The sequence below is a fragment of the Pungitius pungitius genome, chromosome 12, assembly GCF_949316345.1.
Source record: "Pungitius pungitius chromosome 12, fPunPun2.1, whole genome shotgun sequence".
Taxonomy (NCBI): Eukaryota; Metazoa; Chordata; class Actinopteri; order Perciformes; family Gasterosteidae; genus Pungitius; species Pungitius pungitius.
The window spans coordinates 7396188-7536945 of record NC_084911.1 but is presented as its reverse complement, the minus strand read 5'-3'; the positions used below and the strand labels follow the sequence as shown (position 1 = coordinate 7536945).

Genomic DNA, 140758 nt, shown 5'->3' with positions numbered 1-140758 from the left:
GCCATGTCCTCTGCCAGGTAACAACAGAGGAGGAAGCAGAGACCACTTACCATTCGAAAACCTGCTATTATCATCATCAGGGAGGCGGCAGCCCATCCTTCCCGCCGTGCGCTTATTCTCATCCCCACCGAGACACGGCGAGAATTAGGCCCTTTTGTCCCGGAAATGTTTATTTATGCCAAAGATTTGACAAAGTACATGGAAAGGCCTTTATTACAGGTCATGACAGCAGAGCCACAACACATGATTCATTTTCGGTCCTTTAACCTGGTAGTCTCTATGGGGAAATTCTTTTGAAGTCCACACCCTGCTGTAAAACATGGTCATTATTCAATTATGTTAGAGCTGTGTTTGAGACTGTGGACCTTTAAGAATGACTGTAGGAAGGAGCTGAGTTTTTTCATTTTTTTTTCATGAAGAACACACATACAAAGAAGGACGAGTTATTGACATGCAACGTCAATTTTGAAGTTTCGGTAATAACTCTGTGCTGTATTTTTCAGAAAAGAGATTAAACGCGAGTCCTAGACTAAAGGACGCCGGAAAATATCCAGTATAAAGAATTAGGTTCAGTCAATACGTGTGAATTTGACCCTTAATGTAGTTTGTTTGCGGCGTGCGCGTCCATCCACTGGGACACTATTGGCACATGGAATGTGCCACGTTCTTTTTGACACCTTCTTAACGCCAAGCAGCCGTTTCCTGTTACCCTCTCAGCAGGAGGAAGAAGCTACTGTAATCACAGGAGACAATGATCAGTGCCAGCCTCCCGGCCTGCTCTGGAACCCGCTTTGATGTCCCGTCTTGGTGTAGGGAGCACCCACAGTCGCCAGAAGTCTGACAGGCCGCCTTTCATCAGAACGACGTCACTCTGCTACTTGATTAATATCCACAGGCTCTTTCAGCCATGGGAATAAATTTAAAAAAAAGAAAGACACATCTGAGACGCGAATAAGTTTGTGTGGCGTATATACAGTATTTCAGTTCAATACTCTAATTGTTAGCGCTGTGGGGCATTTGCCCCTTAACATTTAGTTAGTTAGGCTTGTGCAAAGATATCTAGTGAATCCAGACGCAGCTCAATAAAAATGAATAGGCAACACGAAATAAAATACGGAAAATGTATTTATAACATAATATAACTCTACACACTGCAATCTTTCAACTCAACATTTCCCTTCTCTTGATTTTTCTCCCCCAGGGGGGAGGGAGAAGTGATAAATTACAAGGTAGAATCTCAAGTGTTTGTTTTTGGAAGAAACTGCCATGGGAGGTGGATATTTATATCCAACTCCTCTGGCTGCCGGCGTTGCCTCTCAGCTTCACAGGACCTTTCTCTGTGTTCACCTGTAGGTCAGGAGCAGTCTAGCGCTCTTCCCCACATCATACAGACTCTCCCCGCGGATGCCCTCCGGCGCCGAAGACGGGTCGGCGGGGCCCGCGGCGGACTCTCTCCGCTGACTGGAAACTGGAGTTGAGGATTTTTTCCAGAAGGAGCGAAAAAAGCGTTTCAAAGGATTAGAGTGTGTTTGTTTATTCTCAGCAGGATGTAGAGAATGACGGTACATAACTCATGTGGTTGCGCTGCTCTTTGATGTATTCTCATGCATGCAGCACATATCCTCTTTCAAACACCATTAGGCATAATCACCATTGTGTGATCTAATTAGAAACATTGACTGACACGCATTTAAGTCAATTCCAAAGAGCTAGAACACGACACCCAAGCCTCTAAAAATCCGTATTTCTTCCCATGTCATCTTGGCTTATGAGGTCACCCGCGGTTGGCCAGTGGAAACATTTGGTCAAAAACACGTTAAGGGATCTGTTTGGGAATATTCAGCACTCATTTCCCTTTCCCCTGCGGCAGGAAGAAGGTGGTCATGGGTGGGAAGAAAAAAAGTGTTGCTCAGGCTTTACTCACAAAGATTACAAGAAGAGCCATCACCAAAACACATCGTCCTGTTTTGGTGATGACTAATGAGCGGATGCTACCGGCAACTTTCGCCATGTCCCCCTGGCTCTCATCTGTTTATAATTTATCATGGGAATCGTAGGAATAACAATAAATGTGAATTATATATAGTTTATGAGTCATAACACTCCAGGTCTGTAAACTGAATAAAAGATGGATGTGAAAAAGGTAGGACTTAATACTTGATGCTGTTGCCATCAACTAATATTCCTAAAAGGCAGTCTACAAAAACAATTAAGCTAGTAGAATACAATGAAATTCCATTAAAGTGAATGGCCTCACATCTGGAGGACAGGTGTGGGCCTAGTCCACATGTGTCAGAACTTTCTCCTTAATTTACTTATTTAAGAGGTGCACAAAAGCAAGGGTGAAGAGGTTTGGGAGCCTGAGCTTGATTCGATACGGAACAGTGTTCGAACCAGGCGGCGCGGTTCTCCTTCCAAAATGTAAGCACGGCGGGCAGGTAGAGGGGAGGACGACTGTAACGCGCATGAAGCGTAACCTGTTCTCCGGGCCTCGCTTTGAAACCAGATGAAGATCGGCTGCGGTCCTGAAGTCATTACACCTTCAAAGGTAATTAACACATGGCTTTTGTTTGGCCTCGATGAGCCCTAGATTATGTAGGTACAGATGGTCGGGGGGGCGGACGACAGATACCAAGAGCAAGGTGTGCTTGGATGTTCTTTCATGTCAGCAGAAAGTGCTTGACCCCTGGCCCCCTCCTGACCTCAAATCCAGGCTGTCAACGCCACTTCCTTGAGCGCCCTGTAAAGATCAACATGTGGACGGCGACAGGTGGCCTTTCGGACCCCTGCGCGATGAGCAAGGCGACCCAGCTGGCATCTTTGCCCGGCAACACCCAGCCAGTTGTGCTAATATAAGATTAAATTAGATGGAAGGCTTGTATTTGAATCTATTTATTTATGGATCCTGTTAGAATGTGGGGGATAGACACACTGCGCAAAAAAATGCCGCCTGGTTTACTTGAGGTGGTATTAAGCAGCACCTCCTCCTTTTCCCGTTCAAGGTGGAGAGCTTGCCTTGACCTTGGAGCCCCTTTACCCCCCGAATCACCTCGCTTCCAGTAGGCAGATACTACAGGGAAATAGCATCACGGTATTTTCAGTTATTATCTGACACGTTATAGTTTCCTTCTGTGATCAATTGTGTTTTATTAGCAGAACACCGGCACCCCAAAAGGCTCATTATTTTTCAGGTTATTTGGTCAGGATTAGTAACTTCCTGGAATTCCTTTGGTTGCCAAGCAACTGGTTCCTGCCAAGATAGAAAACAATTACATACAATAACACAACTATGAATTGAACTTTAAACTGTACCTCGACTAGCACTTAAATTGTACTTATAATTGCTCTTATCTGTAACAAGTTGTTATTTGATGAAATTGCACTTTCTTGTTTCTTGATTGATTGTTAGTCGCTTTGGATGAAAGTGACTGCTAACTGTAATGTAATGTAATACACCAGCTTAATGGATTCATTGCATTAATCAATAAATTGATTTGACAGATTAAAGAATCAAGATGTAGTGTTAGTTAGTCAGCTGTATAGATTTCACAAGGTTTTCAATGTGTTAGTTGGACTTTACATTTGTTTCATCTCACTGAGCAAAAAACATCAACAAGTATATTTTTTACGAAATACCCTTTTCCTTAATTTCCCTTTCCAAGGTGATGAAATACAGAGACCTCACTTTGACGTGCTTCGTTCCAAATGTGAGGTTTCTTAAACTACACAAATGGATACTTTAATCCCGAAATGTAAAAAAAAAGGCATTAGAAGGTGGCCCCTGATTCTGATTCAAATGGCAGCAACAAAATCCACCAGCTGTCAGTCAGAAACGCCACAAAGCTCCAGATCTACATTATCTGTGCCCTGCCAGCATCAAACACACATGCAGGCATACATACAAAGAGTGAGCCCACAGTTTATATGAATTATGTCGAGCAGCCACTTGGATCTGTGGGTCAGCAGTCTGTCTCGGTGGAGTGTTTGATGATTGGGTTTTATTGTTCCAGAAGGTCAAGATCTTCAAAGCTCTCCTTCTGTTCTCCACGGGGCACCCGGGCAGCAGCTGTCGGAATACACTCGGCTTTGTGTTTTTATACGAGAGAAGAGGTAGGTCAAGCCCACTCTCACAGAAACGTTTTTACTTGGGGGAGAAGGGGGGGAGGGGGGGAGGGGGGGTAGTAGGCACTCAGTGAACACCATAATATTGTTGTTCTGCCCTTTTGTGCTGGAGAGCAGGGAGCGTGCGAATCCTGTCGGATGGGACGTCACCTCTCCCGGGTCTATTTTTCAGTATCCACATGTGAGTCAATTGTTACAGATAAAACTCCCCCTCCCTTTGGGCTATGAATCAAATGTCTCACCCACTTGTGCACCTAAATTGCCCCGCGTAAGAGGTCACACGCTAAGGCAAGACCAAAGTCTCACACGCCTCACAAAGCACATGTGATTTTTCTCATTTTACCGTCATTGTCTCTGATACTGCGCTCCAGGTTTTAAAATGTGCTATGGGCAACACCACAAATACTGTCTCACATTGGTGGTTGTGGATATGTTTAGCACAAATCAGCCTCTTAGAGGACAACTAAAGGGCCTCGATAGAGCAAACCCGAAAATGTTGTGTGTGTGCTGGAACCACACCATTTTGGTCACTTAAGACCCTTTAAACAGACCCCCATGCCACATATTTTAGTCTTGACATCTGGATTCTGATGGCTTAAGGAGAAAATATTTGGTTTCCTTATAGCTCCAATCCAGTGTGGAGGCGTCAGTGCCGGCGGTTTGGATCTAAAGACCTGGACGCGCCGGGTTTCTCTGACCTCCTCGCGGCTGAGTATCCTGAATCGCGGACTTTTCTTACGCCCGCTGTGATGCTGCTCCACCCGTGGGCCCTTCCCTCTTGAAAGGATGTCTGTGAAGGACCTCCCACCCCACCTGTTTTCACACCCTGCAAGCCGAAGAGGCTCCTTTTCCTGCCGTTAATATGCATTTGAAGTGTCCGGTTACTGAGCACGAACACTCAAGGCGGTCTGTGGTTTTCCGCCTTTTGATAGCTGGAATGCTTTGGACTTTCTTACATGGCTACGGCGTCAAAATGCAACAAATCCCCTCTTTTTTTGAATAAGGGAGTTGGATTCCACTTAACCTGCTGTAATTCCCACAAATGTGCCTTATTGCAACTGTTATTGAGGTGATGAAAGTCGCAGCCTCCCTACTGTCCTCCACATTACATCAGTAGTGACAACTGGTGTGAATAATTACCTCATTGCACAATAACAGAGCGGCTACATGTTCTTCAAGACAATTTACCAACACGAGCCTGTTAATTTCATACAATGCCAAGAAATAACCAAACATGTACATGTGACAGGGTGTTGCAATACATTTATTGGTTTATCTTCTTTGCAAAAAACCAACACAAACAGTGAAGTACACACTGCAAAAAGTAGACTTTTGTCATTTCCTCGCGAGCGCGCGGTAGCAGGAAGGGATTTAGTGCTCAAACAAAACGCTGTCACTTTGATCATTTCCTGCCGGTCTTTGAACTGGGGACTCTTGAAAGAGCCGATAATGATGTTTAATTGATTATGTAGAATGAACAAGCGTGGTTTGCTCTCATGTCATTCACCCCCCCCCCCCCCCCCCCCCCCCCACTCCCCGCCCCTCCCCTCCTTTTGTGTGCTCTCTCTCCAAAAAGGAGATGGCTTGCATGCCATGTTGCACCCTCTCTTTCTTCTTTCTGAAACAAATGAAGACGTCAAACATCAAAGCGGTTTTTTGGTTAAAAAAAGAAGACCTCAAATATTTTCCATTATGTTCGACATGCTTTGGGGTTTCACCAACCAGAGGAATAACAACAGGACTTCTTTTTGGTTGTTGCTCCGTTTCTGTGTTCCAGAGGTTAAGCAGACCAAACTTGAGCCCGTTCTTTGATGTCGTTGGCTCTAAATATTCAAAGGTAGTCCTTCTCTCTTCTTCTTCTTCTCTTCTGAGCGCCGCCCGTCTCTCCTCCAACACACGCCGCCGCTCTCTCCTCTTACTGTCCCTTTCCACCCCCCCCCCCTGATTATGATATCCAGAGTTCCCGGCTAAAACAACAGTCTGTCAGAGTATCACTTTTCCTTTGAAGTGGATGTCAGTTGCTTGTGTTCCAGTGTTGGGCCAGAGCGCTGACCCTTGACCTGCAGTGATTACTTCCGTGGCGCAGCCGAGCAGAGATAACTGTAAATGCGGGCCTTTGATATCCGCCGTGAGCCTGGAGGGGCATTTTAGCCTGTGCGTGCACATGCTGCTGGGATGCTAATGAAATCTCCTTAAATCTTGTGGTGGCAAAACGTTTGCTGTAATCCAAGAAGACTTAAGAACGGTTATTAATGTGACCTCGTATCGTTAGAGGAAGAGTTCAACAGTTTAGGAAATACACCCAGTGGCTTTGGGGCGGAGAGTTAGATGGATAAACTGATTCCTGTTGTACTCGACATGTTGCATCTCTGCGGTCTTGATTTTGTATGTCAGACTATTTCTTGACTGGAAACAGTAACTTCATTAAGCCTCGACTGGTTACCAAGCAACAACATAGAATCAGTCCCTGTCTCTTAATGAGGAGAGGCTTTTTTTTCTATTATCCTTTGTATCTATTTATTTTTTTTCATCTTGCAGCAGCATTTGTTTGCATCTCGATACATTTTTATCTGCTTGCACTCACTCAAACGTTTTGCCCCAAGGAAGGCTGTAAAACATGTTCAGGTTCAATAATGTCTAAATAATGAGAGACGGAGAAATTAAGACAAAACGGATCTGTTGTTTCTTAGGAAAAGTGAATTTATTGAAGAAGAACAGAAATAGAGCAACACTTCATTCAACACATGCTTCACTGATGGCCCTGCACGACGAGTCTGTTTTGGTATTCAGCAGGGGGGGGGGGGGGGGTTTCTTCACATTTACTGAGGATATTTCTTTTATCTTTGGAATAAGTGTTTAGTCAACGTGACAGTCCATTTTCATGCATGTCCAGATGGCAGACTTAAAAATCCCATCAAACAGAAATGCATGGATAATATCCATTCTCACATGCATGAAAATGTAAACAATTACAAATATCGAAGCCGCTCTTGGCTCACGAGCCAAACCCCGCTGTCACGGCTGATTAACTCTCGGAGAACGCTGATGCAAAGCTATAATTATCAGGTTTTGTTTAAATCAGTGTGAGCGGGTGGATTGAAGTCTTCAGAGACACTCTGACATATGGGCATATATGCTCATTACTGGAATGACTGTTGACATGCTCGGCTAAACAAAACCAGCGTCGACCGCGCTCTCGTACGAGGTACAAATGAAGATGAGCAGATGAGAGTTCCTGATGGGGACTCACTTTCTCTTTTCATCCTCTGCTGTAATTACGGCCTCTCTTCTTTTCACTCTGTACTTCCAGTGGGCTGTGGTCTGTTCTCGTTGTTTTTTTTTTCATTTTTTTTCATTTTTTTTTTTTTTTCCTCTTCTGAAGCAAAGAAAGAGCCAAACGACAAGTACGCCGCTGGGCTGAATGTCATGTTTGAGCTCAGAATAGTAAATACAAAGCCTTGTAATTTGCAGAAGGCTTTTGTCATCTTTACCTCTAATTTCTCTCTCAGCTCAGAGTGACCGCCACATGTGAAGAGCGGGAAGCAAAGGAAGCTGTGGAATGCGTCAGGGTAAAAAAAAAAAACAACACAAGAATGAACGATACCATGCACTGCGTGCGGCACTGCTCTCCATCTCCAACCCAAATCAAACGTTGGATCTTATCGTTTTGCGAGCAAAACGTTGATTTCAACAGCTGAATTTTGAAATGAAATATGAAAAATATGGGACGTGCCGCCGAGCTCGTGCTGTTTCAAGCAGCCGCCTCAGGAGGGAGCTGCAACCGCTCAGGATTCTGCTATTGGACCGCAAGCTCCGTCACCTGTCCCCTCCTCCACCTGCTTTGAGCTTTGTGGACTTAACTGTATAGTTAAAAATGTTCTGCCATTTCAAAAAAGGTCTAACGGGATAAAAGACGTCCCTATCAATCTGATGATGTTGCTGCTGCGATTTGTGGACAGTATTTTTTTTAATTATGGCCTTTGCTTTTCTTCCTTACATTAAACAGCAGCATGTCGTCACGTGTCTTTGAGATGTAAATAATAAGGCAGCTCCCATGCAAACACCCTCATGCGCTGACCCTCCACTGATATGAACTTTGTTTAGGGCTCGAGTGAGAGAAGAAACCAAATCCCTTTCATCTCATGGAAAAGCGATGGAGTCCTGTTGTAGTGCCGGTGTGATTTTTAAAAGCATCCCCCCCGGCTCTTTGAAGTGAGAACAGGTCTGTTTTTCCTCTGCGTTGTTGTCACTAAGTCACTGCTGTCTGTTTCTTGTCTCCGATTGGATAGTTTTTTTAAATATCCATCGATCTATGTTTAAATATAGACATACAAAATATGGATATTTAGGAAGCAGTGAAAGGCTACATCTTTACACTTTAATTTTTATATGGAGAATACAAATGACATACAACATAATAATTGATTTCATAATAATTTTTACTATTTTCCCCATTTTCTGTCTCCATGCTAAGCTAAGCTAACTAGCGGCTGTTACCTTGTGAATCATATGACTATGAGAATGGCATCGATCTGGACAAAACTGACAAAAAGGTCCCTTCCTCAAAGTTAGCCGACCAGACCGCGATTGTAATACCTTTCCTTTCTCTTTATAGATGTTGTCATGCATGCCTTCATGCTGCTGATGCCAGTGCTTCATTATGTTTTTTTACTGCCTATTCCAGTCAAACCCGCGCTGCGGTCACACACATCGAATCCTTCTCGACAGCTGTCTGTGCCTTTTTATAATAGCTACTTGAAACAGAGGAAGTTCTTTTTTCTGTCCTTCAGAGAATTATTTTTACTGAGTCATGTGTCTTTTTATGATGTTAGTTTGGCTCAGATCGGGTTTTAGAAATAGACTCAAAGTGCTATTCCCGAGCATTTGTATACCTAACACATAAACAATTTTATTGCTTGAATGTAATTTTGTGGGCAGAAGTAAGATGGAAGGACAAAAAAGACACACATTTTCTGATTTCCTTCCAATAAATGTTTGGAATTGTAATAACCTCTGGGACAGACAGCATGTTATTGTCTCGTGTGGCTTAGAGAATCGGGGCTGCTCTCTCTCTCTCTCTCTCTCTCTCTCTCTCTCTCCCTGTGGTATGCATGTCCAAGGGCTTGTTAGTCCTTGAGGTCTTGGTTTGTTTAATGAAGTGGTAATCTGTCTACACAGAGGATCAACCTTGATTCTTAAGTTCACTATGTCAAGTGGCTTTGTTTATACACTTCTTAGTGTCTCTAATAAAAATGTCCCATCTAGCGAATGCATTGGCATCGACTGTCCCTTCTCCTCCGTGATGCCACCACCTCCGGGTTTGTGTATGTTCTGACCCCCCCCCCCGGTATTGAAACCTATGCCTGTGCTGTGCTGAGGGCAAATTGTATCCTTGGGGCCGGCAGGCAGGCCGGAGGAGCTTTTGTTTTGCTCTGCCTGACTGGGTGTCTTTGTGCAGTCGTTTCTTAAAGGAACTGAGGACTCTTCAGCTGTGGGCCTTCAAGATGGCCTCGGGACCACCAGAAAAACAACATCAACATTTGCGTTATAGAGAGGAGACTGAAAACACCATCCTCTCCGCCCGTGTGTTGAAAATGTTAACTAAAGAAAACAAGCTGGCCAATGTTTTTTATTTATACATTTTCTTTTGGAGGCTTTGAAGTCAGAGCCCACGTTGCGTGTCGGCCCCGGGCCACTCTGGAAAGAAGCCTGGCTGTGAATGTAAGGACACCCAAAAAAGAAAAGCGCTTGATTTCACCCCTGCTGTGAGGACTTTACAGATTTCCAACATTTGAGCCATAAAAAAGTAAACTTTAGCACAGGGTGACAGGTGCTGAGGAGAAGGCCTCTTGTTGACATGGAAGAACCAGAAAACTCCCACACAATGGCTTCTTCACTTGCATTCAGAGGTACTCAGTAACAACCTTTTGGCACATAAACCGTCCTCAGGTTACTAACTACATTTCAGCCAGAAAGAAAAAAAGATGATTAATTTATTACTTATAAAACTATACTACTATAAAACAAAGGATTTCATGTGAGAGACCATTGAATAAGCCGATCCACTAAGCTTGTTACCACATTTGCTTTGTTGCTCAGGCACTGGTCCTCAATTCCTTTAAGTTATCAACCATAATAACCCAGTCACAAGTAGGCCTGATATCGTAACTACTCCAGTTAAACAATAGCTACATTCATTGATTATTTATGCCCTGAATCTATTGTGTTATTATCTCAAAATTGCATTACATTACAATAATTATTCTGTAATCGGCAAGCTGTCAAAATGTTGGCCTGTTTTCCAAACTTAACGGCTAAACACTATTTTTGGACCAAAGAATACGACGCTGTCTCCGTTTTTAAGCCAAATACACAAATTCGACATTTACCATTGAGCTTTGAACAACTGTCGATCAAAAGTTTCATAATGGAAACAACGAAATGGAACACGTACATCCAGAGAAAGAAAACATCAATCATCATCTGCATGGGGATCACATGAAAAAACGGGTTTGGGGCCATATTTCATGTTGTGAAGAGGACTCGTTGCAGTCTACTGGATCCTCTGTGTCAGTGTATGCGTTTCTTTTGTTGCTTGTCTGTGTGTGTGTGTGTGTGTGTGCGCATTGATGTGTGGGCTGGGGGGCTTATTACTGCTTCTTGTTGGTCGCGGCGCAGTCCTGTCTGTACTGTGGGACATGTGTGGGTTGCGTGATGGGCTCCGTGGAACGGTGCTCTGTGAGTAGAGTTAAACAGCCGCAGTCACGAGCTCCACCAGACGCCACGGGGGCACGAGTGGCCTCGTCTCTTCGACGTGCTACGACATGAAATCCACAAAAATGACGCTGATATATATATTCACACAAAAAAATCACCCTCAGCCGGAGACGCTCACGAGTCCCAAAGCTCGAGTCCGAGTCGAGTCTCAAGTCTTTCGAGGACGAGTCTCAAGTCGAGTCTCAAGTCACACGAAATATCTGTAGCAAAAGTAAAAATACTTATTGGCATGAACTTCGATGTTGACTGTTTGCCGCCCGAGCTGGCCAAATCTCAAAGAGCTGCGAATGAGTCGTCCTGCAGCTGCCAGAATGTTTCGACCTTTATTGGCTCAGCAGCACATGTTTAATACATCTCAACTACACCGGCACGCACCATCCATTTATCGGAGATGTGTGCGGCCTGCATCTTTTTTGAAAGCCTTTAGTCATCAGCCAAAATCCTAGTTTTACGCAATGCTTTAATAGCTGCATTTTTATGGTTATTGATTCATTTTATTTGAGGAGCGAGTGTGTGTCTGTGTGTCCCGGCGTTTTAACCCCCCCCCCCCCCCCCCCCCCCCCGTGCCCATTTGTCAAAAAGCGAGCCATAAACCTCCACAGAGGTTGAGAACAGAACATCCATTACAACGACTGACCGTTTCCTTCAAAGTGGCAAAAGAAGTCTTATTTGGTAGGAGATGAAGTGATACGGGCCGTTAAATGTTATGTATCGCAGTGGTCAATGCACGGCTCTCTTATTCCGGCTGAAAACCTTCTCCCTTCTCATGTTAGACCCCGATATATTTAAATGATTATAAGGGCAGAGGAGGATAATGAAGACCAGAATGTAAACGGGCCAAAAGCTTGGGGAGATCAAACGGCGCGTCTATTGACTTTGATGTTTGTCTCTTTCGTTTTGAGTCGAGGTGGTTTCCGAGATTTTATTAGTCTTCAATTGCTTCATCTCTCCCTTCCACCTATTTTTCACACGCAAATTTGAGATTCAGCTGGGACGAAATGTCGACGACTTTCCATACGGCCCAGTGCACAGCTCTCAGGTGAGTAAAGACTCTTATGTCCAACACATATAAAAAGCATCATATAATAACATTCTGTCGCAGCCTTTTGAAAAACGGATCAAGAGGAAAAGATGTGAGGTACTTTTAATGCATCCTCACAGGGACGCCGCTGTTGTTCGGCTCGTTTTCCCTCCGAGCTCTGAGTTGTAGGAACAAACCAAACAGAGCCCCCACGCACCGAGGTGCCAGCGTGGGAGGCCCCCGGCCGGCTCGGCTTGGCAGGCGGGCGGGCGGGCTCCACTCCGTCAGAGCGGTCGGCCTTTTTATGGGATCACATGAAAGCGCGGGAAATAACGGCAAGCGTTTGATCATCGTGGAGAGAGCCAGCGGATTTACTGCCAAACTCTACACCGTGGCTCGGACCTGGCAGAGCATCACCCCGCGCGCCCCCCCCCGAGAGGAGGACGAGTGAAACATCGCACCTCTCTCCCTCTTTCCCCCGCGGTTTACTGTTATGGCTTCAGGTGGAGGTCCGGTGCCAGGCCTCCTGGACCCTCTGCTGGATCGAGCTAATGAGCTGATGCAGAGGGAATCTCAAGCTCGTATCGGGCCGCCTCGCTCAATGGAAAGGAATTAACAGAATTCTTGTCAAACAAAATGTAGAGGTCTGTTTTTAATTTCCGGGCATTAAGTCATGGGATCACACTCCACTTTTGAAGTGGTTTCCCAATGAATGTGGCGGGTTTATTCAGTAAAAAAATCACCTGGCTGACTCTCAGCTTAACTCTATGGCAAATACGGAGTTACACAGACTGACAGGTAACTCTTGGTTGAACCGCTTTGGGGATTAACATCATGCGTCCCACGTTGGGGAAATTAAATTCCTCTGAGGTTCAAGCTGCAATCAATTCATCGGGTTCTATTGCTGGTCCACACCCAGGTTTGATTTACAGACACTAAAGGAACAATGTGAGGAAGCGCTCCGGGGTTCAGAAGGAACGGACCACACACATTAGAAAGATTGTCAATGAATTAATCTTGCATCATGTATAGATGTAAACAAGTAACTAAAAATGCACGATTGATACAAAAACTAAAATAGAATAGTGTTAAATTAAATGAAGTTACTAAACAATAGGTCAAAGATTTAATCAAACAAACAACGGACAGTGTAAGTTGCAAAAGAGTCAACAAAATAATTCAAATTATAGAATCTTGTTGTTGTTTTTTAATACTTCTGAGTATTTCTGGGCATCGACTGACTACAATGGCTGAGGCCTCTTTGTCCATAATCAACTAAACTATGTTGCCATGCCTAGATTTGACCATGAATTAACTTATTTGTTTCATTGTGGCGGACTGCAACACACTATAAAATTCCAAAAATCTGAATGTGGATTGGTGTTTGACTAAATATGTGCCGCAAACGCACACACTAACCAGGGTTTTAAGTGTTTCTGTTCTCATGCTTGTCCGAGAGATAGCCCTTTGATGAGCAAATGCCGGAGGAAAGATGGAGACAGACGAGAGAAGACAGAGACCCACTGTAAACCACACAAGTCAACGGCGGGCTTTACAAGAGACAAAACATTAAACAAAAGAATAAATAGGATAAAGGAAGTATTTGCTTCAAAGGTCTTACTGTAAGTGTAATTTTCAAAAGGGCTGGGCTGCCCCCGTTCTGTAATTAACTTCTTCACATTGGGTTTTGTCTGGAATTAAAAGGACTATTGCCACTTTTCAACATGGATGTTTTTATATGTCTATGTTTGTCTGTGGTAAAGGATGAAAGGGAGATGCCTTCCCCTGTCTCCTGAAAAGTCTTTACACCAGTGGAAAGTAGACAAGAAGGACACGTTGCAGTGTTTGAACTTCTCGTGCGTTCCTCGTCCTCATCCTGTCAACAGCGGCGGTTTTTGTTTTTATTGTGTGCCTGACACCATCGTGCTTTTGTTTTTGAAGCTTAGATGACTGATTGTCCCACTGGCAGGACACAGTGTCAGAAGTGTCTCCTCTGGACGAGACAAGGGTTCGTCTATCTTGTCGGACACTTGCAGGCCTCCCAAATTCCAATCAACGTTTCTTGGATTTTTCATCGCGTCTCCTCCATGGCTTTTCTAGCGTCTCGACCTTTACTCCAGAGCAAAGAGGACCGACAATCTTTATTCCAGTGTCCTGAAGAGCAAAAATGTGATGCCAGTAGTTGAGACTAGTGGACTGTAAAGCATTATCTGCGGTTCTGTGGTTTCTTCCTCAAAGTAAAGCTCCGGGGCAGCTCTCAGAGTTCAATCACAACCCTACTCTTCTTCCAAGACTACTCTTGAAATGACAATGTTATACTGACATCAGATGCGGGTGTTTTGCTCAAATTAGATTAAAAAAGAAAAATAATAATTATACAATAAGATGCTGCTGATTTTCCTTGGAAGCTCTGATTCCTCAGAGCCAATGAATTAAAGCTGCTTCGTTTTTTTTTTTGCTTTGTTTTTTTTTTTTTTTCTCGATGCGCCAGACATTATGTCTTCCTGATGAAGGATAGCGTTCTTCAAAGGGAAATCTGTAAATTGAAATTACAGCAGAGGACACCCAGTTCTCTTTGAACCTGTGTCGTCTCCACGGATGACTTGTGGTCCTTTAATTAGCTCGGGATTGAAGAAAATTGGGTGGGGTCCGTCTACCAAGTACCTCCACCCAACACACTAGACTAACAGTTTCTTCTCATCTGACCCCAAAACAAAAACACATTTTTAGATTTTTTTTTTCAGATGACCACATCGGCCGGCCTCGGATGAAAAACATCACCTCACTCGTCCCGGTGGCAACCGACGGAGCCCCTCGCTGTCAAAGCCGTGAGACCAACCCCCTCAGAGCCTCAGGCCCCGGGTGTCCGTGGTGGCGGTCTGATAAAACCTCCACCCCTTTCTGTCCCCAGGCCCCCCGCGGTCCAGGCGGACGCTCTTCTGAGCCCTGCCAGCTGTGTTTACGGCTCGGCCCGCCGGCAGTCATGAGGTCTGTCAGAGAGACGGGCCGGGCCCGTCGGATCACTTCAGAGTAGCGCTGCTCTCATTACGGCATACGGCACAATGTGGGAGCGCGACTGCGGAATGAAACGTCTTTGGTGCGCTTTGAAATTAGAAAGACGTTTTGCACTTAAGACGATTCCATCCGTCCACCAATGCAAAGCGTGTGAATTCACAAGAAAGGGCCACATCAGACAGAAAAACCTTTGTCCTTCTGGCTGCCTCCTGTATTGGCTGAGCCACGGAGGGCTTGGTTCAAAACAGAGCATGTGGCCAGTCTGGTGTTTCTCTCTGCTCTTTGTGGGTGGTCCTGTGGGGGGGGGGGGCTTTTTGGTTATTCTGCTATAATCTTTTGATTGCAATTCAATATAACCCTCTTAAAAGTACAAAAACCAATGGAATTGACTTTTTTTCCCCTCTTCTGTGTCAACGTGAATGAAGTGATTCCACAAGGACAAGCAGGCATCTTGTCCCTGTCATACCTGAAAGTCAAAGAAGAATTTGGTATTCAATTTGTGAATTAACAAGTTTTGGTTCCACATCTCTCGTGGACATACAGTATGCCCTAATCGGTTGTATTTCATATGATTTTTTTAAATGTCTGCGGATAGAAATGGGAAAAATAAATATGTAAATTCTATCCATGTAAGCATTCTTGGCAAGATAATCTGTTCTTTTGGTTTGACGTGTGCTTCTGAGAAGAGTTTGAACATTCAAAGAAAAAGGGATTTACAGGAGAAACAAGACACTGAAGTAGATTCATGGAATACCACGACACACGCACGTTTTTAGTGTTGCTGACGCAATTGTCTACCCAGGAAATTCATGTATGGAAAGAAGAAATTGGAGGGGTGCATATGTATCATTCTAGTGGATTTATTCAAGTCCCTGCACCGTAGATCAGAGGACTTTTACAACTTGGAGTGCTGCCCTTGGTTTTACCTACAAGACAAATCTGAAAGTTTCCTGTCTTGACTCGATGCCTTTCATGTTACTCCTGATGTGTGGTGATAAAAGGTGCACCTGTCTGTGCGACCTGGCAGGGTTTTTATTTTTCAACTGAGGATGCAACATTGCAATTGAAAAAGTATCTGCACCCCCCCCCCCCCCCACCACCACACACACACACACACACACACACACACACACACACCCCACCCTCTCGGGTTTTTCCATTCCTTCCCCCCACACTCCCCACTGTCCTTCATTCCTGTACCCATAACGGGACAACGGGTTAGCACCCCCCCCCCCCCCCACTCTCCCCATTTCCTCATCATGTGACCTCATCTGTGTTTGATTTTTCTGCCTACTTGTAATTGGCCATGGGGTTAACATTGAGTCCTTTGATCAGTCCTGCCAGGAATTGGACTTGTTTATCTTGTTTATCTGATGATGGCCTCTTAATGGGGGGCATACATTTGGCAGGGAGATGCCTTGATGTGGGCCTTGGTAGCTGCAGGACACAGAGAGCAGAGAGGACCAGGACCCTGTAATAGTCGGAGGTGAAGGAAAGACGATTGCAGATGTGGCTCCAGGGATTCTGAACCTTGTCTCTCTGTCTGCCTCTTTCCTCAAACACTTATCAGACCCGATGCAGATGGCTCCCCATTATCATCATCATCATCATCATCATCAAAAAGCACAGATATCCAGAAACATTTTCTAATTTCAACCTAAGTGGTCCCCTCCGTGGCTCTCTTAGATTGATTGTTATTGATCCACATGGTGACGCCTTAGTAGGGCGCCTATAAGTGCAGGAAATGGCACGTAATCAGCGAGCTTCTCAAGTGAGATGTTGTTACTCTGACGGGGTTTTAAGGAAACGGTGCGGTAGAAGTCCAGGCCCCCGTCCCGTCACTCACCTGGCTCGACCTCGTGCCCATGAAATGTCAGCTTTCCCTCTCCTGCACTACAGCTGGACTCACTGCAAAGGGCCTGTTTATTTGTGCAACAACGTAATCAGTCGTTACAATACCGAGCCTTTGCACCTCCTCTCTCCCCGCCAGGCCCACCTTTTCTCCTTTTCCCATCATCTCCCCTCCCCTCCTCTTACCAACTGTCTTTCACCGCCCTCAATCTTTTTCTTTGAGCTTCATCATTACTCAAATCCGTTCGCTGACCCCTGCTGACCTGGAGATTTGTTTGATGTGGCACTGGCAAGGAGGGGAGATGACTTTGAATGTTTATTGTTTAAAGGGAAGATTTCCATGATTAGGATTTTTTGGGGGAAATAAACCTTCCATCTCTTTACCTTAGAGTTTGGGGAGTCCAATGTGTTCCTCTGTGAGCGTGTTAGTGTGCTGGGACGCCATGAGAGAGACGCCATGAGACGTCCGTATGTTAATCCACCAGCAGGCTCATTGATGTCGGTTTGACAAGTGTGTAGAGCGGTAACATGCTAATAATTTAGTCTGTTATGTTGTGGTTTAAATCCTGACATTCCTGCAGTTAAAAGGCAAGCGTAAGTAAACAAGCTCACACATGTGGCCACAATATTGCTGTTCTTTTGTCCAGAGACGTTCTCTCCGTGGGAAAAGGGGGTGTTCTCCATCCTTTTCATCCAGCGTTTTTCGCTGACAGATGACAGACCCCGCGAGAGCCCCGGGCGTTTTTTGTCCAAATGTACAGAGATGTTATGCCAAAAAGGTTACTGGAAATATATGTTTTCACACTCTATGCAAAATAATGTAATTGTATCAACTTTGTGGGTTTCCTTTTCCATCCACCAACAGTTTGAAGTTGGACATCTGACACGATGCAAGGTTTATCGGTTGTTGGGAGTAAACCCAAGTTAAACAGAGAACTGAGGTTCACAACCTGTTGTGTTTCGCTACCTTGAATCAAAGTGCAGCTCATCCTTTCTCTTACTCTTGATGACTTTAAAGTTGTCCCGCGATGTCCCTTGTTTCCCCCGTAGGTCCGGAGAGACAGAAAGGCGGGTGAGTGTGGGCTGGTCCGTCTTCTGAACAACAGCTTCTCCCGTCTCTCGTATTGCTCCACACAGAAGAAGTATCTTGTTTTTCAACTGCTGGTTCTTCTTAGCCACAATGTTTGATGTGGGCTTTCCCTAATCACACAACATGCTCTCTAAACATGAACTACATTCATCTTTGCTCTGCGACTTCTGGACTCTTTCACCCCCCCCAGTTCCTTCGTTGTTTCTTTCGTTGAGTTATTGCGCGAGTATCGAGACAAGAGGAAAACAGTGGCCTTGATCTTGATGAAGTGATTTTGATCTGACCGATCCAGCAATTAAGCTACTGAGGGAAGAGTGAACCTATAATCCTGGATGGGACACATGTGTTCTTTGTAGTGCCGACTTCCTCCTCTGTCCACAACACTATCTGATGGGAAAACAGAGTAAGTATTAAACCAATGCCTCAGATGGAAGCCTACCATTAAGTCGGCGATGCTGTGCTCTTTGGGGCCGAGGACTTTTAATTACAAGCCGTGGGCCTGGTGCAGTTGTTTCCTCCATCCTGCTGAATGGAGGGTTTGCTGTGTGCTGGCTGGAGACCCGGTGCCAGGCTCTGGAGTCAGCGGGTCACTGGCGGACACTCAGGGTACGAGACAAGGCACGCCGCCACGCCGAGCGTGACTCTACAGGAGTCCCACATGGGGACAGCGATTTTTTTTTTTTTAAAGGCTTTAATCTTCCCTTCCCACCAACCCCTTCCTCTCGCGTCTCTGACTGGCAGGCCAGTGAGTGGAGGAATGACACAGACTAACCAGACCGGCTGTTAACATATCAGCCGTTGTTGAGGCTTCAAGGGCATCCAGTGGGAGATCAAAGCATTCAGTTCAAAAGCATGACATTGTCTCGCACGACCATCCATCAAGTGTGCAATGCAGCTGTCGGTGAATGAGGAAGTAGTCGTGAACGACAATGGAAGGCCTTTCACTGTCCCCTAATGGGCTTTGATGATCCAGCACAAAGGAAGTATCATAATGGTCTCATTCAAAGTCATTGTTTCTCATTTGTTTATTGTTGTCCATAAATCAAGAATGACCCGGCCCACACCTTTGTGTGCTCAGTAAATGATGATGAACGTCTCACGGACTGACAAAGTTGCGGCGTTTTGCTTTTCGTTATTTCTTCAGCCTTTTATTCATCTCCCTTCTCTCTGTTTCATTATTTCCTCCAGTACATAGTAGGTCTTTCTCCTTCCCTCTCTGGGGTGCTGTTGTGAACATCTCCCATCCCCTCTGGGGCTTCTTTATTTCTACGTTTTTAAGGCACTCTGCATTTACACCCGCAAGCCCTTTGATGTTGTTGCCTGGGTACTGGTGGACAAAAGAGCCTCCATCAGCTGGATTTAAGGATGAGGTGGTGGGGGGTCAGGAGGGGGTAGCGGGAGGAATAAAGAATCAAAGTAACTGCAATGGGTTTTGTAGGCGGAAGACTCCATGTGAGGCTGTGAACCATGTACCCTCTTAAAAAAACGGGCCAGGAGTTCACACTTGTCGTTGGGTTTCTTTCTTTTTTTTTTGTTGCTCTGTTCCCCGTTGCGCTCGTCTCCCGCGAGTGTCGATTTGTGGCCACGCTTGTCCTCGCCTTTGAGGGCACTGTATGTTCTCAGTGTTTATGCCAAACAGTGGGTTAAAAAGGCCCACGTTTGACTATTTGCGTTCAGGTGATTTGAACAACGACAAGCTGCTGTTGCGCTGCAGTAACAACCTCTTCCACTCTGTGCTTTCTGCCCGCCTAGCCAGGCACAGCCAGGGCTACTGATGCATGGGGGGGGACCACTCTGGTCCAATGGAGGTGAATTCAGCGAGCAGCCTTTGGTGGAGCCGACACAGCAGCCCTCTTTCACCAAATACCTCATTAAACCTGACAACATCCCCTCAGCCTGGGCTTTATTGTCCAGGCAGGCTAATGCTAAATGGCAATTAAAGGCATCACCAAGGTGCAGATATTAATGCCTTTGGGGAGAACAAAGATGAAAATAACAGCTAAACAGTAATTGAACGTTTTCTTTTCCATTGGAGGAAAGATAGGCTTTGTCTAAGCCGTCGCCCTGTTTGACCTGTTATTCAGCATTTGAGCAAGCAAAGCAACAACGTGTCTGTAATTAATCTTTTTAAGTGAAAACATTGCAGCAAGAGCGTGATAAAAGGGGCCGTTTGTTGTGATGAAACACAGAGATTTGTTGTCTCACAGCTCTCCTCTCGTTGTATCAGCCCCGGCAGGCAGCTGTTTTAAGTCAAAGAATCTCTAAAAACCCACTGTACACCTCCTGCTTGACACCACATATTAGACAGACCCGGTGAAGCGAGCATTAAGCAGATAAAGAGCCAAATATTTTTACTCGGTGGAGTTGGTAGAGCAAAAGCCGAGCTAAATAAGAGTGAATGTTGGGCTGCTACTTCACCTGCCAGCCAGAAACACAAATAAACACCTTTTTTTTAATCATATATCCTTTCAAAAGAAAAGTAAATGTTGTGTTCTGCAGGTTATTAGCATTTTAAAGTCTTGATATTACCAAGGCATGTCGTCAGGATCATAGTTGTATAAACGTTTTACTTGAAAAATGGTGTAGAACAAAGAGCTTCACCTGCTGGACCTCCACATTTATGTCTTGGACTGTTTCACCCAGTTGTCAAGGTGGAAAATCCAGGTAATGCAGTCGAACTGTTCGGAGCGCTTTTGTTCGCCAGGTTGTTTTCCCACTATAATTAGCGGATCAAAGCGCAACGTTGTGAACAGTCATCAGATTCTGTTTAGAAGCAGAACCCGCCGGGCCAGCTCCTCTGTGGATCACTCGAGGACATACATCTTCACTTTTCTATTTATTTGCTTGCGAGCAGCCCCGAAAACAAGCAGAGGGATAGGAACATGGCCTCCACATGCCGGAGGGGCTCGGCTATGTAAACCACCGGAGCCGTTGTGGCAAATGGATCCAATTGGGTACCGTCACAGCACAGATGAATGAAGGCAGTGTAAACAGTCTGTGAAGCATCCATGTGTACTTCATCGTCGTTTTGGGGATGCAACTTTAACATCTGTCCCAGCGGTTTCACCGGAGAGGGATTAGAACATATTTGCAGGCGGCACGGGGAAAAAGACCCAGGGCTTATCTGGCTGCGGACAGGTTCAGCACAGCTGGTTTGAGAGGACAACAAGAGATTTCAAGGGAAGACAAGGCCCCGACTGCCTGTGCAGTATTTGGTAGTCGCATAGTCTGCTGTCAAAGCGCACTCCTCTGTGAAACCTGTCCAGCTGATTTTATCGCCAGTTTCTTTATTCAGAGAAAGTGCAGAGCCATAAGTGAGTTTGCTAAGATTTCACTCTCTCTAGACTTCAAACACACAGCGAAATAACAAAAGGAAGTCTGCCAATCGAACATGGCTATGTTTGTCTATCTCTATCATTACCACATTTTGAGGTTTCTGCATTACAAAGTTCATGTCTGCAGCTATATAAGATAGAATTAAGTAGTTTACTCAGCTGAGCTGTGCTTCCCCTCCCGGCGGCTGAGACGTAACGAAGAATAAAATTGCTCCGATGGCCGGTGTTTTTACATCGTTGCCGAGCATCTGAGCTTCCTTTTCATATTGTGAGAACATTTCTCCAGCAAAGAAAGAAGGAGCTATGGCTGCGGTCAGCAAATCAAAAGGTATCATAACCTCAATAGCAAAGGGCATGTTACGTTCTGTGCTTTCTCCACTTGGGTCAGCAGCTCTACACCCTGGCTTTGCCCATTGATGAAAAAAAAAGTGTGCAAACCTTTCCCATGACCTCAGTGTGATGGAGATCTACATTCTCCTGGGGCAGAAACACCTCATTTTGATGAGAAAACAGTAATTGATCGTCGGTGCCTCACCAGAACGTTTTTGAGAAAATCATCCATATTTCTTGCACTGTGTAAATGTTCATATTGTCCAATGTATGTAGCACCGGCCATTAAAAATTTCTTTTATGTCCAACCTCCGCGGCAAATAAATGGTTCGGATTCTGATTCTGAATTTTTGGGAAAAATACAAAAGAAAACAAGTGGAGAATTAATTCATATGTAATGTAAATCAATTTTTATACGTTCTGGCTTTGAGTGACAGAGTTTAAATGATTTTGGATGTGGGATTAAGATAACGTCGCTTTAGGTCGGGTCAACATGCGATGCTTGTCTCCGTGGTTACGGTGAGTGAATATTTAATTTTCATCAATAATAACTCGCGGCCGTAGTGTTTTGTGCCAAATGTGTGTTCAACAGATGATCGAGTAAAGTCATATCTTTCTATCAGTAATTGCTCAGTGGATCATTTCTTTTGTAGTTGATGCATTTCATACCATCGCTCTGAACCATGTCTCTTTTGAGAGTTTTTTTTTCTTCTTTTAGGAAGGGTTTTCATCCAGACCAGAAAATAGAAACCAGCAGCTCACGTTAGAGACCTTAATCAAAAGCACATTTGAGCAAAATTGTCACTACTGCCGCTGCTATGCATCTTGGTAAAATTTTTATCCAGTTGCCAAACGGGAGGATCAGTGGATTACACGCTGTGGTCGTGTGTTTGGATCCTCACAGTGATGATATCACGCAGGGCACCTCATGCATAGAAATGTCGCACTAAGTCGCTTGTTTTGTTCCTTGTGAATGTATGTCTGAGTTCCCCCCCGGTCAGGGAGCGATTGTAAGTCAACTAAGTCTTCACTCCCACCTATCTCCGCAGCTCAGTGATCCTGGTTTCCGTTCCATGGGTGGCAGCTCCCTGGTGCTATTAGTTTGCAGGATCAGTGCTGGATGGGAGGAAATGGAGGCGTAACAGGGGGGGACACCTGGCCTTTTCTCTGTGGGTGCTCAGTCACGGCTTTGCCTCTTGACAGAATCAGGATGCAGGATGTTGCCCTCCCACGGATGAAGCTCCTCAGCCGGTGTAGTGTATCAATGCAACGTCCCACTGCAGCACTGGGCTATCTGGTCGCAGTAGATGGTCGTGCTTCCACCATGTGAGTCCTTCCGATGCTTTCATATACGACGGAAAATCAGCCCGAATTAGGCACCCACCCTGCAGAAAATCTTGCACCCCAAAAGGCCGATCCAGACCATGCCGGGACACTAAATGTGTAATGGATAAGATCAACATATGAAGACAAAAAAGGGAAAAAGATAAGAACAGGTGAAGACAAAAGAGAATAACTGGTTTAGCCAACGGGCTTTAAGTCAGCTACCATAAAAGCTTCTGCACATTGAGTCAGAGGAGTTGCCTGCTACATCTCTCCCTCGGTGTGTTTCATTGCAGGCTGAGCGATTGAGTGGTTTGAGAAAATACCAGCGCTTTGTTTTATGTACAGAAAAGTTAGAGTGCCAGCGGGCCCTTTGAAGCCCCTTCAAATTTATTGTTGTTTTTCTAGGAGAGGCTTTTTTTAAATTACAGCTCTTTGTGAGTGGATCTGCTCTTTTGCTGTTTTTGGAGAACAGCTTACATTTTATGTCTGGAAACGTATCGCCTTCTGCTCTCGGTCGGATTAAGGTAGAACATTTTAGGTTTCTCCAAAGGTCAGAGATGTTCTTGTGCTGGCTCCCTCTTTTTCTACATTTGATCATAAGCAATTCTTAGAAAGAGAAAAAAATCGCAGACGGAGCCGACAGTCCGCTAAAGCATTGACCATTCACCATCCGAGCTCCAGTTGTGTGATGTGTAACTCTGTGTCCCATTAACTCTGCTCTTCCAGACCAGCGTGTTTCCATCAGCTTTGGTTTATTTCCAGTTTGATGTCGTCCTGTTTGCATGCCAGAGAAACGAAAAGAGCCCGAATTGGCTCTTCTAGAAAAAAAGACACCTTGCTGCGGAGCACCCTGCTGTGTCTCCTGGTGACCCTGAAGTTTCACCTTCCCTCCAGCAATCCATGTGCAGAAACAGGTGCACTTTCAAAGTCTGAGGGCAAGCAGGATCATCGGAGCAAGTTTTTGATACAAAACATTCATGTCAAAGATCAAATCAATTATTAAAGGCAGACGCTGACATCTGAAAGGTTGTGGTCCAGGATTTGTTTGAAGAAATGTCTGCCCAATAGATGGTGACAGTCAACTGCAACAGGTCTTAGATTTCAAGTTAATTTATTCACAGGGTCACAAAGACGACCTGGTTTGATCTATTATGTTTACTACTGCTGCATTACATTATCAAAGTCATCCGATCATGTTTGGGCCATTAGATTAGATTACATTATACATGATATGTCATTTAGCAGACGCTTTTATCCAAAGCGTCTTACTATAGGTGCATTTCCACATAGAGATACAAACTCAGAAGAACAAGTAACAAGAAAGTACAATTTTCATCAAATAAGAAGTTTTGAAACATATTATAGAAAAGTGCCATTATGAGTACAGTACGTATAAGTGCTACGGCCAGTGTACAGCGTTAAGTCCAACACTATTATGGCAAACGTTCAGCAGGTATAATGTTTACCATGCTTAACATTTGAGGTTAGCATGTTAGCATGCTAATTACCACCAAATACAGCCGAAGAGTGACGTTAGTTTGGCATGTCTTTGAATGGTGATAGTGAGAGATGAAGAGCGAAGAGGTCACTGAAAGTCCAAGGGTTGACCCCGGCATTAACGTTTGTACCAGATTTCTCAACTCAAAAACCACTCTGAAACATAAAAACATTTGCACCAAAAGTCACTTCGACCCATCCGTTAGTTAGCGAGATAGTTCATCCTGGATCAAAGTGGTGGACCGACCAAGTACAAGTGGAGTGATGAGTCCCATACCTGTACCAAAGGGTGAGGCAATCCCTTCGCTTTGAACCTGCATCACAAGGGATTACCGCTCAGGTTTGCACAACACAGCCGACGGGAAGCTGTTAAAGACGAGGACCAACACTGCATCCTGACCTCTGACCCGAACATCCTGACCTCTCCTGCAACCTGACATGATGCCTTGACTACATGAAAGCTGTCCCGTTGACTCACCAGGGCTAATTTAGAGTTCCGGTGCCCCCGACCAATGTGAAGACAGACAGTCCACATGCTGGCCTCTGGACTTGTGGAGGGAATTTGGAAGCCAGACTTAATTTGACCCAGTACCCTAAACCGTTGTTTACGCAAGCCTCCTTCCGGCTTTGTATTTGTTTCATCTACATACACTGAGCGAGACAGATCTGTTGCTGAACCTCTGCCGAAAAACTCAAACTGATGGACACTCATTGACAAAACCTTACATCAAAATCGAGCAACCTTTTGCCCCCCCTGCACCACTTTTGTCCAAAAACAGCATGTGCGCTGTTATTGCAGTTAATATTAGCCCATCGCAGAGGGCTTCACGTGTCTTCTGATTAAGTCCCTGAACAAGTCTAACCAGGGTCAGCCTCACACTGTGCACCCTGCCACCAGTTAAAGAGATTTTGGTCATTACTTGCTCCTTTTTAAATATCATCAAACCTCGGCCCTTTCATCTCGCTGAGTGCGTGACCTTCAAGTTCACGGCTTCTCTAAGCGTGACTGACGGATCCCGCGAGGGTCCGAGGCCTGACTAATTTTACACCACTGCTTTTGATGGGACCTAAAAATAGAGTGCTCCGCTGACCTCCGGTCCAGTCGCTCTTGGCGGCTCGTTTGAGGTCGACTCCCCCCCTCGAACCCACAAACGCACACACAGTGCTTTTGACGTCACCTCAGCCAAATTGCTTCTTTATTTTTAGACGCTTCCAAAAATAATTGAGCGGCCTTGTTTGGTTGAGATTGTGCAGTGTTACGTAAGGGGATTACTGTGCTGTTGTTGCGTATGCTCTGGCTGTGTCGGCCTCCACAGGATGGAGGTGGAGATGGGGAGATGAGGGGGAGTTGGGGTGGAAGAGGAGGGTACTGTAGCTGAGGTGGTAGTACAGGGCTCCAGAAATAACCCAGCTGCGGGCCTAATTGTACGTCTCTTTTCCTCCCTTGAGCTGCATGCGAAGGTCTTTGACCTTATCATCCACCTCAATGGTTCCGGAAGAATCCTTTCCGCCCCCCCGCGGCTACAAAAGCCCCGGGCCGATACACAGTGGCAGCCCATCTCCGACCCGAAGACTAACAGCCAAGTGCCACGATCATTTAGGGGTGATCCCAGCAGAGCGCCCAAGTGGCTCAAACTCCCAGGTATGTTCTAATCGTGCCCGGCGTGGGCCCCGTGGCTCCCTAACAAAGCTTAGCTCAGGACCCCAGGACCCTCACAGAGGCCCCCGGGGCCTGCAGGAAACCTGCAAGTCGCCGCAGTACGTACCGAGATGCTGCATCTGTGTTTGCATTCTCTACACGCACGCAAACCTTCTGAAGCACTGATGTGCAGCCGCAACGCTTCGTTTGTTTTTTTTTTGTTTTTTTTTTACGGATATGTAAATGTTTGTAACTTTTCCGGTGTGCGTGAGTTGCGTGTGGAGCATCTAAGAGGAATGTATTTGCTCCGTGTCCCCTGCAGCATTCCTTCATGGTTAGACAGCTCCGTGCCCATAAGGGGGCCACAAGGGCCTCTTGTATCCTCGGCACTAATGCATCGCAGCCCCAGATCAAGCATAACATGCATGCGAGCACATACATGCGCACACATCTGAGAGCAGATGCATGCCGTCAAATATTTGTTACATAAGAACTCACAAACATGTACAACGAAATGTGGTGAGGTAAAAACAGCTGGCAGATGACACCTGTCTTCTCTGGTTTTTGCAAGAATTGTACATTTATTTTTGTTGTTTGTCTTTTACAGACATCAAATATTTCAAATGTATGCATGTTTGATGCACACATTTACTGTAGGAGAAGTTTAATGCACCATACGAGCCCACACACTTTGATGTAGCTCGTGCACTTTATATTTTTCCTGCTTACATGTTGTTGCTGCCGTTTCAGAATAACCAGCAGGCGGGAAAACGCATGTTTGATGATCACTTGTCCTAGACGTGACTCTTGTTTGAGAGAGAGAGAAGAAAGGAGCTTCGACGGATGACAGAAAGTTGGGATGATGCAAGAAACTGTGACATTCTGATGGGGAAAAAAAAGATCAGAGTACTGAGTGGTTAATAAATGAGTGAAATCTGACATAATCCTTCACAGGGACGCTTAAGAGCTGACACTTGTCACCCTGAACCAGGATTACAGCTGCCACAACGCCTTATCACTGTGGTAAGCTCCCTTCTATATTTGTATTAGGGAAAGGTAACCACAGAATATAGACCTGGCTGTAGTTTTATTTCATAACGAATGAACCATCCCGACATTTGCTAGGCGCATCTATAAAATCAGTACGGGTGTTGATGAGCGCTGTCCAAAGAGCAGCCAGAGGGCTGGAGACGGATCAGTCTGTTTCTCCTGGGAAAAGCTTCTCACTCCAGAGCTTCTCCAGAGCGTCTGGGCTCGCTGTCGACACTCCCCGCCTTTAAAGTATGATCAAGAAAGGCTTTAACTCATTACTTTCTTCAACGCCCCTCCCCATTCTTGTCCTAACTGCTTTCGCATGTTTAATAATACGGCCTTCAGATGTAATTTGTTCCACTATAATGCATCGGGAGGAAAGTTGCACAGTAGTGCACTTCTTCACCAGGACAGAGACCTTCCATCGACTCAAATTGTGGAGAAGAGCAAGACGGAAGAGGAATTGTTTTCATTTACAGCAGGAGATACATTTCATTTCCCAAAGCCTGCATACATTTAATTCACTATTTTAAAATGAATGTTTTGCATTGTTAATAGGATAAACTATTCCTTCACATTTAGTAAGAAATCATTTCAGCAGAGTGAACATGCATCAAAGCCGTAGATCCAGTTTACTGTATTACTCAAAACAACAACAACAAGGCCGGGAATCGTTGCTGTAAAAATGTATTATTAACCTGGTCCTCACGGCACCATGAAAATAAACTTCACTCAACCGAACTCATGACGGCCTGCTGTGGAAGTTTCTCCAGGGAAGCACAAATCCAGCCTGGGCCCTACTAAAAGGGTGCCGGGTCAAATTCCAGGTTGCTGTGTCCTTGAGCACCTATGGGGGCCCGGAGGCTTGATTTCAGCCAAGGTGGCCTCCAGCTGCCTGTGAGCAGCATTTGTAAAGCGTAGTGAGTCACAAGCCACACAAACAAATAGTGTGAGGTGTCCTGCAGCTATGCTGACTCACTATCAAGACATGTTGGTCAAATACACCGCTGGTGGAAAACCATCTGAGGCACCCCACATTACCCTCTCCGCTGTAGGCCTGACTTCCCCCCCCCCTGCTGCGGTGAGAGGAGAGAAAGCTCTTTTGTTTATTTACCTTCAGAATTACACCCTTCTCTTCTTGGACCGTGTTCCAATGTGTTTTGTTATGTTTCCTTCCAAACAGAATATCTACGCGTGTGGTCTCCTGCTATGTTTGGCTAAAACGTGCACTCTCGTGCACGCACTCCCATTCAACCCCCCCCTGTGCCAGAGGTCCCCTTTGCCGCCCCCCCCCCCCCCCCCCCCCCCCACCACCTCTAACTAAACATCGCAAGACAGCAAAAGGGAACTTCAAAGTGGCCGGAGGGGGGTACTCCTTTTTTTTCCTGGCACTTGTCATCATCTAAGGGACTGGCTGCTCCCCTTATTACTCTAATTGCTTCCAACTGCTCCAGGAGGCTTTGATGAAGGGCACTATGCACGCTGGAAGCACCTGTTGTTGCACAGGGCAGCACAGGTGGGCCTTGGTGGAGGCTTGGAGGTGTGCGACAGCTATAAATCACACAACTGGAAAAACATACAGGATGAGAATTTTTAATGTCATCTAGCATTCCAACAATAAAGAAATGGCAAATTATTCAGACTAAATTAAACATTTTGCTATTTAAAGTGAAGGATTTGAGCAGCAACATGCGGGCAACACTCTGGCTCCATCTTGTGGCATCGCTTGTGCTAGAAGTCCAGCAGCTGCAATGGAAGATGGATGAAAGGCAGTGAGTAATAGAAATGTTTTGAGCATTGATGACGTCTTGTATGAAAAGAGTTCTTTGTTTCACCCGCGTTATAATCAACAAGCAAACTACAAGCATTTTCAGGATGGGATTCTAGAGGATACATGGATTTAACTTATTTATCATTATTATAATTGATCTAATGCTACATGAACCATATCAGCAATATAATATAAACTAGAATATTAGAATGCCAGTGATCAAATACTTGTTATTATGATATGCTGTAATACAGGCAGCAAGTAAAATAATGCATATCAGTAGCACAGATCATCATTAAATACCCAGGCTGAAACTAAGCTGAATTCAGGAGCCAAATAAGAATAATAACCAGATTCTGCAAATGCTTGCTGGTCTGAGCAAGAACTATAGACCACACCAGAAACTATAGCAGCCTTATGATCACAATTGATGGATTTTGAAAGAACTAGTAAAACCCAAACTATGCCGAGCTACGCACCAGCTGAGGCAGAATTTTTTCAAAGTGCTCAATGTCCACTTGGTCGCAGTCTTCAGACTCGGCTTGTTTTTGTGATCTCACAGCAGCCTCTGTAAAATGAGAAAACACACGGAGGGTTTTATCGTGACGCAATCCGTGTGCGACGGCACAGAGCGGACGACCCCTTACCTTGGACAAATATTTTTAGCATCTCTGTCATGAGCAGCACAGCATCAGCACTTACTGCAACAGAAGGACGTGTGTTTAGCCAAATGAAACGGTTTGGACAGGTTGAGATGTGTTACCTATAGAGTCAATGTCCATTTAACCCACTTCGGGTTTTGTCCTCCTTGAAGAAACTAGACAATAGTTTGCTTACTGTTTCCTGTAAATGAGCAGAATAGAGAACGTCACTGCAACCTGTTATTTATGTGATATACATTCAACAGACATTGTTTATCAATGAGGCGAAATAAATAAAGTAAAAAAGTAGAAAAGTTTTGGTGAGGACAAAAAATTGGAAAATCAAGAGAGGGCAAAGTCTTTAAACTGTTTTTTGTGAGTATAAAGAACATCACTGCGTTTATTTTGAAAGGTTGCGTTATCCGTGACTTCCTCGAACTAAACTGCCTTCGGAAAGGACGATCATTTAATGTGTGAACGTACCTGACGTTAGTTTTATCCCGCAATAGGCGAGAGAGTGCCCTTTTATTTTTGCTATTGTGAACCGTATTTCCATTCGGCACACGTGTATTGTCAATTGGCTGAGTAATATCTAAAGTTAGGTCTGAAGTTGAATCGCCTGATGGACCGAATCATGTTAATGTGTAAACAGCCTCGCCGTGAATATTTCGTGTAAACAACAACAACTCAGCCTCCAAGAAAATATATATTCGTCCTTATTGAACAACGCAGAGGGGGGGAACCGAGTACGTGTAAACAAATCTAATAAAAACAGCGTAGTCCTACCTTTTTGAATCCGATTTCTGCGTCTGTCTCCGCCATGTTTTTGGACGCCGCGAGAGGAACTTCGCGCTCTGCGTAGCGATTGGTCGTTGATCTCTGACGTCATTTGAAACGTATGGAAGCCCATTTCCGCCACACACAAAAAAAAAGAAGGGTGAGAAAGTCGAAATTATGACTTAAGAAAGTCGAAATTATGACTTAAGAAAGTCGAAATTATGACTTAAAAAGTCGAAATTATGACTTAAAAAGTCGAAATTATTATGACTTAAGATATGCGCATGCGCAGCTTCCAAAGGTCAAACGTTTTTCTAGCCACTGACTATGTGCAATTATTTGACAAGTACAAAAAACAATCGTAAAGCCTCTAAGCTGCAGTAGCCGATGGCGTAAGGCATCCGTCCTGGATATGTTGTTATTTTGCTCGACATGGTTCGAATCCAGGTTGTGGCGATCTTTCATTAATATATGTTTTCTTGAATTACTTTCTTAAATGTCTGTGATGCACGTCACTGTATGACCGTCTGAACATAAAATCCTCTTATGTCCAAATGTTTCGGTGGTTCCAGGCTGCAGCCTCGCGAATAAAGTATCGATACACATGTTTGCATGTGTTCCATGATACGCCACCAAACCAGTTGTCTTGGCTCACCCTGAACCAAAAGGTTTTCTTGCCACTGACGATGTGCAACTTTATAAGACGTATTGAAATCAGCAGCGGCACCGGAGAGCTCGGTTGGCCGACGGCGTAGCGCCGCTGTCTTATAAAGTGTTTCTGTTTTGCTCGACTGCATGGGTCGAATCCAGGTTGCGGCGATCTTTTAATAAATGTATGTTCTTGTATGTTCTGTATTTCTTTATACGTGGCAGTGATGTAGTGCTCACTTATACAATCGTAATCGCTGCATTGGATATGGGATGCATTTTGAACATTTTCAGCAATATGTTTGCGAATGTGTGACGGATCAGGTGACCGAGGCAGACAACATCTGCCGCTGTCGGGGCAAAACAAACACGCACGCGTAGCCAAACCAGTAGGTTCAAAAACCAGTAGCTATGTTGATGTTGCTGTAACGTCATCCCCCTTTGAGGAATACAGAAAACACATCGCTGATTACTAACAGTATTAATTTCCGTGTATGAATCAACATCACAAAGGATAGCGTATACATTGCAAAACCAGCGACGTTGTGACCGCGTCACGGAAGCTGCGCATGCGCATATCTTAAGTCATAATTTCGACTTTCTTAAGTCATAATTTCGACTTTCTTAAGTCATAATTTCGACTTTTTAAGTCATAATTTCGACTTTCTAACCCTTCTTTTTTTTTTTTTTGTGGCGGAAATGGGCTTCCATAGAAACGCCCTCCATAGACGAAGAGCGATGAAATAATAATGAATTATTTGATTTACTTTGTTTTGTGATCGTTTTACAACTTTAGACAATTATATTGAAACTGTTTTCTTAAAAATTTTCTTTGATAGATCTTCATTTTGACATACACACATAGAAAATGATAAAACTTTATTCATGAAAAATCACACATTATAACAAAAAGAATAATTTCCATTACAGCAACTCACAATTAGGCTAAACAGATAAAATAACATTTTGGTTTCTTACATAAATTACGACATTTTATATTCCTGTGTTTTTCACACACATGTTTTTGACGCTTCAGAATATTTCATAGCAGCTTGACGATTTTTTCATCAGCCACATTAGTTTATAGTCCTTAAAATCATTGCACATACATTTATGATTTCAAGCTTATAAAGGAAAAGTTGTAGAGTATTCACTTATTCCTCCTCCTCATCGTCCAACCACTGAGCATCTTCCAGTAAGTAGCCCAAGCCCATTGTACGCTTTGAGCGAGTTCCGAGAAGGGCTTGGGAGATCTCCTCATCTGAATCCTTCCGTTTCCGTCATTCAATGGAGACAAAGACAACAAATCTACACTTAAAGCCAAATACTGCCAATCAACTATTTTATTTTTTATCCAGCCAAAAGGCAACCAACTGCCTTGATAGGAGAGAAGATAAAATATACCTTTGGAGTGACAACTCATCTCACTTCCACATCGCCTCCCATGTAGTGGGGACCGGCCCACTCTGCTCGGTCAGCTTCATCCTCTGAAGAAAACCTCACATAGGCCTTTGCTTTATCTTGCTCTCATTGGATCTTCTGCACCTGGGATGCAAGACAACATATAAGGAATTTGCATAATTCAATTACAAAATATATGTCTTCATAATTTATTCAAGGATGTATTCAATAGAAGCATGACTTGTGTCAGTGTTTACCTTACACATTGTGACAACTCCCCATTCTGTAAAGTAAGCTTGCACATAATCTGCATTAACGCAGGGGTTCAGGTCTTTTATGACCAACCCATGGCATGGTTAAATGATACAAAATGATGAACATGCCATATTATAGCTTTATAGATCAAAAAGTCATGTTGACAGTATTTAAATGAGAGAAATTGTTTACCAGTTCATAGTCTTTTGCCAAAGCAGCCATGTGTTTCTTTGGAAGACTGATAAACACACTTTTCCTTTTTGTATTAACGTCCATAATAACTGCAGGGAAAATGAGATTTGAAATCTGGAAGATACTAAAGTCATTACAAGATAATGAAAAAATAAGAATTATGAAATCATTATGAAACTATTTGAATTTAAGTTCCAAATTATTGATATATTAGTACATTCAGAATTTGAAATTAGGTTCAAAATTATTCCGAAACAAGTACATTGATAATTTACAAAAGGGATTCAAAGTGATGAAATCAAGACAGGAAGGAAACTTACCACAGATCTGGACTGAGATGCACTTCCAAAAAGATCAACTCAAAGTTTTTGATAAAATAAACCCACGGGTTTATATATCCTCCTCTGCATGTTTGGCATTAATCCGAAACTTAAACTGCTAGTCTGGAATTTCCCCAACTAACAACCATGTGTGCCAAAATATTTTACCAGGCAATTGTTGACTTGAGTACTTCTAAGTACTTCTAAATTCTAAGTATGACATCCCGTACATGCACGCTGTGGTTTCCCCTCTGTGGTGTGAGGATACAAAGTGCCATACAGAGTGATTTGAGGGTACCTGCAGTGGAACATGTTTAAAAGATCTTGTAACCCTCTTTTGATAAAACAAAACTGAACACAATTCACAAGACGCTGCCAAAATACTTTTCTGTATCTCACTACCCGTTTATTAGTTGTTGTTTTTTAAATAACACAGAAGAAATGTTTTGCATGGTGTTGATGTGTCTCGTTTTAAAAAAAATATTCAGCTATATCATATGGCGGCATTATTTTCCATTTAGCTGGAAGAAGGTGCAATATGGGTTATAGAGCAATAACAAATATAACCAAGCCTTTAACATAGTACATGACGTAACATGTATACAATGCAGAATAATTTTCATATAGACAGAATGAGAAAACGACAGATACAAAAACATATCCTGACATATGTAAGGGAGCTCTATGTATAAATATATCAATAATACTGTGAAAATGGCCTGGATTTGAATAGAACACTGAACATTATTACGGTTAATGGTTTTGCTTTCACGTTTGTTCTCAGCCGTCTGCTGCAGCCCAGCGCCACATCCCCGATTACATCATATCCTTGCGATGCTAGAGCCTTTGCTCTGTTCAGCCACAGAATGGGGAGAGAAATGAAGACGAAAACACAGCACATGGAAGATAGTGTTCACACAGAAAGCCTTTTTAGATCAGAAATGAGGTCATTCACAAGACGGCAAACAGTGAAGTTGTGTTCCGACCACAGAGAGGTTACAGTGGTGACTCTGCCCACATTATCAATGAGGGGAATCCAGGCCACTCCGTTCATAAATGGCTTGCAAATTGGCGATGAGGAACTCTTTGTCTTTACCTTCCTGTAAAAATAGAAAATATACAAGATTTAGACATTCTACCAAATTACCAATCAGCTATTTGATGGATTTCCACAACATGTGTTACAGACATTAATAGATTGTTTTTATGACTACCATTAACAATTAACAACTACTGGATAGATTGCTGGGAAATTTGGTACAAATATCTCTTTTTCCTGCAGCGCTACCAGAACATAATTGATGCTTAGTCTCAATCTAGATCCTGATACTGGATCAACATTTGTGTTCCACTCAGGAGGAATTATGATTATTATGTTTAGTAATTATAATTAGTTTGGGATCCCTGCATTTCAGCAACATGCAGAAGTAGTTTTGACAAAATATGTTCCCATCAGCCTCAGTATTATGCCAAACATCAGCGTGTTTGGATGGTCATTATGAACATTTTAATAACGCCACATGCTTACATTTTCAATTTGTTTTTCTAACCGCCTGATGATTCTTATTTGGCCATCAACAACTTGAGTGCGAATGTATATCACCAATCTGAAAAACAAAAAGCATAAACATTGCACAAAATCACAAAAAAAGGATCAATAAACAAACCCATTAGAATGCTAATTTCAGCTGGTCACCACTTACAGAAAGACCCCAGCGACCAGGAATAAGAACAGTGGCTTCTCCAGCAGAGCGTTGTAGGCCCAGTTGAGCCAAGACAGGATCGGGTGGCTGTTCTCCAGCTGCTGGTCCCGCATCATCCCCGACTGAAACATCGTGGTCAGATTCCTGAAAGGGCCGCACCTCGACGAGGGTTTAATCCTGAAGACACCCAACGGAGGGATTTGGAAGACACGCGCAGGTCCATAAGTGTTTGTACAATAGCACCCTCACAGTACATTTAAAGTGGAGCTTAGCCATCTCATCTCATCTCATCTACAGCCGCTTATCCGGGGTCGGGTCACGGGGGCAACAGCTCCAGCAGGGGGCCTCCAGACTTCCCTTTACCATGGCCACATCTACCAGCTCTGACTGGGGGATCCCAAGGCGTTCCCAGGCCAGTGCAGAGATATAATCTCTCCACCTAGTCATGGGTCTTCCTTGGGGCCTCTTCCCAGCCGGACGTGCCTGGAAGGGGGCATCCTTTACCAGATGCCCAAACCACCTCAACTGGCTCCTTTCAACGCAAAGGAGCAGCGGCTTTACTCCGAGCTCCTCGCGAATGGCTGAGCTTCTCACCCGATCTCTGAGGGAGACGCCAGCCACTCTCCTGAGGAAACCCATTTCGGCCGCTTGTACCCGTGAGTACTGGAAGCTTAGCCAGGTTCCTTCTACATTTAACTATTCAAATGTTAAGAGGAGAACCAACAGTGCCGTGGTACTTCATGCAACGTTCTCCTCACTCGTTGAGCCCCTCATTCTCCTCTCTTGTACTCACTTCCAAATGACGTAACCGACGGACACAGCAGCTCCGAGAAACGAGGGGAAGCACAACAGCGAGATGAACACCGTTGTCATCTGACTGGCCCTCCAGGGCTTTCTGGACACCTGACAGTTGAGCATCAGACTGGTCTGGAAAGAAGAAGAAAAAAAAGGAAGAATTTCAAGTTCAGGCAAGTTAAGGGTAAGTGCGACGTTAAGGAACAAGACATTCTGTACCGACCTTCTTCGTGCAAAATAACAAAAACAATTTTATGATCTGGACCCCTGGAAGCAGTGGGGCAAACAGCATCCCGAGCCTGGGAAGAAGTGAAGGGCCGTCAAGGTTTAATGTGCTTCTTGTTGTGGTGGAGTACGTGTTGGGCCTTAAAAGGTGTTATTACCAGGTAAGGGTTTGTCCGTATATGAGTTCAAGCACATTACGAGCGATGTCAAACACTGGCATCCTTTCCCTCTTTAGAATTTTCGTGGAAAAAAGCCTAAAGGGGGAAATGATTTAACAATCAGAGAGCTATTTTATCAACAGTAAACAAGGGAATCAAGTTACACGGTTTATGGAAGGAGGACCAACTTGCCTCCAAAGGAACTCTCCTGAAAGACTGTAGAGCAGAGTGAAGAAAAAGTCCATCAACAGCAAGCGATACAGGTCTTGCCCCACAAAGGTCTCCCAACACTGAGGAAACGGTGACGTAAAGATCACAACAAATCCGGGATCAGGCTTTTTTTTTCTTTTTCGGAGGAAGCGGTCTGAGAAAAGTACTGTACTCAAGGAATGAGGAACGCTGCACAATTCAGAGTCACTTAACGGGAAGTTTAAACACAAGGAAGTTTGTTACCTCTAAACCATACTTTTCTGGTTCCAAGGCAATTCTCCCAAGCCAGCGAAAACACAGCACTCCAACAATGCTGACCTTCAACAGGAGGTTTCTGAGGAAGGAATTGGGAAAATGCCCATTTGAAAAAAAAAAAAAAAAGAAACAACAGCATCAAGTTAAAGTATAGCTTCCAATTACAATAAGACTTTGAAGGTGCAATTAAAGCTTTCATATTTATTTACTTATTGTATGCATTGGAGCCTCCAGATTCAAACAACAAAGTTAAATGAAATAGAATATGTTTGTAAGTATATGCAAAGAAAATTAATATAATTGGGACTTCTTTTGTATGGGCTTTTTTGTTTCTTTCCAACGTAAAAGCCAGAAAAGAGAAAATGTATTTACCATAGTTAATGTGCAATATGTACATTATAGACATATTTTTAAAAATATTTTGCTTCTTATTCATGCTTAAGCCTTGGTTTCTTATCTCTGTGGTTGATTGTGCTTTTTAATTTTTGCACAGTCCTTCTTCTCACCTGAAGATGGAGACATAGACGCGTACGCTGGGCGAGTCATGATTCTCCACCCAAGCACACAGGTTGAAGAAGCTGGGGAGTAAAAGGTTGAAGCCGGACACCGCTGCAGACAAGAGCATCAGCTGGGCTTCTTTGAAAGAGCGCTGCTTAATGGCAGTCTGAAGGAATGGACAGATCGTGAGGAGATCAACACCTCATAACATTTGCTTTTCCAAATGCCCGACTGACTGTTCTGAAATGCTAAGAGGAGCATCTTGCGTTCAACAATGTATCTGGGTGGCTGGCAGTTTTTGGTAAAAGTTAAACATGCGTATATCATTTGTACAAGAAATCGTGAAAAACATCTGGAAAGAAAACTGCGCTTCCTGTTTTTTGATAAGGCTTTATGAAACTGTATTTTCAACAATTGATTAAAGAGGGCACTGAAGCATGAGTTGTAGGATTTCTCTGAAGATCAGGAAACAATTATTGCCATAATATGTTGGACATTTCTTATTGTGCAGCAATAAGATAAAAATAAAAGTATAATAAAATATATGCTATGGGTTAGTACGCTAACGCTAAAGCTGTGGGTTAGAAAAACTTTGGAAAACTGTGTTAGTATGTGTCAGTATATCCAAGTCAATCTTTTGCGGTGGTTCGGCAGTTTTGTAAAGCAGCAGCAGACCCTAACGAAATGTGCAAAGCATCTTCCAGGAAGGTAAAAGGAGAAGAAGAAGTAACTGCGGTGAGAAAGGGCTTCTCTATCACGGCCAGTTTTGTGGTAAGCTATTCTTGAGAAAAAAGTCACACGGGCCGTAGATGCTCAGATGTGCGCGAAAAAAAAAGATGCACATCTGTTGCGTAGTTCCTCCTCACCTCTGACAGATGGTGGACTACCACGACGCCGAGAGAGATGCTTCCCAGACATGTCGCCCACGTCGTCAGGTGCACGATCAGGTGGCGCAGTCGCTGCGTGCGGCTCTTTTCATTTTCCCCACGGATCACCTCCGACAGCAGCTCCTGTGGGAAAAGCAGCGGTTTGTTAGGTCCAGCCCCACTCCGCTGTTTTATGAATAAGATATTCAATAATATACATATTATAATATATATATTATAGATATATATTTGAAAAGCCTTCCTTTCCAACAAAATGGCATTATTTAGCCTCCTAGTGAATGACCAACCTTTGAAAAAAAAAAGGTTACATGCAGCTTCCTGTGCAAAACAACAGAGATAGTGTCAACACACACAGTGTAAGAATACTGCTTTTAAAGAAGTAAGCGTTTGGTGTACGACATATGAGTCTGAATATCCAACGTCTACCTTGAGCTGTGTGCAGATTTTCTCAGACTGCAGCTTGACGGGCGTCTCTTTGCTGACTTTAAAGTCCCAGGAGCAGAAAACCTTTACAGTCCAGTTTCCGTTAGACGCGAGGACCTGAAAATTTCGCCCAAAGGACTTGGACACGCTGCGGGGGCCGGGGGGGGGGGGGGGGGGGGGAACACATTGCTATGAAATACACAGCCACAAGTCGTCATTTGGAAGTAGTTAACTTGTTGCCCAACCTGTACACGAGGATGATGCAGATGATGAGGAAGGAGACGACGATGGTGAAGAAGTAGGCCGCGGGTATGCTGTACTGGGGCCTGTCGGTTTCACAGCCCGGGACACCCGGGGACCCGGGACGGCAGGTTTGGAGCCCGCCGTTGGTGTAGTAGCCGTAAAACATCACGCTCTGGTTGATGAAATAGCCCTGCGAGACAGACAACCCTTGAGTCAAGAGAGCGCCACGGGAACGCTCCCGCATGGGCCGACCGGCACCTCACCATCCCCGTGAGGAGCTCGAGGCCCGTGAAAGGGTGCCGGTGGGAAACGTGAGGAGGAGGGTTGGCGGCTTGAGGGAGGACCAGGAACAGGCCTAAGATGACAAAGAGGAGGAGGTTGAAGAGCAGGAGGGTCCGTAGAAACAGGAAGTAGGAGAGCACCCCGGTCCCGAAGCGCCCGCTCAGTCTCTTCATGGGCGAATGCCACAACTGGAGGGACGTGAGGCCGTGGAGGCAGCCGGAGAGGCAATGACCCCAAGTCTGGGGGGGGGGGGGGGGGAGAAAAACGGAAAACTTTGATTGAAGGACTTCTACCCGCAAACACGTGTGTAGCACACAGTGTGCACTCACCCTGCTCATGTGCACACGTAGACGACAGTGGCACGACACACTTCTGCTGTTGCGGGAACTCGGGGCCGCATCGCTGAAAGCAAGTCGCCTGAGGACAGACGGGCCCAACGGTCACCGCGGCGCTCGGTTTGTTCGCACAACATTATGGATGTTTTTCCTGGGCCGCATGTACCTGACGTCCTTCTTATCGGCCAGGCTGAGCGCCGCGGCCCGCAGCCTGCGCATGGCCTCGCCCGGCGGGAGGCCTCGGAGGTGGAGGACCAGCTGCTGCTTCTCGGTGTTCTCCGGGAACTGTGGCATTTTCTGTTTCCCCTCAGAAGTTATTTCCTCCACATCTGCCGGTTCCAGGTCACTTGGGATGGTTCCAGGGGGGCGCGAGGTGGCACAGGGCGAGGCCTGGTGTCGCCGCGAAACTGCTGCGGCGCCGCTCATACGTGTGGGGATAAAAAGCGGAGTCAGTTTACATCAACTTTGTCGACCGATAGCCGTACGAAGGCTTCATCTCACCAGCAGCGCGACTGGGCATCGCGGAGAGGACCTTTAAGGTGGCGGCCGACCAGCGATGCCTCTGCAGAGCCCTGGGCTGCCCGCCGTCGAAGGGCTCGCCTCTGATGGGGCCACTGGCAGAAAATGGCTGACGTTCTGCATCTGCGCCGGTAAAGTCCCTAAAAACATCCATCTGTAGGGTTTCAGGGCACCTCTGGGTGCCGGCAGCTGGCTCTGCAAAGAGCTGGAAGGAGTCGTGACCTGGTTCACTGTCCCCCATGTTCCTATGGGAGAGGAACCATGATGACCCAAAGCATTCGGTCCAAACAACCCTCCGTACAGTAAGCATTAAATTAAAAATAGCACAGTAAAACCAAAAGCTTATACGTAACACAAAGACAACTCACTCAAAGTCAGAGTCAGAATCAATTTGACAAATGTCGCCTCCGTATGCCATGGTCCTCGAATGATCGCTGTACTGCAAACACACAGCTCCCAGCATCAGATGCGATCAACCAGAGAACAGGGTGAAGGTTGACTATGGTCTATTCTTGACTAATTGTAGGTACACATCATGCAGACTCCCCCCCCTCCCCTCTCTCTCTCTCTCTCTCTCTCTCTTTCTCTTTCTCTTTCCCTCAGCAAACAGCTGTGCCTGTAGGTGACAAGCTATATTCCTGCAGCCTTATTAAACATGGCACATTTGTTGTATGGTGGGTCATCTGGACATAGAAAATAATCAAATAAATAAATACAAAGTATACATGTATCTGAAATATAATACTCATTGCAAAAAGTTCGAAGGAAGTACCAACATGGAAGTGCGCATCTTTCGATGAAAAGTGGAGGTGAAGTCTGAGTAGCAGGCCCTCTGGGGGTCACATTGAAGAACTGCAACATCGCGTCAATCTTCAGTCAATCAAATTGGAAGAACTCGTTGTAAGCATACAGTTAGAAGCAAGTTCTCATTTTCCACCCGTAGGGCTTCCTTTGTTGGGTTTCTGCGTTGAATCTCATGTCCGGGCCGTTGCATTTGGCCAAATCCCAACGACGTTTATGATATGAACCTTTGCTCCTTGTAAAAATACATGTTTATGTTGAAAGATGTTTCTGTCAGCGAGTTGGCTCGTGCCTCGTCCACACAAAGTCACTTCTGCCTTCTACAGTTACAAAACAAAACTCCCTTACGCCATTTACATGTCTTTTTTAGGGCATGGATTGTTGTCACTCAGATTGGAGACCGCATTTTACGAGGAGCACTTGAACACGTCAGCGGCAGAAAAAGTTTTTCAGGAAGCCGCTCTGACAAAACGAAACTGTCACAACTTTGACAGGGACGACTTCTCCCGCTAATCTTTAAATCTTCTATAACAAAGTTGCTTCGGGGGGGGGGGTTGACCAGAAACAAAATGCAGGGCAGTGCTTACGGGGCCTCGCTGGCTGGCGGTGCTTTCGACGCGGTGACTTTCGTGAAACAGCCTCAAACCATTTTGCGCTGCCTGAGCTGGGTGAGTGACTCCACGGAAACGCGTTAGCATGCGCGTTAGCCGACCGTGTTGTGGTAACAGATGTGAGCCGCGGGGGGGGGGGGTCGACACCAGTCGGTCAGCGATGCTGCTTCTCGGCTACGTGAGCCGACAGACACCGGGCACGGTTGGAGTCTTAAATAAAGTTACCAAAAAAAACTAAAAAAGGTGTAAAATGTCACACAACTTAACGGTAACGTAACCCCGTTGTAGCACTTGTTGATATCGGCTAACGTTAGCCTAGCATGTCCAGTGCCGTGTCACGTTACCGAGCTGCCGGTTTCCCCCACCTGATGCCGGACGACCCTGTGTGGCACGTGTCGTGTCCCGTGTCGCTGCTACGAATAACGAGTAATGAAGACTCAACGAATGACCACAAACTGCCTGGATGAAGAGCGTAAACTCGTCCAGCGGTGCCGTTTCCTACGCAGCTGTGTATGCGCAACATTGCGGATAAATAAAAAAACGTTGAAAGTTGAAAACGTGTAGTGTCAAACCTCGCATATGTCAACCAGAGCATTTAAAACAACGCGAAAATGAATAACCATTAAAATAATATATTTGATTAAATTTAAATGTGTGATTTGAGTTGTTGCTCTTTTCACATTCAGCAGCCCGAACTGTGGGATTCTTCAACTTGTTTTGAGTCTAGATGTGTCAGATTCCCACGGTGTGAGCACCCTGATCTGCACCCATCAGCCCTAAAATATCACTCCGATAACCCTAAATATGAATGTGGAGAAGGAGCTTATTGGATTATTTTCCACCCTGGGGACACCTTTTTAAGAATTCTATTGTCCGGCCAAAACCGACAGAAAATCGACAGATGTTTGAGTTATATTTTATTTTTGATATGGTGGCAGCTGATGGAAATCATGTGATGGGAGTCACGAGGCGCCTGCAGCTGCTTGAACTGAAATATTTGCCTCACCACCACCTCCTGTTGTTAACCCTGCGTGTCCCTCCTTCGCAGGTGTTCTCCATCGTGGTCTTTGCCACCATCACAGGAGAAGGCTACATTAACTCTGTGACGGGAGATGAAACCAAATGCATGTTCAACGAGAATGACAGCGCCTGCAACTACGGGGTCGGGATCGGAGTCCTGGCCTTCCTGGCTTGTGTCGTCTTCCTCATACTGGATGCCTACTTCCCACAGATTAGCAATGCCAAGGAGAGAAAACTTATTGTTATGGGAGATTTGATCTTCTCAGGTGAGCGTCACGTTTCACTGTAAGACTGCTACTCGCAGAATACAGGGAGGCCGTGCGGCCTGGTTGAGGTTAAATCTGTCTTTTTTTCTTTTTTTTTTTTTAATCCTCACTATTTATCTTCCTTCATCTGGGGCGGGGTTGCAGGGGCTTGGACGTTCCTGTGGTTCGTCTGCGCCTGTCTGCTGGCCAACCAGTGGTCCAAAACCACCGCCACAATTGCCATCCCCCAGGACGCTGCCCGAGCCGTCGTGACCTTCTCTTTCTTCTCCATCGCCACTTGGGTGAGCCGTTCGTCAGTGTGACCCGCGTTCGACTAACAAAGCCAGACGATGCCAGCCGACTGAGCAGGCCGGGTGGCGGTAGAAGCTCCCCCCCCTTTTTGTAACTCTGATCTCCTCCCGACAGGGTCTGTCGTTTTACTTTGCGCTCGGAAGGTACCTCGAGGGCGTCAGCGACTTCGACCAGGGGTACAGGGACCCCGCCAACGACCAGAGCACGCCATACCCGCCGTCTCCGTACGCCAGCAGCAGCGGGCCGACGGGATACCAGCAGTCGCCTTTCTCCAACAACCAGGAGCAGCCGGGAGAGTACCAGCCTCCAGCTTATTGAAGTCCGACAGGGGAGTTTGCTTTTTTTTTTTTTAATAAACGTGTGCCAACGACTTCATCCACAACTCTGTTCTCTGCATTCCCTTCAACCCTGTGCAGGACGTGTTTGCATTTAATTTGGCTGCACTGATGTGGTCTTACTTCATAATGTTGTAAGTTGTGTGGTGACGATTTGCTGCGCTGTTTATAGTGCCACACAGAGCGGGGGAACTCTGGAGATGATATAATATGTTGTTATTTTTGGATAGATTCAAATGTCATGGACAGACATTGTTGTCATTGTACCGAACCAGCTAAAGTTCTTCTTGTGCCCCTTTTTTGTTTTAGGTCATGAGTGCAAAGCTGTTTACTTCTAAGCACTAATCACTAGTCGAGCATCACAGAGATGCCGGGGTGTTTGCTTTTTATTTTAAAGATGAACAGCAGCCTTATCTTCGAATGTTACTGTCGACTACATACATTTTTAATTACTGACACTCATTGGCTCAACTATAATTTACTGATAGAGTTCAGTAGATTTGTTCCTTAATCAACAATTGCATTGAAATGTGCCCTCTACAACTACTGTAATGCCATGCTCCTTTCTTAATTATCAACCACTGAAAATGGCTTTCATGCACTGAAAAGCTCAGTTAATTTCTTTATGGCAGTTCGTTGCCATTATCTGATCGAAGATTGTCAATTTTTATTTATGCTTCTAAATCAATTCTGCCAGTTATTATTTAGTATTCGTATTTAAAGCTATTTTTAAAGGTAGCAAAACAATTGATTTGTATCAGCTACCTCTTTAGAAGTTTAAAGTCCTCTCCTTTAAGTTCACTTATAGGTCATCTAAGTATCTAATTCAGCAAATTTTCCAGCCATGAATAGGTTTAGAAACAATTTGTTGTTTCTAAATAATAGATTTCAGGAATTCAGTGATGTTGTGGTAAATTGGTATATTTATTATTTTTCTCAATCCTTTATTCAGGCTAGATGACAATCAAACCATATTTGTTTCTAAATGACATTATGCTCTTGCTTCTCGTACACTGTAGTTTTGCATGTGTTGCAGGTTCGCTGCTCAGTGGCTTTACAATAACTCCCCAATGCCTTTGTACAGTATTCTGTATCACACAGGTTTTGCCAAATAAAAACTGATGTTGTTTTAGACCTGAGTCGGCTCCTATTTCTTAACCTCTTCTGAGTGAACCGGAGTTGGTGCAGGACTGTACGCCCTCTGCAAATATTTGAGTAGTGATAGGTGAATGCAAAGGAACTGTGGAGGTGACATTCTAATTATGTAAAGACAATGCACATTTTACAGAAGAACATTAATAATAAACATGCCTCCTGTGATGTAGATTGTTTTCACACATTCCGAGTGAAAATACTAAAGGAAATAATTTGCCTTAATTTCAATCTAAATTATTTCAGTGCATTTTTGAACAGATAAAATAAAATAAAAAATTTAAACTGTACTATCAGTTTCCACTGTGAGTGCTGTTTGATGGGAAATTCTTGATTTTATTAAAGCCTATGTAAGGCATACCTAACAATTAGTGTTGTGGAAATGTTGTAAACCAAGGACTAAAACAAAGAGTAAACTGTTACATCATTGTCACACTATTAATGCTCATATTATGGTACAGAGGACAACGGTACAGTTGATCATCCCCCTTTGGTTGCTTCTTTAACCGAGTATCTAATTTTATTTCAAAAGACAAAGGGTTCATTGGCTTTGTCATCATTTTCTGACGACATCCAGGCCGCTCTTTAGTTTGCACAATCGGACCGAGATGTGCATGATCGGGTTTAACCGGAACCAGCATAAGGGGAAGTTAACATTGTGCCTGGTCAGAGCTATTCCCCTCATACACTGATGATATCTGATGCTTCCTCTACGTGGTAATATACAATATATACATTCAAAGTCATCCTCCTTGAATTAGTTACGGGTAAGTATTCTGTTGCATTTACATGGCTATGTATCTTCAAGTAAAAAAATTAACCGGTGAAAGTTACAGTTTTTTTCTGTTTTGCTTTGTTGTTCATTTCATTGTGGGAACAAGATGATTTATCCTATGCACACTAAATGTTCTATTTAGCTTGTATACTTCGGTCACACACATCGCAGCCACTTTAAAAAGAGACAACTCGATTTCCGCAGTTTATTTCAGCCGCCATCAAATATTCCGACGGCACCTTAACGCATCGCTCGGTAATCCCTCTCCCACCCACCGCGCGCTAGCGGTGCACGCTGCCGTTGTCGTCATCAGCAGATACAGGAAGTAATGAGTGGTCGTCTGGCGAACGGGGAGCGGAGGAGAAGGAGCCGAAGGAGCCGAAGAAGGAGCCAAATAATGACATCTGACCTTCAACCGCCAGCGGACCGTGAGCGGAACATCTAACGCGGTGAGTGAGAGGCGGCTGGAGAAGGTTTTCGCGTCGTCCCTGAACGCAGCAGCGTCAATTGTGACGGCATCTGCGTTAACCTCTGCGCTCACAAGCTAACGCTTATATGGACACACACACACACATACACACACAGATATGATGTTTGAGTGTGTGTAGGCGTGACAAGAAGACAGAAAACTCAACTACCTGGTATGTTTAATAAAGTAACCCTCGCTGTATTTAGTCACTTCTCTCACTGCTGTCTATGAATTTAAGGGCCAGCGAGATGGCCCCCAGGCGTCCTGCAAACTAAACGATAACGTTAAATACTCAAATATCGCTGTTACTGATCAATGCATCATGCAGTGTTTGTGGATGCAACCACTTCCTATCAAGTCCTCAGTCAAATGCACATCTGTTTGGTTGTGCCTTGACATTCAGAGGCTCTGGGGGTGTGACTGACAGCTAGAAAGGTTTTTGATTTATAGGCCTAACGCTGTGTCCTTGATCTGTTGCCTTTGAAGACCACCTCCCCAGATGTCATCCTTTTTATGGCGGCACAAAGCAGAGATGCTCACATTTTTCCATCAGGGGAAAGCAGCGGGTTTATTTATTATTTGAGAGGGTCGGGACCAGGTCTAGGTGAGGTCCAGGTCTAGGTTAAGTCCAGGTCTAGTCAGTACCAGGTCTAAGTCAGGACCAGGTCTAAGTCACTACCAGGTCAAGGTGAGGTCCGGGTCTAGGTGAGGTCCAGGTGCTTGAATGGGACCATTTTCCACTTAGTTTACTCGCAACCACTACGATGATGATGTCTTTGGTAATTTGTCATTATTTTATTGATAGAAGTTGATTTGGACAGAAACCTGTTTGAGATATGCCTCGAGGCCCTCAGAAGTTGCTCGTTGATTAATGATTAACTCGTGGAACTCCTCCGACATTTTCCTCGACTGAAGCTCAGAACGAGTTGAATCGGTTATTAACCAACCTCACCGTGACGGGAAAGTAGGTTTGGGTGGAACGTGTACCGTTATCAAGCTGATCTCTGGCCTCAGTCCCGTCAGAGTCACCTCACAGGAACGCCTCCATTATGTAGCAACCTAACGCTACGGAGACCTTTTTTTCCCATACAAAAGATAAGAGGAGTTCCGTCTCTCAACTACCTTTCCCTCGCCCTCCGGGTGGCTCTTTGGCCCCCCCCGGCGGGGGGGGTTGCGACGATGGTTGAAGCCCGGACTCATTGTGTTGGCTCGCCCCTTTGGACTCGAACATAATCCTCAGGGACCGGTCAAAGTTCGCGAGCGCTGCAGCGATCCTCAGAGCCCATGCAAGTGATCGGTGAGCGGCCCGGAGCTCCGGACAGCTCTAGCTCGAGGACGGTGAGACAAATCCGATGGCGCAGGGTCAGCGCTCCGGCAGCAGCAGCAGCAGGAGGAGACGACGGGGTAAGCCCTCTGTTGGCCGCCTTCTTTTTTCTTCTTCGTGGATCTTCGTGTCCGAAGCAGCCCGCCGAGTCGTTGAGCATCAGCCGCTTGTTGGTGTATTCCGGCCGGCCTGAAGCGTGCGGGGCCCTGAAGGTTCCGCCACAATGGGCTGCTGTTTGGCTCCTGCAGGGTTTTTTTTTTGGGGGGGGGGGGGGGGGGGGGTGCTCCCTCTTATGAAAGAGTCTTTCAGCCTCCTTTCGAAGAAATGCAGCCATGTTTAGGCCGCAGGGCGTGTAAAAGCTGCCGGGGCAGATTCTAGCGGTCCCTGGAATTTGTTGGGTAGTAGTTTGCTACTCTGCGGGGCCCCGGTGGGGCCTCCTGTGTAGACGCTGCATGTTTTATCAAAAGCCAGCATTAAGATATACAGTTTCTTGTGTTTTTTTTTTTTTTCTTCCTTTTTTCACAACAACATGCATATTCAGACAGTTACTTTCTTTCTCCATTCACCAGTTGTATGTAGTCTTGGTACATATAATATTCAGGTACAATGCACAGAAAGAACAAGAGACATTTAAAACAAAGAAATAAAATCAAGGGATGAATAATAATAGACAATAACTAAATAGTCCTGAGTGTAGTAGTGTAGGTGCCATATATGCTTTTCAAAAGGAAGCTTTCTGCCTGCTGTGTCACATCCTTCTGTTTTCAGGGGCCAAACTAAAGCAACGTCTTTGCTTGTGTGCACGAAAATGAGTTGGTTTAATTGAACTACGGCTGGAGCTAATGGTTATTGCCTTATTGATTTCATCTCTGGATTGTAGATGAATCGACTAATTTAATGGTCCATTAAAGTGAGGGTTGGTAAACTAAAAAAAACAGGGTTTGATATTTTGTATCGCAGGGAGTAATTCACTAACGCACCTCTGGATATGTAACTAATAAGGACTTGTGCATGTGCTGAATTCTGAGACGTGTATTTCCTGATTTACCTGTTCACATAAGCCTTCCCCTTTCTACTCACTTACTGGGCTCCTCCCAACATCCACGTTGACACGGTGGCCACTCGATACTCGGCTGTCCCGTGTCTGGGCTGCTTCCTGCTTCCCGCCGAGTGGCGTTCGACATTGGATACTGTGACTCGTGTGTGTGTGTGTTTTACGGGGGCTTCGTACCGGAGGCTTGAATGAGTGACCGGCCTGCCACCGGGACTACAGATGCAACCGGCCCACGGCATCTGTTAATGGAGAGTATGTGAGTCTCATTAGATCCGGTTTCATCACCTGTTGAGCCGTAGGCCCTGGTCCAAGTTTTGTTTTGAACAAGTTTTCTGATGACATTCAAGTTTATTTTGACGTTTGCCTTGTAATTTTACCTTTTACCATTGGGTTTGACTTTCTCCCGCTACCTGAAACTCTTTACTGTGTCCATACGGCCGACTGTACTTTACTGTGTCCATATGACGTGTTACTGTGATGAAGAATGTAGTACAACCTGAATGGTGACTATGTGTGAGGAAATAATGAAACCATTACTATGTCACTTCTGAAAGAGCAAATCATATTATTTCTCTTGCAAATTCAATTATTTGAATACAGAAGAAATAAAACACTGCTCAAGGTAATCAATCATGGGTAGTACAACCAAGCTAAATGTTAGCTATGTGAGCCCACTTTAGGCAGATGTTTCTCTACCACAGACCATATCGGGCCTGTTTGCTGACTTTATGACTCTTCTACAGTCAAGAATCCACGTAGGTTACACACGTATGTTATCTTGGTGACTGATACAGGAATACAATAGATGTGCAGAAATACAGATGTGTACATAAATTTCCATGGTTATAAACCATATGCATATCCCGGGTGGGGTGGGGTGCAATGTCAGAGTCAGCGGACTTGTTTTAATGAGACCAACTGATGCATTTGGGATTTGCGTTGTCACACAGTCTCGCTGCCCCTTAACCCAAGTGAAAAGTTAATGAAAGCCAAAAGGCTGTAATCGGTTAACCGAAAGTTTATCAATGAATGTATCGTTTACTTGTTGACAATCCGCTGCCTCGTGTTTTTTTTTTTTTATTTTTTTTTTTTTTAAATGTACCCCATGTCTCTCTTTCTTTTTCTGCAGCTCAATCCGGGCCTGCGTCCTCCATGCCTGCTCCCTCGGGCTTCGCTTCACCGGAGAAGAATGAGCCTGTGAACAACCTGCTCATCTCTGTCGGAGGCCTCCCCATGTTGGCGTCCATGGCCAACACCACCGACCCCCGCTTCCGCCTCAAGTGGAGGCCCATCGTGGCGGTGGCCTTCTTCCTGGCGACTTTCCTGGTGCTCTTCATGCACCTGCGCTCCCGCTCCGACGACCCGCACGGCTGGAGGGCCGCCCGCGTGGACGGCCGCCCGCCCGCCCCCCGCTACAACGACACCTACCCTCTCAGCCCGCCGGAGCGCACGCCGCACGGCGCCCGCTACCGCATCGGACTCATCGCCGACCTGGACAAGAGGTCCCGCAGAAACCAGACGCTGGCGTGGTTCAGCTACCTGCGGCGGGGCCATCTGTCGGTGTCCCCGAGCGGTGACAAGGTGGCGGTGGAGTGGGACGCGGAGAGGGTGGTGCTGGAGAGCAGCCTGTCGGAGAAGGGGAGGGGCATGGAGCTGTCCGAGCTGGTCGCGTTCAACGGGAAGCTCTACAGCGTCGACGACCGGACGGGCGTAGTCTACCACATCGACGGGGACAAGATCGTGCCCTGGGTCATCTTGGCCGACGGCGACGGCAGCGTAGCCAAAGGTCAGCATTCCTCGCCTCCTCGTACGCGCGCTGATGTTTCACTGCTGTATTTCTGGCGGCTTTTTAGTTACTTTTTCCAATGCGTCTTTTTTTTTTGCTGGTGAAGTCATCTAATGCTTCAGAAAATGGTTCAATCCAAACTCCTAGACATGTGACCACGTTTTATTCTGGTTTGGATACCACTTGACTTCATATTTGAACTGTACATGCTAATCCTCTCATCTCATATTTACTGAAATGCTGCTCTTAGGCTTGTCATGGAGCATTTTCTTTGTGTGTGTGTGTGTGTGTGCGGTTGATCGCTATTCTCCCGACAGGGTTCAAAGCCGAGTGGATGGCGGTGAAGGACCAGCACCTGTACGTCGGCGGTCTGGGGAAAGAGTGGACCACCACTGAGGGGGTGTTTGTCAACAACAACCCGAGCTGGGTGAAGGTAGTGGGCTTCAGGGGGGACGTGCAACACGAGAACTGGGTTCCCGTCTACAAATCTCTCAAGGCTGCTGCAGGGTTGGAGCCTCCAGGTGAGGATGCACATCTTCTCTCTCTCTCTCTCGTCATCGTTTCCCCCTTTCCTTTCTCTTTGTTGAATCGTTGCTGCATCCCTCTGAAACCACGCAGGGTACCTCATCCACGAGTCAGCGGCGTGGAGCGAAGCCCTGCAGCGCTGGTTTTTCCTCCCCCGGCGCGCCAGCAAGGAGCGCTACGAGGAGGCGGCGGACGAGCGCCGCGGCACCAACCTCGCCCTCAGCTGCTCGGCGGATTTCCGCGACATCCTCGTGAGCCGCGTGGGTCCGCTTAACCCCACCCACGGGTTCTCCTCCTTCAAGTTCGTCCCGAACACAGACGACCAGGTCATCGTGGCTCTCAAGTCGGAGGAGGACGGCGACAAGGTTGCCACGTACATCACGGCCTTCACGCTCAAAGGACGCATCCTGATGCCTGAAACCCTGATCGGGGATGTGAAGTACGAGGGCTTGGAGTTCATATGAACTTTAAGGCTCGCCGTGTTGACACTGCACTGTTCTATTTTGTTTGCAATCAAGTCACCGTTGAACTTACTGCACTCGCTGCTTCCTTCGTTGAGGCAGAAGTTCCATGGATCGTGTTCAGTACATAGAAGAACAGGCTGACACTGTAAAAAAAAAAGGTTCTTATTTTTGAGTTGAGGGCCAGTCAACATAAACAATGCCAGCAAGTCCATAGACAGTCTCCTCACCGAGGACAGATGTGGCCCTCAACAGTAGTGCAGCGTTTCTTATGATGAATGTACACAAGATTGATTTATCAGACTGTGATTTCTGTTCGCAGAGCATACATGTGCACATACTGTACACTCTCAAAAGGTTTGTTTGTCCTGTTTGCTCCATGTTAAACATCATTCTGCACACACCAATTTCATTGAAATAACTAAACAGTTGTTATTCTTCATGTACATTATTTGAAGGACAATGAGTGCTATAATTGTTTGTGATGAATGACTGAGTAAAAATGGCTTGATTCTTATTTTCTGACTCTTCGTCGTTTAAGTAATGTAAATTTTTCACTAGAGACTCAAGTCGAAATTATGACTTAAGATATGCGCATGCGCAGGCTCATTGCAGCCGGTTGTTGACGTCACTCCGGTCACAGAGAGGTGTCGTTCGTGTTTTAACAACGGCTCTGTCTGAATATCTGAATATCTTGCCAAATTTACCAAACTGTAAACGTTCTACGGAAACTTGCACCCACTCACTCCGCACCTCGTAACCAACAGGGAGGGACAGGGACGTCTGACGTATGAAAAGTGAAAGTTGTTTCAACGCCTATTCGTAGACGTTGAAAAGACGTCTATGCTTAGACCACATATCAACGTGATTTTTAATACGGTAAAATGTCGTCCTCTACTTTGTGCTATAGCATTATTTTATAGGTTTAAAAAGAAATGACGTCCACATTTGTACGTTTACCACCGATATTAAAAATCACGTTGAAAACTGGTCTAAACATAGACGTCTTTTCAACGTCTTTTCAACGGATAAATTGCTCGCTGGAAAAGTACAAGTTACACAGTCAGTTGTCATGTCAACAGCCCATAACAAGGACAACACAATTAGATTAATTTGTATTTATTCATATCAATATAGAATATAATTTTGTGTTTGTAAACCATTTTTCTAAATCATTGGCGGTTGAAAAGACGTTGGAATGAGGTCTTAGACATTCAGACCTCATTTCAACCCGATTTCAACCATATTTCAACGTTGAAATAACGTCTTGTGCTCACTGGGAGTGGTCCGCTTTGAGCGGAGTCTAAATTATCGGTATTTCCGAGTCCGAGATGAATTAAAGTTATTGGGAGATAAAATACATTCCGGGTGGAATTTACTCGGCAATTGTGATAAACGATTGAAAGGTCCTCTCTTTGTGGAACCAGTGTTGCCAATTATTCAACGAGGAAAGACGCTGGAGAATCCGCGGCGGCTTTGCGCATGCGCGCGTGACTTTCAGACTGGACGTGACTGCGCTCATGACTGCAGCTGCGCTGCTGCAAGCCGCGAGGTTTCTGTGTCACTCGCGTAGGACAGTAACTGCAAAACGATACGCGCTTTCACGTCAGACACCACAAAAGTCTCAAATGAAAGCAGGTCGCCGGATTCGTCGCTAGTCCCTTTTGACAAAAAGTCGCCAAGAGGCTTTGGAAAGTCAATCTTAAGTCACAATTTCGACTTTTTAACTTCTTAACTTCTAACTTCTCTATCTTTCTCTTTTTTTGTGGCGGAAATGGAGTTTAATAAAAAATGCATTTCAATGAACACATCAATTAATGTGTAATTTATATTTGAGGGATCGCTTGACATTTGTGTGTGGGTTTTTTCAGCCTCGTCTCTGCAGATCCACAAATGTGTTTTTTTTTTCAACATCAACCGATCTGTACCAATCACATGTCACCCTCATTTCAACCAATCACATGAACGCAGCTCCCCCTCCCTCTCCTCCCCATCCAGGCTCCCAGCTATACAGCAACGCAACTTGTACTACACTTTGGACTTCATATTTATCTATAAAGTCCAAAGTCAGCAAACAATGGCGTCTGGTAGTGACGACACAAATAAATCCGCGATGCGCAAATATGAATCGTAATTCATTGGTGTGTGCATTGAAATGTATTTGTAAATTCTGTGTATCTGTGTATGTGTTCTGTGCGCATTTGTGAATATTTCGGTGTGAATTTGTGAGTCGTTATGTGTGCTTTGAGACTGATCTGACCCCATACAAAACCAAGACGTGTTGCGCAACACCCCGATTATCTGCTTTAGTGTGAAACGAAACTTTGGGAAAGCAGCGGGAATGGAGAAGTGAACCCTGTCTTCAGCCAGACTTTAAAAGGAGAGACATTTGTGCCTGACTTGACTTCAATAGAGAAGCACATTTCTGGACGACATCACTTTGTAACCACTGAGGAGAAGGTAATTTCCTTTGATTACATGTGAGGATGTAGTATATTTGGTCTTTTAGGTTTTGTCTTTTGATGCACACATAATGTACAATTAAAACAAAACAGTTTACATAGATGGTATTCCCTCTTAATGGATTGCTTAAGGAATTGTTTACCATGCATTAAGACCAAAAAATATACATTTCTACTATTCAAAATCATTAAAGGCAAAACTTTTAATCAAAAATAGCTGCATATTTCTCATATTGACCTTTTTTTTTGTTGTCTGTCTGCATCAGACATTGCGGTACTGAAAATGCTTGTACATCGAAAACTTCTTACTCTGTGGCTTCTGCTACTTCTCCATGTGTCTGGAAGTGCAGCAAGATTTAACCTCTTTGGTGAGTCATCCAGAACGTCCCATTTGTGTAAAGACAATATAATTCTCACACTTTTTTACCTTGAATTAAAATATATGAACTATATATATAGTTCATGTGTAATCCAGGCAATTCCAATCAAAGTTTTCCTTTTTAACATGTGTGCGTGTGTGTAAGTGTGTGTGTGTGTGTGTGTGTGTGTGTGTGTGTGTGTGTATGTATTCAGACCCCTGCTCACTCACACAGACTGTCGATCATCCAGATGTTTGCACAACCTCTTTGCTGTCATGGCCTCTGTTTAACATCCAAGCCCGATGTCCTACAGGCCACAAAAAGAACCCCGTGCCGCAGGAAGGTGACGTGAGGCTGTTTGGCGGCGGTGTCGCCGACGGCCGCGTGGAGATCTACCACGAGGGACAGTGGGGAACGGTGTGTGACGACGACTGGGACCTGGCCGAGGCCCAGGTGGTCTGTCGTCAGCTCCGCTTCCCTGGAGCTCACTCTGTGGTCATTGGGAAGGACTACAGTAAAGGTGCCCTCTACTTCCACGAATCACCCACCAGGGGGCAGTGACATTATTGTAGTGAGCGAGGGCCCTGGGGTTTGAACAATGAACGCCACAAAGCAAGGCCTCAACCTACCTGTTGTTCCCTCTCTTGTTCTACAGCGCCCGGACCTATTTGGCTGGATGATCTCAAATGTCAAGGCACAGAGAACTACCTTTCCACGTGCACTTTCAAAAGCTGGGGGACGAGTGACTGCAGCCACAAAGAGGACGTTGGAGTCATTTGTGAAACGAGCGGTACGTACGAAACTCCCTCCGGGACCCTGTCTTTCTCCATCCAAATGTTTATCCCGATGATGTGTGGTCCCAGGCTCCAATGTGACCGGCCGTGATTCGTCGTACTCGCTGGACCACAGCATCAGTCTGTCTGACGAGCGCGGCCAGATCTTTGACAGCGGGAGCGGCTGTGACTTCTCCATCACGGTCATGAGTGCGACTGGAAACACAGAGGAAGACGGCACGCCAGAGATGGCCGGATCAACGGTTTGTGCCCACAAAGCGATCCTCTCCCAATTCCCTCTCTTCAATGCCTCGGAGGGGATCAGCGGCATCACAGTCGACATCGGCCAGGCCTGCCAGCAGAACTTCTCCTCCTTCATCAGGTATGAACTGAACGACAATTGTTTTAAAGTCACATAATCCACCCAGGTGTGTAGTGAGCCTGTAAATGGGAAGCACAACCACTATAATCGACCCTCTGCAATTTCATTAGGTACATTTACACCCGCAAGGTGGAAGTGACCTTCTCCTCAGTGCAGTGCCTCCACTGGCTGGCTTCTAAGTTCGGGGTGAAGCAGCTGATGGAGGACACAGGCCGTCTGTTCTCTCAAATCCTCCCAGAAGACGCCACGTTCCACACGCAGGTGTCCCTTTACGAATATGCAGCGGAGACGGGGGACTTGGTCCTGCAGGAGAACTGTATTCAGTATCTGGCCTGGAACTACCAAAATCTGACAAGTTCCCCGGCTTGGACTCAACTCTCCGTCGAGCTCCTCGGAGCCCTTCTACTGCGCTCCGACCTGGTGGTGCCAGATGAATATTTCCTGCTTTGGAATGTGGAGAGCTGGATCAGAGAGAAGGGCGACTCCATCAGTTCGGAAACCCAGGTCGACTTGTTGAAACGCATCCGTTTCCCCATGATCCCCGCCGAGGCACTCAATGACCTGGAGTCCAACTCTTCCCTCTACGCCACTCACGAGGCTATGTATCGGGAGAACCTCTTGAAAGCCTTACAGTTTAATGTTCTGCTCTTCGGCAATCTGGTATCCAACCCAAAGTTCGACAAAGACAGCGACGATTACCGCCCGAGGATCTACACGGCCGAGCCGTGGAGCACCGCTATGAATCGCACCCAAAACCGCCAGATGCATTACAATCAATACAATCAATACAATCAATACTATCAATACTATCCTTCCTCCAGGGTTATCAACACACCTGTCCACAACAGCCTGATCTTCAAGAACAACAAGATCCAGTGGGAAGCAAATGTCTTCAACAACCAACAGGAATGTTCAAACCGAGGCGTGAGATGTGAGTCGTTCCCTTCAGCGCGGCTGGCGCCTCAAAACAGTCTGAGTGAATGGCGCCACATCCTCTTTCGTAATCGCCTCCTGCTGATGTGTCAAGGCACGTACATCTTTCAGGTGCAGGACTTCAAGAACCACATGGCTGTGAATGGGAGCCTGGCTCCTGCTTATCCCTGTCCCGATGACCAGTACACCTACCAGTTTGTGGTCAGACCGGAGTATGTCTGATCCAAAAGCTGAGCCGGGCTCAATACATTCTGATTCTTTTGTCTTTTCTTCATAAATCTTGATTCTCCTGGCTGTGATCTGATTTGTATCAATTTTCATTGACTGCTTTTTTATTTTTAACAGCAAATAAATAAATCAACATCTTAATCCTTCTCAGCGTCTGTTTTTAACAACAGTAAGAAATCATAAGTTAATGTTCATCCAGACGTGAGACACTCAAGTGTGTGAATAGGCCCACGTGAAATTGATCCTCAGACTGATCAGACTGATTAACAGCCTACTGGACACATACAGGACATTTGTGCTCCCTCCTGAGCTGTATATGTGTCGGCTGTCATGATCTCAGCCATTTTGCTACTACAAAAGCTCACAACAGGAGAGGAGTTATTATGCATTTATCAATTCTTCATGTTACTGAACAAGAGGGGAGAAATATTATATATTTCTGCAGGAGAAAAAAAGTGCATTGCAGTTTGGAATACTCACTTCAAGGTTTGTTAAATATGACGGTTACAACTGTTCCAATAATAAGCTAGCACAAAACAGACTTAAAAACTACTATATTTTGATTGTGTAATTTGTAAACAAAAATAGTTGGAAGTTTAAGAAGTGAAACGTTCAAAATAAAGTCTTCCTGTAGTCGCTGCTGGTTCCCCTGCAACTGTATGAGAAAGCTTCAGTATTGTGTCTGGCTGAAATGAAGTCACGTTCATTGAAAAACGTTCCCACATTCTAATGTAAAAAGCAAACTTCAAACATAGCAGTTTCTGTCAACATAACTGTTTAAAGATGAAATCAGTTTCCTCTTTGTGAATCACGGTTGTGTCCCTACACATGACTGACAGGCTGTGTGTTCATGCCTGGACAGCTGAGTTCAACAGTGACTCTGTGGTTTCTGAGAAGTGTGATGACTGCGGGCTTAGCAAAGTATTTCATGATTAAAAGATGACTGATCAAAAGCCTGGAAAGTTTATCACACGATCTCCGTGTGCACAAACAACTCCTCCACATGCATTCGTGGGTCTCTACAGACTCCCGGCCAGAGGGAGAGAGAGTGCTGCACAGGTCTGATTCACGAGTAAGCTTGTGCCAGGTTACCTTCACCATGAGGTGTCTCCACTTAGGCGGAAAGAAGGAAAGTCATCACTTGTTTTCCCGGCGAGGAACATCTGGCTGTATGTTTATTATTGTGTAATTTTAGCTCACAAATAATTGCCCCTACAAGTCACAGCAGGCTGTGTTTGTCTGGTTTTCCCCCACGTTTTTTTCATTTGATTTGGCGGGTTTTATGAACAATGATTAATCTCACTCTTACAGTTTGGATTCCAGGGGCCTCCCAAAATGTTTTCTTTATGATTGAAAAAGTGAAGTATGTTGTGATCTCACATAAATGAAATGGAGAGTTCATTTCTGCAGCAGCAGGCAGCAATTTTTGAAAATGAAATCCCTTATAAGCTAATGCCTTGCTACCGTTCCTGATAAAAATCACAGACACACAAAGTTAGTAAGTATGTGCTGAACGTAGTGGATTAGTTTAACGCATGAAGAGAGCCAGGTGTTTCCCTCTGGAGCTGGTGGAGTTTAATGTCCCAGTGAGTCCCGTCCCGTGTCACCACGTCCTGCAGCTTCTGTTCTGTGAGGTATTGCTCAAGGAAACTAAATATTTCATTTACTAAAGGAAGGAAATATATTCATCAATGAAAAGTCACAGATTGACTGATATTATAGATTGAAATTGGATTGTGTTTATTATTTGAAGATACAAATAAACAAATAAATAAGTGATGCCTTGGATGAATAATGAATTCTGTGGTCGAAACGGCCCATGGGCTTTCAAGGCATCCCCTGTTGCATTTTAGAGGAAATAACAAAAGAGTGAGAGTCCCGGTGCATTCATCGATGTCTCTGACGAGCAACATTTCCACATTTCCGCTGACCAGACGTTGTGCGCGTTGCCCGGCCAACTCACGGTGACTCACTGCGACGCTGTGGCGTCCGGGCGTTGTTACACGCAGACAGTGCTGACCATTTGATCTCAGAGTCTATGTTCTCACTTCTGTTTTTCAGCCCAGAGGCGAATTGGCCACAGCTGATTCATTGTCTCACGTTGCCACCAATAAAATCGGAATAACCGTGCGCCTGGAAAATGATGGGAATTACCCCAGAGCCGCGTCTGGGTTACATCACAACGGGGGCCGGCCCCAGAGGAAAGGGGGGGGTCGGCGTGAGGCCGGGAATGGACGCTCGAGGCGTTGGTCAGGTCATCTGAGATGTGTGCATGCACCATAGGGCCCGGGGAGGTGGGAGTCGGAGGATGTGGGTCAATGCCACAGCACCCACCAGTTCCCGCAATGAGACCCTCTCTTTTTTTTCCATCTTGCCGGGCACCTCCTTCCGAGAGTATTACTGGCCTTGCAAGCCTATAATTTAGGTGATGTATGGCCATTCCTGAGACCCTTGTGGAGTTTGTAGTGGCTAAAGAACACAGGGGGGGGGGGGGGGGGGGTGGCTGCTTACGTTGCACTTCTTTGAACAGTCCGCCCTCTCTCAACAAATTAAAACCAAATGTTGATACAGTTACCCAGATCTTTACTGACGAATATAACCTTGTCCTAAAAGGGAGAGTTGCAGTGTGGGAAATGGCTCAGAATGATCACGCTGTGAGGTCATCAGAAATATGCTCAGAAGCCGGGGACACGGCGGCGATCTGAGCGGAGCCCACCACGCCAGTCGGCATCTCGGCGCAAAGGAAGCGGGCTGTTTGGACAGGGGGCGGCACGCCTGGCCAAGAAGAATGCGCCTGCTGTTCCCTCTGATGCTTTTTGGCAAACTGTAGGAAAGAGACGCAGGCCCCATTTCTCACATGGTCTCGGATGTATCACCGCTTTCAGTGTGTCTCACTTCCTGTCCCACCCCTGACAACTGTGTTATTGTCATTGCTCCTGTCTCTTGTATCTGTTAACTTACGCTCAGCTTACGAGTCACGCCACTGTTGCAAAACTTTGAGCAATTTGGGAATTTTCCTTATCGGACTGACGCCCTTCTCGCTCCAAAAGAATGCCCTCACTCTCTTTCCCGGACAGCTTTTACACAGAAGTCAAGTGGGCTAAGCCGCAGGGTGAAAACACGTGGAAGAGTGGAAATATTTCCCCGAGCGGCCGGAAGACCGACTTTTAATGGCCAAACATGATGTCAGAGAGTGAGGAAGCCACAGGAGACGCAGTTCTCTCTCTCTCTCTTACTCCCCCTTAAGTCCTCGGCATTATTCAGCATCAGCTCTAATCATCAAACACGTCACGCCCTTGCCGTGATCTCTCCTCATTCTAAGCCATAAACAACAAGGGAGGCCCAAACCCTTGATTTACTCAGTTTCCTGGAGGTGCTTTTGCAGCAGCAACAGCGGCACACTTAGTGACCAACTAAGGAGCCATCCATTTTTGGTGTGCGGGAAGAGAAGTAACTCAAGAATTTGACTGTGGCCTAATGTTTCTTTCACCTAGGAGCAGAGGGGCTTAGGGTAGCATATGGTTAGGGGAATTGCCCCAGGTTGAATCTATTAAGTCTAGGGGGATGATGTCACTCCTCTGCCCTCCTCCAGCTCTCTCCTAATTCCATGACCTGTTGAGAACAGTGTTTCACAGTTAATGAAAATGATTGTGCCTGCATAAGGCCGGACGATTACTCAACAGGACTCACGCCATCATCAGAAAATGTTCAAATGAGCAATGTTTCAAATGCCAATGTGGAATTGGTGCGAGAAGGAGAAAGTGGGCGTTGGTGATACGTTCAGAGTGACTGCTGGCACACTCGGCTTTACGGCTCACTCAACTCCACTGTTTTAGTCAATGTCAAGATATTCTGCCTCTATTTTCAATTAATTATCTCTAAATTCCCTACTACTGTTCCTACTACTATCCGACTACATGCTCAGCACCAAACAGGAGAAAAAACTGCAAGCTGGGAATCAATATATTGGACACACAGTGTAAATAAGCTAATGAGTGAGATGTATTTCCAAAAGTTGGTTGAGATCAAATTTCAAATTTCAAAAATCCAATCCAGGTGAATTATTGCGTTGCTGAATGTAAAAGGCTGAAGCGGCTGTTTGCTGACGCGATGCTCTTGTTGCGTTAACAGCTTCTTTCTGCTGTTGCAGAGTAGGAGCAAACAATTTGGCGTATACAAGAAAGGGAAGAACACACTAGTCATACTGAAACTAAATGAAAAAGTTACAAATTGTAGTGTCTTCACAAGTGTTGTAAGATGTTGGATAGTCAGTGTTACCACACAGAGGGCCCGGATGTAAAAGGTCAGATGGAGGTCAGTCCAGATATTTAGTTCCATTAAATAAATACTGAGAGAGAAATGAGGGGATTGGCAGCACGGTCACGTCCTGTGCTATGTAGAAGCAGGAGCACCTGGTTGTCCTCGGGTTGGGGGGGGGGGGGGGGTTCTCACCTCTCAGCAGTTACCAAGAAACCAGGAAGATGATGCCAACGAACAAACAGTCCGACAAATCATCCTGCACAACTATTTCTTACTGCACATATCTATTTATTCACTTATTACACTTTACACATGCACATACTCTGCACATTTTGCTATTTTGAACTTCTGGTCGGATGTTAAACTGCATTTCGTTGCCTCAGTACTTGTACCCTGTGCAATGACAATAAAGTTGAATCTAATCTAATCTGATCTGTAAAAGACACAAATTAGATTTTGTTTACTTGTTTATCTAACAATGTACAGAGTGTCAGTTAGCTGGCTTTAGAGTTGGTGGTTGGCTGATTTTAATTATGTTTTAACCTTTATACAGAGGGGTGCCGGCTATAACACGGTTTTCAAGATAACAGGCTGTAGGCCATGTAATTTCATATCCACCAAACATACAAAAGAGTATCATCATCGTATAATCCAAGAAACAGAGAACAATCAAAAGGAGACTTTACAGACGACAAAGTATTTGGGAAGAATATACAGTTTTTCCTCCTCCAAATCAAAGGTCAAGTCAGTATTTTGTATGTTGTACAGATTGTAAAGCCCCCCTGAGTCAAATTTGTGAGTTGTGACATTACACTATATGAATTCAATTCAATTCATTTTATTTTGTACAGCCCTAAATCGAAAATTACAAATTTGCCTCAGAGGACATGCTCTGTCCCGAAACCCTCACATCGGCACAGGAAAAACTCCCCAATAACTAAACAAACCCTTCCATGGGGGAAAAAGGGAAGAAACCTCAGAGGAGGGATAAGCTACAATGGATGTCATGTGTACAGAATGAACCATGTATTAGTAATATGATGCAACAGGTGTCAGCAGGGCCAACGGCAGGAGTCAGGACCGAACTATCTACGGAGACCTGCCAGGCGAGAAGAAGCTGAATTAGTGATGTGCATTAATAAAACGTGAATTATTGTAGAAGGGGAGAGTGAGAGTGGGAGAGGAGCTCAGTGTCTCCTAAGAAGAAGAAGTCGAGGCCTATAGCAGCTTAACTAAGGGCTGGTCCAGGCTAACCTGAGCCGACCCTAACTATAAGAGGAACGTTTTAAGCTTTATCTTAAAACTGAATGTGCCCCCTGGACTGAAAGTGGAAACTGGTTCCACAAAAGAGGAGCTTGATAACTGAAGACTCTGGCCCCCATCCTACTTTTTAAAGCTCTAGAAAAGCGAATACGATTGAATTCAAATGTATTTTAACTTTAAGAGCACCATGTCACTTTTTATGATCCATCAACAGTATATAAATAGTGATTTTGCTGATTTTATAAACATAATTATACACTGACAACAAGTTTTTGGAGATAACTTCAGGTCATTTTTTTTCAGATGAAAGGTTGTAATTAAAGTTAAATTGAATTTAAGTTGCATGAACGTTTTACTTGAGGGGACTGGAATGGGGAAAAGTCCCAGGTCGAGTCGTGCACCCGTGCGCGTGGGTGTTCCCGAGGTCACCCGTGATTTCTCCAACCTTCGTCGTGCAACAGCATTCATCGCAACAGAAGGTGACGACGGGGATCCGCGCGCGCCTGAGACAACCACCGGCAGCCTCTGACCTCCGCGCGGCCGCTGCAGCTCATTGGCTGCGCCCCCAGCGGGGGAGTGTGTGTGTGGGGGGGAGGGAAGAGGGAGGGAGGGGCCGCCAGCCCGCTTTATTAAGGACGCGGCTGCTCCTCCCCGGTGCAGTGGAAAAACGACCCGAAGGCAACAAGTCCCCGCGTCTCGAGTGCAGCCTTCTACGGGAATCGTAACCCTCACGTGCCCTGCGCATCTCTTCCTCATCGCAAGCGGCCAGCAGGAGCCAAAAGGGGCGGGGGGGAACCTCTCAGGGTCCACTCCTTTTTTTTTTTAAAGTCTCGCCGGCGCTGCTCAGCCGTAGTTTATTTCCCAACCCCGTCACATCTCCTTAGGTTAAACCGTTGTCTTAAGATGTCCTGGACGACGAGCGGTGGTCTGGCCACTCTGGTCATCCTGTTTCTGTGGAGGGTGGATGAGATGGCAGAAGCCTGCAGCTGCTCCCCTACGCATCCTCAGCAGGCGTTTTGCAACTCAGACGTCGGTAAGTCAACTCACCAGAATAATCGATAGAAAAGAAAAGTCTCGATTCGTTTGAATATAAGATTTGTGTGTGTGTCTGTGTGTGTGTGTGTGTGTGTGTGTGTGTGTGTGTGTGTGTGTGTGTGTGTGTGTGTGTGTGTGTGTGTGTGTGTGAAAGAAACTGTAAATGCCGAGAGGGGAACTTTCCCTACTCTAGTGTTTACAATTATAGGGGGAAGGAGGGAGGAATGTTCTGTCCCTCATCTTATTTCCACTGCCCTCCTCTCTTTTTCCTCCTTCCGTCTCGGATCATCTGGTTACCCAGAACTGTAACCAGAGGTAGAATTTAATCAAGCACTCAAAAAAACTGTACTCCAATTGCTTCAAACTCTTTCTCTACTACATCACAGGGGGAATTTACAATTGTCTGAGAGCTTATTGTGTTTGAATTGAACTTTGAATGTAATGAGATCTTGGTGATCCTGTATATGGTAATTGAATGGTCCTTCTTCTTGAAACAACACAAAGTTGACCTTTAAGGAATGCATGGTTCTCACGTGATGGCACTTCTACAGATACATGATTGTACTGTAGGAATTACCACAATTAACCTTAACACCTCCAGCAGTAAAGCACCAGCGTTATTGCTGATGCAAAGGGACTGACACTGACAGGGATTATTTTTATGCAGAATGAGAGCTTTTAAATAGATGTATAAAAATGGACTTGCCTTAAAGCCTAATGTGTTGATAATACTTACAAACAGGGTTGAAATGGGAGGATGTGATAACAGAAAAAGACGATGTTAAATATTTTAAACAGTTCTTCCATGTTGCCTGTTGTTGAGGCTGATCAGAGTTTTTGTTATCTCCCCTTTAGCTATCCTCCTCCTCTGAGTTCTTGTGCGATAAAGGAACAGCATACAGCGTGTGTGTTTTATCGTGGTGACTAAGTAATACCTAAAATACATCATCATCCTCAACTCCGTGGTTGAGAGCTTTATTGTGCACTTCCTTAACGACTACTAAATGGCAAATTAATGTGCTCTTTCCCAAAGGTCAAATGGATATTTTCCCTCTCATTTCTATTTTGCTTATTACAAAACACTGCCTGTTGCTGCCTTTGACACAGGCCTGGAGCTAAAGAGAGTCTTAACAGTGGCCTGCCTGTACAGCTATTTGAATTTGTGGTTTGCTGAGGGTCTTTTTTCTTGGTTGTGGGCTGGCTGCGTGTGTGGTATGTGTACAGACGCTGATTTATTCAAAGGTTTCTCTTCACCATTGGATTCCATGACTTTGGAGGGTGAAGAAACCGCATTATCCGTCAGGCCGGATAGTTTTCTGTGATGGAAAGTCTGGACTCATCAGAAGTTCCTTTTACTTTTTTTGTTTGGATAAATTAAAGTTGCCTCTATCCAAGGGCCGCCACATATTGAAAGACACAAATAAAGAGTGAAGGATGTTAGTTAAGGAGGAAATTTAACTTGAGTTAAACCACTTGTGTAAAAGGGAATAGCCGGCCACTACTAATAATAATAACAATATTATTTATAAAAATACAAATACAAAAAGTATTTTAATTGGCTATTCACAACCTGCCACGTTGAATATATTGTACTTCATTTTGCAATATTTTTATGCCAAAAAGCTCCTTTAAATTCAGCGGTAGCAGTAATAGTAGTGGCGATGGATGCATCAGGTATTTTCCCCTGGTTTAGCTTAGGCAACAGCACTCCTGTGTTATTGAAAATGACACATAGCCTGCACTATATGCACGTGTAGTTGGTATTAGAATTTCATTGCGGTAACCGCTCGGTGACACATCGCCTTGAGGAACCCCTACTCGCTGTCAGATAGTTTGCTGAAGTGAAAGTGCTACTTAAGTTGCATAAACCTAGGGTCACAGTGTCGGAAAGTTACCCAAGAACATGAGTAGCTCACAAACTTGACATCAGGGCCACTTAAAAATGGGGAAGAACAGTTCAATTCAACCCCTTGTAACTTCCGTTTTGAAGAAGAGCTTTTACTTTGTAAAGTATTCTCATTGTGTGTGTCAACATCAAGATACAGTGAAAAATAGATGAAGAGGTCAAAATCCATGATGAAAAAGTCGGATATAGTTTCCACCTCTGCTCAGCATTCTGTATTTTACTAGCAGCTTTTTTCTCTAACTGGATGAAATGAATCTATTACCAGATCGGTTCTTGTTGTAAACATGTAGTTCCATTGGTTTGTCCTCAAAACAGATCATAAACTGAAAAAAAAAAAAATATTCCACCCATAAATTGAAATCCATCCCATGGGTGCTGGGCTGAGGCAGAGGAATGCCGTGCGGTCATATGCTCCGCTCGTTATGGGTTTCCACTTTATTTCACAAATCTCTGCGATTGTAGAAAATACCTGTGAACAAGAGGGATATTGGGTTATTGAATGGGAGCCAGTTTTCTAACGTTACTTCCACTATTACAGAGCCATTAAGCAGCAGGGAAATGTTTCAAATAAAAGAACGGGATGATGGAAGGTGGATTTATGCACCCACGCAGTCTTGTAAAAGCAAAGGAGTCCACTTGACTCTGTAATCTAGAATATACTGTATATATATGTGGATATAAAGGCCCTGCAATTACATGCCATGTATTTGCTTTCTTTTCTTTTTCTCCTGTTTTTCACTTCAATGATCACAATAGTACAACAAAAATAACAAGTGTTAATTGTTTGAGTCCCTAGAAAATGAGACGGTTCCCTTACTCCCCAGTTTTCTGCGCCAAATGATTGATGATGAGTTTATATCACAGGAAATTATATATAAATGACCTAAGAAGAAAACACACTATACCACCACAAGGAAAACCTAATATATTAATGATTTAGTGTCTTTTTAAGCCTAACCCTAATAACTAATGGAAGAAAGTCTCTTTCTTTAACGTGTCGAATGCAATTTAAAAAGATGAACCGCACCGTCAGAAAGTTGTTATCAAAGCCCAAGTGCTGAAATTACAGAGTATATGAGACGTATGTGCATGTCATCATATGTGTTCCATCAATGCAGCCTGCACAAGTGACTTTCATAGCTACAAACAAATCCCTGCCCCTCCCTCTCAGTATTTATTAGTCTCTCGCTTTAAACGTGTGACACTGACAGGCTACCGCTGCAATGACGAGTGCCATTCCTGTAAGTTGCCTCCTTCTCGGGTTCCACCCTCGTCACTCCATCACTCTCCCCGTCCACAGTTTCACAGTTTTCATTTCCACGGGTTGAGTGTTTAGACCCTTAAAAGGAGTTGTTCTCCAAGCCTCTGTTGTCATCAAATTAGGGCACATATGGCTCGCAGCTTCGTACCTCCGTCATATAAAAAGCAAGTGAAAAGGCGCCATCTTATTTGGTGAGGACTGCAGGCCTGGTGGTGGTCTTGAGCAGTCGGTAGCTGAAACGTCGAGGAAGGCAAGGACTTAATCCGTGACTTCAGGCGGAACATCTGGTCAACGTTAACTGCGTCGCTATAAGCCACCGCTTAAACATGTGATTTTGTCAGTAAGTTAGTCCCGTGAACGATACAATAATCGCCATGTTTTTTAAGCACATATTTCTGTGTGGAATACTCGATATTTGAGCTCGAATGCTCATCGGTATGCCTCTGATGATGTTTTTCCACTTGAACAGTTATATTTTTTCCCCCCCGTCCAAAGCTCTCTGAGACTGTAAGCTGGAACCTCCGAGTGAGAGAGAGAGAGAGAGAGAGAGAGAGAGAGAGACACAGTCTTTCATAAGATTGCTGACTGGCTTCCTCGTGTGTCGGCCCAGGAGCAGCACGCATTCCTCCCTCTGATTGCAGCTGATGAAACACTCATGTTGCCTCTGTCTTCCCAGTACCTAGCACATGCAAGCTCCTCAGACCCAAGCCACAGCAATGTGTTGTTGCTGACTGCAGCAAACATGTGGAGGGCCCACATCAGATGACAGACCCAGATCCTGTTGCCTTTTTCCATGACTTTGAAACTCGGTTTTTGATCACAATGAATTCAAATGTGGGTGGTTTTTCTTCACGTTACAGTTATCAAGGCAAAGGTGGTTGGAAGGCACATGGTTGACGTTGGCAACGACATCTATGGAAACCCCGTTAAGCAGGTCAAGTATGACCTCAAACAAATCAAGGTATGTTGGATAAAGCTGACGTCTTCATGTTTTTTTATTTTTTTCCCGCCACATGAATCTAAACGCCCTGTTCTCTGCTTGAATTGTCAGATGTTCAAAGGTCCCACCCGGGATTTTGATGCCGTGTACACGCCTCCCATCTCTGCAGTGTGCGGGGTGACTCTTGAAAATGATGGCAAGGAGTATCTTATCACAGGTACCAGCTTTTACCACGCCTCAAGTCACACTTTACAAGATCTAATGATCATTTCCCCTGACGCATTGTCACACATTAGCTTCCGTGTAATCGAGTGCACCTACCTCCCACTTTAGGCAAACTGGAGACTGACGGGACGATGCATATCACACTGTGCGACTTCATTCATCCCTGGGAGGCCCTGAGCGCCACGCAGAAGAAGAGCCTGGTCCAGCGCTACGAGATGGGCTGTGATTGCAAGGTAGAAATTGCGTGCAAACAAAAATAATCTCCAAAGATGGATTGTTGGTTTTGTTGTCATTCGAATCCCTGATGTTTGTCTGTTCTCCGACTCTCAGATCACCCGCTGCACCTCCATCCCCTGCATGATCAGCGGCCCGGCGGAGTGCCTGTGGACGGACTGGGTGATCGAGAAGACGGTCAACGGAGGGCAGGCCAAACACTTTTCCTGCGTCAAGAGGAGCGACGACTCTTGCGCCTGGTACAGAGGAGAAGCTACACCCAAAAAGGATTTCCTGGACATCGAAGACCCTTAACTCCACCCGCCGTCCAATAGTCTAAAAATATCTAAGATATAATAAGATACAATATACCAAAAACACAAATAAATCATCATCTTCTTCTTTTTTTGTTAACAAGGTCTCTGTGTGAAGGTCGTTTTAATTTACAGTCCTCATCATGTGTTTAATCAATGAATGCAGCACTTTCAGAAACGTTTTGCCTTAAATCCAAAGCACTTCACCAAAAACCACTCAGCTGAAATAAGCGGATAATCATCACAAATCAGTAATGCTGTTTATGGGGTTTTGGTTCTTGAGCTATTTTATCTTGTCAACCAAAGGTATTATTTTAAAGTGAACTATAATTTTATGCTGCAACAATAGCTCAAAGTGTAACAATCCAGTGAATCAGTTTTTCAGGTATAATAATAAGTGGCAATTGGCGCCCTGATTTTTGACAGCAGAGCCATCACAATAATAATACTTTTGCCGACTATACACATGTCTTCTTTTTTTCTCCATGTGACAAACCTGTTTTGATGAAGCACAATCAGTGCTTGTGCTAACGTTTTCTTTAAATAATCCTGAACAGACAAGAATGCACTTTGAACACAATTGTCAGAGCAGTCATATTGTCACTAATGTAACATTTCTGGAAAGGAGGATTGAATCCTCCATTTTGTACTTTTTTTTATATTACAGCTGTCCTCTTTGTAATGCTTTGGCGTAAGAACCTATTTTATTTAAGAGAGTTTAAGAGGGTCATCATATTCTGTTGAGAAAAAAGATCCACTGTGGGCCTAATGTTGCCCGCCTGACTGGCTCGTCTTTTGGGACTGTTGGTTTAAGATTTTGTAACCAATCATCTCTTTACTGGCAGAGCCTTTGATATGACCAAAAAAGTGTGCAAAGAGCAAATGCCATTTGACTTTGATAATTATTATGAGTGTAAAAAAGGTTCTTCATTGTAAACTGTACCCAAATATGACGCCTTGTGCTGGTTTCATGTGAGACATTTGAGACGTTTTTTGCATGAAACAATACTGTACCTTTTGACTATTACATTAAATGTCAAACCCTGTTTAGATACCTTGCATGTGTTAGTTGTTTTTTACATCAATGCTTATTGTGTGCAGATTGACACAACTCAACTTCATTAAAGAATCAGCATGGCTTTGTTTGCTAGTTGTGTACAGTACTCGGACAGGCACAAATGGTACAGAAAGAACCGCATTATGGCAGGCAAGAGTAACAAACAAATACATCTCAGTGTCATGTAGGATCTCGTTTTTTTAACAGTTATTTCAGAGACTTTGAGAGGCATAAGAGGCATGGACTACTCTGTGACACTAAAAGACCAATCTGCTGCCGCTTAGTGGAGACAACCATAATCTGACATTTCACAGACATTTCTTCACGAGCCCATCCACGTGCTCGAATACGTAATCATTGCGATTTCACGATTATGAAATTAGTTGCAGTTAATTGCAGCAAATTGTCCCGCGTTCGTTTAAATGTGTTCAGGGATCAAATTCATGTTCTCACAGATGCTGCTGTAAGTGGACTCCAACATCATTATTTTCAACGATTAAGTTGGGTTGGCTATATGCTGAATAGCCAACTTAAAATGTCAAGGATATTTGCAAGCATAATCAATTACTCCTTTTTGGTGAAATCACTAGCAATACCGCAATTAAACCGATGGAAGCCATTCTCAAGGGATGTTGAGGGAGTTGAGCGGATGCTTAAGCATCGAGATGTAAGACTAACATAACTGCAGGATACAATTGATGATTTATTGGTGCTCTTTGTTATAACATTAAAAGCTGTTGCCATAAACTCCACCCCAATCATGTATCCCAGTGATAAAAAGCGCCGACTTTTGGCTTTCTCCCGTCAGCGCTGCGCCACTCTAAGCTCTGATTGGCTGATCCTTTCAGCTAAGGCGTGATCTTCTCTGCGATTGGCCTTTCATCCCCGTCAGTCATGGTTGTCCCCGCCCTCTGATAATGCAGCATGGGCGAAAATACCAGACCCAAGAGCTACAGCTGAGGAAGCGGACTCCTGTACTGTCAACATTTTTACGCAATTGAGCGAAAGGTGAGCGAAAAAACGCCTTTGTAGTCTAGCCAATATCTTATCTTAGCATATATTTACAAGATGATGTGGTCAAACACACAGGAAGTGCTTGCAGAGGATGTGTTAGCCACCCGGACGCCGAGATGCTAACCCACATTGCAACCTAGAGGCTGTCGCCACGTTAAGTTAGCTCAATGGCTAATTTGCTGCTGCTACTGTCCAGCGTAAAAATACCGTAAACGACAGAACGAGCGGCATCGTCATCACTCCGTACCAACGATATCGATTTAAGACAGAGGGACACGTGTGCATCGAAGTAATGTCAATGTTTTGTCTCCAAACGTGAGACCTTCCAAGTTGATATTACCGTTAGCTGTGGTCGGTGTTAGCAACCTAGCATCTAAGCTACGTTGAGTGGCCCTAGGAGTTGACTCGGGCTGGTGTACGGAGGCTGTTCCGGCTGTTGGAGTCGACGACACATTGCGACCCAGGAGAACTGTACGTCGGGAACTTGTGTAACGTTAGTTGTCTAACGAAGCAACTACAATGCAGGTTTTTTTAGAAGTGACAGCAATAGCTGTGCTGCCTTCAGGTGCTTCGTATAAAATCAATCTTTTGCCTTTTTAGTAATCGACTTGGTTGTTGCTCTATGAAATTAGCCCTAGCTTTTTAACGTGCTGTGGTTCATCTAAGCATCGCTTGTCCAGAAACTCTGTCTATTTAGTTTAATAGCATATGAAAAACTATTACAATGGTTCTAAACAGAAGAGTCATAAATCCGTAGTTTTGGCATTTATGAAAATCGTTTTCGGTTGAATCGGGTAACCGGCTAATAATCTCGTCCCTATTTTTTGTCTTCCCACGTGGTCATTTTATGTCTACATGGTGTCTCCAGTAGAGACATTGATCTGATGCATTTTTAAAATGTATTTTTTGCTAAATTGTTAATGCTGATCTCCCACTTCGGTCCCACAATTGCGACAACCCCATTCCGTTGATGCTAATCAGGGTGTCTTTTTTAATTAAGTAGTCCATATATTTGGACGCAGTCAGACATTTACTCCACTTTGATTTTTCAACAATTTGTATTAATTGGTCCCTAACATGTGATATTATTATTATTACCTGTACTTCGTCAGAACCTGAGGACGATTTGATTTTCTTGCTGATTTTTGACCTACAGATCGGATGTGTTTTTAAGTCAAAGAAGACATTGACAACTCCACAAATGTAAATAAACACGTCAGTGTGAGGAATATTTCCAGAATACGAGGAGATGAAAGGAGCAGAATAGCCCTATAGCTTTTTAAGAACCAGCGCCAATAGAGGACATGCCAATGATACATATGGTCATGTTCATCTTGAGAGGTCATTACGTATGCAACACACAGCATTTGCTGGAAATGGTTTATCTCGAGATAATTTCTGTACCTGAATGCAACACTCGTGAAAGGACCATATTCCATAGAATTGCGATGATTTGAAGTCCTTTTTAAAAATGGTTCACATCTGGAGGGGGGAGGGGGGGGGCATGGTGGAGTAGAATGGTGCGCTGGGATCCGCAAGGTTAGTTGTGAGAACCAGCTGCTCCATGTGCCATGTCGAAGTGTCTCTGAGCAAGACACCCAACCCCTAAATTGCTCCCCAGACAAAATGTAATGCAATGTAAGTCGCTTTGGATAAAAGCGCCAGCTAAATGTAATAATCTGTAGGTGACATCTTTTGGGGATTTCAAATTTGCAAATGTCGGACCAGCCCTCTTAAAATCTAAACAAGGTATCCTATGTATAGACCAATACGTGGATAGTAGCACTTATAGCTTCAAGAAATATTCCTTTAATGGCTATCACTACTGATTAATGACTCTTATCACATCAAAAAATAAAAATCTCCCTTTTATGACTTATGAGTTTCCTATTAGTTACTATATATTTATGCAGTAAGGTGAATACACACTTGTGCTTTGCTCAATGTAATCATATTGCTGCCCGGGCTTTCAGTTGCATCCGCGCAGCTATCAGTGGGCTCCGGCATTTTTAGTTTTCTATCGAGATCAGCAGCACATGAAGGTCAGTGTGCCCTTGTGCATACAATGCATGTCGAGCCCTCCTTCCCTCTCCGTGACGTCACTGCCCACTCTGACGAGCACGGCTCTCACAGTGCTCTGCGCCTTTGGCGTTTTAGTGTCGTACTGCTTTAACGTCTTCGCAATGTAACGCTCCTACAAGGAACCGTGGCTGGTTCGGTGTGTTTTGGGGGCATCTCGACTGCATCCTAATCACACAAAGGCAATGGGACATTGAATGATTTATTCACTCACCCCACGGTCAGGGCTAAGCGAGATTTGCCAGGCTGCGGCCTTTTTTTTGTAGAAAGTGACCTGTCCAGAAGTCCATCAGTGGGCTGATTGGCAGATGGCTGTTATCTACAGTGAAATGCTCCTGGTCCAATCCGCTGCTCTGGATTTAAAGGGACGCCTGAACGTCTCTCATACCACTGGTAACGTGATGGTGACTGCTTTTGACGACTCCTAGCTTTACTGAAGGGACATGCCTATTGGGGCCAAACCTTTTTAAATACATACAAAAAAAATCAATCCAAATAACTGATTAGAATCATCTGTGCTGGCATTGAACAGGAATTGTTTATGGCTCATGTGCTCTAATGTTTGTCCTCTAATCTCATCTACTACCCTCGCTGCCGCTACGGTACATTACCTAAGCCTGCTGTCTTTCATAACTGTGGGGACAGCTGCCAAGACCCAGTTGGCACCTCGGATGCACACAGTCCTTATGATGACGTGGCCCCACAAGAGATATATGTGGCCTTGAAAGGCCGTTATTAAGCCCTTAAGTGATTTTCTACGAGATACCTTTTTTTTAAACTTAGAATTTATCAACAGTAGGTTAAAATTTTGTTTTATTCAACTCCGATGAGAATTAGCACTGCCATGGTGACAGAGGTTAGTTACTACTCACCATGTAATCGGATAAGGCAGTAACGATACAGTTATGAGATTAAATGAGATTGGTCCTTTTGGGGGAAATTAGTGTTTGGCGCAGTGAAGTGACTGCTGACCAGTTATGACACAGACTCTCAATCCAACTTTCTCTGCAGTGATGTTTCAACGATGCCGATTGTGGATAAACTCAAAGAGGCATTAAAACCTGGACGAAAGGAGACGGGCGATGAGGGGGACCTCAACAAACTTTTGGCTTCTTCTGCCAAGAAGGTCCTCCTGCAGAAGATAGAGTTTGAGCCAGCCAGCAAGGGTTTCTCCTATCAACTGGACACCCTGAAGAACAAGTATGTGATCCTCAACCCCAGGAATGAGGGCGCTATGGGGCAGAGGGCCACCGAGCCTGCCCAAATAAAGAGGCACGGTAAGCACATTTTAGATCTGGACCCTTTTCCACAGTCACCTTCTATCCTCTGCTGCCATGCATCGTGAAAGCATCCGGTCCTGCCGGTTGAATCGCTTGAAAATTAAAAGCACTGGTGGTCCCTCAGTTTCAGAGAACACGGTCGGGGGCCAGAGTGACGGGATCCCTGCGCCGCAGAAGATGCTCTTCCCGGGCAGCAAGCTCGCCCTCAAATGGGAGGGTGTGTACAGGGTGGGAGCCGGTCTCCACAACCTAGGGAACACCTGCTTCCTCAACTCCACGGTGCAGTGTCTCACCTACACCCCGCCGCTCGCCAACTACTTGCTGTCAAAGGAGCACAGCCGCGCCTGTGAGTGTTTGCTGTTAGCGCTCGGAGGGGTTCTACTCTCATTAGTCTGTTTTGTTGTTGACACGACGCGAACCCACGTGGTTTTAAAATGACTCAAAACCTGCATGTCAGTGTCGAAGTGGATTGTGACCCAAAGCTGCTGAAGTTGGCTGTTTTTTTTTTTGTTGCAAAATATAAACCTTCAGGGGTTTAAGATATCTATTATTTTATAAAAAATACATGAATTGCACAATTGCAGTTTCCGTGCGATGGTTTGTAAAATGATATTCTCGTCCTTGTCTGTGTTTAAGGTCACCAGTCGGGCTTCTGCATGATCTGTATCATGCAGAACCACATCATCCAAGCCTTCGCCAACACGGCCAACGCCATCAAGCCTGTCTCCTTCATCCGAGACCTGAAAAGTAAGACCACTTACTGTGTGATTTAATTTTTTTTTTTTTCTTTTGCCTGAGCGGTCGGTGCCCGTAAGTTTCGATGCGGGTTTGGCGTGATGCTGCCAGAGGCGCGGGGCGCAGCGTCCCGTGTGACAGCAGCCAGTCACTGCAGTGCGAAACGGGCTGCGTCTGAGCCCCGTGTGGAGAGTAGTGATGAGGTGTGAGGTGCACCTTGACACGCCGAGGTGCCGTAGTTTCACAGGAGCCAGCCTGCCCCCACGCCCCTCCCCCACCCACTACCTCCCTGCTTCGTCCTTATGTGCTGCTGCAATCATGTCTCCACCTCCTGCGCCTCTTTTTTTATTCTTTCCCCCTCCCCCCTTCACCCCTCCCCAATGCCCTCTGTGTCTCCTTGTGACTGCGGGCTGAGAGAAGCAGCTTTAGCACAAAACTGTACATTCTGTACTTTTCCCATAATTCTAACCAAGAATGAGAGATGCTCTGTGTGTTTAAGAAAAGATTTTTTTTTTAGTATTTCTCTTTACATTTGTCAAAGCCAGTCGCTCATCCCTCCCCTGACGTAAGTGCATGTTATGAAAATGGAAAACCCCTCCCCCACCCTCCCTAGAATAAACTGTTCAATGTCGTCAAAAGTGGTTACGGCAACTGCTGGCTCCCTCATTTCTGAGAAGGGCCCGAGCAGGTCATCACAGCAAGGTGTGTTACTCCTCTCTGCCAGTAACGTGTGACTCACTGTCGTTGATGTGCAGGGATACGATGCTGGGAATGAGGCTGTGGGGATGACCTCATTATCCATATTCCTGTTAAGAATTAACAGCGGAGACAATGGCTTAGAGCCTCAGTTTCTCTAATGTATAGAATAATCCAAGCCACAATATATTGGCTACTCTAAATGCTTTTAGAAATACAGGCTGGCCTCTTTGCCTTATTGACGAGCAGCGTACATTAGCTACGCAATATGCACATGCTTTTGCTTTTTTAATTTTCACAACCATGAAATTGGGCCCATTTAGCTTTAATAGTGTTTTTCCATTATTTCATTGTTTACGGTCTCAATCCCCGGTGATGCGGTGAAGGCTTTCTGGGCTTTCCATGTCAATTATTTATGCAATGACTTCCGTAATAAGGGTAGCTACACATACAGAAATTGTATCTGTTATAACTTAAATGTGTTAATGCCGGTGAAACGTTTATTTAGCACAAAGCTAACATTACACACTCTTTTGTCTCCCATAGAAATAGCCAGACATTTTCGCTTTGGAAGCCAAGAGGACGCCCATGAGTTTTTGCGCTACACCATCGATGCCATGCAGAAAGCCTGTCTCAATGGCTACCCTAAGTAAGGCTTTACTATTGTTCTTTAGTAGTGTTGAAACTATCAGCATATATATATATTTTTTTTTTCTTTTTAAACTGGCTGGTTTTGCCGGGGGCCACGTGTAGAAGGAAGCCCTTCAGCGAGCAGTTATTTCTTTCTTTTTCCTAAATGTTATTTTGATTTTCTTTTCTTTTTATTCCTGTCTTTAGGCTTGACCGGCAGACCCAGGCCACCACATTGGTTCACCAGATCTTTGGCGGCTACCTCAGGTCAAGAGGTATTGACGCATTCTCCCAGAATGAAGGGGAGAAAACCTCCAGAGCTATGCACTTTTTTGTGAATTTTCATATTTGTGGCCTATGGTATTGCATATTGATCAGTTCAATCAGACCAGACCAAAGTTGGTGTTAACAAAATATACACGACTAAAACGACCTGCTGAAGTTCCATAGTGCATTCACACATGCAGATCCAAAAGTAGCAGGCTGTCTCTGTTACGTTATGCTAAGAATTTATTCCAAAGATGCCTTAACTGCTACCAAACCCACCAAAACAATGTCTCTATCACATAACGCGACAAGACATCCATAGACATTTCAGCTCATTGATACTCGACAGATTTCACTTGGTGCTTAGAGATCTTAGGTTTAATGCAGAGTTTTATCAGATGCTTTTCCATATAAGGCATAACTTTGAAAAGTGTTCTTGTATTGTCTTCTGTTTGCAGGCATTTCGATGAGTATGTTGTAATGGTCAAATCTGCGAATAGAGGGTGTTGCCCCTTAATGTTTGATGGGAGAGTAAGCGGCATTTGCTTTGAGGTTCTTGGCAGTCTTGTGTTTACAGGAGGGGAAGCCGAGGCGGGTGAAACATTCCTGTAAATGATGATCACCCCGTGACATTAACATTGTATTTCTTCAGAATTAGCCCCAAGAGAATCACATTTGTTTTTAATTGTGTCTTTCAGTGAAGTGCTCTATTTGTAAAAGTGTGTCAGACACATATGACCCTTACCTGGACATCGCTTTGGAGATTCGAGTATGTTACTCAAGATCTCAATCTAACTTTTAAATACCAATGGAATTATTATATAATAAACAAATATACATTTTTTTTTTATCCCTTCCTCTGCAACACCATGTATCCCTCTGTTTCTGTCTGTCAGCAAGCTGCGAATATTGTGCGAGCCCTGGAACTGTTTGTTAAGCCAGACATGCTAAGTGGAGAGAATGCCTACATGTGTGCAAAGTAAGTGTAGTTCATCGATTCTGACAGCATCGTAGAATAAACGCATGTTTAACATGATTCATATTTGACCTCCTCGTTTCTCGACAGGTGCAAAAAGAAAGTCCCGGCGACCAAGCGCTTCACAGTCCATCGAACGTCTAACGTGCTGACTCTTTCCCTGAAGAGGTTTGCCAACTTCAGCGGGGGAAAAATAACAAAGGTTCACAAGTGATTCTCACATTATCGACAGTTTGAAAAGAGCTGTCTGATTCTTCAGTGTTTTCATGTTCGTGCCGGTCTTTTCTTCTTTTTTTTTTCAGGATGTCGGCTACCCAGAATTTCTGAACATCCGCCCCTACATGTCCCAGAGCTCAGGCGATCCGGTCATGTACGGCCTCTACGCCGTTCTGGTGCACTCCGGCTACAGTTGTCACGCTGGCCACTACTACTGCTATGTGAAGGTAAGACGAGCTGATGTAAACACCTTGAGGTTAGAAAGGTCAGCTCTTTGGTAGTGTGATCTGGTTTTGAACTTTTTATAGGTTGAGTGTAAATCAATAAAGATTTATTTATTACACTTCACATCTTGCTCCATTTTAAAAGCGTTTTATCTCTTTGGTGTTTCTTCTTAGGCAAGCAACGGACAATGGTACCAAATGAATGATTCAATGGTGCACTGCAGTAACATCAAAGTGGTCTTGAACCAGCAGGCTTACGTGCTTTTCTATCTGAGGTAAGATGCCTGCACGAGATCAAACGCGGCGTTGTATGGATCCGTAATTAGATAAAGCAGAGTCTATGTCTGTGTTGTTAAAGGATCCCCGAAAGCAAGAAGAACGCAGATGGACAGACCACCAAGCAAGGCATGTTGCATTCTGGGAAGAACAGCTTGTCCTCTGAACAGATAAGGAGGGCCAACCTGAACGGGCCCCTCTCCTCCCCGCAGGTCACAAAGGTAATACTCCAGTCAACCTTCCCCTCGCTGTCTGTGCTAATTGTGTACCAGGTATCTGCTGAAGGGCAACTTCTGTTTACAGTTCTCCTCTTTTCAGAAACTGGAGCCCGCGCAGCTGCGTAAGATCCAGTCCATGGATGGCGGCTTGGGCCTCCCCTTCGCCAGGAACGGTGTGAGCTCTCAGCCACAGCCCAGACTTTCCAACTGGGCGTCATCCTCCAACGGCCCACCGAAGCTGCCTGGTGGGCCCCAGGTTATTGAGGAGCCTTTCAAAAAGCTGAAGAAGCCGTCTGCCCAGAGCCAGGGGCAGCCCCGCGGCATCGCCGCGCCCCCTACCAACAACGGGGTCAGCAGGGCGGAGGGAGATAAAAAGCAAAGTGGCGGCGAGGGAAGGGGCATGTCGGCGTCTACCTCATACAAGTCTTTGTCTGACTCTTCTTCTGCCGACACCAGCGACTCAAAGGTAAGAATTTGCAGGCCCAGGACGCATTTCTAATCATCTGATGTAAAACTTTGTAACCTGAAAACATTTCATAGAGAACTCAAAGTGCTCATAAAATGGGCTCGGATATTGCATTTAGGAAGTTGTGCAACAGCTGATCGGGGAAAGCTGCCCAGAAGCATAACCTGGTTGCCTTTTTGTTTCGTGCCAGGACTCCGTGCGAGCCAGAAGTGCGCCGGTCGGAGAGACTCCCTCCACCCCGCGGAAAGGCTCCAACGGCCCGGCGTCTCCGGCCAAAAGCGTGGAGCGCGCTCAGAGCGCGGAGGAGCAGAAGACGGCGAAAATAAAACCCCCGGCTCTCAACAACATCACGTCCGAAGCCACCAGCGCCATGTCTCCGCCGCCGGCCAAGAAACTGGCCCTGTCAGCCAAGAAGGTGAACTTCATACCCATCCACAGCAGCAGCAGCAGCAGCAGCAGCACCTCCTCCTGTCTTAGTGAAAGCTCATGCGTTGGTTTCCTGTTGCCTCACTCTACACTGCTATGCCAAATTTGACCCTTGATTTCAATTAGTAGTTTAATTAAGGCAAGTAAACTCCTTTTCTCATAGATTTCCTCCTCTATGCAATGTGTAATTCCTCCGGTGTTTCCTGTCTAATCAACCACATGGTAGCACTCGTTTAGTTTGTCGTCGTCTTCTTTCAGTTTGTTCTTTTTTTCTAACCATTTCTAATTCTTCTCTGCCATACCCTTTCCTTGTTTCCTCCCTCCATCTTTTCCTGCCATTCCTTTTTTTTTTTTTTTTTAAATCATTTGATTCTGTTATTTTTGTCACATTCATGGCTATTTTTTTTTTAGACCACCAAGTTTTTATTTATGTCGATAACTGCAGGCTCGCAGCCAGAGACCGAGCAGCATTGATGCTCTGCCCTCTTCGCCACGCCAGCTGTCCAGTGACCCCACTCATCACAATCAACGCAACCCCTTCACCTTTGCCTCACCTACTCACCCTCACAGGTATGAACATTGCATAGGAAGTGCCCAAGAAATGCAGGTCTGTCTTCCTTCAGTGCAACTCGGCCCAGGGTAAATCCAGATGTTTTCTTTTGTCATCTTCTCAGAGCTGGTCCATTCCATTCACCTAAAGTCCAGTCATTGCCTTTTGCCCACTCAAGTGGATCCCTCGAACAGCAGAGCCCTCAGAAACAGTCCCTGCCCTCCTCACCTCAAAAACAACACGCCAGCCTTTCTATTAAAACCAACGGGCATCACGGCGCCAGTCCCAAGAGCCCCAAGTCTTCCAGCAGCCTCAGCCACGTGGTCCAAGAAGCAGACCTCAGCAGCGCTCAAACGCTCAACGAAAAGAAGAAGAAGAGGAAGAAGAAAAAGAAGCGGCGCCATTCTGAGGTGGAGGCCGACCCAGAGCCAGTGGCTTCCCCAGCTCCAGAGATCCAGAGCCACCCCCTGGAATCAGCCAACGGGAACCGGCGCAGGAAGAAAAAGAAACGGCGAAGGACGGAGCTCGAAGACGGAGGGACAGTTGAGGAGCGGGAGTGTGTCCCGTCCCATCTGGACACCTCAAACCAGGAAGAAGATTGGTGTCAGGGTGGCATATGGAGTCTAACGTCTCATCCAAATACAGAACAGTCCGAGCCAAAACCTCAGTCGGCTTCCACACCCCCGACGCAGCCTGAGTCGAATCAGGAAGAACAGGGGGGGGAATCTTTCAAATTGAAGAAGAAGAAGAAAAAGAAAAAGCAGATGCAGCAGGTGGAGGTTCTGCAGGGGACAACTTCTGCATGCTCTGCGCCAGAAAGGTGGGTTTAACTGATGGATTATTTTTTTATTTTTTTGGTCAAATGTGCTGCTGGAATTTTGTGCTCCTATTTTGGACCATGAGATATAACTTTGTCTAACAGCCAGTTGACTTCTACTCTAACAAAGCAGCGTTTTTTCCCATCAGCACTCCTGAGGAGAAGGTCGCGCCTGTTCCGAATGATGCGGGAGATTTGCAAACATTGAAAAAGGGGAAGAAGAAGAAGAAAAAGAGGCGGCTAAAAGAAGAGGTCAGACTGTGGGAGGAGAGCAGGCGATGCTCTGACGGGCAGAGTGAGGAGCCGGACGCCATGGAGCCCCCCTCCAAAAAGAACCCCACGGAAAACGGAGTAATAAGGAAACCAAGCCTAGGTATGCGAGCACGCTCACACCGTACCGGCAACAACATACACATGCAGCCGCACAGTGTAAACTGCAGTGACAAATAGGGAATCTTGTTTCCATGCCAACACAGAAGACCCAATGGCCGTTGATTAGAGCCATCTGTCAATAACCGCTGCACCACGATGGCCGTTTTCCTAGAGAACATCTATTGGCATTAAAGAATTCCAGATTTCATCACTTTAAGAAAAAAAGTTTCCCCCCCATTGTTTTCCCTTCAGCTAAAGTGGTAGTCTGGGACAGCCGCGTCAAGGACGGCTACAAGCGCAGCCGGGTGCCAGCGGCCGATGGGAGTGAAACGGGAGACGCCCCGACTGGAGCTGCTGTGGGCTGGGACGGGAAGAAGACTAGTGGGGTGGTGGAGGAGCTGCTCAGAAACTCCTCTGACAAAGCCTACGGAGCCAACGGTAAGGGACACACACACACACACACACACACACACACACACACACACACACACACACAGACGGGTTCTTCTATGCCGGTGGGGACTTATGCACAGAGGTGAAGCGTGGGGACCTCATTTTTTTTAACAGAATAATGGCATACTTTCAATCAAATCATTTTCCTTAATTTTTTTCAAACCCCAATATCACCATAAATCTCAAAATTTCACAAATTTATAGAGTTGAATATTTTTCTGGTTTCTCTATTCCGGTGGGGACCGTCCAATTATGTCATAATACAAAATCACACCAGGGGGCAGTGTTCAAAATGTGTCTCAAACAAGGTAAGGTACTCAATAAAGGGTACTTTTTAGAAACTCTAAGGCACTTAATACATATTTTGTCAATTCATGCTGAATATATACACCATTGAATGTTATAATTGTATAATGACTCATTATCATTGTATAATGACTCATTATCTATGTATATTAAACCCCACTCTATAATATTGTTTGATATATTGCATCTTTATTTTTTTTAAACTATGCAGTTTAAAGCATCATCATCAACTTTCAAATATTATATAAAGTTAACAATTACAGAACAGGGAGCAATAAGACTACTGTAAACAATGTCTGTAAACGTGCTGGCAGTCCACCAGGAATTTAATCTTCCATCTGATGAAAATGCGGCTTACCTTTTTTTTAATTCTTTTAAATTCAGTTTTTAATATATATTTTGACAACTCATCCCTTGATCGGCCAGTGACGATGTTGTGATGCATTTCTGACCACTGACCACCATTGATGTAGTCCATTAAGGTCCTTTCAACAGCTTCGATTTCCTCTTTGGTCCACTTCTTCTTTGTTTGTGGTGACCCTGAATAAAATGAGACAAAAATGTAATGCTGTTAAACAGCAACTACTGAGGCTATAATGACAATAGGTCTTGACTGTACCACTACACACAGTATGACAACCTATAGTTGCAGTAAAGTGAAGTATTTGTAGTAAAGATTCCAGTAAGACAAGAAATAGAACTAGCATATATATTCTCAAAAATGATGTTCTAATATTCGCTTGAAGTTGCTAGTTACAAACATTGAATGCTCCGAGCGAGCTGTGCTGTGTTAACATGGAACATTTCCTTGGCATGAAATGGCAAATGATCAAACTAGGGCCCTTTTTACTCGTACGTGATTCAACTAAGTCAATCATCAGGGACTCGGTTCCCCAAAGGTGGATCCGCGCTCAAACTGTCCCGTTAGTTTGAACCAAATGTCAGACATCAGGATAATCGCATGTGCGCGTCATACGTAAGAAAGCGAAAGGCCAAAACAAGGATTTTTTAACAGTACAACAACAAATAAACTTAAAAGAGGTGCGTCTTTTTTCTCCGCTCACGAGCAGGAGATGATGATGAACGCATACGAGGAGATAATGTGTATTTCAATCATTTCTGTTGGATGAATTGAACATAATGTACATCTTTTACGTTGTTCATTCTATACGTCATCGCAGGATGTTTATCCCGGGGGAGAAGCCTCCTCCATCTCTAAAGGTGTCTTTTTTTCAGATTTTTCATTGTTTGTGGGGTTTTTCCTGTGCCGATGTGAGGCTTTCTGGAAAGAGGATGCCACACGTGTCGACTGTCAAGCCCTCTGAGGCATATTTGTGATACTGTGCTATACAAAATTAAATGCACCATGTACTTATGGCAAAAACTGACACCGCCCCCCTGCGAGGTGTACAAGCCCAACAAAGTATCGCACAGCAGTTAACGTTAAGTGCAGGATTTTTGATGTGTTGCTATGGTGATATATCCAAACCTGCTTCGAAGAACCGCAAAGCCTGATCTACGTCATCTCATCCTGAAAATTATCCAGCTAACCACGTACGAGGAACAGGGCCCAGTGCATGAAGCTGTTGTAACTTCTAGTCTATTTTATTAATGCAATATGAAGTCAGTACAGTAGCGTGCAACCCGCAAAGCAGACAATCGTGCCGCTGCTGTATTATTCATTTTCACATTTGAATATCTGTTTTTAACAACTATTCGTATATATTTTTTAATATAGAATATTTGTTGACAGCTCTAATAGATATGTTAGGTGAAAACCTGGAAAAACTTGGAAGAGATTACCTTTTTTGTGTGAGATTCACCAGACCTCTCCAGCCAGCAGCATCTTTTCATCGGAACTACCTTAAAACAAGCAAAATTTAGAATAAGAGACTTTAAATGTATTCATTAATGCAATGAAATAGTTTTGGCGCCCACAGAATGAACACACCTGATATTTTTTTTAAACTCAATTAGGGAATGTGATTGTAAATAAATGTACAGGCAAGGTAAAATGCATGCAAATTAGTCACTTGTCACTGAACTGTGTGTTTTCTTTAAAAGATAAATATTGTATTACTATTTTAGAAATTTCTATAATCCTCACATTTACTTAAACTATTACATTTGGCTTCATGTGGCAGCAGTGAATATCTTTTTCACCAACCAGCTGTCTGTAAACAAAAGGCATCTCTTATACCTCATATTTTAATTTAATACAATTCAATCGATGAGTTACATTTACCCATAGTACACCGTAGGCACCATTCCTAATGCCTCTGGGCCAGGTCCTCATTGTAAATGATAATTGATTCTTAACTAATTTTACCTGATTAAATAAAAAGTCAAATTACACACATCTTTGGACATTGGGGATAGCCTTTAACTCGTCATATTTTAAAATGTATTTATGATTCTTGTCCTGCAGTACTTTCTTTCATCTTTTTTTTCATGCTAAATACCAACGTTTGGCAAAATAACCATAGCAACACAAGCTCGCCACTGCTCTGGAAAAAAGGAAGCTGTCTTCCTCATTAATGAAAGAGCGATATTATTTAGATTTACATTTTACAGGGAGAGTTCTCCGAAATCAAAGATCTGTTATGAGATCACTTCCTGTACGAGCGCTATCGATGCTGCCGACAAGCAATCATTAATCTACAGGAAGACCTTCGAGATCCGCAAATGGTGGACACATCACGCCGCAGCCGAGCATTGACGGTCTCACACTGTTGCTCATACTGTACATTGTTTAACAGTTTTGCGATGCAGAGAACACAAGGAAAGCCGCTATGATATATCCGTATTATAATAAGTGATAATTTACAGTTGCTGTTCACATTGACCCAAGCGTTACATATCACTGCGCACGGGAGGGGGAGGGCCGATACGGCCGACTGTTCAGTGACAGCGCGGTTGTTACTCGGCGGGCTGAGCACACTCCCGCGGCAGGCCGCGCCGGACGGGCAGTCGGGCGCCACGACAGGCCAGATTTGGACCGCAAGTTTAACATATGTGAATTGGGCACTCATGGGCCACATAAACTGACGTTGCAGGCCTCGAGTTGGACACGTGTGCTCGAGACTCATGAAATGAGATACACAACGTTTGGTGGCTACAACTATTTAGTGCTGAAAGGCAGCTATTTACTTACCATTTATAATTTCGCTGGCAACCGCGTTATAAAGGCAATAAGGTACTTGAGGCCGTACTTTCTTAGTGTTTCGTACCTTATTGCTTAAATATTAAGTACCTAACTCGTCTAATACTGCTTGATCTGCTATAAACCCAGTGAATATTGTATTTAATAGAATCTAAATTGGTGGGAAACACTATGGTAAAATTGAAGTCAAATATATTTTATAAACTACCTGTAAAAATTAATTACTCTAGCATTGTATTCATTGTGACATTTTTTTTCTATGTGCACAGTCAAGCAGGTTAACAGCCATTTAAGAACCTTAAGATGACATAGCCTACCTGGTTAGTATGTTCACGGTCAAAGGCTCCTTCATTTCTCCGACATCAGCATCTGCAAATATGTAAGCGGATGGAAATGTTATTATGGTGTATGATGAACAAATAACTTCAAAATGAGACATTAAAAAAGAATGTATGTATTTTGCATTTGAAATCCCCATATACTTGTTATATGACCTAAACCTTAACATCATGATCAATTTGGGATTAAAAAAAAGATCTATAGAACCCTAGTTTAGTGTAATATTCCTTTGACTTTCTACAAACACCAATGTACAATCATCTCCTTGTGTCTCCCCTCTCTCACCTGTGCACTTCGAGCTGTCACTACTGGATGGCAAACATGCTCCATCCTCCTAAAAGCACAAGGGACACATTCAGCCAAAGCTATACATCCAACTCATTACAGTACTCTTTTTTTTTTTTTTTAATGAAATGAATTAAGTTTATCTGTTATGGAATGCATTATAGTAACAACATCTACTTCTGTTCTTAACGACAAACATTATATTATCTATCTCAATACCTATGACAATCTGAATTAAAATGCCTATTTATACATGGGTAGATATTACAATCACTCTTTGGGCAAATGGAAAACTGCTTATTAAGTGTTATAGGCCCAAAAGCCACCGTAAGGATACTTAAAATGGTTAAAGGGAAATTAGTTATAATCCAGGTCTTAACGCAGATTAAGTATTACACTCCCTTTGTTGAGCATAATATTCACATTATGTGTGAAAAGATATTGATAAAACATGAATATATTTATAAAGTATATAATAAATAACTAATTAGCTGTCCAGCATTCTATTTCACAACGCGTGCACATGCTGCTGCTTGCACATGCTTGCTTATTGTTAGCTAACATTAGCTGTCCATTTAAGTTGAGTTTAACACATTGCAACAGCTCATTTTATATGGCAGTATATATGAAAATAGTATCAAAGTAAACTTAACAGCACTATTTGTGGTGCTAGTTGCACATGCTTGCTTATTGTTAGCTAACATTAGCTTCCCATCTAAGTTGAGTTTAGCACATTGCAACAGCTCATTTTATATGGCAGTACATATATTAATAGTATCAAAGTAAACGTAAAAAGCACTGTTTTACATTAGAAGCTAGTCCAATAATTAAAAACTCACCATTTCTATCCAGCTTCTGCAGCCAGCACCGTCACGTTGTCTGCTGCTCGGCAGTCTGAGGGAAATGGACGGTAGCAGGTGCTTGGTGGGGGCGTGGCCAGACCGAGGACCCCACGTGGATGGTAACAGTTCGGTTTTGTGTAAAGAAACGAAACTTAAGGTTCTTAACACAAAACCTGACATTGACTGTCCCCACCGTACCCTCGCCCATCCCCCCACTCCTTCAGTCACCATTAGCTTGAGGGAGCATTGGGGCTCAGCCTGTTCTGCTGGGCCTTGTTAATAACGTAGAAGGGTAATAGTAATTACTAAAACCGAAGGATTACATAAAATACCTGGTGAAGTTGAGACGATATTACTCAACTAGAATTAAGTATACATTTTGAAATGTATTTTATTTAATTTCTAATAAAACTGGAAGCATTTTTGAACAATTAAAAATGTAGACAAACATTGATATTTTAAGAATAAAAACTACAACTACTACATTTACAAGCCCTTGTATTCAGAACAAGTATTTATATGTGCAGACATAAATTATGAATTTAGAATGGGAAATAGCATTTAAAAGTGTAGTACTCACACAAGAATACACAAAACGTTCTTTTAGGCGCTAATGATCATATTTCCGGTTTAAGAATAAAGAGTGGGGAGGGGCTGACAATTTTTACAGTCTTCTATGTAGTCTTTAATCAAGGTTTTACGGTAACTCACGCACTGTTCATACCGGCATTATGCCGTAAAAACTGACGTTGCTCTTCGGCAGGCTGCAGCATTTATTTTTACAAGTCATGTAGCGCCCAGCGGTCGGAGCTGCCCTAACTGAAGTGAGTTGTGTACAAGGTACACAGAACTGTGAAGCGCCAGAATCACTGATTGGAGAAGTCAAAGAAAGGGATAGAGCCACCATCCAGGTGCGACTGGGCTCGTGGCAGCAGGTAGATGATGGCGTCATCCACTCCCACATAAGGCAATGCAAATTGCAGAGGGCCCGGTGATGATTTTATCTGGGCTTGAAGGTGGGTCAAGAGCAGCCTCTCCAGCACCTTCATCACATGGGATGTGAGGGCAACTAGTCAGTGGTCATTGAGGCCACGGTGTCTCCTACAGCATCGGGACTGCCTGCTGCTTTAGGTTCAGAATAAGGAGATGTTGGTGGGCTTTAGACAGCTGGATGGCGCAGGTCTTCAGCACCCTGGGGCTGATACCATCAGGAGGCCTTATGTTGCTTCACAAGAGGTTTCAGTATGTACTCTAACTGCCTCACCACATACACCCTTGACCCAATCCCATTTACTCTTCTTCAGACTGAATTTCTTCTCACCATCCCCATCTCTGGTTTCAGGGTGTATTCCAAAAGCTTTCTAGACTGCCAAAGTCAGCCCCCTTTGATGTTGACAACTTCAACCAATTGTCTTCGTATCTGCGCCTATCAGACCCCAACTCAACTGAGACAGCCTGTCTCATATCGAAAGATTTGTCTTACTTATTGCAGTGTTATCTATATACTTTTGTCAAATAGTTTATATCGTTGGCAAGTTATCCATATATATGGGCTTTGGGGGAGGACAACCAAACACCAAATATTCTAGCACCGTTGATTCAATGTAGACATTAATTACACTTTATCGTGCTGCATAATATGTCATGCCATAGCAGGGTAGGAAATTCACATAATATTTAGGCCCCATTCAAGGGCGTAACCATGTATATTGGGGGGGTTAGATTGGTATTTTCTCAATATTTCCTAAAGAATGCATTGTTACGCACTTGCCCCCACTAACTGAAAAGCAGGGTTGTTTTATCAAAAAATTGGCGGCATTTTTTCATTAAACTAGTGAAATAACATAATACCTTTGTTAAAACGATTAAATATACTTATTTGGACTACATTTGGATGTATATGTAATTGCCATAAAATGGCAGTAATGAGACTATTAGGCAGTAGTTTACAAATCTAAAGGGTTTTTCTTAAGATTCTTTGAATCAAAACAGAAAACATTAATCAGACTCATTCAATTTTCTTTTTATTTCTTTTATCGTTTCTCGTGTTAAGAGATGTCAAACAGCTTGACTATTTTGCAGAACGCTGTCTTCTAGATCAGATTCACAGCAACCAAAGTTGGCTCTCGTTTATTGAGATGATTACGCCATGCTTCTGTAAAAACAAAACTAATTTAAACCTTGAAACCCTCAATCAACTACAGTCTCAACTAATTGTGTTTTATCCAAATACACGATTGGCTGTTAACCACAAGATGTCAGTAACCTTTGAGGAGAGTAGGGATTGGTATCGGGGGGTTTTTCAGTGCTAAACCGGTGCATTTAAAATTATTTCTGATTAAGCAAAAGAGCATATTGTTTATCCACCATGTGATAGAATTTATTATTATTTCTATGTTTAGTTAACGCTATGCTGTGTAAAATAAAGACGAAAAGAATCAAACGATCTGCCGTCATTTGCGTGAAGAAATGGAGTCACGTGTCTGCAGCTCAATGTGGCTTAATGGCGAACAGCACCGAAGGAACGTCGTTACACCCTCTGTTTAATACTTCAGTGGGGGGCTGTCCGACGGGAGGGGTGCGGTAGTTGCGGACTCACGCTCTGTGTCCGCTGGAGAGCGCAGCTCTCCTGTGTATGCGCACGTGTCTGTGTGTGCGCGCAATAGTGTGCCTGCATCTGTCTGGGCGATAGTGCCGCGTGCTGAAAGAGGGAGGGAAATACTGACTTAAATAAATAGAATAGAAGGGTGATGGCTAGCTTGCCACACGGTAGGCTATCGTTTGCTGCTGAGAGGACGGTGTCATCAGAGTGTGTAAATACATTTTTTCAATCGGCTCAGGAACCGAAACTAAGCACCGAAATCTGCGTTGCATTTCAGTACGGTAGGTACCGCGTAGGAACCGGTGCTATATTAGTACCGGTTCTCGGTACCCAACCCTATAGGAGAGTGGAAACATTTCTCACTGACAGCAGTCTGTGAACCGTTAACTAAGGGTAGCTAGCAAGCCTCATTAGTTGGAATGCATTGATGCATACATAAAAATGGAACTTGCTTTTCACGACCACACCTGGGACATAACCTTATGTGGAGGCAGGACGGTTAGATATTTCAAACATGGGAGAGCGATAAGTGATAGCTAGCTAAACTGCTAACGAGGCTACTCCTCGTCTGCTGGAGACTTAAACCGGGGTCGAGACGTTGTTCCTTCGGTGTTGTTATTGAGCTGCAGACACGTGAGTTTATTTTCTTACGTGAATGACAGAAGATCATTTTATTCTTTTCGTTTGGTCTTTATTTTACGCAACAAAGCGTCAACTTAATATACTATTAATAACCTTTTTCGCGGACCGCAAGAAGGTCCGTCAGTTAATAAGCACGTTGAAAGTTGCGGGCGGACCGGCCGGGTTTAGGGGCGGAGGGGTTCTGCTGGTGGGCGAAACCGCGCACTGAGGAGTGAATAATTGTAATCGTGATGGGGGCTGTAGTATTTGTGAGTGTCCACTGACATTTAATTGTCCAAGTAAAACACGTAGTACTAATATTAGTCATTGGCGCTGTATCCGTCCATCTTTATTATTTCACAAAACCGCGCACCTCTGTGACATCATCAACACATGATGGTTAACTTAACCGGAAGTATCCAGGGGCGTTTTATTTGTTTGAGCATGTGTCCCTATGTTTTAGCATTGCCTCTCTGAACATCACCATGTTTACATCATCCGAACGGCAGGTTCACATGATCTGAATTATTATTGTCTATTGTAATGGACTGACATGTTCTGTGAGCGAGATTACACATTAAGACTTTGTACTTGATGGAATTATTTCCCCTTACACCTACACAATCAGTATTTTTACTTAAGTTAAAAGCTTGAGTTGATACTTCAACAGAAGTATCTATACTTCTACTTGAGTAATGAATGTGAAAACTTTTGAAACCTCTGGTTATCACCCACTATGTTGCTCGGTTGCCTGGTGACGAAAGGACACGTATTTCTTGTTGTTTTTGCTCCACTTGATAAAGTCAGCAGAAGAATTCCCCAGTAGACAACGACATTGGTTGTTGCTAAATTTGAGGGCCTTTTTCTTTTGGACCTGAGATGGTGACGGAGACTGGATTTGCTCTCTGCGAACTCACAGGTCTGATCAAGAAGTGCTCCTTTTTTCTTTTTAAGAACGTTTGATCCTTCCCGCACACGGAACAACAGTCAAGGCGAGACTCAAAAACATTCAATGGCATTTTTGGCCCCTTTCGTAGTGATATTTGGGGCAAAATGATATTTCTTATGGGCAATTTTTCCCTTTGCCCTCATGTAATTCCGATGCAAAATAGCTCACACTGCAGGCCTTGGTTGATTCCAGGCTAAGGCATCCTACAGTAAAATATGTTTTATATTGATACTATAGCCTAAAAATAACACAGGAAAGCACTTGGGTAAATATACAAGAACACCACCCTAACCATTTTTGATGTTTTAGTTGCATTATTGGGGTGTTATAGATTTTAAATAGTTTACATATATAACAATCAAATCATGACTGTGCTGTGTCGTAGCCTATGTCACAATGTTCATTCTCATGCTCCTCCAAAAGTGTAGCAAACTGTCTGTGATTCAATGGTTGTGCCCTGATGAAGTTAAATATTTTAGTGACAACATCAATGACATGGTTAATTTTTGACTTGCAACACAGGCTGATGTATTATGTCACAACCTGGCTCTTTGGGCCATGACAAGATTGGAGTTGTACTGCTTTAAAGAGTTTTAACATCTTCTTTATTTAACATAAGCCAACGAAAAAAAGGTACACGACCACACCACCGGACGTCTGCTGGAGAGAGAAGAGAGAATGAACACTGGGTCTTTTAATCTCAGGGAACCGGGCCCAGGTGCCTTCAATCACCAAACCCAGCCCACAAAATCCCACTGGAAAGCTGCTGCCTCCACAGCAGGGGTCACCACATTTATAAAATGCAAAAATATTGACAGGACTTGGACAGGCCTCTGTTGTGACACCTGCAAATTGGTCCCATTTCAGACCCAGCATGTTTGTGCATGCATCTACCTCTGTGAATAAATCGCTCCCTGTCGTTATCACTTTCATTGAGCGCAGTGCTGCCAGCTCCTCAGTGAGCTCTCGTCCAAAGCCAAGGAGAAGAATAAAAGCACTGCAGCTTTAGTCCATGCATGAGGTAAAATTAGACAAAAATATTTACTTTGTAATTTCCAATCAACCTCTCACGGGCCGGTCACGGACAGCCAAAGGGCCGGATGTGGCCCGCGAGCCATACAATTGAATAATTTGATCAATATCAGCATTAATATTATGTATGTATGAATTTTTTGGTTTATTTGTATACTTTTTATGAAATAAAGCATTTTATTTGTGGTCTGTTTTACCACCATCAAACAGACAGCATTGAAAGTGTATGTTGCGAAAATATCACTTTTGAACCGATAGGGGGCGGTAGTGAGTGGAAAAACAGCGACGCACACTTCAAGAACAGCCAACCTCATGGGGACTGCAGTACCCGTGTGCATCCACTAGGGGCGCATTCAGAAACACACTCACACAGTTTTGTCATGAAATTGATGTTCCAGGGGACCTCAGAAAAAATCATTGGGGGTGTATCTAGACACCATTTTGGAGCTTGTGGGAGGGGTTTGCCCGTGGGGACCTCATTTTAGGTCCCCACGGGGACACAAGTCCCCACCGGTCTGTGTGCAATCAGGTATAGGTCCCCACCGGCATAGAAGAACAAGAACACACACACACACACACACACACACACACACACACACACACAGTCTTTAACAATTTGTAGCAAAAAGATGTTTCATAGTAGTTGTTTTTTGTCTTATCTAGTCCTCAGTTGGGACGGAGAGGTCTCTGCTATCAGTAGAGACGCGGCTGACGATGTCCGGCACGCCAGGTGTGACACCGTGATCGATGAGTGGGATGAAGACTTTGATAGGGGAAAGGTGAGAGTACAAAAAAGATGAGAATAATCTATTGAATCAAGTTGTTTGGGTCTGTTGGACCATATTGCCCGCTGTCACTGCCGCTCAACCTCGACATCTGCTTTTGTTCAAATGAACAGGTAAAGAAAATGAAAAACTATAAGAAAGAGAAGTGGAGAAATAACAGCAGCATCTTCCAGAAGATCCAGGACAGGCGAAGCAAGTGGTCTGTGACACCTGGAGGAAAGCGGGGTTTTGGAGTCCGTCGATGAGGAGCTGTTGAGGTTGTGCTGATCGTAAATCGACAACAATACTGTATACCAAATGTCCTTTTTTTATTTTTAATTCCTGAATAAGATGTGAGTTCAAAAGCACCATACTGACAGTCAGACGGACCCTTTTATCTCCTTCTGGCTTTTTAATTCAAATACCAGTTGGCTCCAGCTTCTCTGCATGCGATATTTAACTGAAACCCTGACACCTCCATGCCAAATACATATTTATGTTGGCATCCTTTTGAGCGGTTGTCATTGCCCAAACGATCTCGAGCTATGACCTTATGTGCAGTTTACCTTATATGAGATGCAGAAAGTATACCTGCTATGCTTTGACTGTCATATATCGACAACTGTACACATTTTCAAAGCAGATATAGCCTCATTATATATTTGACATTGAAAAAAGCTTTTTAACCGTAAACCTAAAATGATTCTTCTCTCAAATTCAAAGACCTGTAATCGTTAGAACATGTTAATTTTTAATTCCTGGTTTTCCTATTTTATCCTTATCCGCTGTCTTTTTATTTTGCTGCAGTCTGTTTCACGAGGCTCGTTTTTATCTTGCCTTTATGTTGGTGAAATTATGCTTAAAATTGCCATTCTTTCTAATCAATCTCAATTGGTTTAAAAATAGCTATGGTGAATTTTGTTTTCTTTTAGTTTTGCCCCTTTTTTTTGTAGCTTAAGTTCATGTCGGACTTCATGTGGATACTTTTTTTTTTTTTTAAACCACAAAGGAATGCTGCGCTGCATTGTTTGTCCATGTGGTTACGTCGATGAGCACATTGGGCGTTACACGTTTCCCTCTGTTTTTCCCGGACGTTATTGTTTTTCGGTTGTTGGGAGGAACAGTAGCGCTTCTTCTCTACTGTGCAGCTATGATGAAGCTCACCTCAACAGTTCAGACGCTCTCGTGTTGAGACTTCGCCGCCCTACGGAAATAGGAGGGTCACATTTTATACTTCTGGAGCTGTTTGGATTGGGAGTGCCACATGCCCAATCATTTCTTCACCCCTTGTATCGTATATATATCTCTATGCAATTTTCTGATGCTCATGCTGGTCACCTCGAAACTGGACTCAGGAACCCAGACATCCTGTATCCCATCTTCATTAAAGATCAAACCTTCCGGGTTCATGTTAGATTAGTCCCTCCCCCACGGACTGACATTTTGCATCTTGTACATCCTGTAGAAACTGTTTTATACTAAAGTATTTCAGGTGAGGACACCATGAGATCGTCTTGCACAGATGCGTAGAGGAACTAATGTTATGACAAACTGCTTGTCCAGCGTAGAAGCCTGTACAGTCCATCTTGTGCTACCAGTCTCCCTGCAGCGCTGTGCGATGTTGCCTTGGATTGGCTATAAAAAGATGTAGGATTTAGTGTTATGAATATATAATTTAAAGAAGAAAAGATTCTTTAATATGCTACTAATACCCGAATCAGCTGGTGGATGTTATCTTGACAATTAATCTGCAAATGTGTTCGATCATTTGTTTGTAAGCGTGTTCTGTTGTCATGCAAGAGGTTCCCTGTGTCACTGTAGAGACTCTGAGTGTCTCTTTTAGGACGTGTCTCCATAGGACGCGTTTGTGGGCTGTCACATCACCATAGGGAGGGACTCTCGAACTGACATAGAGGAACATTTATCTTTGTGAATGGACAGTTCACATGTTTGCATTGATGGCTCTAAATTTTGCACCACCTTTTTCTGACCAGGCAGGAGACCTTTCATAATGAAAGGGGCTCTTACCACACTATAGTTGACTATGAAGGTGCAATAAAGTTGTGACTTTTGTGAGCTGATTCTGTATTATCTTTCCTCGACTGTTTTTGTTCTTGTCGTCTCATGTGGTTATGATCGCTCATTTCTAAACCAAATGTGGTTCATACGTGTATTTCTTTAGACAACTGACACGTAAGTCTTCTTCATAATGGCTGTTTCTTTCCCCATTCGGAAGAAGAGGCTTAACACATATGCTGCCATCACTTTTCAGCCAGAGGCTGAGATACTCAAAGCTTTAGTCAATTTTTTTGAGTGAATAATATAAATTCACCAGTCTCCAAATGAATGATGCAGATGCTCCATAACTAGTTTGTTGGCAACATCAAGCGTAATGAGATGAAATGTGTTTGCCGTTGCCTCCCCCAAGTGGTCAGCAAAAATAACTCTAGCCGGAGCAATTCTTCTAGGTATTTTGCTATAATTTCAACTGCACTGGGCAAAAAAATTGTTTTAGTTTTTATATTTGTCCACACAAAGATATGATGCCTAAAACTGGCACGGTTTTATTGTTACAAGTACATGTGTATACAAGTCACATGAGCCATGTCTTTTGATGAGAGAATAGTACACAAAACATATATATATTCGGAAAACAATATTCTATACAAATAAACACCAAATATAAAGGAATCAAAGTTGTTGGTGAGGGAAGTTAGCGTGTGACGTCACATCTGGGGTGGGCGGAGCTAACATGTTCCCTACCGGCTTCTCCGGATGCGCATCAGCACGCAGCCAACATCGACACGTTTCGAAAGGTAGCCACAGGCGAGCGGAACTGCAACAAGAGTGGCGCAAAAGTGGCCCCTCCGGAGTGAGCTCGTGGTTTTTTTTTTTTTTTAAGGAGAGACTGAAGTCAAGTGGACAGTTGCAAGTTTGATCAAGAACAAGAGAGACCGGAACCGCAGAGGAAGACTGCTGCGGGGCTTCCTGGCGCGCGAGAGACGTCCCCTGCAGCAGCATCAGGACCACCAGCACCGGGATGGAGGGGGAGAATCACGGTACGTCTTAAATCCACCTGCTTGCTCGTCCCAGTGGGCTAACATTGAGGGGTTTCTATTTATTTACTTAGCACCGCTGTCTGCAGTGTTGATGCGATGCCCAAGTGTTTATTGTGCTGCCAGTCCGACTGTCTGCTGGGACTGTTGGAATTACAGCATGGCTGGCTGTACTCTGCACATGTGTACTGTCAACGAGTCGTGAAGGGGCTCGATACTCGTGTTGAACTTAATCAGCATTCACAGGAAAGGACCCCGTGGGGGCTTATGAGCCATCTTGATAAGAACAGGTGACCCCAGTATATTGTTTGTTGTCAAACGGATTTAAATTCATAAATGATGGCAAGCATCAGGCTGCAGCTTTGACGGCAGGCCACTTTAGAAATCCACATATTTACCTGGTACCTGGTGTAATATTCTTATGTTAATTAAAACACAACTAATTTCTTTATACCATGTTGGCACCTGGCTCTCACAATGACACAGTTTCACAAAATGTCGTCTTATAAAACAGGAAGTTGTGTGTCCTGACATCATGCTGACCGACCGCCTGATGATCTCAGGCCATGATGATCTCAGGTCATGATGAGCGAGTGGATGGCTCAGTTTAGGCTCCGACAGATGCTTCCTCTCAATTATTTAGCATTTTAGTTTTCTCTGAGCGTAATGCATCTTTAAATAGAATCACCAGCAATGGCCTCATTGCAAAAAAGGATGCTTTTTACAAGGGAGGGTTGATAAATCGCTTTCTGTGAGTCTCAAGAGATTTAAAATAGAAAAGGTTACATTCTAAACTAAATAAAGGATGTATCCTGTTCTGCTTTGCATGTCCACTTTTTCCCGTGTTTTTTTTTTTTCTTCATGTATCAGACATGAGGCACTTACAGTTCAGTATAGTGACTTCCGGCTCTCAGCATGTTTGCTTCCAGGAGGTTTTATTTTCCCTTGTGAGTACTTTGCTATTTGCAGACAACATGTCCACGGTTATGTAAAGAGACGGGCATATGCCGACAGCTCCTGTCGCTTGTGGATCTGAACGTGTAAGTGTACGGTGCCAGTCAAAAGTTTGGACACATTTTGCCATTCAATGAGAAACCGTGTCCAAACTTTTGACTGGCAGTGTTTGGAATTATTGAGGTGTGCAAAAAGAGTTTTGTTCTTTTTAAAAATTGATTTTGACAAAGTTGTTTCCTCTATCTTTTAAATGATGTACTCGTTTGGCACGTTTGCGTGTAATCTTTGTATTTTACAGCTCCACATATGCGTGCACATGTATCACAGGATTATGTAATGTGTTTTTGTGCTCTCTTCTTGCGCTGCTGCAACCCCAAACCAACTATTTTAGGATGCATTGGGCGCTGCTCTGTTTCAAGACTCACTTCAAGGGCTCTGAGCTGCAAGATGTCAAAATCACTTTGCTTTATCTTTTTTTATTCTTTTTGTGCTATTTTCTCTTCTTCCTGCACCTGTCAATGCAGCTCAGCATAAAAGAAATGTGTGCACACAGAGGAAACTGTGCGCCGGCTTATAGGCGCGGCACTCTGGCCCGTACTTGTGGTTGCTTTGGGTGTCTGCGCTCCTCTCGTGTTTTTTTTTTGATAAAGTCTCTTCTAGCGGCCTGTGTGCCTGTTTTCCTTCTGCTGTACACCGTCGCTCTCTTTCCACGGGATGGCACAGGTTAGCTCCGGCACCATAAGCTCCTCTCTCCTTCAAAGGACACTCTGTGGGAAAAATTGCCAAAGCAGCAGCGGCAAAATCCCAGTGGAGTTAGACAGGCATATCATATTCATGTTAGAAAACGTGACATGAAAATCAAGAGAAGTTGAGAGAATTCTAATCTACATTTGTGCTTCTTTTTTTTTACTCACCCATACAAGAAATATCAGTATAAAAAGAATCATTGCCCTGAATAAAAAGGATGAAAACATCCTCAGTATGCTTTCCATCATTGTTTTGTTTGTCCATCACACAAAGGGAAGCTATTAAAGCTTTGAGCGAGCTGAATAGAATAGTGGGCCGTGAGATGATGCTGCTCACCGCATGCCACCCACATTTAGCCTGTTACGCCTATGCGAGAGTTGCACCAGCATAGGTGCTTGCTCGGCTCCCACCCAGCCAGTTAGTCACAGGGGGGGAGGAGGAGGACGGGGGGGGGATACTGACACTTTGCTGCTATGTAGGAGTTCCACCAACACGGATCGGGCTCTCTCTGTAGGTGGTGTAAGTGTGGAATCTCCTCCGTCACCAAGACAAGAGGAGAATTGTCTCCCTACCTCTGTACTCCTCGCAGACTCTCAGCCGAAGCAGCTGTAGGTTTTCTGCTTCCGGTGGTTGAACGGGGGGGGGGGGGGGGGGGTGTAACCAACCGCACACCAACGCCTGGTTGGATGTGTGACTGTAGCGTAGGCCTGGTGTTCCGTGCGCTGTGTCCACGGGGTGGCATGTGTGCGCGGCACAGCGAGAGAAGTGGGAGGAAATCCCATCTCTGCAGCCCCTCGTGGTGCCAAATGGAGATGTTTGCTGTTCTAATTGGAAAATGCATCGTTCGCTATTGGGACTTTTTCAAATCATTAGCCGACATGTGCCTGTGTGTGTGTGTGTGTGTATATATATATATATAGAGAGAATTCATGCAATGAACCCATGTATATGTTTGACCTTGCCACCAGGAAGGAGCATGTACAGACTCATGCATATAGACTAATTCCACCTACTCACAAGCGATCTATCTTCCCACCTGCGTACCCAATTCATTATTTGCAGTTGCTCAGCGAGGTGTCTAGATGACACACTTATTCATAGGGGTAGTACGAAGAAAGAGAAGAGAAACATTTGTGCTGACTTCACTGTGTGCTGGGCCGCTGTGACAAGGCTGCACCACTGGGTGATGTGCAGCTGCAGCACAACGCAGCGGTCAGGGCCGACTTTGGGTCACTTGTGCTTGTTGGAGCATGGGCGAACGTCCTCGCCATGCGGAACGTAGGAATACCGTACGCGTCCGATCGGCCGCCCGAGTGAGTGACAAGTAGTGAAAGAGCGACAGAATGAGAGAGGACGGTGTTGAAGAGCGAGAGACACTGCGGCGATTGACAGACAGGCTAATTGAGAGTGGCACAGGTCCTAGAGCGAAGGCAAACATTTCTGCTTTGCTTCACGAGAGGTGTGAAAATTCCAAATTAAAATAATTGCCGTCGATTATCACTGCATATGGAACCAGCCCAGTTTAGTTTGGTGTGTGTGTGTGTGTGTGTGTGTGTGTGTGTGTGTGTGTGTGTGTGTGTGTGTGTGTGTGTGTGTGTGTGTGTGTGTGTGTGTGTGTGTGTGTGTGTGTGTGTGTGTGTGTGTGATTTGTCTCCAAGACCCCAAAAATGTCACTGTCGTGGAGAATGACAGCATTACTTTGTGAAGATATAATCGAATGAAAACAAATTGCTCTCAGTGTTTTGCCCAGGAGCAAATTATTTCTTTCACCCCGTTGCCAGGCAACCATAGAATCTTGATTTCATGTACAGGACGTTTGAAGCCAAAAAAATGACCTCAAACTGCATTGCACAAAGCGGGCAAAGTGCGGCTTTAAAGGGAAACCCCCTTCTTTAGCGCTTCTTTAATTGATTACTTGTTTCATTTTATAGTGCACATTTATTGCCTTGTGTTATGCCTAACAATATCTGCTTCAATCAGTATGGAAAGTAGCAAGTGGGAGAGAAAGCTAGCGAGGGGGAGAGAGAGAGAGAGAGAGACAGAGAGCAGAGGACGATAGAGGGTGGCTGAGACACCACCACAAAAGGAGAACTGGGGAAAAAGCAGAAGTGATTTCAGCATCCCGGCAAGTTTCACATTCTAATCGAGGGGGGGAAGAGAAAGTCTGTCGTCTAGCTGGAGGCGGAGAGGAGGAGGAAGAAGGGGGGGGGGGCGGTGGATTATGAGAAGCTGAGTGACAGGACCTTACAGCTGGAGGATCTGCCGTGGACTGAATAGCCCAAGAGCCCGGAGTGACTCTCTGCAGCCCCCCGGGGGCCTCGGAAGCTTCTACCCCCCCCCCCCCCCTCCTCCTCCTCTCTCTCTCTGTGTGTGTCAACCTGAAGCGTCCACTCGGACACTCACGGAGACGCACCTTCGGACGCGGACACCCCCAAATTGCACAGCGAGGATATGGGGTCGGTGAGCGAGCTCTGCGTGTCCAGCCTCCAGACCTTCTTGTGTCCGGCCGTGAAGCCGCTCCAGCCGCCTCCAGGTAAAGCACGCCGTTTCGTGGTAGCCTCCCCCCCCCCCTCCTTGGGCCCGTCGAATACTTGGTTTGGGTTAGTTGTTGGAGTGAAAACCTGTTGATTGACTGGCGCGTGTGTGCTTGCACCTGCCAGGGACTGAAGAAAAAAAACAAACAGTTGGGACGGAAATAGAGGGAGCGTCTTCTCGCAGCTCAGGAGGCTCCCTCATTAGGCACAACTTAAACCTCGGTACACACACACACACACACACAGGGAGAGAGAGAGCTAATGGCATTACTCACTGAGCAGATCTAATCTCCAGCAGGTCTCACACACCTTGAACTGCTCTCTGTGACTGGGTGACACGCGCAGGAGCAGACCCACGGGACTCTCAGCCCTTCCGCCTTCTAACCGCGGGCGGAAGGAGAAGTGGAGCTGGCTCTGACGTCGGAACCTCCTCGGGAGTTCGTTTTTTTTTCGTCTGCTCTGCGCCTCGCCACAAACACACACACACGCACACGCACACACGCGCGCGCGCGCGCAGTAATGGAAGGGTCTGGATTGCGATGGGGTTTTGCGCGTGCGTCGTCCGTTTTGTTGAGTGCGCGCGGCGGTTCCGTCTCGCGGCCACCTTGCACAACGCTGCAGGGTGACGCTGCAGGGTCACGTGTTTGGAAACCGTGTTGTTGGCAGACCGCGGTGACCAGACGAAAGCAGCTTTTTTTTGGGGGGGGGGGGGTGTTGTGGCGAATCAGCTGACTGAGTGCGTGTGAAGGGGAAACAGTGCTGTCTCAGCGATTTCTAAAGGCACGAATCAGCACCGCGGACTAGTGAGGAAAGAGGGGGGGTATTTTTTCTTTGGTTTGGGATATCCAAGTGAGGGACCGCGGGGTAAATAAAGATTGTTCTGCGATCAATATTCCGATTTTTGTCAAGCTAAACCAAATAACTGTGACTTATTAGGACGAGCTGAGCAAAGAGTTCTGGTTTGTTTTTGTGTGACACTCGTTACCGCCTGGTTTAATTCCCACGGGCCTTATTCCCGCCCGCATGCGTCAGTTTCTTTGCTCGGACTCTAATAAAAAAATAAATTTAAAGAACTGCTCACGTCGTGACGGCAGCTCTCTCTTGCTGGGAAGAGACTGGGCAGCGTTCTGTTTAGTGTTGGTGTTTCTGTTTTTAATCGTGAATCATGCGAGTGACTCACGCGTGACTCACCGCGAGGTCGTCCCGCTCGTTTGGCATTTTGTGTCGGCAGCCGCGTCGACTGAAATGTAGACTAACGTGAACAAGGAGTCAAGTGCAAACACGAGCGAGAAGCTGAGAAACAAGTCGTTTTATTCCTCAAAGTGTTTGTGTTTCTCCGGGGGATGCAAACGGATTCTTTCTCACTTGTGTGACTAACAGGCCCCTAATTCATCCTCGAGGGCCACAGTTTGGGCCTTAAAGTGGACGGTAGATCTCCCCAGAGCAAACGTGATACTGCTTTAGCTGATTATTATCAAAGCGATCTCTGTGGGGAGAATGAAGGAGCCCGTCGGGCAGCAGAGGTTGTCCAGAGTATTTCCCCAATCAGCTTTTTTGGAAAGGAGGCTGCTCACGGTGCTGGTTCCCGAGCTCTGGTCGGGTCTCACACACAGTAATATGTGTTTTTCTTTGAAAGTCATAGTAGTTGTAGAGGTGTAACAGAGTTTGACATTTCTAGAAATATGCCTCGGCGATTTTTACTGGAAAAATTGTGAAACTGTGATGAAAGAGTTGGACAGCAATGATAACCATTACAAATTATAAAACCGCATGATTCCACGGAGAAGAGCTACGCCCTATTTGTACTTATTACTAGTTGACCTCATGATTTAAAAATGAATACCTCCCTCTGTGTCTGACATTATCCCTCAAGTATGATGTCCAGCCTATACATCATCCAAATATGTTAGATTATTGTTTTAAATGTTATTTCATTATATAGACATATTCATGTCTGTAGGACTAATTACAAAGATGTAATAATGTATACAGTATTTAAAAATGAAAGTAATCCAATGTCAGAAAAGAAGAATATATATATATATATTTGGAAATTTATAAAATGCCTTTTATTCCTATTCTTTGCAACCCTATGCAACTCCAAATGTGTGAGCTACTGTACTAAGGGATTAAAACCTCTAACTTTTGAATGTTGATAACAGAATGCACACATATCATAAGGCCCTGTTGATCAATAAGATAAACCGGCGTGGTAGCACATTTGCGCGTCACGTATGACGTGTACCGTAACTCCTAGTGTTGTAAATATAAATGTGTAAACTCTTCAAGGGGTCACGGAAGGGCCTTCGTCAGGCCATTCCCTCAGAGAGCTCGTTCGTCAGGCTAATGCATCATAAATTGGAGATGAACAATGCTTTGTCAGCCTGTAGTTTGCCACGGCTTGTTGCGGTGATGTCAACTGCAGAAATGTATGCAGTGCAGAATGCTGCGAGTGTAGCCTGAGGAGCAGCGACTCCTAGACGGGCTTTTCCTACTTCAGCAGGAGCTCTCTACGCGCTGCTACCAAAGAAAAAGATTAAAATGTCCATCGTCCTGCTGTCGAGGACGTGTGGAGAGAACTGGAACGAGAACAGGGCTCTGTTTGGGATTGCAATGGGATCGGCCCACTTTTACACTCCACAACCACACTAGAAAAGTGACACAAGGGCTACCTATATTCTATTATTCATCTTGTGACTCATGGCGGCAATCATTCGCTCGGGGGACTGCGCATCCTCCCACTTGGGGAATTATAGAATGGATTGAAGTTCTCGTTACCGCCAACTACCCCAAAGAAGTGGTTTTGAGAGTCATTGTGCACGGAGCGATAACACTCCAGCCACAGATAATGCCACCGAGCGTCTGCCAAGCATGTCGTACGTCTCAAAGGCAACAGAGGCATTTTTCGGGGCGGTCTATTAACGTGTGAAAGTGGAAGTGTGGAAACTAACGCCCTAATGAGAGATATGTTTTTTTTTCGTAAATCATATGGTTTGTTAGTCATAGCCTACATGTTGAAATATGAGGTAAATATGAGGCATTTGTGTGGGTAGTTGTAATGTAATGTAATGTGTGCATTGAGATCTTATACAAGGAACTCCCTTGTGGTAGATTCGCTTCATGCCTTTTTTTTTTTTTTTGTAAGTACAGTAAGTGACCAGCAGGGGTCACTCTCGTTATCTCCAAGATTCCCACCATAGGGTTGATAAACTCATTTTACACGGTATCTGTATTACAATGTTTTCTCTTCTCGCCTGAGAAAGTGGATGTGCACCATTTATTTTATGAATTCCCGGTTTATGAAGTGCGAGCAAGGTGTTGGAAAGACACGATCGTTTACTAAACACAGACAAATCTAACAGAGTCTAACAGACTATAAAATTGTGGGTGGGATCTATTGCATTCCTGGCTCACACTGAGGACTGAAAGTCAGGAGATCTATGTCTCTACTGCTAACGTATCAACCGTAGTGTCCCAACTCTCAGAGAAAGAGACACAATGACACCCTGCAAAACAACTCAAAATTCCTAAAAAAGGAGGCAAAACAAACACAAAAAAGAACCTCAAAAAAGTTTACAAAGAGACAAAAAACGACTACAAAGAGACACAAAACAAAGAAAAGAAGGGTCTAAACTATTAAGTGTTGTATAGGAGTAGTGGATCTTTACTGCCGAGGGACCCTTTGTCTCATAATGGCCCATAATCAGAATCATGAGGTGAATAAAGAAGAAAACATTGTCATCAAATATGATGCCGCTCAGACTTGTACTCTCCATTGACATTGTCATTTCTCCGAGGACCGGTCCTACTTGTCATTGTGTCAGCCAGGAAGTCACAGACAACAGTGTGTTAATATCAACCTGTTTTATTCAAAGGTCAAACGACCCTCTGTTTGATGCTCGGTGCTCTGGGGAATGGATGAACTGCTAACAATGAATTGAGACTTTGTGCAAAGGGGGCTCACTTCACACAGACTGCATTGTCACTTGTTGAGCTCGGGCCGCACAACTGAGGCATTCATGAGCCACAGCATGAAGCCCCTCAGATGGAGTGGCCATGCGGACTATCGGGCCCGCCAAGGGCACGTCCTGTGCTTTTATGCCTTTGATCGCCATTCTTCCGATTATAAGGAGAGAATGCAATCATTTGGTCTTCATTCCTGCGTTCTCAAATGCAGCCAGACATCCAGCCGCATTTTTTTTCTTCTCCTTTAGCGCATCGGCAGAGAGGCGAAAAGAAAAACAAAGAGGCGGTGTTATCCCCTGGCTCGCTTCATTGGCTGAGAGCGCAGCATTCCTCTTCTGGCTCTCCTGTGTTCATCCACAGGCCCGGACACGCAGGCCCGGCCCTTTCCGATCTGACAGCAGCACAGCAGAGCAGGTGTTATACAAACAGCAGGCTGAGGTATTCCCTTTTAACAAGGGGGGGACGGGACGGTCCGGCACGCTCTGCCATCTGCCCTGACCGTTTTCCTTCCTAAATATGCACTGATGGAATGTCTCCCTAGAGCAACTACCAGATGTATTCACGGGCAGCGTGATATGAACACACTGCGTGTTGGTGGGCAGTGATGCATCATGGGAGTGATAAAGGAGGCTCTTTTTTTTCGTGAGCAGATCCCGGTACCTGGCAGGTTAGACCGGACATCTGAAACACGCCGCTCGGTCGGGATTACGGGTTCCCTCGTTCATGACACATCAACAGGGTTGTAGTATTTTGGAGTGGCTCGACAGCTTTAGTAGTGTAATGATGAGTGTAAGGTAAAAAGACTCTTTACACAAACACCTGAAACTTTCCTAACGAAGGAAATAGCTGCAGTTTTTCAATTATAGCTTAAAGTGGTGAGTAGCAAAAAACGCATTTAGGCTTTTTTTCAACGTCAAAATACGAAAAAACGTGATACATCAATTATCACAAAAAATAAAAATTTAACCAGCAAAAAAATAAAAAATTCTCAAGAATAGCACTGGTGTCTGACCGAAAACTCTCGCCTGCTCTCAGCGGATGTGGTGAATCAAACACAACGACAAGCGCAAGATCAGCAGTGAGGAACTACAGTGCCTGTGTGTGTCAATCACAGTCCCGCCCTGCCCCCCCCCCCCCACACAACCATGCCCCAACCGCGTGCGTGTGTGGGTGTGTTACGGAGAAGGGGTAAAAGCAACAAGTGGCGGACGCAAGCGGGGGACGCGTCATCACTGGTCGCACCTTTACTGCACCTGTCAGCAACAGCAACGTTAGGAGACTGTCACGGATGGGGAGCAGCCCGCCCTTCATAAATAAAAGGCAGATTTTATTCGCCATCATTTGAGCCTGCATGCAATACAATGTAAAGATTATGTGCAATTTGAGTGTTTATATGGTATGTACAGTATACTGCACAGGGGGAAGTGGTTGATCATCACAGTCATCATTTTCTTTTAGTGTGACGCATTCAGAGCTTGTATTTTTTTTTCTACGTCTTAATGCAATTAAATTAAATCAGTCAGAAATATACTAAACAAAAAAAAACGGATGGCCATATTCAATACTAATTCCAATTTGATAAGAGCCCGCATCTTTGGAGCTTCTTCTTTTCTATCACTGCGTGCAACCAGCAGCAATCCGTCTGGTAGAGTGTTTAAAATCCCACGATTCGCGCGTGGGTTTGTTTTATTGTGAAAGAGTTAACCGGAAGCTGATTTGATTCAGCGTGCCTTGACGCAGGAGGATTGGCTGGTTAAAGTCCTCCGTCTCTTCTAACCACTCCCTGGAGCTGTCGACGGAGAGGAGATCAACCTTTGTTTTATTCTTAAACTCGGCACAACAACTTTAATCGAAGTCCAAATACTCGTCGATACTGGTATCGGGACAAAGTTTCGTCGCGCGGAAATCGATTGAAACTTATTTTTTTTGGGTTTTTTTTTAAAAGTCGGACCCACCAGGCGCAGACAGCATGGTGTTAAAATCGGAAGACGGTGTAGGTGAGTGAAACTGTGAAAGAACTCCATTTTTCTTCGTCTGAATATGGTGTAAATGTCTTTATTTAGGAAGCAGTGGACTGTGTAAACGGGTTAATGGTGGACGTGAAATCCTCTGAATTATGTCTGCTGGCTCGTGTTGAACTTTCTCTCCCGCCTGCAGCGTTCACTGAGGACACTTGGTGCACATTTTATCATCCCGTGTGGTTTTGCTAAACATAACTAACATGCCCTCTTAAAAACACAAGAAGAAAAACACTATACGAATTAAAGCAATGCAAAAATTAAGCCCATTTGTAAACTATGGCATTTCAAGTGTTATAATGTTAATTAATAATTGATCGAGTTTGGATTGAGTTGATCACGTTCACTCCAGCGATACATGTTATTTCTTCCATTTTTTTCAGTGAGTGCTGAGCTATTCAGCAGCAACAGGTGCTCTTCCTTATCAGGGCAAAGCAAAACACTTTACTACCTCTGAATATCTTCTCTTTATTTGGCTAAAATCCCCACGTGATCCTCATATAATCTCATCCCCACAGCCGTACATTTTTTTATTCTATAAAATGAAATTATATGAATAAGGAATTACCACCATCCACTACGTCACTGATATTATTTATTCATGAATAATAACATTATTTAGCGTGTTACGTGAGGGCACGTCTGTCACGTCAGACATGACGTCACAGACCCCCCCCTCCCCCCTGCTGTGAGCCTGGCAGCAATAATTAGCAACTTCCCACCATTAATCGTGTCAGAACAGTGAGCATCTGACTGACTGATCCTGTTATGTACTGCTGCCCCCCCCCCCCCCCCCCCCCCCCCCACACACACACACCCACAGTCATGGATGATCCCAACCGACACACAGCTGCATTGTGTTTCTCAAGGAGATGAGAGAGGGGGAACAGTGGATGCCTTTTTTTCCACGTGCATTTGTCTCTACCACTTTAGGTCGGGGAAGTTGAAGCAGTCGTCGCTAATGGTTCCCTAATGAGGGGCCGATGGGCGCTCTAATGGCCCCTCCAGAGCATTGAGCCCTGCCTGGCATCCAGGCCCCCGGTGGCTCGATAATCCTCACCCTCTCTCCCCATAATCATATTTTAGTCCTCTTTCAGCGCCCATCTTTCCTCTCGGGCCGGCGATCATCTCGCTCACTAACCGCTGCAATGCAATTGGGCAAAATGTTGTGTATTTGCTCTGTGTGCCGTCAGCAGGTTTTTTTTTTTTTTTGAGTGTCGTGTTTTGTAGGTCGGCACCACGCTGACATAGCCGCGATTTACCTTCCTACTTCATGACCTCATTAAATTGAGCAGTTTGACTTATTTGCGTGGGAGCGTCACTTTTTTGTCTCCCTCAGCGCTAATGCGCGTGACTTTCCGGTATCTTTGCAGCAGGTATCGGCACGCCTGGACTCCTCCACTGGATCCACAGGAAAAAAGTCTGTGATCAGTGCTGTTGATAGGCTCCGGGAACTCAAAATGGGGCTCCACGCAGAAAGCCTCTCAGGGAACGCGCTGATAGGCCCGCAGGTCGAACTGTCGAGCGCGCATGCCGACGTGTTGTCATGGCGCTCGAGGATTACAACTTGTGATGGAGGACAAATGCCTATCTCATCTCAGTTCCCAGAGGATGGGCGGGTTTAGTCACAGCTTTCACTCCAGCTCACAAACAGGAAGCCGAGAGTTTGACAATATGCTCGACAGGAAGTGACATCCCACGGCTTGTGTGTGTGTGTGGGCTAAAATATCTGCACTGCTCAGCCTCTCTGTCTGCAACCACACACAGAAGAAAGAAAAAACCTTTCCCATGGTGTGTTTTCTGGGTGCGTGGGTGCGCGTGCGTGTGTGTGCGCACATACTGCTGGCGAGAGAGGATGTTGATATTGGGATAGCCTCGATAAGAATCCAGGCCGGCAACGTTGGAGGACAAAGGCGTGCATTGTGGGTAGAATTAGCACTTCCGCTTTTGAGGAAAAACATTGAGAAGCCTGCGCATTGGCCTATTAAAACAATGGATGTTGATAAATGCCAATAAAACCAAGTGGAGATTATTTAAGAAAGCTGCTCTCTTGTGTTCATAGCGATTGTAGATGGTGTGTGTGTGTGTGTGTGTGTGTGTGTCCATGTGCAGCTGCAGGATGTCGTCTGTATGTTTTCTTTACAACCAAGCGCCGTGTGTTGGGGTCACAGGCCTTCGCCATACGTTCTCCGGCTCATTCTCTGGTCCCAGCATTCCCACAGCCGGCCGGCACGCCGCCTGGGAGCCGATTACGGGATGTGGATTCTCTCTCTCCCTGGAACCACTGAATCGCCTGGACCGGCTCCAGTCAATGACACCCCCCACTGTTGTTGTTGTTGTTGTGGGGATGTTTTAACTGTGTAGTGAAGTGACGCCTGAAATGAGAGTCTAAATCTACACTGTTGCAAGATGAGAACAGAATGTGTGTGTGTGTGTGTGTGTTTTTAAATGATTCCTTTTGTGATACTGGTTATCTCTTAAGAACTCAAGCATTTTTAATTAACCAATGTGAGAAGGAGAAATACCTCTTTGGTTTAGTGAAGGCTAAGGAGAACCCAAAGCTTCATGTCACCAGCTAAAAATGTTGAGAGCCCGCCTTGTTCATTTGGCGTTTCCTCTCTGTCTGTCTTCTTGGTCTTCACTGTGATTTCAATCATTTCTCATTAGGACCTTTTTAAGTGCTTGATCTCAATCTGGAGTTTCCTTTTAAATTATGCTTTTAACAAGACGAATAATGATAATAACGAGGATGTGACCACGTGAGTTCCCATCTCATGGTCTGCTGCAGGATATAAATCCTCCCCCCGTGTTGACACTAGAGGTGCAGAGTGCAGCCGGCACAGCAGAGGTCACCAAGTTGACTCATCCAGAGGGCCAGACAGACATGAAGCGCTCCCTGTGAGGCACCTGGTGTGTGTGCGCGTGCACGTTTTGTGATGCATCATTAGCACGGTGGTGACTCCATTGTTGAGCTGGAGTTTGGAAGTGATGACTGATGGAGCGGGAGAAGAAGACCTGACTCATGACGACAGCTGCGGACCTCCTCACTGTGAATACTTCATGAAGAATGAATGAGTGAATGAATGAATCGCCATCAAGTTCAGTGGTCCAAGTCTTTTCAGGTCTTCGCTATTGTTTGATATCTCTTTATATTGATGGATCGATGGAGATATGATTATACATCTATATTGATGTGTTTGGACCACGATTGGTTTAATCATTATTTTTAAATTAGTTTTTTCTGTTGGGCCGCTACCTCTGGCTCTCATGATCTCCTGTATTACCTTCTAAAACACACGAAACGATGTCCACGGTTAAAGATTAAGCTTAAGAGATTTTCGCGGCCTTTTTAAGTTCTAAAATGATGCATCATTCTATCAATTTGTCAATTGTTAAGCTTTTAGTTGTTTGTTCAATTATTGTTGCGAACACTTCACGGCCGCTCTGTGTTAGCTTATAGCTCAACATTACATATGAAAAGATTGTCTTTGTGGACAAATCTCAAGTGTCATAAAAATCATTTGGCCATTTTATCGAAGGAACAAAGTGTGATGCAAACATCCCTGAAAGCCCTCGATTTAAGGTCGGGTGTGAAACGTCAATATGTGTTGATCAATCACAACTCGCCATATCTAATGCTACCTAGACCCTTTTCTTTTTAGATGGTGGGGGGTGTCTGCAGGGAAAGGAATGACCACTGGGTGGAGCCTCCATGTTAATGGCAGTGACAGCCAAACTGAACGGGAGAGGAGGGAGGGAGGAAGGGAGGAAGGGAGGGAGCCAGTGAGTAAGGCAGCCAGTAGGGTCCTTCCCCACACGGGCTGCGTGTCAGTGAGCCGGCAGCGTGCTGGGAGCTGATAGCTGAGGCGGCCAGTATCGGTCTCCCCCCGACTGGAGGAGCGGGCTCCTTCTCTACGAATCTTGACATGGGGACGTCAGGCTCGTCCGCGTCGAGCCTCAGGAGCTGACGGAACAACGGCTGCAGGCTTTTTTGTTTGATTTTTTTTTTTTTTTTTTTTGTACGAGGACGAGAGCGAGAGTCAAGAGGAGCAACAGCAGGTTTGCACTTTGTCGCCACTCGTACGGTCCATTTGTTAAACTGTTATCGCGGCGTGCTCGTCTTCGCCGCTGTCGCAGGTGTGACTTTGGTCAGTTTAGGGCTGTCCCGTCCACCCCCAGCCACGCTCTTGACTGTATTGAAGGGGTCGGTCATAATGCGTTCCTCTAGGATGAGGAGACCAATGAGAGTCTTTTTGAAGTGCTACTGGTCTGACTCATCGTCTGCTGCCGGGCCGCCCTGTCGTCCCGCAGCCTCGTCTGTTGTGTTGTGGTCTGCACCGCAACTGGCGGTTGAGATGACCCGGTGCTGGTGCAGCAGGCCAACGAGGTGTGCGGAGGCCGGGGATGAGCGGCTCGAGCCACCGGTGCCCTTTGCCCAGGGCCTTGTAGAGGAATGTCCTGCGATGCCGGGGGACACAAAGAGAAAGCTGTGATCGTCCCACTGTCTCTGTGCACCGCTGCCACGGGCCGTCCTACGCCTCCCTCGCCAAACACAAGGCTCCTTCTGCCCCCCTCCTCCTTTCTCCCCCTCTTACCCTCAGAACAGGTCAGGCTGGGCGCTTTGTGGCTGCTTGATCCTGGGCCGGTGGTCCATTCCGGCCCGTTTTTATGTTTTGGCAGCAACGGCTTTGCAGGTCGTTGGTGAACAAGTTGCTTCGGGCCCGTGGCCGCGGTGAAGGCCGGCGTACCTTCACAGCTCTGTGATCCACTTTGTTGCAAGCTGTCTGGTACAGAAGATGAAGAGGCTGTGCTTTCTAATATTTATATATGAGGGAGAGTCGCCTCGGGGGTTTACTGGAGTAATGGGATTCGGTCTCAGATCAGCTGACGAGACGCTCACGTTTGAAGTCGACTTTTGTTGTTCAAGCAGCAGGAAAGATCACGCTTCCAGACATTTTAATAGGTCTTAGTGTGTGTGTGTGTGTGTGTGTGTGTGTTTTGACCGTACCAGCTCAGATTATTGATTGTGTGTGTGTGCCCCTAATGCATTAAACCTCATCATGAAGTGTACTGCGTCTCGTTACAGCTGGCGCTCTCATTGGTTTAGGCCAAGGGTCGATTGATTGTAGCCTTCGGGGACCTTGGGGGTGCAGGGTGCATTTTAACAATAGCGTTAAGGGGCGCGGGAGGAGGAGCCGGACAAAAGTGGGCCGATTTTGGCTAAAGAATTGGTAGAGAGCCGAGGAGAAGATGAAGAGTAAAGGGGATCCGGCCTGATTAGTGTTGGCAGCAGTGTGCACCGTGTGCATGGAGAAACCTCCTCCATCGGTGCGTGCATGTGCTCAAAATGTAATTCTGTGCATCTTCTGGCATATTCCCTCAGTCAGCAGATCACAGGTAGCGTTCTGGGCCAGGAGGTCTAGAGATAATAAATCCAGTTTCGCTGTAACCTCATGTGTCCTTTCCCCGTTCTGCTCGGTGCGGAGCATAGATTCGTCTCTTTGAGTTCACCTGTCTTGTCATGTCAAGGGACGCCCAGGTGAGGAGATTATTTAGTTAATACAGATTTCCTTTCTGGAGTCCTTTTGATCCGAGAGGAGCTACCTAAATTGGGTCACATCTGCGGGGAGGGGGAGGAGATCTGAAGCACTCAAAAATTCTAATTTTCCTATTTTCCAAGGAGAGTTCTTCAGTGATCTGGGTGGAAATGAGACGTCTGTCTTTTCAATCAGGATGTGTATTAGTGGGCTCGGCCGCTGTGGGAGAGGGAGCTATAATTGGTATCTCCCTTGATGCTCCGCGCTGACCCAGCCCTCACTTAAAGCTACTTTGCCCATCTAGGAACTCTTCACGCAGTCTTAAAAGCAGTCTTTAAAGCAAAGGACATGCACCGTTAAAAAGCTTAAAACTTAGGGTTATTTCAGTAGGAGATTGAAGTAAAACAGGCAATCACTTTGTAGTAATGCGCTCCAGGGCCGAAGATCAGGTCACACCGTAAGTGGCCCACATCGAGTTGCTCAATCCAGTGAAAAGTGATCATATTCATTTTATTGCCACTACAAATGTCCCTCCTTGCGTCCCGATCCTTTCGGCTTTCTCCAGTTGAAACACTGGACGCCTTTCACTGGGACGGTGTGAGCGCTGAGACACCACCTGTCCTCTCGTATCATTCACTCCTGACCTCTGGCCCGTGCGTCGGTTGGAGCCTCTCCCTTTCCCCGATGTGTTCTCGATTGGTTTGGTGGCTGTACCTGAAATGTTGTGGCTCCCTTTTAGCGTCTGATAGCCGCCCCGACAGCACGTTTCCAGAAATAGGGATTCGCCTTCCTGCTTCCAGCTCACCCTCCCTGCTGCTCCCGTGTGAGCTGTGTTTACCCGGCGGGACGTTCAGTCAGGAGACGGGGTCATTACTTGCCAGGAGAAAGCATGTGTGTGTGTGTGTGTGTGTGTGTGCTTGTTTGTGCATCCCCGGGCTGTATCAAAAAGATGCATCTCCTGCCCAATGTGAGCTGCTTTCGGGGAAACCGTCTGACCCAAAACAAAGCTGTTTATTTTAAGTGAGAACCGTTACGGTGGTTCCCATGGATACCATGAACATTTGGGATGGATCCAGCCGGCTGGTCACTGCATGTGCAGGCTGAAGTGTAAGGTCAGCCTCCAGTGGTTGCCGTTGTCCCCCCCAGTCGGAAGACACAGCATGTCTTTGTCTCACAGCTCGTTAAGGTGCTTGTGTTGCACTTGTGTCATCATCCTGCGTTCCATGTCAGCAGACATTGCACATTGCAGTGTCAACATGTCGAGGCTAGCCTACCTTCTGCTACAACAAGCTCAAACCTTCTGTATGGCTGGCCTCACTGTGCCTTATTGATCTCTGTGCCACGCTAAGTTTAGCCGTTGTAACCTTAAGTCCACTGACCGCTTGACCACACGAGCCGTGCATCCGCGGCTTGGCCGCTCACATTTAGCCTGGAACTTTTTAAAGCTCTTTTAGGATGGCGTCGGATCAATATTGACCAAGTCCTGTTTGTTGGGTCTGAGGTGTTGCTATCATAGAGTTGTTAAATGAGACACACCCTGTGTTGAAGATTCCTCTGTCCTCACCCTCGAGCTCTCTCTAACCATTACCTCGACCGCAGAGTCAGCCCTGGTCTCTGCCCCTTTAAGCCCTGCTGATGAGGGGAGGGGCCACTGGGTGGGGGGGGGGAGGGAGAAGGAGTCACTGAGTGATGTTCCTACATGAGCGCTGGGCCTCGGGCGGCTTGCGACGCCGTCGGGGTTCCGCTGAGTTCACGCTAAGCATCTTGTAGTTTTGTGATGCTGCGACAGCTTCTCGGTGCAAGCGTCCTCCGAACAACGCCGCGAGGCACAGGGGCCAAGTGGCTTTCACTCCATTCCAAATCAAATAAAAGAGATCATTGTTATAGTCTCACATTTATTCAGCATGAGAAAACTATTTGTCAACATTGTGACGGAGGTCACTAACTTTTTAGAATACCATAGAAAGTTGTGATCTGAACTGTAGCTTTTCAACGATTTTTTGACTCCCACCGAGCGAATATTGCCTTCTAAAAACACATTTCTTTATGGAACAATGCCTCCACTGCTGCTGCTTGTGCTCATTCTAGCGGTGTCCCCTCGTGTCCTAAAACCTGCCCGACCCATAAATAATCACCAACACGCGTTCGCTCACTTTTCTGATATCAAGGGGAATTCTGACGTTATTTCTGTCAACGAGATGCTGTGAGGGACGCGCCGCAGGGGATGGCTATGCATAGAAGAGGATTAAGGTGCATTATATTTCGAGCGACTAACCCTTCCTCTTCTCTCTCTCTCTCTCTCTCTCTCTCCCCAGTGCCGGACGACCTCACCCCGCAGGAGAGGCAGGAGCTGGAGAATATCCGCCGGCGCAAGCAGGAGCTGATGGAGGACATTCAGGTAACACTGGCATAGGATACGGGTCCTGGTTTTATATGTAGTTATTTCATGTCACCTGTAGATTGGATTAAAAAAAATAAATTGACGTTATGGGCTTATTTACTGTATTTTCCAAACACTTGTTTAAAAAAAATTATATAATTTGAAGTGATGCTACAGACACTGAAAACTGTTATACCCTCAGTTACATTTAACGTGTTTAAAAGCTTGTAAGTGTTGTGTGGGTAAACTATGCCAATTGACACTTTATAGCATAGTTACGTTTTTATTAATCAGAAATTGAATCGGTTCACCGATTTTAAAACTTGATTTAGAGGCTTCAAAGGTCAAACTTCAATTTCCAGACATTTGGGACACTCTTCAGCTCGAACTATAACTCGTTAAATATATAAACATCTGCCCAGTTGTACAAATATCTCTTTTGCGAGAAGTCCTTAAAATATTTCAAACCCAAGTGGAATGTGAGGTGTTTCCTGCCAAAAAGCTCACTTCCTTCCCAAAGCTTCTCTGGTAAGTCATCTGCCGTTCGTGTTTCATAGATGTTCGGTGTCTCTTATGGGTCGTCAGTATCAAATTGAAATAAACCTACAGATAAATCAGGATTAAGCTCTTAAGAGGAACCGTCTCATGCTGCCAGCTGGAGATCCCTCATGGGCTCTCTGATTTCCAAAGAGCGCCAGAAGGCAAATCAGCTTGGCTGAATTTCCCTGAAGTGGCTTCGCTGGCTTCCTGTCCGTGTGGCCCGCGCTCATTTGCTCATTCGGGGCTCGAGAGCCCAGCTGATGGTTTGAAGCGAGGCGCTGCTAAAACGAGATTGAGTTTGGGACCCGTCAGTAGAATCACAATATGACCCATGACCCCGTCTCCTTAATAAACCTGCCCCCCCCCCCCATCCTTTCCTCTCCTCCTTGTTTCTGCACACAAACCCCCTTTTGCTCCTTCTCCACTCCTACGCCCTCCTCTGCTGGTCCTGCACGTCAAGCCCCCCCTCCCCCCCCCCCCCCCTCCCCCCCCCCCCCCAACCAGCCAAACCCGCTCCCCTTTGTGAACACAGCCTTTGTTTGCGGAGGCAAGCATCTGAGGAATGTGTTGTGATTGCGCAGGCCTTGAGAACACAGATGTTCCCTTTGTGGTTCGCCCTGAATTGAATTGCCATGATGCATGATAAACCAACGAGTGGAGAGACTCGATGACTCGATGGCCTTTTACGTGACGAGCTGCAGCCTCACGCGATCACCAACGAGCTGTGGTCTGTACACAGGACCTTTATTCCTCACTTGGGTCAGGCTGACGTCAGCCGCTCCAGTAATGTCCTTACTGCGCCTGTCTGGCACCGGCGGTCCTGTCTCCGCCAAATCCGCCTCACTAAAACGCTACACAAAATATAATCCACGTTTTACGCCTCTTCTTACTCCATTTGCATTGAGGTTATCCGTCAATGTTCTCCACCTAATCAAATTCGAGCGACTCCTTTTGTGGAGTATTTCCTGGATGTGATGAAAGGCCACCTGGCTTATAGACAAATAAAGGTGATGCAGAAATGAGGGCCTCTCCCCCGGCACTGTTTATTAGGACAATGCAAATACATAGCGCACTGTTTGTGTTAGTCACACACACATGATGTCATGGAAATGAACAGGCAGGTGATGAAGTCCTCTTGAACTTCTCATGGCATTTTTTTAGACTAACATCTGTGGGCGTTTTTTTTGCAGCGGCTTAAGGATGAGATAGCAGAAGTGACGAGTGAGATCGAGAACTTGGGGTCCACCGAGGAGAGGTAAGAAAACCCGACACACTTCCTCCCTCCGCTTGGCGCTACATCGGCTTGTCGTTTGCCCCCTATTAACTCAGCTAATTAAATGATCAATTATTAATGATTGACGGGCAGGTCGCGGCAATCCCGCTTCCCAAATTGGCTTGTGCTTTTAAGGCAGTTTGAGTGTTTCATCAGGCCTCATTGAATAATGCAGCGGGTGCGCCGTCCCGGGGGGGGGGGGGGGGCTGGTGTTCGGCCTACTAAAGTGGATTGGGATCCCATCAGCTCCCGAATAATCTTTCTTGGATCTAGAACCCATTAAGGGTTGCCGCCCCTTCCCTGTGATTCTCTGATCCGTCTCCCGGGGTAAAGTGCATGCAGTCCACACTGCTGTGTTCCCGTGTTGGACCTTTTGGATTGTGAGCGCTGGTAAACCAGTGAGAGGAAATGGTGACCTCTCGTCGACTGGAGACGAAGGTGTAACCATGGCAGCGGCGGACCGTTTGAGTGCCCTTTGACCCCTGAATGGAGGCCCTGAGAAATGAGAGGTTCCCGTATGCGCGATGTCAAGCGCTTAATCAATGCTTTGTCAACAACTTAAAAAAGCAATTTGATGAAATTACCTTTTGGTATTTGGATCAACATGTTATAAAAAAAGTGAGATTAATCGGTAAAGAAATGTTATTTTTAGCCGTTTTATCCGTGTCCAACATTATATTTTTAAATCTTCCCCTTTCTGTTTCAGGAAAAACATGCAGAGAAATAAACAGGTGGCCATGGGGCGGAAGAAATTCAACATGGACCCCAAAAAGGTAGGTGGAAGGAGCTGTTGCGTGATTGAAACGTGATTCATGCCACATGTCCCCCCGGGGCAGGAAGTGACCTCGGCCCGTGTCGCCTTCGTAGGGCATCCAGTTCCTGATCGAGAACGACTTGCTGAAGAATACCAGCGACGACATCGCTCAGTTCCTCTACAAGGGCGAGGGCCTAAACAAAACCGCCATCGGAGATTACCTCGGAGAGAGGTCAGCACGGAGACCTTCTCCTCCGCCTAAACACCGCCCGCCGTCACTCATCCATGTGGTCGATGGGAGCATCGCACGGATACCTCCGTCGGCCTCGCACGCACACACACACACGCACACAGACACACACAGTTACCGGTCCCACGCTTAGAACATTCTCGCATGACGACGTCCGTTACCCTGCAGCCTTACTCATTCATAATTCTCGGATCAAGAGACTCTGGATTGCACGCGGAAATTCATGATTCCACCTGAGGTCCTAAGCCCCGCCCCTCATTACAGCGATCGCACACAAGGCCTCACGGCGTTTGCTGCGTTAATGCGCTCGCTGCCGCTCAGGGACCAGGGAGTGGTCCCCCGAGGTCAAACCAGGAAGTGGCGTTCAGGCTGTTGATGGACGCTCCTCGTTTCACAGGCATCCAGCTCTCCTTACTGTTCTGTGTTGTGTGAGGAGTGATCTGAGACCCGATTGGCCACCCGGCCGCTCGTGACTGGATATGGCTCTTGTCAGCGAGAGCCCCTCAGAGCCACCACATGGTCCCACAGGGCAGATCATTTACTCGGCGTGAAGCTGGGGAATGATGTCACGATTGACATTAGATGATTAATCAAAGTGAGGTGGGGGGGGGTTTCTGCTACATTGGGTTCAATGGAAGGATGCAGCGTATCACATTGCTTTTTTTAAGTCCATGTGAGCCGAGTCACACCTTACTCCTCAGAAACCCTCCTGATGGATACTTTCCTTCTCCACGAGGCAGTGAAAACCTTTTTGGAAGAGCGACTATCTTAAGAATGTCTTCGTCAGCATCCTCTAATTAACTCCTTTAAAATTCACATTTACAGATTTCCGTGGAGGTAAAATATCTTTTTAGAGCCTCAACACACCATCAACTAAATGTGTGGATTCTTATGGAATAAATAACTATTTTAAAGGGAGATGTTTTTTTGTCAGACTGCAGTTCTTAGTTAGTACTCCCATTCATTTCCCTGAGCCGATCTTCTTATTGCGTGGATTTGCTGCTCATATTATGTCTTATATTATAGGCTATTGGAAGAAAAATGCTTTGTCTTGTGATACTTTATTGAACAGACAATTTTCAGAATGTTTTACCTATAAAGCTTTTTTTTTTTCTCATGCAGAGATGACTTCAATATTGAGGTCCTTCATGCCTTCGTGGAGCTTCATGAGTTCACAGACCTCAACCTGGTTCAGGCCTTAAGGTAAGACTTCATCTCCCCTGCACTTTGCGTCTTCAGGTCTGCTACATACTCCCCAAGTCCCCTTTTTAAAATGTAAATCACGTGCGATATAGTCCATTTCTCCAAGAGCCTCCTGTCGACGCAGCGGCCACTTCCAGTCTCATGCTGCTCACTCACGGAGGAAGTGAGTCTGTTGGTGACCACTGAGCCGTGTCCCCTTACAGACAGTTCCTGTGGAGCTTTCGGCTACCGGGAGAAGCTCAGAAGATCGACCGGATGATGGAGGCCTTCGCTCAGCGCTACTGCCGGTGCAACCCTGGCGTTTTCCAGTCCACAGGTAGCGGCGTCGCGCCGCACCACCCGACAAGTCAAAGTTCCCCTCATTCAAATACGACTGCTGACTAGCCGCAGCGTCTCTGTTGGACCCCGATCCACTTTTTCCTCCCTGAAGTACCTAATGTTCCACTTCTCACTGCGATCTAATGGCGTGCAAAAGGAAATCACATCCAAACGGCTCTGTTTGGCAGACGGAAAGTCTGCCGATGTGAACCGTGCTCCGGGGGGGGGAGGGGGGAGTCCGGATGCCCACAGACGCCTGCCTCCAACATGGATGCAGATGGATGTGAATAATGCATGGGACTTTTCAACAGTAACGGGCCAGATAAAGTGCTGCTGGGTCAGCCATGCACTGGCCACATTGTCTTTCAGCGCGCACGCACGCACACACACACACACACACACACACACACATTAGAGTGCTCATCAGAAGCGCACATGCATATTTAGCTGCCCACTCGCAGCCTTTCACTCCCACCCACTCTCCTCTATGTTCGACTGTGGTCCCCTAAGTGCAGTTCTTTCAGCGAAGATGATTTCAGCATATTTAAACACTAAATTAAACACTGGCAGAAGTTTTATGGTAAACAACCCTTTTTTTCTCATCCCTCGTGTGTGTGTGTGTGTGTGTGTGTGTGTGTGTGTGTGTAACAGACACTTGTTACATCTTGTCATTTGCCATCATCATGCTAAACACCAGCCTGCACAACCCGAATGTGAAGGACAAGCCTTCCGTGGAACGATTCATCTCCATGAACAGGGGGATCAACGATGGAGGAGACTTACCGGAGGACCTGCTCAGGGTCAGTGAGGCTTTAAAACGCCGGTTGATTGGACCTCCCGCCATCTTCAACCTTCTCTGGCCTCACAGTGAACTTTTTTTTAAATTTCTTTATTGTAGAATCTTTATGACAGCATCAAGAATGAGCCTTTCAAAATCCCAGAGGATGACGGCAACGACCTCACACACACTTTCTTCAACCCAGACAGGGAGGGCTGGCTGCTGAAACTGGGTGAGTGAGTGGAGATGCGTGCACGCAGTTATTTGGGCACAAAAGTGATGGCGCTCTCACCAAATGTGTTCTCACTGCAGCACGTATTGGTATCTCCAGGCTGCGTAACGTATTGTCTACCCCCGAGGTCAACAACGTGTGTGTGTGTGTGTGTGTGTGTGTGTGTGTGTGTGTGTGTGTGTGTGTGTGTGTGTGTGTGTGTGTGTGTGTGTGTCATGGTGGACAGGTGTGTACACACTCGAACCGAGACATCAGAAGATGTCTGCCGGCTTTCATGTATTATGAACATGGCCGCGAGACACGTGGAGGCTTTTGAAATATTGATAATGTTAATCACATGCTGACATGCGAGCACACGCACAAATAGTGACTTCACGTAGCTTGTAAATAAAAAGTGTATGAACACATAGACACATACATGGAAGGGCTTTGATCAGAGTTCTTTTTCTGTAGACAGTTTTATTTGAAACGCCTATTTTGTCCCTTCCAGCAGGCCTTGACATTTTCATAGAAGCAAAGGAATTGTCTATTTTTAGCATTTTCTCGTGATGTTTTTTTAGAGGCCTTTTTGTCCTGATTTTTAAGTACTTAAATACTAACTTCAACATGGGTTCACTCTACAAGTATTAAAGCACAGGCCTGGTCCCCTGAACCCCTCCCCCTCTGTTTCCTCTGGGATCTCTCTCTGTTGTGCAGTTTCACAGTGAATTCGCTGAATCGAATCATCTGATCACTGTGAAACTTTACAACAAACCTAACCAAGAAAGGGAAGAATCACTTGTATCTCCAATGACTCCAAACTGGCATTTTTCAGTTAAACAATCAGGGTGAAATGTAAATTTCTGCATACAACAGAAATGAACCGAAGTGGAGGCGATATTTAATGTGTTGCTTTACAGCAGAATTAAGTGGAACTGATATAACAGCAGATGTAAAAATATGTTAAACTTATACAATAGAGACAATTCCAAATGACGGCTGTAAAGCAGTGCACCAAAGCCTCCCTGCAACCGGATTAACAGGACTGTGGTGCAATAATTCCTTATCATTTAATTTATTTTTTTTGTTTTCTTTTCCTCTTTGTTTGTTTGTTCCCATGATTTTGGCTGTTGTCTTTCCTCAGGAGGTATGTACACCTGTTCTTCCCAAACGCTAGTCCATCTCTCAGCTCTCGGGTGCTTTTGGTGGTCCGTCATGCTTTTGTTGCTCTTCCTTATTTTTTTTAATTTATTTGATACATTTCACGCAGGGTATTTTTTCATTTCTTTTCTTTTTTTTGTCTGTAGACTTTTTGTTCTTTTTCCATTTGACTCATTTGAACCGTAGATGTTTGTCTGTTCAGCCTCTCATTGAGCTGCTGGTTTGTGCGCCCTCTTTTATCTCTGTGGGCGGTTGCCGGGCAGACGGTCTGCGGGTTCATTTGTCTCCCCGTGGGCTCGGCTCTGTGACCGATCTCCTGAGCAGTTTGACCCTTTTCTCTACGCTGTGGTGGTCGATCTCTGATCTTTTTTTGTTTGGAAGTTGCATTATACCTTTTTGGTCCACACAACAAAGAACTGTGGCTTGACTCTCCAAATTGGTCACAAACTGATTTACCCGTTGGCTAATTGTTGTTCTCTGGTTTACATGCAAAAGGAATAATGCACCTTTTCAACCACGTGGCTCTGCTCTCCTTATCAAATGCTGTAAATGGATGTGAAGGGAAATGGCGTGGCTGCGGCGTGGTGCTGGACCGGACTGGACCAAAAACTGTGGGAGAGGAGCGTGGGCTGAGCGCGCCGAAAAGGGTGCAGGCATGCAAGATTCACGCATGGCTGCACACCTCAAGTGCGCATGGTTGGTAGTTTGACTGTGCATTTTTTTTTTGGTATAAATTACAATAAGAGCCCTTGTAAGACAAAAATAAATAATAATTCACCCTGTTGAGAGAAATCATTTATTTAGAAAGAATCCCTAAAACTACCAAGAGCGAGATAAAAAAAACTATAAAAAAATCTTCCACTCGCCCGGCCTCCCACAGTCCCGTCTTGCATGGGCGCCCCCACCCTGCCCCGCCCACACCCCCCCACCAGCCCGCCGCTCCGCTCCGGCCCAGCACCGTCCACGCATCTCTGCGACGATCAGCTGGGACGTCCCGCCTCGTCCCAGACCTTCTTGGACTCCACGCCACCCAATCGACTCTGCAGCCAGTCCGCCGTGTGATTCTGCCCTGGCGTCTTGTGTTTTCTGTCCGTCTGCTTTCTTGTTGCAACCCACTGACGAGTGGAGACGCGGGGGGAGGGGCCCTCCGTCTCCGCCTGTCGAGTGGAGCGCGTGTCGATGGCGTCTGTAGATTCTAACGAGCATCAATTAGTGTTTTGACCTATCACGGTGTCCGTGATGGGATATCATATACAGTGCCGCTGCTGTTATATGATAACACACGTGTGGTCTACATGTCTGTATAAACCTCCTCTATCCAGGTAGACGGGTTTCACAAAGCTTTTTTTCCTGTTATTGGTGGTGGGATAGCCTAGTCTAGACAAGGCTTAGGTCTTCATGTCATGATCAGAAACAAAGTCCCCCCCACCTGCCCCTCATCGGACCCTCCTATGTGACTTAACAAAGCCAAAACAGGAAATGCAAGTCTGAGATGCCCGTAGAGACACCGAGCATAGCTCAAGGCATGTGATCAGGTTTCCCCTCACAGGAAGTATGGGTGACAAAGGGGGTCAGAGGTCAGCTACAGATCAGCGGGGCATGGGGTTAACCAGAGAGACCACACTGGCTATGAAAGGGAGCTTAATCCTCAGCCACACTCCCCATTCGCCCCTCAGATAGTCAGCGGATTGTTTTGCACTAAGTGAACTCATTAAACTACCACCCAAATACAGTAACCAGAGGGAAGGTGAGCCCGAAAGCCTCCTACATAGACACGTATTGCTGTCCATTGGTCCAGGCTCTACTGAGAAAGACAAATGCAGCCAAGGGAGTCACAGAGCATCACTTCGGCTCCAATCAGCCTTTTATTAACGCTGTGAGATCCAGTAACACTATACAGTAATGAAAAGTAGGTGGTGGGGGGGGGGGGGCATGGTGCGTTGGTGGACCAGGAGGGGTAGCGGGGTGCTCTCCTATGGAGCCGTCATCTGTCTGTCTGCCCATACATCCGTCTGCCCGTCTCCGCTGCTCGGCCTGGTGCCTCGGTGCTCCCTTCTCTCTTCTCCCTTCTCCCGCCGAGCTTCTCTGACGCTGGCTGTTTGCTACACAGGGGGACGAGTCAAAACCTGGAAGAGAAGGTGGTTCATCCTCACGGACAACTGTCTTTACTACTTTGAGTACACCACAGTGAGTACAGCGCCGCCTCTCGGCCCGAGAGCCTCATGGGTCGCCTCCCTCTGTTTCTCTCTGTGTTGCACACTGCTCCTCACGTGCTTTTATTTTTATTGTTTTTTTTTTGTGTCCAGGACAAAGAGCCCAGAGGAATCATCCCCCTGGAGAACCTGAGCATCAAGGAGGTGGAGGATAAGAAGCCTGTAAGCACAGCTCCCTCTGCTGCCTCCTCCTGTGATTACACACAACCAGGGCCCCACATTAGGACTTTGATTCCACACATTTCCTAAATGGACAGTAAAGAGGGACTCCCTGCAGTGCCGTCCTTCTAGAAAATGGACTATTTTTATATTATTTGATTGCTCGTGACATTTGAGGTTGAACTATAAATCATACAAACATATTCATGTAATAGATTTAAACTTTAAATTGCTGGGTAGTTGCATTAACATATACAGCCATATTTGCCGTCACTTTCATCCACATGGATCTATAAGTATGTGAGCTAATAGTTCATAGCATCTTCACTGAAAGCATCTTTGCTGATAACCTTCTAACCTGCATCCTCTTCACTTTTGTAGAACTGCTTTGAGCTTTTCATTCCTGACAACAAGGACCAGGTGATCAAAGCGTGCAAGACCGAGGCGGACGGACGCGTTGTCGAGGGAAAACACAACTTCTACCGCATCTCCGCGCCCACGGCCGAGGAGAAGGAGGAATGGATGAACAGCATCAAGTAAATGGTTTTATATGGTTGGATACAATGCGCCTCACTCATACCACTGAGTGCACGTGTTCCACTGCTCTCATCATTTTGCATGTAGCCAGTGGGTTGGTCGTGGGTAGCCTGTATTATTTTACATCTGGGCAGCTCGGTACCATTAAAGTCATTCCCAATTGGCGATGAGCTGTTGCCCCGCTCGCTAACGTCGGCCGTGGCGTCTGTGCCCACAGAGCCGCCATCAGCCGGGACCCCTTCTACGACATGCTGGCAGCCAGGAAGAAGAAGGTGTCGTCCATGAAGAGGCACTAGGAGCCGACCAGCTCCGCAGAGGTTGCCCTCGGCAGAGCTGGGTCCGGGGATCCGCTCGCGCCGTCTGGGTCGGTCGGTTGGTTGGTGGAGGTCCGCCTCAGACCTTCCCCCGGGGAATTTGGCCAGCATACACACTAGGTGTGGCTTCAGGACTCTACAGGCCAGATAAATGGGAAGCATGCAGGGGGGTTTCCAGATACGCGCTGTGGCCAAAGTGTCTTCTTAACCTCTCTCTCTCTCTCTCTCTCTCTCTCTCTCTCTCTCTCTCTGTGCTTTGTGTGCTCTCCGTTTTGAGGTCGTCAGGAAGTCTTGCTGTGATGCAAAATCCTCTTTGAAGATGCTTTAAAAACACAAATCTCAATGACATTGTGCACATACACAGCATGCACGCTGTTCCCCAGTAGCACACGTCGTTTTAAACTCAGCAGGTCTGACCGAGTGTGGCACTCCAATCCAAATGATCTTCCCTTTTCTGACGCGCTTTAATATGTTACGGTAACGCGTGTATTTTTACAGCTTTAAATGTTAATTCCTCTTCAGTCTTTTTTGTTGCTTTGCTGTTGGAGAAAAGTCATGGGAGGGAGTGAGGGAGGGAGGGAGGGAGGGAGTGAGTGAGTGAGTGAGTGTGTATTAAAAGTTGCCACTCAGGAGATGTTCCGATGTTCTGAAACGTTCCGTTTCGGCGTGGATACGGATTCTGTTACGTGAGGAATGAAAGCCAAGTGGGTGTCCTACACTCACCTGTTTATGTAAATGTAACGCGGCGGCCGAGCAGATGAAGGTGTCTGCTTGTCCATGCCTGCCACCCCCCCCCCCCTCCCCCTCCTCCTCCTGGCTTTTTTTTTTCTTTTTCCTTTAGGTCTTTTGTTGTCTAGGAATTTAGAACTGGTGGCCCTTCTATTTTTCTTTCTCTTCCCAGACCTATTCTATTTCAAACGCTTTGGTTTTCTTGATCTCCTTGTTAGGAACGCCTAACGTCACACGGCACTCCGGGTGAAGCGTGATGAGAAAAGCTGCTGGTTAGCGACAGTAAATCAGTTTTCTTCTCCCAGTCAAACAACATTTGAATGAGTCCTCTCTTTTACAGAGGGTTACCTATATATCGATTTAAACAACTCGCATGTCATTTCCAGCCACCAGCCCGACCTGATTAATATTGTTTATGTATAAGACATTTTGTTGTAGAGGCTGTGTGGTTCATCGAAGAATAGTCTCCGGGTCCAAAGCGTCATGTGAAAGAATGTAAAACTGCCAGTTGCATCAGAAATGCACCGTGGTTAGCCAAGAGATGGTTGGTTGGTCACAGAGGCAGTGACTCGTCATTTTGTCCAAAAAAACCAACCCAACTGCGCTGAGTTAGTTAAATTTAGCGAGTCGCTCATCGAGCGGCTGTCTTTTCTACTCTTGTCTCCAGCTGTGAGGCCCCTCGTGTTCCTCACGGCCCTCCTCTCCTCTCTGCTCCTCAGCGCACGGATCCTACAGACATACGGAAGAATGCAAAGCAATCAGAATTCCAGACAGTATTGGTTTATTTATCAAAGTTGTACATATTTAAATGTATAGTGGCTATTTTGTCATTTTGTTTCTTCTTAGTTGCGCCATTTATTTTAGTATTCCATTTAATGTTTGATTTGAGGTTTGTATCATTGCCGTATAATCAAGCTGAAATAAAGCCCCATTTGTTCCAACGCTGGCTGTGAATCTGTTTAAACTGCATGTGCGGCTCATGTGACAGTACCAAAGCTCCTCCAGCAGGGGGCAGTATGTGATAACCCCTGCAGAGGCCTTCTGTTTCATCAAAGTGTTTCGCTGCCTATTAATTACAGACATGCCCAACTTGTCACATGATGGGTTATGTGGGGTCTCTTCATGAATCTGGAGTACTTATTCCACTTGAAATTGTATAATTCCCTTCCTGTTTGGTTACGAAGTGCACAATTTGCCAAGTTTATTCCAACCTCCTTTACCTGCTGTGACATGTTTGTTTCAAACTAGACTTCAGATTCCTAACATTTCATATCTTTTCACAAGCTTGTCTTTAAAGTATTTGTGGCACAAATGTTGAGGCAGCAGGGAAAGGTCGATATTTACAAGTGAATGAGTATCATATTAAATTATGCCTGGAAAAGCAATCAATAGAAACCTGCACACACACCGCTGCATGTTGGTTAGTGTCAACGCAGCCTTAGATATTGGGGGTTGTATTAGATTACCTTTTATAAAAACAATCTTAACCTTGTGGAGTTTTGTCTATTACCAAAAAAAGAGTGAATGCCCCACGAGAGACGGACAACCCGGTTGCCAAAACGTCGGTTATTTAAAAGTTGTGAAAGGGTGACCCATGTTTTCATTCCTGCATCTAACTTTGTTTTCTGTCAAGCTCTTATTGCATATTCACCGTTTACGCTCCGCTGCGCTGAGACATCCGCTGCAGTGGACTGTGGGCAGAGCTGAGCTGGTAGTTAGTGAGCTGTCGTGTGAATACCTCACTCATTCAAGTTGAGACGTGTTTAATCGCCTACAGAAGCCCTTTGATGTGTTGGAGATTTGGAATATCCTTTTTCCCCAGCAAAATCGGATCACAATAGAGACTCGAGAATCAAATGAATAGGGGTTTGTTTTTTGGCTGGGCCTTGGTCTACATGGTTTCGGGGGGGGGGAGATACGGCCACAAATCAAGAGAGTTCATTCCAGTGCATTTCAACGCTATAATAGACAAGTGTTTGAAGGATTCTTGGTGTGCATCTGCATGATTCAGATATTAAAAGAGTTTTTCCCAGAACTGAAGAGCAGGGCCATGGAGGTGACCGTGACTGATGGGAAACGAGAGGCACGTTGCCATGGCAAGGAAGAAAGAAAATATATATATAAACATGGAAAGAAAGTTGAGAATTCGTGGTTGTGAGGCAGCAGCAGGGGCGTCTTTGTTTTTTCACCCTCCTCCCAGCTTCTTGTATTTCTCTGTGCAGTACACAGGCGCACCTAAAGAAATCACACTTTTACGCCCTTTTGTGTCCGCTTGGGGCTTCGCTTGCGTGCTGAGGGGTGAGGTGAGAGGAGGAGGTGGAAAATGAGACCCTCGGGACAAGCCGCGCCAAATGGATTGCATCGAGGTCACATGTTTTTTTTCCTTTAAAAAAAAAAAAAAAAAAAAAGGATAACAAGACGCTCAGTGTTGCCCACCTGACCTGAGACCACACCACTCGGTCATGGTGTCATGTCAGGCCTCAGCCCGCTGGATAAAAGCCCGGGGGGGCCCCCGCTGCAGCTCTCGCATGCCGGGGCGCTGGGATCCTCCGCTAAGTGGAGCCATGTGAGCCTCCAATTAGGCCCAGGCTGTTTCCCAGAAGGCAACAGCCCCCACCCCCTTCTCAGCCTCTCAGCCCACCCCCGCCGGGTGAAGGGGAAACACCCCACTGTGTCCTGGCCCGACCTGAGCCGAAAGGAGGGCCCTCTCTGCGCCTTTTCTGGCTGTGGCGCAGGCGAAGAATGTGACACACAGACAGCCGCGTCTGAGGGCCGTTTGCTTCGACAGGTTTAATCGGCCTTTTTCCAAGCTCGGCTCACACGGGCACGTTCGCTTTCGAAGGCGTGGTGCTCTGGAAGTTGGTGTTCTCAAGGAAATCCCCCCCCCCCCCCCCCCACCATTTCCCTTAACATAACAGCCATGTTTACATACACAACTGTGACAGACCTTACACACAGACAGACTGGAGCCAAGTGCACGTCGAAGCCGCCGTGCTTGTGCTGCGCGTACACTTGAGCTGTGTTGACTGATGCAACAATGCTTTGCTGAGAAGATAAATCCTTCACTTCGGAATTCGACTGCTCAGCCGAGGGGCTCAGAATTCCTCCCCAGAAAAGGAATTCTGAGAAAAGGACTTGAGCGAAGCAAAACAATGTCTCCCCTCCCCTCCCTTCCCTTCCCTCCTCTCTCTCTCGCTGCTTCACACACGCTCATATAACCATTCAAAACCCCATATGTACACTGAATCCCAGAATCGTAGCCGGGAGGGGGAGAGAGGTTAAAATACTGATAAGAGAACAGCAGTAACATTTGCGCTCAGTGCTGAGATGTGGAATTTGTAATTTATGCTGATTTGTTTTCAGGGAATTTCCCCCACAAACAGGCCCGTTGTGCGAGTTGGACAAATTGCCCACAAACAGATCGTTTTACCTACATCTCATTAAAACCAGCTAAAGCCCAAAAGGAAATGAAGATATATGGTCTCATAATAGTCTTTTTTTTTTAATAATGGGACTGAATCGTACCTCAGGACATTAAAGTGGTGGAAAAAGGGGCAGCAGCTGTCTTTGGCGCATAGATAACATTAGACCTGCGTCTGGGACATCCACGATCTCTGTGCATGATGATGATACAATTCTACTGTTTTAACCAAAAGCGTAATACTGATTACTGATTCAAGATCCGCTTCTAAACTGGCACGTGTTGCTAAAGGAAAGCACAGCAATTGATTCAGCCAATAGATAATGCGTTTAGTGGCATTCTTAGATTACAAATGAGAAATAATGCAGCCGTTTTGAGTATTTGTTCCTGAATTGAATGGAGGTGAACGATAGAGTGGCACTTCGATGAGACTTACTGAAAAAGGAAAATCAACTTTTTTTTTTTTTCTCTTGTGTGCAATTTTCTTGCCAGTGAACTTGTTGATGCAAGACTGCCGAATAATTGTGTGAACAAGACAAAAGGTTGTTTGTCCCGGTCGGATTGTGGTATTTTTTCCTGCACATTCATTGAACTGTGGGTGGCTCTTGTTCTGGGAAATTTTTCCAATGTGGGGTAAAAAGTAGAACATTTCTTCCTGTGGTACTTTTGTGATTTATCTCAGGAGCCTCTTGTATATTATTTCCAGTTGATTGCAGTATTTTGTACATCTACAGTAAGTGATTACAGGCATAGCGGAAAGATCAGATGAGAGCTGCTGTAGATTTTTTTTTTTTTTTTGCATGTCCGAGTTTTGGGACAGACTGTACTCTCCTTACAGGATTTCGAGTAAAGGAGGCGGTGCATTGGAGAGCCTCCAAAATGATTTCCTGTCTACAGGGAGTGCCCGACCAGAAGAGGACAAAAGGAAATGCCTCCATGTGAGAGAAGTACGAAAGGCACTCGGTGAGCGTTTTGTTTACCGCAGCACGTGAAGGTTCAAAGAGAGTCAAAGTGAAAAGTCTCATTGAGCTCTGTGTGATGTTTGCAAACAGAATACATGTCTGAAGGTGTGGGCGAAGCCGTGAGGACAGGGGCTCCTTCAGTTGGGCCTCGGGGGGGGGACACTGGGTTGCTGTTTGCAGAGGTCAAAAACATCAATGTGTTGGACTTGTACACATTGCACAATCAGTGCAAAGTGGGATTATTTACAGTTACAAATCAAGGGAGCTGACCTGTAATAAGAAATACACACGAACTGACCTTTAATATTGCTGAAAGGTTATTAGAAGCTGTGAAAAGCACTTGCAGACGGGAGAATAACTCACTCTACTCAGAAACACACCTGCACGGCTACCAATGGCTTCAGCTTATGCTCCTCTCATATGACATTGTTTCCGCCACGGACACATGGGAGAATAGCAAAGATCTAACTGATGCATCCTGGGTAGTATCCTCAACCATGTGTGACCGAGTCAGGCCCCTGCTTCACCATGTGCGTAGTGAAGGTTTTTCGGGAACCGAGGAACAACTTTGAACAAAGATCAGGCTCGTCTTGGTTTACGGGAGATGGTAAATCCCCCCCCCCCCCCCCCTCCCGCCATCCCCTCGATCCTCCAAAAAGACCTTGTCCTCTGCCTAGCAGACACCGTGAGCTGCTGTCAGCACTCTTATCTGGACAGTAACCACAAAGGCTGTGTGTGTACATTGCACACACACTAAATCTATCCGGAAATGTAAGGCTTACTGGCACAGCTCAGGATCAAGTTACTACTACTGTGATATAGCGGAAGTGTGTGTCTTAGAATTTCCATGTGTGCATAAGTGTAGACATACATACGGATAACCAGCATGTTATTCCATATGCAAATGAGCACTGTTTGCACGAACGTGAGTGCGTGTGCTCGATGCTTTCTATTATTATGTGCACTCTCGCTTGAGTGCATCCAAACACAAAGTGTGTGTGTGTGTGTCTGTGTGTGTAACAGCATCTCTCATCCAACCTGCTCTAATAGTGTAGACAGATTTATTACAATCTGCGCAATGACATCAGCCAGCTATTTCTGGGATTTGTGGGAATCAAGGTCCATTTTGAACATCCCCATTATGTCATTGGCTTCCTTTGTCTCCAAGCACTTGATACTGATAAACGGACGCAGAGGCTGTCCAGCCAAGATGGGCGATCATCTTTAATCAATCATATTATCGGGCATGATGCAACCCAAATGCTTGAAGAGGCATTTGATCACAATCTGGACGACGGCAGTTTTGGGGGGAACGTGGCAGATGGGCCTTTTCCAGATTGCAGATTCCAGCTGCAGTCGCGTTGGTTGCAGATTCTAATCTTGAGGATCAGGAATTGTTTATTGCCTTAATATGTCAGACATACATGGAATTTGACTTGGCGGTTGGTGCATGACGACAGACGGTTCAGTAATGGACAACAGAACAAAATATAGTAAAGTATATGCTATGGGTTAGTATGCTAAAGCTATGGATTAGTTAAGAAATAAAGATAAAAATAAAGATAAAATGCACCAGCGAACAGAAAGTGACAAAGTGTATGTACATGAAGAGAGTAAAGAGACAGTCAGGGCGGGCCCCGGGCCCTGTTGATGAGCCCAACTGCTGACAGGAAGAAACTGTTAGTGTGGCGGGAAGTCTTGGTCCTGATGGACCTCAGCCTCCTGCCGGATGGAAGGTGCACAAACAGTTCATGTCCGGGGTGAGAGGGGTCGGCTACAATCTTTCTGGCCCGCTTCAAGGTCCTGGAAGCAAAAACGTCGGCAGATTGCAGGCAATCACCCTCTCTGCAGAGCGGATGACACGCTGCAGCCTGCCCTTGTCCTTGGCTGTGGCTGCAGCGTACCACACGCTGATGGAGGAGCAGAGGATGGACTCGATGGTGGCCGTGTAGAAGTGCACCATCATCGTCTTTTGGCAGGTTGAATTTCTTCAGATTCCTCAGGAAGAACATCCTCTGCTGGGCCTTCTTGGTGATGGAGCTGATGTTCAGCTCCCACTTGAGGTCCTGGGTGATGATGGCGCCCAGGAAACGGAAGGAGTCCACAGTGGTGACGGGGGCGTCACACAAGGTGAGGGGGGAAGGTGGGGCTGCAACCATCTCCACTGTCTTCAGGGCTTTGTGCTCCAGGTTCTTCTGGCTGCACCACGTCACCAGATGGTCAGACTCCCACCTGTAGGCGCATAGTCGTTTCATCGGGGGTGTTAATTCATTTCACCTCTTGTTTGCTGTTTAAAAAATATATTGAACAAGCAGGTTGATAATGCGGGAAAGATACTTATTTACTTTCTTTCGAGGGTTTGATGAGAAGGTCGATCCCACTGTCATACCCTCGTGGTAGATAGCAAGTTACAACCGGCAACCAGTGAGCGTAGAACATAAACTGGAAATAGGGGAAACTGCTAGCCTAGCTCTGGCCAAAGGTAACCGAATCCAGTAGTGAAAAATGTATGTTGTGGGGAAACATTTTATTTTTTTTGAGTCAAGTAATTTACAGGATTCCCCAATGGTTGCCTGGCAAAGGGTTCAGAACAATAAACAGGCTAGTAAATGCATGGCTTTTGCGCGTGTTTTCCCATTAAAATAAAACAAACAAAGATGTTATCTATTCACTGCTAACTGTTTCCATCTGTTTCCAGTCTGAGCTAATCTAAATGTTTCAATGTACAAACACGGAAGTGGTATTTATGCTATCGTCTGATTCTCCGTAAAAGAGAGCCTAAGCACATTTGCCCTGATGTCAAATAACCCCTTGAAGTAAGAAAGACCTATTATTACTCCTTGATTTATTTGATTCTATTTGTATCCCAAAAACTAGAAGACTGTTTCATACTAAGTGCAAAAAAAATCATAGAATGAGATGTGTTGCACCGTGAATCAGCCGATTTACACATTGGAATCTGAACTTTCTGGTAAATGTTAAAGTGCCATGTTCCTCACAACCACATCTAGCACGAGCCAGCTCATGGTGGAAAATAACGACACACTGGAGGCCAGACCCCAATGACATTCACTTCTTTTTTTTAACTCCTTACTCAACACCATGGCGTCAAACTGAACTGAATCACGGGCCCATTGTGTGCGATTCCTATATCAATTTCCATGAGTAAGCACTGCATTTTACACTCATTTGTGTCAATTGTGTCAGTTGTATGTGAAGAAAGGGTTTTTAAAATGTCCTCCCGAGTCAGTCCCGTGATGTCGGCCTCTATAATAGCCCCAGCTGAAGTTCCCAGCTCACCGTCACATGACGGATGAAATGTTGGTAACTGACGCACGTGCTGTTCCAGCTGCAACCTAGCACAAAAAAAACACTAAACATTAGGTCGCTTATGCCAGGAAAGTAAACGCAAAAGCAAGGCAACATGCTGTAAGTTTGTCACAGCTCTACGCCTCCTCTTGTTGACCTTGACAGGAGCAGATCCTGCTCCGGTCCCGTCAATGGCCCTCACAGTGGTGATGTATAAATGTTGGAGTGACGCCCGGGGATGAAAAAGTCTTGTGGTCATTTGCTGGCAGCACCATTGTCTAACAATGCCAGAAGGTACGTCACCAAAACAGGAATGAGATCATATATTTAAATTGTATTCCTGGCCCTGTAATGGGCTTCTTTCTTTCTAAGTGTTCACAGCTGTTGTGAGAAAGATTTCTCAGTCAAATATCGTACCTCGAGGTACTATTTATCTTGAATACTTCCATTTCAATGCATTTTTGTCTTTTACATGGCAGCTGGTTATTAAACACACTGTACGCCCTATTAAGCATTATCTTATGAAGGAGGGGAAATTAACTCCACGTTGACCTGATACAAAGTTTATATTGATTTATTTACGAAACATCATTGTTGAATGTATTGAGTGTGTAAAAAAAGATCATACGAGTAGACACTTGTGTCATACTTATAGTTCCGTGTTCCCAGGAGACAGACGTGTCATAAATAGATTCCAGAGAAGTGTGCCATGTGCCAAGCATGCGGATGATGGTGCGTCTGATTTCACGCTCGACTGCAAGAGAACTCCTCAACTCGTACGTACCTGTTCATGTGTCTGAGGAAACACGCACCTATCAGGTGAAGTGGGGTGTGACAGATCGGATCTCCGCTGATGGCAGAGATACAGCGGGCTGCACAGTCTGTTCTGTGTGCGGTGTACTAGAATGGGAGGAGGCTCACCTTCTCCTGCCCTTTTCTGATCTTTTGTCCTTAGATGCCAGTCACCCGCTGTTTTTTTTTTATCGTAATGATTTTCACAGTGTAATCGTCACAGCTCTTTTGAATTTACTGTAAGCTCCGGGGAAGAGTCACCGTGAAGGACGACACATCATCATACTTCCAGTCAACACAAAAGAATGTGCTTTGTAAAAAAAACATTCTATCAAACAAGTTGTGTAACACAATTTTGACATTTTTGGAGGAAGATAGAGCAAAAGCTTTTTTTTCTATTTAGATTCTAGAAACTTTCTGAGAGAGAGAGAGAGAGAGAGAGAGACCAGGAAATTATTACTGAATGATTGGTACACACAGTTGTAGTCTTGCTCAACCAACAGAGAGGAAATGTTCAATAGTGGTTGTTGTTGGGTTGTGACATTAAGGAAGACATGCAGGTAGCACACCAGCAGGAAGTGAACCTACTGGGTTAACAGGAATTGGATTGAGGGACATGCCAGGAACCTACCTGCTTCTCTGTAACCAGTTCCACATTAATATATATTCATTTGAATCACACATTTGCATCTCTTAAGAATAGTGTTTCCTCATTCAGCCCTGGCATCTACACAGTATTTTCCAGAGCTTTTAGTGAAACAGATTATTATTTTTGAAAATCCTCCAAAATGGCAAATTTTATTCAATGAATAACATTTGTTTGTGTTGATGTTTTTGACTCGACCTGAACTCAGGGATCACTCAAAAATCGTCACAGAACAATAAGGGACTCCCGCCTTTGTAATCACCCGCACCACAATTTTGTCTCTCCCCCCCCCCCCCCCGTCACCAATCTCTGTGGATTTGCGGGAACCGTGAGCGAGGGTCCATTCCTGTGTCAGTGTGGGGAAATCAAAACAGTGTTTTAGAGCTAACAGCTGTGATGGGAGGCCTCGTCTCATCCCCCATATTAAAGTCCATTTCAGTGACTTTGAGTGCCAATTGAAAATATCCCGCTCCTTGTGTGAAGTCGAGGGTGTTAATACATGTTTAGAGACCCATGAATACAGTACGGGAGTGTTATTGGTTTTTCATATTTAGATTCTATAAACTTTCGAGAAATAAAAGAACACAACGAAAGAATCACTCATAAAAAAAGACAACACAGTGCGGCGCCAGATCTGTCATCGCCAAGACCCACAAGCTGAGCTCAGATGTTTGGCCGGGGTCCTGTCGTGTGCTGCAGCTGCAGAGCACAGCGCTTTCACAGCGCCGGGTCACTTGGTTACGCTCATCAACACACATTACGGCCCCGGAGGAGACTCTGGATGCTAAATAAATGCCTCATGCTGATGACACAATACACTTTTTGGAAAGAAGCGGGATGTTACCCGGCCGCATGAGCCATTTCCCTTCACCTCTATCCTCGCAATCGGACAACCATTGCCCCCCATCCAGTTCACAAGAAGGGTTTGGGTTTGGTAATACCATCCCCGCAGGCCGATGACGGTCACAGCTGAGTCAGCAGGGAGGGATGTGAGCACTCCATCAGTGACGGGCATGTTGCTAAAGCTTAGACTTTCTGTAAAAACATAGGACTAATCTGTCAAATGAGGATGTGAGGTCAGCTTCCTTTCGACAGTTTAATACCGGTTAGTATATATTAGGAAGTGACGATTGAGAAGGTTTCACCTCCTACATTTTTTTTAAACCTCTTGGATTATCACAAGTCATAATCACTATAACCCTTAAATCAATTGTTCTTTAACCAAACTAAAGCACACATTTCATAATTGAATGATGTGTTAAAAAGGTGCATTTGGCAAGAGCCCTTACTTGATTACGTTACGGATCTTAGAATAGGACTAAAATATGGTCATAATAATAATAATAAGTGAATAATACCCGCTGCCCCTGGTTACCAGGGCCGCTGTTTGGGAAATGAAGAAGCCAATGTGGCGCCCCCTGTGGAGGACTGATGGGGCCGCAGGCGAGCTGTTGATGCCGTGAATTTCTGGGAAACCGAAGGCACTAAATTAAGAGCGAACCATTAGCTCATACGTCAGATCGAGGCGGAGGATCGACTGAAATCAAGAATACGCGCGTAACACCAAGGTATCTGTTCGCACATCTCAAATATAAAATGAAACAGAGAACTGTTACTATTCGAGTGTGTGCGTAACCCCGGGCAACGATGACTGTTAACGGTAAGCGATGCTTGGAACTCCTTAACTTCATTTTGGAAAAGCAGCAGGGGGGAGGACGCTTCTCGTAGAGAGGAGACGAAAGAGGGGGGGGGAGGAGTTTCCTTCGCAATATAATAACGCCTCCCCGCCTCACTACACGCTCACACTTCTTGGCAGCACTCGGGCTGCTACAAACAAGAGGAAAAAGTACTTAACAAGTCGGTCGCCAAAGAACTTCGAAACGGCCGTAAACCGACCGCTTCCACGGATACCACGCGCTCGGCTTTCGTTCAAAAGAGCCAATTCGGACAAACGTTGAAGGTGAGGATCGTTTTTTTTTTTTTTTCGCCACACTTTTTTTTTCTCCGTAAAACTCAGCAGGGCATAAAACGTAAAGGTTGAATGTTTGCTAAATGGATTTCGACGTTTCGCGTGTTTATCTGCGCGAGGGGTGAAGTTGAAGCCGCTCGTGCCGTGTAAATTGCGTAATTGGGATTCCAGTGTCTTTACTGGAACTGACCCGAGTCCCGAGGGCACATTACACACACACACACACACACACACCAAGTTTCCCCGAAATGAATGAAATTTACATAGAGGCATTTCATCGAACTACTTGAAAGGGACAACTCCTGGAGTCCCGCAGTTTAACGTATATTCTATTCTTTATGGATGACAAAAGACAGGAATTGCCCTGATGTTTTAGGAGCGTTATATTACGGAGCTTCCACATCTGGAAAAGTAGTTTCCGTTACAGCTGCCGGACTTGAGGGGTGTCAGACATTTTATAAAAGCCATTTGAGCGATTCTCTATTGAACTGTTAAACTGCATTTTGAATGTTCCCTGTGGTTTGTCACACTGGTCTCAAACTAAAACTCTCCCCTCCGTTATCTCTTCAGGTAATTCCAGACAGTCGGGCCGTGTCTCAACCCTCTGAACTTCTCCTCGACGCCACCTTTTTTTTTTTCTTTCTCGTCTGGGCCTCCACCCCCCCCCCCCCCCCCCTCCCCTCCGGGCCGCCTAGAGGGACGGGCACAGCGCCATGGTAACTCACAGCAAGTTTGACACCGCGATGAGCAGCAGCCTCCTGGACTCCGGTATGCGGTTCCCCCAGCGTTACAAGACGTTTGCCTCCAAGGCGCAGTACCAGATGGTCCTCGCCACGCTCCACAAGCTCCAGGAGAGCGGCTTCTACTGGGCCGCCATCACCGGCAAGGACGCCAACGCCATGCTGGCGGACGAGACCATCGGCACGTTCCTCGTCAGGGACAGCTCCGACAACCGGCACCTGTTCGCCCTCAGCGTCAAGACGGCGTCGGGCACCAAGAACCTGCGCATCCAATGTGACGCTTCCTCTTTTTACCTGCAGACGGACCCCAAGAACATTCACTCGGTGCCCCACTTTGACTGCATCCTCAAGCTGGTCCATTTTTACATGCCCCAGAACAAAGGGAACTCTCGCAGTGGGAATATGTACTTCATTTACTCCGGAGGGGAGAGGATCCCTCTGGAACTCGTCAAACCTCTCTCCTGTAGCTTATCCACCTTGCAGCACTTGTGCAGGAAAACGGTCAATGGACATTTGGACATTTCTGGTAAAAGAGACCAACTTCCTCATCCTCTTAGGGAGTTCCTCCAAGAGTATGACGCGCCTATCTAGATGTGTAGGACTGATGCTCTCGACGGGGAAAAAGGCAGAATAAGCTGGACGGGTTCAAAGACGCACGCGGTGTCTTGAGGAGTGTCAGCCGGTCCCTGTTCCAGTAAGAGACACTGGATTGGGGACCAATCCACGAAGAAGGGGGGGGCGGGGCCAAGAGAAAGCAGGCACAGCTGTATTCTGGTGGTGTGAAAGAGAGACGCCCGCGTCCTCCTCTGCCTCACTGATGACATTCAGCTTACCGAAAGCTGAAGTGAGACTCTCAGTCAGCTGTCTACGGTCTGATGACACACAACTTCCCCCCCCCCCCACCCCCCCGCTGCTGCTCACCAAGTGAGCTGTGGGGCTGCCGGTATCACACGCAACAGCCTCGCGGAATCCACCATCAATCAAAGCTGCTCAAAGGCAGGTCGCACACGTCATTTCTAGTATCCTGGGATCTCCGACCACTATGGAAATTCACAGAGAATGGAAACCTAAAAACAGCCAACCAGTGGACGCGGCTGGCCTGCAGGGTGCATAGTTGTACTTGCCACAACGGAAAACACTTTAAAAAACATATCAGACTCTTACAAGATGGTTTTAAGACCAGAAAATATTGAAAGAAGACGCCAAATTAGACTAGCAGCTTGATGAGACGACAACGTGACTGAATCCCATGGGATCTTACTTGAGACAACAGCACCACTTCTAAATATGCCTTCAGTGGTGAGGACATAGATATCCAGATGCCAAAAGATGTGTTTGGTATTAGTGGCACAGACAGAATTGCCATTATTTGCAAGTGAATGTATTAAACATGGTATCTGACTTTTTCCAACAAGGAGAAGAGTCCACATGGGTCGTATTTTTATGAGTTTAAAGAAATGCCGATTGTTTTTGGTGCTGTCTTTTATAAAGATGTATCTTTGCTTGCCAAACCACCACCACTGAAGAGATGTGTTTGACAAAGAAAACAGACTGATACAACTTTGCACTTATTTATATTTGTATGAACATTTCATTAATTTATAATAAAACGTCCATATTTTTCTATGAAATGAAGTCTGTCTTTGATTTATTTTATGATGACTCACCGTTTATTTCCACAAACTGACTATTAGTGGATCACACAACACGCTATTTGCATGGATGTTTCAGTTAAGATGGGATAACATCGTATTTGGTTTAGTTACCGGAGGTCAGACCACCAGCTCTCCCTTTTTAAGGGAGCGTAAGTGTCCTCTTCTTCCTCTCCTTCCTCGACCGGACAGCAAACTGCAGCGCCACGGGACACGGCTTTGATATAATTTCCTTTTTATGTCTCCTCATGTCATCAGTTAAAGCGAAAACTATACATCTTATTTTTATTTTGTCTCAGCTCATAACTTGTTGTGCCGTTGACACAGTGCATAGAGCTGGAACAAAAGCCATCTGGAGAATTATGAGCGTCTCCTTTTTTATCAACTGTGACTCACAGGATTCTCTGTGGATCATAGTGTACGTTTACATAATCCCACGTGCACACAAAGCTCATTCTTGCCAGTAACGTGCATCCCTTATACAAGTTTAGCACTTCTGAGAAATGTACCCCGCCCTACGTACAAGTGTGTCAACATGCCTCCTGCTCAAAGGGATTCAAAGAGAAGTTGTTTTCAGTGTTGCAAGTGTCCATCACTGGCTCTTACATTAGAAAAAGAGACAGAATTTGGGGTATCTTTGAGCTAGTTTTGCACCTTTTCGGGAACTCTCTTTTTATATCCCTTTATTTTCCATCAATAGTCCCACATGCTGCACCCGAACTTTTTGATTAAAAGAAAAGAAAGTACTGAACTGTACTGAGTTCAGTACTGTAATGAGTTAGTACTGAAGACTGAACTGCCAGATCTTAAAGTTAAAGATAAATTTGAATGTAAAATCAAATATAATTGTCAATTTATAATAATAATAGCTTGCATTTGCCAGGGCTCATAAAAATGTGAATTGGAGGTTGTTGGGACTGCATTAGGTTGTTGCTGGTAATCATGCTGAGTCGGGCCAGTTCCCTGGAACAACGCGTTCAAAGTTTCTTTCACACCTGCCAACAAAGTGCCAATCAGGACAGATCAAGTCATGTTTGCTCAAACCTCTAAAAATTATACCTGGGATATTTTTGTTTACCCTTTTCCTAAAGGAAATTTGCTTGTCATCCTTTTGTGTGCATTTGCTTTAATTTACTATTGTCAGGAAAATGTGTACCTGATTTTGTCCAAGACCCCGTGATGATATGTAAGATTTGCTGATTTGGTTTTGAACTGATTACCTGTTTTGCTACTATGTTACAGAAAATAATGTATTATATCTGCTTGGTGTCCAGGAGACATTTTAAATAATCTGCATGTATGACTGCTGTTTATAAGGCATTTTACACCCAACACGTAACACATCCCCAAAAAGGAGGGATTACCACTTCAATACTATTCTACAAAAATGGAATAATTAACTACCATCCCAGAAGTGTCTTCTTCAATACACTGCTAAAGCTCCGATCCCTCCTGGCTTCATAACATAATCCACATTTACGGCAAACGGCAGGAATGGCGGTGGGCGGGAATCTGCAATAACCTCCTTATCTTTATTGGTAATATAGTGTTTCCCCGCGGCCAAAGGGGCTTTAATGAGGGTGCTTGTCTCAGGTTCTTTTGAGCAATACCAACATCCTGCGTATTCAGGCTCAATGGACAATAGGCAAGCTTGAACCAGCCTGAAGTTCAGTCTGGCCTATTTAAAGAATTGAACCTCAGCTCTCAGGAGAAATTCGCTGGTACTCCTTTGCCACGTGATTCTAGAGAACCAGCACTGCAGAGTCAGAGCACGCTCACTTTCGCAGTGTGTATGTGATTGCAGTTCTAGTTTATTAACGGATTGAAGATTAGATCATTTACTGTTCAAGAAAATTGGTCCCTGAGCAGACTATTACTGAATTTAGCCAGGCTTATTATGTCATGTTGGATTAACGTTAATCAATTCAATGAAAAATGACATTGACTGGGAAACTCTCGGTCGTATTGCAAGCAGGAAGTGGGATTTTGTGCACTCCAGCTTCTCCAAATAGACGGCACAAATTATTGTGTACACTTGCACGGATGGCAAACACGCTACAGACAGAGGAGTAACACACAAACATTATGCCCACACAAGTGTAATCAACAAGTAAGTTGGACCCTGTGTGCTGTAACTTGTTGAGATGTAACAAGAATGAGACAACACGAATACGCAGTAGTCCGTTGGTATTTCTTTGAATTTCGTGCACTTAACAGATCTGGAAGATTAGATTCAAGCATGAGCTCGCCCTGCTTACTCAGATGTATTTGCAATGCAATCTATACATTTTCCCCCATGCTGATAAAACAGGTCCACTGAATGTAGACCATTCTTTCACCAGGAAGCCTGAGAGAAGCGACGATAAATTAGCATAGCCCGACGACCATTCAAAACCATTCCACAACCGTTTTGTCTCTGCATGCATGAGAATGTTGGATTTACATGTAATACTGAGCCTGCATCTTTTGCATCTGTTCCCACAACTACTTTGACTACTCATCAAAGACTCACGGAAACTGAACCCGGAGGGGAAATAAGGGGAAACTTCCGATAGGACCGTTTTTATGAGGCCGGGCACACAATGTCTTTTGTTCTGGCTCCCTGGCATAGTTTCTAGCATTAGCGTGTAATGCTAAAGTTGTCTTGTTATCGGCAACTGAAATGATCTTGGAAGTCAAATGTTTTGAAGCACTCAATGTGTCACTGCTATTCTCTGATATAGTTCTATATAACGTTTTTGGGAGCAACTACGGACAATCTAGTTACCCAGTGAACTGCTGCTACGGTGTTTGGGGATTCTTGTAATCATATTAATAATTTACAATTATTTTACTGTGCAAAGGGAAAAGCCCTTTATCTCTCTGTGACTGTGTCTGTGTACTGGCCTCATTTGCTCCCTCTGACCTAAACACACACGTAGGCTGACAAGCCCTACGACATTAAGCCAGCTTCCTGCCTGTCATTCCAGTCCCTTCGTCTATTTACAATTCCACAACTTATGGTTGCCACGCACTGACAATGAGCTCCACATGCTAGAAACGAGGGCCAACCAGCGCCAAGCAATGAGTCACCGTGGCCCGCAAGTCCCACCCACCTGAGGTCCTACTCTGGGCACGCTCCTCCCGTTCCTCCTCCAGATTTACTGTTAGCACGCAACCCTCTCTGTGCTCCAGGCCTCAGCCGGGCCGTAAAACTATACATCTGCCATTCCTTCTTCACGGTATTTCTCGTGCATGGATCCCGAATGTCTTCAGCTGCTCTTTGCACGGAATCGTATATGACTGCGCTGCTCTGTTTCAGATGGCGGGTTTTCAAACAGAGAAGACCAACAACAGATGTGGATGGAATACATATGACGCACTGCTAAAACATTTGAAACCCCTGAAACCGTTTTCTGGCATGTGAGGAAAGTACACAAAAAATATTAGGATTGCACAAGTATAAGTGTAGAATGCACGTGTTATTTTCCTTTCGCATCTGAAGCTGTTGCACTACAGTGAAACAGACCATGAATAACAACTTACCAATGGGACCAGCTTCTCAAGCATGCCTTAGATGCCTATTTATAGTCATCTTTGGAAATGAGAAGCTAAGGAGTCTGAAAATAGACAATTATGAAATATTTAATGATCGCACAATGCATGCCGGGTAGATTGTTTGATCCCAACTTGATCCCAAACCCTCCAGATGAGTGCCGGGCGTGGAAGAAAATGTATTTGTTTTAAAAGCTTACAATGGTCTGCTTATAACAGTTTATAACAGAGGTTGCACCTAATGGTTATGCTTTAGAATACATTCTATTTTAATATACTTCAAATATTCCTTTCCCCCCTGATAGTGCCAATGGAAGCACTTCTTAATATACACACATCACTTTAAAATACAACTTCCATAAAAAATATAATTTGATTTAAACCTCCCAGAAAGTGTGAATAAAAAGTTTCCAAGTGCACCTAAGACAGCCGCCACTGATTATACTTTGTGTTTCTTTTTACAAGAGCTCATTTTGGGCTTTTTTGTAAGATGAGGATGGAGACGTGAAAAAAATGCTTTTGAGTGATAAAAGTAAAACCAGGCAAATGTGGTAAGTAAGTAAATAGTAAGTAAAAACAGTCCACTTGGGATTTTATGGATTTGCTTGGTAATGGGATCCATATTTGGAGTTCTTTGATTTGCTTTCATTTAATAATATAAGTTACTGAAGTCACTGAAATCCTGCGACTTCAAGTAAATCAACTCTTCTTTCCCTTTTTTTTCTGCCTTTCCGGAAAGAAGGAGTTGTCGTAATCGTGTTAATTCTCAAGCGGTTACCGAATGAAAACAACGTCAGCCGAAGAGAAATCCCGTCGGGGAACACCCACTGAGTCACTGCTGCTGGAAGCCCGACGGAGGACCAGTGTCCAATGACGTCTATCGGCCGCATGGTTGCTTCACAATGAACATCCAAACACTGCATACTGAACTGTCTCTAGTTACAGTGTGGGATAGAAAAAAGGCACGCTAGCTGAACAACAAAAAAAATACATATTTCAAACTAATCAGCAGCAATATGCTGCAGGGATGTTTTACTCTCTGTTGTGGTGAATGTTCAGAAAAGCTGTTGGAATCAACCATAAATTCCCTAAAAATGTGTTAACGTTTCTATTCCAGTGCAATTCATGGCAGCCATCAGCCCCTGTAATATCACACTACTGTTCAATAAAAAGAAAAAGAACATGATGTGTCTCTATCAAGTTATTCCTTGACATAGGTTAGGCCTATACAGCCCCCAGCGGTCAAAGGTCATGTACAATATTTTATTGTACATGACTGTACAAGTGTATGCCATTCCCTCTATATTAAATGCTAACATTTTCCACTATAATCAACACATGGACTTATATTTTAATAACAGTACTGTTAACTTTGCAGTTATGCATGGAGAAGAAAAATATTGCTGGAACTTCCTCCTTCTTGTTAAACTGGGGTTTCGCAAACATTTT

General features: G+C 45.1%; 9 protein-coding genes and 1 long non-coding RNA gene across 17 annotated transcripts; 7 read left to right on the top strand and 3 right to left on the bottom strand.

The window, feature by feature from the left end:
• Nucleotides 1-28616: 28616 nt before the first annotated feature.
• Nucleotides 28617-30332, bottom strand: cenpx (centromere protein X). Its single transcript, XM_037456765.2, has 5 exons — nt 30234-30332; nt 29598-29649; nt 29454-29507; nt 29286-29374; nt 28617-28781 (listed from the first exon to the last, which is right to left on the bottom strand). Exons 1-5 carry the CDS (start codon nt 30267-30269, stop codon nt 28767-28769), a joined length of 246 nt encoding a protein of 81 aa, XP_037312662.1. The 5' UTR covers nt 30270-30332; the 3' UTR covers nt 28617-28766.
• Nucleotides 30333-33249: 2917 nt separating this feature from the next.
• LOC119220755 (transmembrane channel-like protein 6) lies at nt 33250-40911 on the bottom strand. Its single transcript, XM_037476980.2, has 18 exons — nt 40350-40911; nt 39942-40012; nt 39556-39818; nt 39221-39464; nt 39049-39136; nt 38701-38958; nt 38440-38627; nt 38198-38342; nt 37751-37894; nt 36893-37050; nt 36375-36465; nt 36114-36211; nt 35922-36017; nt 35762-35837; nt 35537-35670; nt 34744-34920; nt 34569-34647; nt 33250-34140 (listed from the first exon to the last, which is right to left on the bottom strand). The coding sequence occupies exons 2-18, from the start codon at nt 39989-39991 to the stop codon at nt 34063-34065; spliced, it is 2367 nt and encodes a 788-aa protein (XP_037332877.2). The 5' UTR covers nt 39992-40012; nt 40350-40911; the 3' UTR covers nt 33250-34062.
• syngr2a (synaptogyrin 2a) lies at nt 40802-44029 on the top strand. Its single transcript, XM_037476981.2, has 4 exons — nt 40802-41042; nt 42034-42271; nt 42416-42552; nt 42677-44029. The coding sequence occupies exons 1-4, from the start codon at nt 40944-40946 to the stop codon at nt 42878-42880; spliced, it is 678 nt and encodes a 225-aa protein (XP_037332878.2). The 5' UTR covers nt 40802-40943; the 3' UTR covers nt 42881-44029.
• Nucleotides 44030-44868: 839 nt separating this feature from the next.
• cant1a (calcium activated nucleotidase 1a) lies at nt 44869-52415 on the top strand. Of its 4 annotated transcripts, none has more exons than XM_037477101.2 (4): nt 44869-45273; nt 48801-49457; nt 49775-49978; nt 50076-51283. In XM_037477101.2, exons 2-4 carry the CDS (start codon nt 48824-48826, stop codon nt 50444-50446), a joined length of 1209 nt encoding a protein of 402 aa, XP_037332998.2. In that variant the 5' UTR covers nt 44869-45273; nt 48801-48823; the 3' UTR covers nt 50447-51283. The 4 variants fall into 4 exon arrangements, with proteins under 4 accessions (XP_037332998.2, XP_037332997.2, XP_037332996.2 ...); XM_037477100.2 differs by lacking the exon at nt 44869-45273 and adding an exon at nt 45578-46697 and having other exon boundaries at nt 50076-52415; XM_037477099.2 differs by lacking the exon at nt 44869-45273 and adding an exon at nt 46913-47923 and having other exon boundaries at nt 50076-52415.
• Nucleotides 52416-52746: 331 nt separating this feature from the next.
• On the top strand, nt 52747-55721 carry LOC119220548 (galectin-3-binding protein B-like). The gene is made up of 6 exons (XM_062565940.1): nt 52747-52903; nt 53172-53273; nt 53578-53784; nt 53920-54054; nt 54128-54419; nt 54530-55721. The coding sequence occupies exons 2-6, from the start codon at nt 53189-53191 to the stop codon at nt 55572-55574; spliced, it is 1764 nt and encodes a 587-aa protein (XP_062421924.1). The 5' UTR covers nt 52747-52903; nt 53172-53188; the 3' UTR covers nt 55575-55721.
• Nucleotides 55722-61745: 6024 nt separating this feature from the next.
• Nucleotides 61746-68135, top strand: timp2b (TIMP metallopeptidase inhibitor 2b). Its single transcript, XM_037477350.2, has 5 exons — nt 61746-62136; nt 66166-66266; nt 66357-66462; nt 66579-66703; nt 66801-68135. Exons 1-5 carry the CDS (start codon nt 62007-62009, stop codon nt 66996-66998), a joined length of 660 nt encoding a protein of 219 aa, XP_037333247.1. The 5' UTR covers nt 61746-62006; the 3' UTR covers nt 66999-68135.
• Nucleotides 68136-68925: 790 nt separating this feature from the next.
• usp36 (ubiquitin specific peptidase 36) lies at nt 68926-91664 on the top strand. Of its 2 annotated transcripts, none has more exons than XM_037476390.2 (20): nt 68926-69062; nt 72159-72424; nt 72552-72773; nt 73064-73174; nt 74405-74507; nt 74696-74763; nt 75454-75524; nt 75652-75734; nt 75822-75933; nt 76034-76174; nt 76346-76446; nt 76530-76668; nt 76766-77131; nt 77322-77546; nt 78003-78127; nt 78232-78927; nt 79074-79297; nt 79549-79734; nt 90552-90667; nt 90787-91664. In XM_037476390.2, the coding sequence occupies exons 2-20, from the start codon at nt 72172-72174 to the stop codon at nt 90916-90918; spliced, it is 3474 nt and encodes a 1157-aa protein (XP_037332287.2). In that variant the 5' UTR covers nt 68926-69062; nt 72159-72171; the 3' UTR covers nt 90919-91664. The 2 variants fall into 2 exon arrangements, with proteins under 2 accessions (XP_037332287.2, XP_037332286.2); XM_037476389.2 differs by having other exon boundaries at nt 76751-77131.
• On the bottom strand, nt 79949-85048 carry LOC134132911 (uncharacterized). Its single transcript, XR_009957111.1, has 4 exons — nt 83843-85048; nt 83536-83587; nt 81859-81918; nt 79949-80595 (listed from the first exon to the last, which is right to left on the bottom strand). It is a non-coding gene; the product is annotated as an uncharacterized LOC134132911 (long non-coding RNA).
• A 1758-nt stretch (nt 91665-93422) lies between the features above and the next one.
• On the top strand, nt 93423-122121 carry cyth1a (cytohesin 1a). 4 transcript variants are annotated; one of them, XM_037475886.2, is made up of 13 exons: nt 93423-93711; nt 111780-111862; nt 113575-113639; nt 114364-114430; nt 114525-114643; nt 115784-115864; nt 116068-116180; nt 116834-116982; nt 117081-117193; nt 120441-120519; nt 120639-120707; nt 121086-121240; nt 121459-122121. In XM_037475886.2, the coding sequence occupies exons 1-13, from the start codon at nt 93693-93695 to the stop codon at nt 121535-121537; spliced, it is 1191 nt and encodes a 396-aa protein (XP_037331783.2). In that variant the 5' UTR covers nt 93423-93692; the 3' UTR covers nt 121538-122121. The 4 variants fall into 4 exon arrangements, with proteins under 4 accessions (XP_037331783.2, XP_037331785.2, XP_037331782.2 ...); XM_037475888.2 differs by lacking the exon at nt 93423-93711 and adding an exon at nt 97031-97942 and having other exon boundaries at nt 117081-117192; nt 120443-120519; XM_037475885.2 differs by lacking the exon at nt 93423-93711 and adding an exon at nt 103655-103906 and having other exon boundaries at nt 117081-117192; nt 120443-120519.
• Nucleotides 122122-133201: 11080 nt separating this feature from the next.
• socs3a (suppressor of cytokine signaling 3a) lies at nt 133202-135754 on the top strand. The gene is made up of 2 exons (XM_037477415.2): nt 133202-133374; nt 133954-135754. Exon 2 carries the CDS (start codon nt 134097-134099, stop codon nt 134712-134714), a length of 618 nt encoding a protein of 205 aa, XP_037333312.2. The 5' UTR covers nt 133202-133374; nt 133954-134096; the 3' UTR covers nt 134715-135754.
• The last annotated feature ends 5004 nt before the right edge of the window (nt 135755-140758 follow it).

Coding starts and splice junctions, on each gene's coding strand:
- cenpx (XM_037456765.2), bottom strand. CDS start 30,269: ATGGCGGAGACAGACGCAGAAATCGGATTCAAAAAG. Junction 29,508..29,597: donor CAAGGAGGACAAAACCCGAA/GTGGGTTAAATG, acceptor CTTCTGTTGCAG/TAAGTGCTGATGCTGTGCTG. Junction 29,375..29,453: donor GCTAAAAATATTTGTCCAAG/GTAAGGGGTCGT, acceptor CTCATTTTACAG/AGGCTGCTGTGAGATCACAA.
- cyth1a (XM_037475888.2), top strand. CDS start 97,861: ATGGGGTCGGTGAGCGAGCTCTGCGTGTCCAGCCTCCAGACCTTCTTG. Junction 113,640..114,363: donor TTGGGGTCCACCGAGGAGAG/GTAAGAAAACCC, acceptor TTTCTGTTTCAG/GAAAAACATGCAGAGAAATA. Junction 116,983..117,080: donor TACCGGAGGACCTGCTCAGG/GTCAGTGAGGCT, acceptor TCTTTATTGTAG/AATCTTTATGACAGCATCAA.
- LOC119220548 (XM_062565940.1), top strand. CDS start 53,189: ATGCTTGTACATCGAAAACTTCTTACTCTGTGGCTTCTGCTACTTCTC. Junction 53,274..53,577: donor AGCAAGATTTAACCTCTTTG/GTGAGTCATCCA, acceptor GATGTCCTACAG/GCCACAAAAAGAACCCCGTG. Junction 53,785..53,919: donor TGGGAAGGACTACAGTAAAG/GTGCCCTCTACT, acceptor CTTGTTCTACAG/CGCCCGGACCTATTTGGCTG.
- syngr2a (XM_037476981.2), top strand. CDS start 40,944: ATGCAGGGCAGTGCTTACGGGGCCTCGCTGGCTGGCGGTGCTTTCGAC. Junction 41,043..42,033: donor TTTTGCGCTGCCTGAGCTGG/GTGAGTGACTCC, acceptor CCTCCTTCGCAG/GTGTTCTCCATCGTGGTCTT. Junction 42,272..42,415: donor GGGAGATTTGATCTTCTCAG/GTGAGCGTCACG, acceptor GCGGGGTTGCAG/GGGCTTGGACGTTCCTGTGG.
- timp2b (XM_037477350.2), top strand. CDS start 62,007: ATGTCCTGGACGACGAGCGGTGGTCTGGCCACTCTGGTCATCCTGTTT. Junction 66,463..66,578: donor CAAGGAGTATCTTATCACAG/GTACCAGCTTTT, acceptor CTCCCACTTTAG/GCAAACTGGAGACTGACGGG. Junction 66,704..66,800: donor AGATGGGCTGTGATTGCAAG/GTAGAAATTGCG, acceptor TCCGACTCTCAG/ATCACCCGCTGCACCTCCAT.
- LOC119220755 (XM_037476980.2), bottom strand. CDS start 39,991: ATGGCATACGGAGGCGACATTTGTCAAATTGATTCTGACTCTGACTTT. Junction 39,137..39,220: donor GCCGATAAGAAGGACGTCAG/GTACATGCGGCC, acceptor GTCTGTCCTCAG/GCGACTTGCTTTCAGCGATG. Junction 35,671..35,761: donor TGTTATTTTGCACGAAGAAG/GTCGGTACAGAA, acceptor TCTTCTTTCCAG/ACCAGTCTGATGCTCAACTG.
- usp36 (XM_037476389.2), top strand. CDS start 72,172: ATGCCGATTGTGGATAAACTCAAAGAGGCATTAAAACCTGGACGAAAG. Junction 74,764..75,453: donor CGGCTACCTCAGGTCAAGAG/GTATTGACGCAT, acceptor TGTGTCTTTCAG/TGAAGTGCTCTATTTGTAAA. Junction 75,735..75,821: donor AATGCCTACATGTGTGCAAA/GTAAGTGTAGTT, acceptor GTTTCTCGACAG/GTGCAAAAAGAAAGTCCCGG.
- socs3a (XM_037477415.2), top strand. CDS start 134,097: ATGGTAACTCACAGCAAGTTTGACACCGCGATGAGCAGCAGCCTCCTG.
- cant1a (XM_037477099.2), top strand. CDS start 47,860: ATGAGTGACCGGCCTGCCACCGGGACTACAGATGCAACCGGCCCACGG. Junction 49,458..49,774: donor CGACGGCAGCGTAGCCAAAG/GTCAGCATTCCT, acceptor TTCTCCCGACAG/GGTTCAAAGCCGAGTGGATG. Junction 49,979..50,075: donor TGCAGGGTTGGAGCCTCCAG/GTGAGGATGCAC, acceptor GAAACCACGCAG/GGTACCTCATCCACGAGTCA.